General features: G+C 41.3%; 7 protein-coding genes across 14 annotated transcripts in view; 3 read left to right on the top strand and 4 right to left on the bottom strand.

Moving 5' to 3' along the window:
• Positions 1-2,199: 2,199 nt before the first annotated feature.
• mipol1 (mirror-image polydactyly 1) lies at positions 2,200-57,762 on the bottom strand. 3 transcript variants are annotated; one of them, XM_044142732.1, is made up of 14 exons: positions 57,413-57,762; positions 49,053-49,144; positions 38,024-38,099; positions 37,167-37,207; positions 36,766-37,054; positions 32,339-32,444; positions 32,011-32,116; positions 30,996-31,122; positions 25,348-25,381; positions 25,084-25,254; positions 16,566-16,616; positions 9,666-9,760; positions 5,273-5,464; positions 2,200-2,747 (listed from the first exon to the last, which is right to left on the bottom strand). In XM_044142732.1, the coding sequence occupies exons 2-14, from the start codon at positions 49,060-49,062 to the stop codon at positions 2,681-2,683; spliced, it is 1,365 nt and encodes a 454-aa protein (XP_043998667.1). In that variant the 5' UTR covers positions 49,063-49,144; positions 57,413-57,762; the 3' UTR covers positions 2,200-2,680. The 3 variants fall into 3 exon arrangements, with proteins under 3 accessions (XP_043998667.1, XP_043998668.1, XP_043998669.1); XM_044142733.1 differs by lacking the exon at positions 57,413-57,762 and adding an exon at positions 51,082-51,178; XM_044142734.1 differs by lacking the exon at positions 38,024-38,099 and having other exon boundaries at positions 57,413-57,754.
• A 2,533-nt stretch (positions 57,763-60,295) lies between these two features.
• On the bottom strand, positions 60,296-75,262 carry traf3 (TNF receptor-associated factor 3). Its single transcript, XM_044142735.1, has 14 exons — positions 74,955-75,262; positions 68,817-68,976; positions 68,556-68,721; positions 67,544-67,595; positions 67,336-67,440; positions 67,080-67,244; positions 65,789-65,869; positions 64,791-64,865; positions 64,574-64,666; positions 64,348-64,488; positions 63,063-63,237; positions 62,629-62,972; positions 61,458-61,649; positions 60,296-61,359 (listed from the first exon to the last, which is right to left on the bottom strand). The coding sequence occupies exons 2-14, from the start codon at positions 68,962-68,964 to the stop codon at positions 61,324-61,326; spliced, it is 1,773 nt and encodes a 590-aa protein (XP_043998670.1). The 5' UTR covers positions 68,965-68,976; positions 74,955-75,262; the 3' UTR covers positions 60,296-61,323.
• Positions 75,263-77,474: 2,212 nt separating this feature from the next.
• rcor1 (REST corepressor 1) lies at positions 77,475-90,366 on the bottom strand. The gene is made up of 13 exons (XM_044142743.1): positions 89,768-90,366; positions 89,623-89,682; positions 86,722-86,802; positions 86,562-86,614; positions 84,100-84,261; positions 81,358-81,476; positions 81,196-81,271; positions 81,064-81,114; positions 79,703-79,849; positions 79,549-79,626; positions 79,385-79,442; positions 79,058-79,308; positions 77,475-78,148 (listed from the first exon to the last, which is right to left on the bottom strand). The coding sequence occupies exons 1-13, from the start codon at positions 89,955-89,957 to the stop codon at positions 78,119-78,121; spliced, it is 1,356 nt and encodes a 451-aa protein (XP_043998678.1). The 5' UTR covers positions 89,958-90,366; the 3' UTR covers positions 77,475-78,118.
• Positions 90,367-94,684: 4,318 nt separating this feature from the next.
• Positions 94,685-97,521, top strand: ankrd9 (ankyrin repeat domain 9). Its single transcript, XM_044142744.1, has one exon. It carries the CDS (start codon positions 96,280-96,282, stop codon positions 97,294-97,296), a length of 1,017 nt encoding a protein of 338 aa, XP_043998679.1. The 5' UTR covers positions 94,685-96,279; the 3' UTR covers positions 97,297-97,521.
• Positions 97,522-99,725: 2,204 nt separating this feature from the next.
• tecpr2 (tectonin beta-propeller repeat containing 2) lies at positions 99,726-126,285 on the bottom strand. Of its 5 annotated transcripts, none has more exons than XM_044142740.1 (27): positions 126,163-126,285; positions 121,541-121,668; positions 120,699-120,839; positions 119,401-119,529; positions 119,189-119,320; positions 118,958-119,115; positions 116,801-116,954; positions 116,384-116,536; positions 115,058-115,190; positions 114,739-114,968; positions 113,792-114,008; positions 112,496-112,748; positions 112,238-112,421; positions 111,232-111,462; positions 110,993-111,060; positions 110,805-110,920; positions 110,535-110,708; positions 108,702-108,882; positions 107,836-107,977; positions 107,519-107,744; positions 107,361-107,450; positions 107,180-107,277; positions 106,054-106,189; positions 103,035-103,183; positions 102,334-102,475; positions 102,053-102,202; positions 99,726-101,194 (listed from the first exon to the last, which is right to left on the bottom strand). In XM_044142740.1, the coding sequence occupies exons 2-27, from the start codon at positions 121,619-121,621 to the stop codon at positions 101,043-101,045; spliced, it is 4,020 nt and encodes a 1,339-aa protein (XP_043998675.1). In that variant the 5' UTR covers positions 121,622-121,668; positions 126,163-126,285; the 3' UTR covers positions 99,726-101,042. The 5 variants fall into 5 exon arrangements, with proteins under 5 accessions (XP_043998675.1, XP_043998671.1, XP_043998672.1 ...); XM_044142736.1 differs by having other exon boundaries at positions 114,739-114,971; XM_044142737.1 differs by lacking the exon at positions 126,163-126,285 and adding an exon at positions 124,454-124,587 and having other exon boundaries at positions 114,739-114,971.
• A 142-nt stretch (positions 126,286-126,427) lies between these two features.
• On the top strand, positions 126,428-138,330 carry znf839 (zinc finger protein 839). Its single transcript, XM_044142742.1, has 10 exons — positions 126,428-127,154; positions 129,234-130,361; positions 131,451-131,603; positions 132,812-132,925; positions 133,031-133,123; positions 133,725-133,871; positions 133,972-134,076; positions 134,247-134,334; positions 135,379-135,505; positions 136,460-138,330. Exons 1-10 carry the CDS (start codon positions 126,444-126,446, stop codon positions 137,289-137,291), a joined length of 3,498 nt encoding a protein of 1,165 aa, XP_043998677.1. The 5' UTR covers positions 126,428-126,443; the 3' UTR covers positions 137,292-138,330.
• A 2,592-nt stretch (positions 138,331-140,922) lies between these two features.
• LOC122846066 (protein IWS1 homolog) overlaps positions 140,923-143,625 on the top strand; it is a 5,680-nt gene continuing 2,977 nt past the window's right edge. For both annotated transcript variants that reach the window (XM_044142745.1, XM_044142746.1), the window contains exon 1: positions 140,923-141,154. In XM_044142745.1, the coding sequence (XP_043998680.1) occupies positions 141,109-141,154 (46 nt within the window). In that variant the 5' untranslated portion in view covers positions 140,923-141,108. The remainder of the gene's footprint in view (positions 141,155-143,625) is intronic.

The raw sequence follows: 143,625 nt of genomic DNA on the forward strand, positions 1-143,625 counted from the left end.
GCCCAAAGTGAGTCACAGCATCAGCTGGACTGGAGAAGAGAGACTGTTGGGCAAGCGTTCTGATTCTCAGCCCAACGCTGTTAGAACGGATCTAAATGGCTTAATGGAGGAGCATTGTGATGAAGGGCTGGTGTTTGAGAGAGCAGGAGATTCTTAAAGAGACAGAGGCCTAATTTCAAGGTGTTAATTCTTTTAAGTCACGTGTGATGCATGCAACATGTTTTATACCAACTGAAGGTTACGTAACTCCTTGATTGTGATGTAAAATGTCACCATGTGCCTGGAAAACACAATATGTCCCTTTAAATTAGTCGACACCAATGCGATTGAATAAAAACTAAGTATTTGTTTTTTAATCATTTGCAAGGTCTCAGTCATTCAGTTACTTTGAAAGTCATTTAACTATTTCATGCTGCAGTGCATCATGTTCCTTCATTATGTCATTAAATTTTGTATTTTTATCATTAACAGCCATAATTACACTCTTGTTGGTGATGTTGGAGTTTATTGTGACTTCATGCTGTCGTCTCTTCCACCATCAACACTGCTGGGACTGGAGACGCTGTTCAGACTTGAACTCTCTAGTTTCCCTCCGACCTCTGACCTCTGAGGTAACGTCTCCTGCTTGTCCTCACTGGAAGTGTTGCAGAGTTCAGGTAAAAGAAACCTGCAACATCTGTCGATACTCTGGACCCGGCTTCTTTACGTTCACTTCACATGAACAGAAATAAACTCCATTTATCGGCGCAGCATGTCTGCCTGGAGAGCAGCTGATGGAGATGGAGACGCTGGAGATCTGTTCTCATGCTCTTTGTTTTGACATGAGCGCCATCTGAATGTTATTGCAGTTAACACACACCACAAAGATCAATGTCTTACGCGCGCTCACACACACATACACGCATACACACACACACACACACACACTCCCAGGTGGCATCAGAAGTTGGAGCTCCAACAAACTGAGTCTTTCTTGAGAACAAGCAGATTAACGGCCGCAGGATTAAGAGCAGGACACCCAAGTCGACAACAAGTGGTCTGCTATTGCCATGGTAACCAGCCCGTAGCTGGAGGCAACCCGCCCCCCCTTTTTATGAGCCACACATCACAACTGATGAAAATCCCGTCTCCCTGATATCTTCATTAAAGGAGTTCCTCAGCTGAAGCCAACTTTATCTCCTCGGTTTTCATTTCTAACTTGTGTTGCCAACCTGGAAGAGTTCTGATCTTTATTAAACTCTTCATTCTCCTCCATCATCTGCAGTTTACAGCGCTTCAATAATGCAACTGATGAAACAACCATTGACTGTGAGGATGTTTTAAAGGTCATCTGTGGTATTGATAAAATGATCACAAAATGCAACCAAATGCACTAAATTGACTTAAAAAGTTCAATAGAACTTAGATTAGATTTCAGTATTTCTGGTTCATATTAAATATCTATTGATAATACAAAGACTTTGACTATATTCTCGTTTCCGATGACAAATTTTTTTTTTCAGCAGCGTTGATGTTGCTGCATTATTTAATTTATACTTTTCGCTTTCTTCAAAACCTACTGAGAAACAAACATTGTGCCCTCGTTACCAGAACACTGAACATTATCACTGATGTTAGTGACTATAAAAAGTATTCATTCCCTTGGATGAGTCACATTTTCTAAATTGCTTTTACAATTTAATCATGATCGCAAAATGTATCTTTTTGTTGACAAAAGAATAAGGACAAAAAAAGTGTTTTCTGCAAAAATAATTACAAATAAAAAATCTGAAACACAGAATAGGAGATTGCATTAGTGGATCGGTCTCACTCTGGCTGCACATTTGGCTTAAAAATGTTCAAATGCGTCTCCTTTTTCTGAAACTCCGCCTTCAGGAAGTTGTCACAACATGGTTCCTCTATTGTTCCTTTAACAATGTTTTTCCCAACGTTGCTCTGAGAAGTAGTTTCTATTAGGAGTTCTGCAGTTCCACCAGGTGTTTGCTAATTGCTGCTGGCTAGTCTGAAGGAGCTGAGTGGGGTTGCTGCTGTGGGGCTGAGGAGGAGCTGTGTCCTGGAAGGCGGAGCTTGGTCCAACCAGGAGTTTCGCACAGCTGAAAGGTTGCTATGGAGAATAAAGGATTTCTCAAGCATGCATGAAATAATCAAAGCTAAACTCCAGGTATGTTTTTGATGAGAGAATAACATCATAATATGATATTAAAGCTCAAAACAAGTTGATTTTACTTTAATTTTTCACTCTTTACAGAATCAACAAACAGCTGAAATGTGTGTTCACACAACCCGTGTGTACAAGTTTCACATTTACACTTATTTATAGAAATAAATGAATACTTTTTTTCGTATATTACAATTTATTTAGAGTCACCCGAACAGCCTGGCAGTAAGAAAGCTCACATCTCTGAGTATTAAACAAGTTCTGATGACATAATCACATTTATTTCATTTTCTGCCTCCAGTAAAGGAGAGAAAAACACACAGGATAAAAAGTAAAGGTGCTCAGTTTTCCAGCTGAGAACACTCTCACATGCAAAACAAGTGAAGAAAACAAAGACGAACATAATTTCTTCTGCTGCTTCCACGTGTGACCAAGTTTTAATCACAAAAAGTAGAAAAGCTTCAACAGTACAAAAAAAGCAAACAAACCACCAATTTGGTCACATAAAAAGGATCTGATGAATCAGACGACAGCACGCAGACTTCCTGCTCCAACTTTCTTCCTCAACACTTCCACCAAACGCTCCAACCTGAAGAGGAGGAAGAGGAGGAAGAGGAGGGTTACAGAGGGACGATGAACCCTGCAGGCCTGAGTGAGAGTGGACAGGAGAACGTCTCAGCTGGTTAATGCAGTGCTGCAGCAAAGCATGCGCCGCCGACGGCAAAGTCCACTTTACAACCGTCAATGAGAATATTAACTGCAGAGAGATGTTGATGTGACTGCGTGTGTGTGTGTGTGTGTGTGTGTGTGTGTGAGAGAGAGAGAGAGAGAGAGAGAGAGGTTTGGATGACCTTCTAACAATCAGCGAGGCTCTCTCCCTTTCCTATTCAAATTAAAGTCCCCATTTGTAATAAGCAGCAGATTTGACTCAGTCCTTCCCATCAGAGAGCAAACATTCCTCTTCACAGCCCAGAAACTTGGAAGGCACCCCCCCACCCCCCCCTACTACTCCGCTCCCCCCGCTGGCAGCCAAATTACTGCAGAAAGCCCCAGGTTTGAGTCTAGGAGGACAGCGTGGGACGCAGACGGAGGACTTAAGCTGTTTTCATCACCGATCTCATCCCTTCATCTTCAGGTTGATGAGCTGAGAAGCAGCAGGAGGAAAAGAAAAAGAAGAAGAAGAAGAAGAAGAAGAAGAAGAAGAAGAAGAAGTCGTCACGTTCAACCAGAGCCTTTTCCCTTTTCCTGAATCCAAACCTGTAAGGCTTAGTTCTCTCCTGATCATCTCGTGCTGTAGACTGCTGGTCATGATCAGGAGCGTTTACATGTTTACGTTCTGTGAGGTCATTATTGTCTGTGGTGCACCAGGCACCCAGAAATCGCCCTGAGTTTCCTGATTGACCATCAGCCGATAATTACACATGAAGCCGATCAGCAACTGTCCTTCATCACTCTGCCATGGCAGACCTGCCCACCGGGTCAATGTCTGCATGTTTGGAGTTAACAATATTCACTCCACTGTTACCAACTCAGCAGCTTTCTTTTTAGTATTAGTATTGATTTTTTTTTTTTTTAAAGATCAGTGATAAACCAGAACGGTGCAATCGGTGCATCCCCATTACTGTCGACTGATGGGTGAACATCCCCCTGTGAGTCCTGGATCAGGCAGCAGAAGTTCGGTCCATTAACAGCTGCTGGTGGAAACACTCAGCTGGACTTTGGGTCACATGCGGGTCAGACGGTGAAGAACATTTACAGATTTAATCAAGAAAAAAAGAATCATATTCCAACCTTCTTCCCATCTGTCTCTACAAAGACAAGCATCCCCAAAGCATGATGCTGCCACCGCCATGTCTCGGAGGGTGTGGTGTATTCAGGGTGATTTTATTCAACACATATTCGATTCATGCTGGAGGCAAATCAAATGTTGCTGTAACTCCTGTCATGCTGTGGGCCAGAGGGAGATCCAGAGGTTTGGCAGACTGCTGGTTGTCCTGACATGCTAACAACTTCGTTTCCAGGCAACAGTTTCCCACGATAAAAATGTTCTGGATGACAACATCAGCATTGGCAGCACTGCTGATCCAAATCATTTGCTTTTGCTGCAAACGGTCTGATGCTGTTTGTTCTCCAACATACGTGTGGAACCAGCTCCACTGGAAGACGAGGCCCAGCAGTGGAGCGGGTTCTGGTTCCGATGGAGGTCTGCTCCAGTTAAAGGACAGCTTTCGCTTTTCACTGTTGGTACATGCAGCATGTATGACGGATCACTTTATGTCACTGACTCCACGCAATCTGTTGAGTTTTCTTAGAAAACTTTATAGACAGTTTGAATAATAATCTGAACTTGACTGCATTGTCTGATAAATAAAACCGATTTAGAATTTTGTACTTGACGTGGAATGTGTCTGCATGACCGGATGGAACCGGGTCGTCTGTAAAAGGACCGTTAGACGATGTGTGTTATGAATAATTCTAATTAATTTCAGCTGAATTTATTCATATTTTTGTTGTCTCGAGGCAAAAAACATTTCAAGTCAGTCAGACATATCAACTGATGTGTGGTTTGCACTGCCCTGTTTGCAGTTTGATAACAGCATAACTGCACTGTGACCAAACAATGCAGAAAGCTCAATTAGTTATTCAAGGCCGTTTAAAACGTTTCCAAGGGAACCAGCAGATTGCATTGAGTCGTCGTTTCACAGCTTTCACTGCTCCTGGCAGACGACTGCTTTGGTTGGTTTTGCAGCAATCCTTCATACTGAGCATGCATGCGGCGACAGTGGAGAGAAAAACTCCTACAGAACCAGAACCTGGCTCAGTACCAGCAGCCACCTGCCACTAATGAGAAGACAGAGCAGGATGGAGATGATGATCGAAATTTTTAGATTGTAGATTGAAAAAACAAAACAAAACTGAATTGAGTTATAGAAATATGAACCAGCTGACATCAGCCGGAATGTTAACCAAATAAACAGAAGGCTGTCATTTAATGAGATGCACTCCTGAAACTAAAGAGTCCATTTCTGGAGCTGCAGAGAAACTATTAAAACTACAGAACAGGTGAAAACAGAGCAGACGTGGTCAGAGCGGTCAGGCGGTGAACAGACTGACCTGCAAACTCTCTCACTGGCTTCCTGCTCAGCCTCCTGGCTGCGCTGGAGCTCAGCCGCAGTGTCCTCCTTCTCCCTGGACAGCCGCTGAAGCTGCGCCACCAGAGACTGGACCTGGGAGGACAAGTCCTTCTGGTCTGCAGAAGACTCAGCAGGAAGTGACGTCTGGGATGGAGTGGCGTGGTCCTGAGAGCTGACAGAGGAGGAGGAGGAATCGGGTCACGGTTGGTTAGAATGATGATTCTCTCATTAAATCTTCAACAACAGGCTGAATTTACTGTCTGCTCGAGTCAAAGTCCCGCTAAAATGATTCCAGGGTTTTGCTGTTCATCGACTTTTAATGCAATGTTTTCACATGTCTTGAACTGATCCACGTTGTTTTCCTCTGATTTTATATGACAGACCAAAACAAAGTGTGGCAGAGCTGCCAAGTGGACAGAAAATAAAACTTTGCATTTAACAATTGTACAGAATCATTTCTGGAAATTGTGGCATGCAAAAAAAAAAACCACACACCTTAATACACACTGTACAGTTCAACAACTGAATCTAACTTTGTCAGATTTACATTCAGTCCAGCTCTACACACCGAACGGTGAATTGAACAAGTTGGAGAAATAAATTGTTTTAAAGCAGAGTTTTTATTTTCTTCATCTAGACTGAAAGCGAAAACAAAATGTCTTCCTGCTCCGCCTGCTTTCTGCAGCCTCTTCAGGTGTCTCTGCAGGCGTTCAGCATCAATCCTAGTAATTTATGGAGGCTCACATTTTCATCAGCATAGATGGACTCACTCCTCATCTTTATTCTGCTTCACTTTGCCGCAGCTGCTTTGCTCAGAACTGGACTCGGACCCCTCCAGGAAATCCTCCAACTGATCTTAAAGCCCAAAACACACCTCTCTGTGGTTCAAATCTGCCTCACAACGTCTTATCTAATTACTGTTTGTTTGTCGTCCTCATTGCCGGCTGTTTACTCCTGTTATTATTCTACAGGTTATCCAGATTCCTCCAGTCACCAGTCGACTGGCTGCATTTGGACCGAGATGAATCAAAACCACAACTTTTGTGCTTCTTATCATTCCTCTATCCAAAGCTTCTCTTTCTGACACTTTGACTGGTTATTATTTACAGAGCTGAGAAAAACCATCTGCCTCCGTACAGATTTCCTCTGGTTTTGCTTTAAAGGGTCAGTATTGTTTTCCAAGGCACCATCATGGCACATGATCAAGTAACTGTGTTACTTTCACTTGTTATAAAAGGCTTTATATATATGATATGACTTAAAAGAAATCAAATTTGACTTCATAATCAAACGCCTTGTCACTGGGCCTTTAAAAAGTCCTGTGCCTTCAGGGACTCACCACAACATGGCTCCTCCATTAACCCTTTAACAACATTTTTACCAGCGTTGCCCTGAGAAGCAGCTCCTGTAATGAAGTCAACAGGTGTTTGCTAATTGCTGCTGGCTAGTCTGAAGGAGCTGAGTGGGGGAGTGACGGAGGAGGGATGCTTGAAACTGCAGAGGAGGAGCTGCATCTCAAAGGCAGGGCTAGGTCCACCCAGGCATTTTGCACAATTGAATGGTTGCCATGGAGATCAAAGTATTTCTCAAACATACTTGGAAGAATGAAGGCAACACTACAGCTATATTTTTGATGAGGGAATAACATTGTAAAGCTCAAAAAGGTCAATTTTTACACGACACTGCCCCTTTAACTCATTGTAATATCGGACAACCTGAGTGAATGCTACATGATTTCAAATGATGGTTTCATTTATTAAATTAAATGAAGTTATTCAGAGCAGCAGCATTTCTGTAAAAAGTGAATTTCCTCCAAAACCTGAGGACTGGTTGTTCCACAAGGCAAGCAGTGTTTTCCATCACTGTGCAGGGATTTCATTTAACAGTTAATTCAGCCACACTGAAGGAGTTTTCAGCATATCTGGCTTGTTCACAGTCACAAAAGAAAATCTCAATTGGATTTAAGTCTGAACTTTGAATAGGTCACTCCGAAATCAGGTTTTGTTCAGCTATTCAGAAATGGCTCTGCTGGAGCGTGTTGGACAACTGTCCTGGTGCAGAGTTGACCTTAAGTTCAAGGTCAATCTCCTTTAGGATTTTCTGCTACAGAGCAGAATTCATGCTTCCAGTAAATCATTATGCTACCAACATCGTGTCTGAGGATCATCAAGAATCCTCAGGATTCACTCTTACCAGTGAATCCTGAACTCTGACCTGAACCGAGGAAAGTGAAGCTGTAGATATCGTTCTGGGTCATTCTGTGACCTCCTGGATGAATTGTTGAGTTCTTGGCGTCATTCAGGCAGACTGCCGACTCCTGGGAATGTTCTCCATTGTTCCATAGTCTCTCCATTTGTTCTCGCTGCAGTTCTCTGATTTTGTAACTCTCCTCTCCAGACCAATGGATGGGAATGAGTTGGATTCTTGTGTGGTTTATGACTGATGTGTTGTTTTAGCCTTCCTCATGTTGTCAGACAGGTTGTGTTTAGGGAACGTTTTGACTCTGTGGGTCTGGTAATAATCAGTCCTGGGTGTGGCTCATAAAACTAAACCAAAACAAAGTCAATCAGTTATTTTATGATTTATCAGGATGAGTTGTTTCCCATAGATCCAGCTTGGTTTCAGTAGCTTTTATCAAAATGACCCAAAATGGCTTTTTACTCATTTTCCTCTATTTTTGATGTTAAAATGTGTTTAACACCACACCACCCGACTTCCTTCTAATGAAATAAGAGTTACCTCTCATTCTTTACAAAAAGGAGCTTTAGAGAACAGACAGAACTAACTGAACACACACTGAAACTGTGTGTTTGTTGCTGTCAGACAGGTTTCTGTTTGAACATGAACACACTCCCTGACTCCAAATCAAACTCAAGTCTTGCTCCTGAATCCTGATAAAATGTCTTCAAGCACAGTAGCTGAAGGTCATTAATGTGGACTGGAGAGGTAAACAGCAGGTGGAGCTAATTCTCCACTTGGTATTGTTATTATCAGTGATTTCCTAAAGTTTGCAAATCCTCTGGACATCATTTTGGGTCAAAAATAAAAACATGTTCTCTTTTTTAAGCTGTTAAAACACTTGAAACGTCTCTTGATGGGTAACTTGGTTGCAGAGTTGATAAATAGTTCAAGTTTTTTAGTATATCGATTAAATGTTCTGATTAACAGCAAGAAGAAAACCACTAAAACCTATTTTGGTTAAATCAGTTTATTTAAAGGGGCAGTATGATGTATTTCCCAGGCACATAGTGCCATTTTATAGTACAACCAATTAACAATGTGACCTTCAATTGTTATAAAAATGTTGTTTATGTAAAACATGACATAAAAGAAATTTTACTTTGTAACTCAACACAAATTGGGCCTCTGTCCCTTTAAAATCTCCTGCTCTTTCTGAAACTCTGCCTTCCATTGAACAAAAATCTAAAACAGAATGTATAACATAAGAACTGCAGTTATTTAAAACAAAAGGCCAACGATTATTCCTATAGTAGATATCAAGTGCTAACGATATCCAGCCAAATCCCAGCAACCTGAACATGATGATTCCCAGCAAAATCTGTCTTTTCTACGTGGCAACCTGACTGTGGAGAATTGGATGTTTCTGAAATTCTGCTGTTAATAGAATAACACAAGTACAACATATTGATATCAGCAGGCTAATCAGTCAAGCTATCTGCTCAGGCAGAGCCTGCTGTCAGCTGCTTAACATACAAGCTATTTGAGAAAACCATGGTCAGAAAATTTAGATTTAAGGTGTGTGCAAGGAATGTGAAACACATTTAAACTGGGTCGGACCGGAACAAGATTCGAATTTCTTCTACACTGGCGACTCTTTAAATGTTACATGAAATCACATTGCCAACAGAAATGTGATTCTGATAGCAACACAAAGAAAAAACCTGAAATCAGGAAAGAGTCTTTGCACAGCAGGGAACTTTTGCCATTATTAAAGCTGCAGTATGCAACTTTTACAAACATTTTTCTTTTACATATTTGTCAGAACTGTCACTGTGTCGTGACAGAATAACATGAGAGATGCTCTGAAACTAAAGTCAAGCTCTTCTGTTTTCTTTTAAACATGGTGTAAAATAATCATTAACTGATGAACTGATTAGAAAAATCAGCCAAAACAGCCACTAGCTGTCCTGTCTGCTCTGATTTGTCCAGGGAAGAACGTTTCAGACATCGGCTGCTTTATAGAATCTGAAACCTGTCAAAGATAAAAATAAAGGAAAGGATGTACTTTCTGAAAAAACAAAAAACAACAAAAAAAGCAGTTTCTAGTTTTGCCAGATGGTCTTTGAGGCTCACAACAACGTCCCAGACAGCAACAGCAACAGCAACAATTGTGCTTGTTGCTTGTCACTAACCTGTGATCGGCTTGTAATGCCTGAATCTGAGCCTGCAGCCTCCGTTTGTCGTCCAGAGCTGCGTCTCTCTCCTTCTGCAGCCTCAGCAGCTCCTCCTGCCCAGATGAAACACATGGCAGTCAAACATAACAGTCCTCAGCACATTTAAAGTGACAACGCTTTAATTAAATGACGGCTTTTCTGCTCGGCCACTCATATTCTGAGTGAATAACAGAAAAATGCGTGTGCGGGTCTACAGGTGTAGAACAACACTCCACAGAGTGTGTGGGGTGTGTTTGTGCTTTAAATGTGCGTTCCCACCGAGCAGCAAGGAGATCAAGTTCTGGATAACTACAGAACTGACTGTTTAAATAAAGGCTTCATTAACTAGTTAACTGACTAATTCATTAACATAAATGTCAACACACCTGATCATGAGGATTGCATTTACATCAGCTCCTGATCCCACAACATGACTGCAGCCTCCTGCACCACATCTGCTGGTGCATTTAAAGACACAGCGGGGAGTAGGATTGTAGAGGTTTGTGAACCGAGGAGTGGGTTTGGATTTACTGAAGTCTGATAGAAAGTACTGAGCAGCAGCTGGAAACAGATTCAGAATGATGTGGTTTATTTATGGGACTGCAGCTGACCTTTATTGACCTACATTAACATCGAATGATGAAAAGTTTCAGTGAATGAAGCCCCTGGTGAGATCAGTCCGACCGTCACCTGAATGCTCTGGTACCGAGTTAAAAGAGAAAACTTTTGAATTTGAGGGAAATGACCAAAAAAAAAAAATAAATAAGAAAATTCAAAAAATGTTTTCACCAGGTTTTCTGGCAGTGAACAAATAGAAATAATTTTGGTAATTCTAACTGACATACAACAAGAAATGTTTGGCTTGATTTAACTTCACACAGTACGGAAAAAAATGAGTTTGTTTTTTATTTAGTATATGTAAATATCTGGTTTCAGCTGTAAATCACTGGTTTCCTGATATGTCAGGTTTTTACTAAACTGGGTTCACATTTTCTGTCACTTCTCTCATGGATTTAAGTTCTTCTAATGAAATGTTGTGAGTGAGTGGAGTCTGTTGCTTCTCTCCACCTGGTCACTTTCATTTCCCTTGTTTACAAGAACGACAGCCGGTGCCTTGGAATATCATGGGCTGGAAATGATCAGATGCCTCCTAAGATAATGTTCCTTTAAAAGTAAAGTTTGCATAAACAGAAGTCTGTTAACCAGCTAATATCAGGACAGACTGATGTCAGACTGTAGATGGCAACGAGAAGCATCTCAATGAATTTTCTATACATGCTTCCAGTGATAAATTCATAAAGATTAAAGATCATATCATAAAGATTGTCAACATTTCATATCAGTGTTGTGTGGCGCCGACCCACCGTCCAGGATGACGACATACAACACTTCCTCTGCACTTCCTGGTTTGGGCTCAGCCTGGGCATTGGTCCAACCACTCCGTTTTATTTCTTACGCTGGTTTGCAGTTGTTAAGTTTAACTTTGTGCATGTTATTTTATTGAGGAAGGTGCTGAGTCAGTTGGTTTCTCTCCAGATGCGTATTAGCAGACTGGAGGCGGGTGGTGCTCAGGGATGAGGACGAAGTCCAGGCAGGAAAAGATAATGCTACAAATAAAGCTTTTTCGGAATACCGCCCCTTTAATAAGCCACGTCTCGCCACGTTATCTGGCTTTAAATACTCAACTACGGCAAACTTCCCAACTTTAAGAAAACATGAGCACAAATAATAGAGAAAGCGAAACATCACCAAATTCCAACAGGTCTCCCACACCTGCTGCACCCTCACTCCACTCATCAACTCTGCTGAGGGTGTCAAACCCGTCAGCTGACTCTTCCAGGACACAGAGTCCCACTGTATGTTTGGTAAAAGTGAGTCGAGGCCGACTCCAGCTGGGATTACAGGCCCGACCCTGACCTCCCGCTCGTCCTCCCGCTCTATTCTAATTAAAGCCTCCGAGGTCTGAGAGTTTAAAGTGAGACATCAAAAGAGGAACCAAACCCAGAGAGTCAATATGTGTCTTTTCCAGCCGGGCCGGAGGAGACGCTTCAAAAGGGCTGCCCGCCTTATTAATCAGAATCATTTCCAAATGAGGTGATCAGTAAGCAGGAGCGACACAGAGCTGACCTTTAACATGAGGAGTTAAGGTCAACGAAAGAAAGGATGAGTGGTGGGAGGAGGTAATAAAACTACTGTGCTGGGACCTTTGACATGATGAGGACAGATTAGAGAGGCAGGGGGAGGAGAATAAAATGACAGGTTCTTTATTGGCCATGTGAGAGGGAGAGGAAGAGGATGGGAGGTGAAGTTGGAGCTGATGGAGCCGGAGGGGTGAGGAGGAAGGAAGGACAGAACGAGGGAACGTTGTTTGACCTTTAACAAAAAGAGTTGAGGTGAACAGGAGAGGACGTAAAGGAGAGGAAAGAGCTCATTCAGGCAGTGGAAATGAGGGGAGAATGAGCTTAATATCATAAGCCTTTTTTACACATGAAAACCACATAATCAGCTGCAGACTTTCTGCTCAGAGTTAGACAGAGTGGGAGCCAGGACCAGAGAGGTGCAGCCGTCACAGAGACACACGGAGGCTAACCTGCAGCTTCTGATGAACAGCAGAACGACAAAACTGCAGCGAAACGCAGACACAGCCCTGTCAGCTGTTGGGTTTCTGGGAGCCTCAGGGACCCACTTCAGGTCACCTCTGGTTGTCGTTGTTAGGGTAGACCACCAGCGCTGCGGTCTGTCCCAAACCACAACCCTGATGCCGTCACACAAAAACATAAAACACGTCCATGTACTGCCTGCATAACACCGAGGTGATACAGTTAAATATCAGTGTACTCACTACTCGATAGCTGCCATTGACCTTAAAGTTGCTCAAATTGGAGCTACAAAAATACATTTGCTTGTGTTTTTGAAAAACAAAAACAAAAAAAACAAACAAACGTTTTACGCTAAAAAGTCTTGGCACCAGGATGAGGTGGGATTTTTGGCTGGATTGAAATTAATGTATCTCACAAAACTGCAATGGAAACGTTTTTCTTTTCTTTTTTTTGGCATCATACCAGTCACATGATCAACAACTTGATAGCAACAACTGGCAGAACAAAATAAGGCAGGAAGTGGTAGGAGGATGATGGATGAACAGACAAACTGCTGCTGAACTTCAGCTTTTTACCAGTTTAAAGGAACATAAACTGGTTTTTATTCTATATCAGAGACTTGGTTCACCACTGCAATATACTGGAGGGATGAACATTAAAACAGTGATTAGTAACATACTTTAAATATTGGAATATGCATAAAAGTGTGAAGTAAAGCCAAAACCTTTGGGGGAATATCATCTTCAGTTCATATTGTCCTGCAGTTCCTCATATGAATCTTTTTTGCAGCATAACAGTTTTTCACATGTTATGCTGCATATTTAAGACTCATGCATGGAGAAGGTCTTTAACCTATTTGTATTAAAATAGTGGAAAAATATGGTTCTTTGTTCTGAGAGCTTTCTAAGCGATGAGGTTGTTACCAAACTGACTGGGTGGAATTTTGTATCACTTTGAAAACTCAGCGGTTTTGCATGTAGAAGGAAGAAACCTCATTTCATCAAACTCTGGTTCACTTTATGAGCTTCTCTTTTTAATTCTGAATCCACTTTTCTTTTTTTCCTGCAGGTTAAACCTTTTCGAGGATTTTTAATCAAGTTAAAGATATTTTTTCTTAGACAGGTCATGTGCTGAAATGACCTTTCACAGCTTAATTACATTTTTTTAACAATCTGACTGGTTGATTAATTTGCTTCATTAGTGTTTAACATTTGGCCAAAATGAGAAGCTTAAAACAAACGCTGAGTAACATTTTCACTTGCAGCTCCATGTTTGAATTGAACACTAAAGGGATTTATTTACAGACTCAGCCAAACTTGGAGTCCATTTTCTGTTTACTGGTAAAGTTTAGCCATAATTTTGTTTAAAATGTCCAGATGTTTCAAAGGATACATAATGTCATGCACTCTACCAAGATCCTCATGGACCATCGAAAGAGAAACAGGCCCACAGCATCACAGGACAAGAACAGTGAATTGTGGGGTTCCTAAAGGAGCCGTTCTTATTTCACATCTGTGAACTTCCTGTAGCTCACTTTACAAAATATCGCAACATCTTCTACTGTATTTACAACTACTACTCTGTGGTAGCTTGATATCCCCGTCACCTCCTGACTCTACTGAAGTCACCAAGGATTTGTCCGTAATTTAAATTAGTGCCTGAGTCAGAGTTTCCACTAGCATGTAAGACAGAGGCTTTTGGTTTTGGAGATCAGAGATCAGAGATACTAACGACCACAGAGCATGTTTGAAACCACAGTGCTTAAAAAACACAAAAACCTACTAAATCAGCTCACCGTCTTCTTAAAACTCTATGTGAATAAAGGCTTTCCTGTCAAAACAGGCCACAGAAAAACTACTGCATGCTTTTATTTTTAGTAGATTAGATTATAGTAAGTCATATGTAGTTGTCTTTACATTTTTTTTTTTTTTTTAAATCAGGTAGGCAGGTGGCAGCTCATCCAAAACGGTGCCATCAGATTCCTGAACACCACCAGTAAATTGGATCCCATAACAACCAGTTCTCCAGTCACTGCACTGACTCTCTGTTTTCTCTCGGGCTGAAATCCAAGTATGAACCATCCACACTGCAGCAAGAGTCAAACAGCCAGTTTCAACCAATAATGAACTGATGGGCTTTAGCCTCTATTCAAAGAAACTCAGTGTTTCAGCTGTTTGTTCCAGATTTGTGGTGCATAGAAGCTGAATGCTGATTCTCCATGTTTCATTTAAAATGTAGGTTCTATTTGAGTTCAACTTAAATATTTGTGTTAATTGAAGCCCGTCTTTCCTCTCATGTCCTCAGAGTGATGATGCTCTGGACTGCCTGGTGTATGAATGCGACTGTCTAAAATAAACTCGGCTGACTATTCCTAATCGGGAGCAAGAAGTGTTCCTCAACAAATTCCTCATTAGTTTATCTCACCAGAACAGAGTTTCCGTTGAAGCCACAGTGGCATTCCGGTGACATCGACCTCCATCACGTGCTGCAACTTTTAAAGGCGTCTCTGCTCAAGTAATCCTGAATAATGGTCACAAGCTGGACTGTAACATTTCAGGTATGTGGTCCAGGTCTGATGTCGACACATATCGTTAAAAGGTCACGGTAAACTGTGCTGCATCCTTTAGTTTGATTTGAAACTTTAGGTTCAAGTCGGTTCAAAGGCCTGATTTAAAAGTTCAGCCAGGAATTGTGGTTTGTGATTTGGGCTGCAGGATTTCAGCAGCTCACTGAGTGTCTGGCGTTAATTTGATGGCAGCTGCTGATGTTTCTGTGTGAAATTAAAATGCTCTCCCAGATCTAATCCCCCCAGAGCCCAGCCTAATTAACAGGCTTGAGGAGGATACACAGAGCAGCGATACATTAATAACAAAATTTAATTTATTTCAGGGAAAAAAGAGATGCAGGCAGAGATAAAGGAGCATATTTGTTAGCATGAAAATTTCATTCTTCTCCTCTTGTATGAGATTTTTTTTGTTTTCTTTACAGTGTTTTAGTCTTGATTTAAGTGTAAGCTTTAAGCCTTAAGCACAGACAGGTGCAGGGTTTAAGCAGGAACCTATGCATGTTAGCCAGGATGAGGGAGGAAGGAGTTCTCAGCTCAGGAAACACAAAAAGTGATCGACAAACTGGAGCTGATTCAAAGTTTTCAAAGAGTGAACAGTTTCAACTGAAGGATTTTAGATACTTTTTCACTTTATCTGCATATAAAGGGAGGATTTAACCTGCTGTATATACTCATATCTCAATATAAATCTTTGTGAAAAATGTTCCTACAGAATTTCATCTAACCTCGCTGATTGGACTGTATTTGGCATGTGTGCAGAAGGTCACCAGGGGCAGAGTGTGGCTTTGAGAATTAAGAAGTAAAAACTACAATTCCTTCACTTTTTTCATAAAAAAGTTAAATCCATACTTCCTGGAGTTCACAATCCATTTTTTCATCAGTTTTTTCGTGATAAACACAGAGGTTTACTACGGACTGGGGCCAGGACTTAATGTGCTACTTAATTAACCACAAACATTTTAACTCAATAAAAATGTTAACGCCATTATTCACATTTTGACACACGAACCTGGCCAGAACTTTTGTTTTTGTGCATTTATGGTACGCCCATAAATCTGACGCATGAGCAACGTCTGGTGGACGACGGAGCCGCTACTCTTGGCCCACTGGATCAACTTTCACTTCAACAAACGATCTGATGGGACCCTGGAAAAAGACTAATGTTGTGTTTAAGTTGTGCTAAAAGGAGTTAGCCTTTCAGTGGAGCTAATCAAGCCTAAACTAGCATCTCGATGCTAAACATGTAGCAGCAACACATGCTAAACATGTGTAGATGCTAATGTTCATATTTCTGAAGAAGCTCCATGAATGATCAGGAGTTCCTGAAACCCTGAAAAACTGAACGACTAGAATAACACTTTGCACCAATCTGATGGTTGAAGGACCTAAATAACCAATCTCTGTTGCGCAAATGTCTATTTATAAACTATCATTTAGCAGCAAAAGGGGGTTTAAATTTAAAATATTGCTTATTTTGTCAACATATAGTTTATCTAAACAAAATAATGTGTTTGATTTCATTAATTAACTCAATTTAAAACATTTTATCGAGTCTCACCAGAAATATGGACATATTTCCACAGTGATGTTGGAGCAAATGTATGAATGGATGGAAGAATACAAGAATGGATTCATGGATGGATGGATGGATAATAATAATAATGGATGAATGAACACAGATGAACAGTGAAGTCATCATCTGTAGTCGTTTACCTGACTGAATGACTTGTCCCTCTGAAGCAGGTCTTCCTTCAGCCATTTACACTGCAGACACACAGAAGGAGGAGTCAGCGCTTCATTAGCTATTAACTCATGTCATTGGAATAGTAATGGAAGCCAGAAGAAGGGATGCATGAGTATGAAAATCTGGGACAATATTAATAACCAATATCAATAGTGATGTTTGGGCCGACCGATTGATCGATCGTTTTTTTCCTATAACAAGCGACATGGAAATAAACATCTGTTATTCATATCGGCCCAGTTTTACTCATCCATCCATCCATCCATCTTCTTCCGCTTATCCGGGGTCGGGTCGCGGGGGTAGCAGCTTCAGAAGGGAGGCCCAGACTTCCCTCTCCCCAGCCACTTCCACCAGCTCCTCCGGAGGAATCCCAAGGCGTTCCCAGGCCAGCCGAGAGACATAGTGCCTCCAGCGTGTCCTGGGTCTTCCCCGGGGCCTCCTCCCGGTGGGACGTGCCCAGAACACCTCACCAGGGAGGCGTCCAGGAGGCATCCTGACCAGATGCCCGAGCCACCTCAACTGGCCCCTCTCGACGTGAAGGAGCAGCGGCTCTACTCTGAGTCCTTCCCGGATGACTGAGCTTCTCCCCCTGTCTCTAAGGGAGAGCCCAGCCACCCTGCGGAGAAAACCCATTTCGGCCGCTTGTATCCGCGATCTCGTTCTTTCGGTCATGACCCAAAGCTCATGACCATAGATGAGGTGGCTCAGCTCTCTCTTCAGCACGACTGAGCCAGTTTTACTCGTCGAATCAATACTAAAAGGTTAAAACTGAACAAAAATCGACCATGAAAATGCTCACTTTACACATTAAGAGGGGAAACAATGGAAATAGGTCATCATTGGTTCTTTGTTCTTAAAACTTTATTATTTCCAAGTGATAAGGTGATTTCCACATGTACTGGGCGGAGACTGTAGATAAAAGCTTCCTGCACTACGACATGTAGATGGAATAAACCTCTTCCTTTCAGCCAAATCATGTTTGCCTTATATTTATTTCACTGGTTTGACTTGAGTTTTTCCCACAACTTGTAGTTTCTTGAGGAGCTTTCAAAGTTTTTGATAGTTTCTATTACTACTTCACTAACCAGATTTATAAAGCCAGCTAAGTTTACAACTCCAAACATTTCTTATAGAAAATCAATCATACACAAACTTTTTATTATTGAAAAAAACTGTTTGATTCTGATTAATAAAGCGGGCAAAACTGTAATCTCGAAGGAAAATTAATATATTCTTCAAAGGAGTCATTATAGAGAGAGATATCTGTGGACACGATGGCTCTGCTGTAGCTGCATTTCCTTTCCCGCCCACTTCAGGTTCAGCAGGAGATCTTGCTGTGTTCTCCCCTGAGAATCTTTTTTAACTAGTTTCCTTTTGAGGCCAAGATCAGAATGGTTTGAAACTTTTCTCTGTGGTCGAGATATAAAATTTTGATTATAGAAACAAAGTGCTTTCAGGAGGTAAGAAAGGCAGGAGCACCGTTTCCCAGTCCTACTCCCTGCTTCAGTTGGGAAATTCAGGTGCAACAGTATCAAGATATGTAGGATTCCACAAAAGATCCAAACATTTTAAAAGTATAAAAACCCCCGTCATTTTAACAATAATAATTTCACAGCACAAAATAAAGTCAAATAATTGTGAAGAGCCCTTTTGATAACTGTCCGTGTTGGTGTGGCACAGGGAGGTTTGTGACAGTATGAGAGCGCTGACTGAGCTGCAGGTCGCTGTGTGAAGAGACGTATGGTGTATCAGAACTGCAATGGTCTGTGCACAGAATGTTTTGACATGCCTAAAAACTCAGAAGCAGCTTGGCCTACTTGGAGATAAAAAAGTGCATGCAAATGTATCTGATACATATATAGGCAGATACAGCCACAAACCAGCACAGACAAGCACTGAAGAAGCCTGGCAGTTGCCTTATGCAATTCTGCTTGATTCTCATCTCCTTCGATGCTCCGTCTGGGAGTTCTCCTTTTGACATCGATTTCTTCTATAGAATTTCAACCGGGCCAATCAGTAATCAGAAGAATAAGCTGGGAACGATGTTGATTTTCTGCGCTGTTTTAGATTTGTAGTTTTTGCATTGGCAGAGGAGGAAGTGAAACAAACAGTTCAGTTTGTGTTGGCCACACTTCTAAATACTGAGCAATGAAGCCAGACAAGACGAATGTAGAAGACATTTTACTGCTGGCAAATATGACATTCGGCTCGGCAATTCTGTCTTCATGGTGGGGGTGGTTGTTTGCAGTGCAGGGAATTTCAGTAAGCTTCATAGCATAACTGGAACTTTACATACACCATGACCAAACGTTAGTGATTGGGTAAAATCAGATCCAATCATTTAAAACGTCTACAGAGGCCACACCTCCAGCAAGTAATCATTTCTGAACAGCTGAGGGTTCAGACCCTCTGTCAAAACCACAACTTTGAACAAGGGTTGGTTTTTACCAGGGAAGTCCTGAGCAGGCTTACACTGGTGATGGTAAAGTTTGGTGGATGACTTGGTGTCAATAAAATGTCCTAATAATGATAGAAATATGTGTGTGTGTGTGTGTGTGTGTGTGTGTGTGTGTGTGTGTGTGTGTGTGTGTATGTGTACATGTGGGGTCAGGTCTGCTGAGCAATTTTGGAAAAAAAATAAAATAATTATTGTGTGAATAATTAGACCACTGTTGACAAAAGTTACCAGAATCAAACTTGGATTGCTAAATTGTTGGACTTCTGTTTCACATTCCACCAACTAAGGGATCACCATCATGTCATATCGACACTGAGCCCAAGATTTCCCAGCATGCATCAGTATGACATTAGTGTTTCTGGTGTAAAAAAAAAATAAAAAAGAGGCTATTAGACTTAGGTAAATCCACTGTCACTTCTCTCATTTAGAGACAAAAAGGAAAAGTTTTTCAGCTTAGAGTGTGACATTAGAAGAGATTCATTATTAATCGGGGTGAACAAGAACAGCCCTGGGTTCCTTCTAAGTATCGCAGACAGGTTGACAAAGAGCCGCAGCTCAGCCTTCATCGGGGTGTTCTTAATCATCTTCAGAGTTATTGAAGTTATGCAAGCTATTGAAGTTTTAAAAAAGTAATTTATGGATTTATTCTCTTTTGCTGCATTTCGGCTAATAAAAGTTAATTAAAAACTGGAATAAAGTGCTCCAGTGTCTCATGCGCCTGTCAACAAGCAACTCCAGCTGTTTCTGCCCTTTGGGTCACTCAGGGTAGTTGCGTGGGCATCAAACCGGCAGGCTTCTTTTTGTGGATCTTGACAGGGAGTGAGGTGGTCAGCAGCTCCAGGTGAGGTTTGATGAGTTCTGATAACCTGTAATTACCTGATATCAATTCAATAAGGAGCAGGAAGCTCCAGCTGGCGTGCGGGTTGGAGTGCTCAGGAAGAACCCTCCCCCTCTTTCTAATACTTCCCAGAACCCCCAGCTGCTGAGGGAGATAATCCCTGAGAGATGAAAGGAGGGAATGAGGAATCGGCGAGCAACAAGGGGTGGAGAGGGATGGGGAGGGGTGGGATCCTCCAACGTGGAGTGCTCTTTCTTCTTCTTCTCTGAGGATTATGGCAGCATTTGAAACATATTTCACTGCGGCGCAGCCCTGGAATGAAGGCGGGATTAAGGTGTTACCATTGAGGGGTGGTGTTAACGTAATAGGGATAGTTGTTAAAAGACGGTGAAGCAGTGTTATTGGCGGGGGTCACTGGTAGTGATGGAAGTTGATACACTGAGGTACAGCTTGAAGGAGGCAGGCATCAGAAAGAGGTTAAAATGTAAGGCTACAGGTGCTGATGAGGGACAAGTCAAAGGTTTTACAGTCTGTCTAACACAACCATACTGCTTCAGCTAGAAGACTACCATCCTTTATTTGCAAATGAAGTATTTCCACATAAAGGTGCTACAAGGTGTAGGATCTGGTACGGATACTACATGTCAATGCGCCACACATTCTCATATTACTATATCTAAAACTGACAGAACACCAGCAGGTAAGGCGGATGAAACATCTTGCCCAAGGATGCAATGAATTAGGAATTGAGCCCTCCAACCCACCGATTGGAGGGCAAACTCCTACCGCCGTCATCACCACCGTCACCACAAGGGGTAATGCCTCCTTGGAAAAACATAACAATAGGATGATGAGATGTGATGGGTGGGTCAGCTGCTGTATCAGTGTGGTGGTTGGCCAGCAGTAAACTGGAATAAACGACTCAGCCAGTAGGAGTGTTGTGAGAGTGACGGGTTCTGACAAAAATGACTGTGGCCGTTCCATCAGACCAATTAGGGAAGAGATTGAAGCCAGTGGCCTTCAGCATTCACTGCAGCGCATTAAACAAGACAAAGCAGAGTAAGTAAGTTGTATGAGTGTTACTTCTGAGTGGAATAGGAAGTCTACATCCCCCTCCATCTTGTCAATCTTGCTTATCTGACCAGTGATGTTCCTCATTGCTTTCTAGTGTTTGCTGCAAATTACTCTCCACCATTCTTTTACAGCATCGCCGGCTTCAGTCTCTTCTTTAGGTCATGTTAGACACACCTCAACTTCTCCTGGTCCCCCTCCTTAAATGCCTGCTTTTTCAGATTGAGGAGCTCCTTGAGGGTGATGCAGGTCTTATCATTTGGAAAGCAGCATGCAGTCCTAGTTTGTATCACAACATCCCTGCAAAAGTGGTGTATATTGTAATGATGTCCACCCTCCTCTCAATGTCATCATCCGTGTTGTTCTCCAGTGGGTCCAGTAAGTCACTAAAATTAAAACAGTCTTGGAAAGACCCTCTCTGTTATCCATTTTCTGAAGGAACAGGTTGCTGAACAACCTGGTTGTTTAATCCTCTGGGGTTTTATGTGGGTTAGAAGAAAACCAGACCATGATCTGGTCTGCCAAGGGAAGGTGTGGTAAAGCAAAGGACATACAAGTGTCCTTGGCATTTGAACAAAACAGAACCAATGTCCTGTTTTTCTAACCAGGTCGTTCCACATATTAAACCATCCCGAATGAGGCTTATTAAAGTCAATGACAAATGTGTTCGAATACTGGATTGGAAATCTTGCGACAGTCTCATGAATGACTTCACAGGCCAATGAAGACGATGCACAACAACTCTGGCAAATAGTACAATCTGAGACCACCTACTAAAAGACAAAAAAAAAAAAAAATCAGCATTTGCTGCAACATCTCCATGATGAGACCATCTATGGTTCATAAGTAAAGTCTCTCACCTTTGTGTTTTCTACTCGTCGTTGTATACCTATCAGCTCATACAGTACAGAAGCTGGGTTCATTAACACAGGAGTCAGGCAGGCTGTCATTCCAGCAGAGACTACACACCTTGTATAGTCATTGGTTCTTTATCAGTGCTCTACTTGTTAAATGGTGAGTTTACGGACTGGTTTGTACCAGTTTCTACATGGTGTACATGCCTTGCGTCAACCCAAGGTTTCCCGGCAGATCATTGCACAATTACGTCACACCATCTCAGCCTGTTTGCCTTTTTCTCAAGCTCCATCCTGGTGCCAGGTAAGCAATTCCCTTCAGCAGCATCTTCTTCTGTAGAGCCATGGTCCTTCTGAAGCTCACATGCCCAGCAAACACACCTGGTTCCATAAATTGGAATGCACTGTGTATTTTAATGGACCATGAACATTAGAGGAGTTGGGTGAATATAAAACATACACACCAATTATTTTCTATGAAACAACCTTCACCGGGAGCAGTTTCTGAATTGCAGGTGATGATCCTTTCCATTAAAAAAAAACCTTGTAAAAGGGTTAATAGAGGAGTGATGATGTGATGACTTCCTCAAGGTTGAGTTTCAGAAAGAGCAGTAGCTTCTTAAAGAGACAGAGACCCAATTTTAAGGTGTAAAATTAGGAAGTGAAGTTTCCTTTAAGTCATATTTGATATCTGCAGCATTTTTATAACAACTGATGGTAACAAAGTTTCTTGATTATGTTATAAAATGCCACTATGTGTTTGGAAAATACACAATACTGCCTCTTTAAGACTTCAGACCAAGAGTTCAAGTCAAAACTCACATCATTAGGGCAAAAGTCTAAATTAAGTTTGAGGTCTTTTATGTTTGGCAATATAAATCAACCACTGATACTGTTACTGTTCATCATGTCACTAAAAGGTGATGTGATGAACAGAAAACCATTAATGACTTCAACTGTAGTCAGAACGCTATGCCTGAGTGGTAAAGGTCATGAATGTTAAAGGGTCATTATTCATTTCAGACATATCTGAACTCCACTGATGTGTAGCTACAGGTACGGTGGTGCTCCTCTATGGAAAGGAGTTTCAGCTTTTATGTTTTCCAGGAAGAACTTTCTCATTTCTCTTTTCGGTCCCTCCCATTCTCTTTTGAAGCCAGTTGCTTTGGTTACCACCGCTGTTTGGCGATGCTGGAGCAGTTTAGGTAACCATGGTTACCGCACTCTGTCAGTCACAGCAAGGAAACAGATGAAGGCTCCTGATCTGATTCTTTTTTTTTTTCATCTGGAAAAATATCAGAGGCGGGGCTTCTGAGCCCACCACCTGCCGCAGAGCATGCTGGGAGCACAACCAATCTCCACGTTCAACTGGCCAACTCTATTTCGCTCATATCCCACCAACAGCCAGACTCATCTCTTTTCATTTCTACTGATTTCAACCCCACCCCCACAGAGAGCAGTATATAAATTGTGGGTAATAAATCCAACACTCTGCAGGTTTTGGTAATAAACTCTGTGAATTGAACTTTGATCATAATCAGCCTCCAGAGGAGAGATAGGGATTTAGCGGGGAGAAAATGTGGATTTTCTACTTTAAAGTAAGAATGAAAATTGTAGCTAGAAACTTAGAAATAAATAAGAAACCACATACAAGAAACTGTGGGACATATCTCTGCTGGCAAATAAAGGATCGATAACAAAGTTTAGCGTTTAGATTGACTATTAGATCAATTTTTAAGCAATCGACTTTTAAAGCAATCAGGAGATATTATTTCTTATAATCCATTAATGCATGAGTGTGTGTACAAATAGCAACCTTATTAAATATTTTGTGCTTTATTAATAGATGTTCACATATCAAAGTATAACCTTTGGAAAAATAAGTGACATAATTGCTGGTAAAAATGGTTTTGATTGTGAGACGCAGGAGGATCCCATTATGACACTCTACTCCCTGACTAGCCAATGGTAAAGGTCTAATGCTAAAGGTCACAGAGCGATGGAGGCACAGATTATGAGGAGAGAGAAGATCAGAATAGATAGTTCTCCACGACGTCGCGCCTCCTACATCTGGACGTTCTGTCGCTGATGGAAGAAGCTTTCTATTTCGTTCTGTTTGAGAGAACTGTGCTACAAACTCACAGGACAGTTTTACTCTCCTCACTTTATTAGCGGTAAGGACATTTTCAAAAGTTTCTAAAAATAACCAAGATTTGACGTCAATGGTGTATTAAACAGACTGCCGTGAAAAAAAAATTACTTTGTAGGAAAACCTGTAGTTAAAAATCATTTTAAGTTAGAGTTCCACAAATTAAAAATGGGCAAATAAAGAGGAGAAAAATAGCTTATTGATGTCACTCATGTGACTAATGTGTTGAAGCAGAGACACATGGAGGACAATGGGGCCAGTAGATCAACCTGCTGCAACAACAAATTCTTACTAAAAATATTTATGGATGTGAATAACCTCCAGGTCTTTGCTTTGTTAACTGAACCCTGTTAGCCTCTCTGGAACCTGCTTTTTTTGCCGTGACTTTATGTGAGCTCTTCTCTGCACTCCAAAGGTCAGGCTACTGTTTCAGTCTGGACAAATGTGTTTGAGGGCTCCCTCAAAATTTTAAGCCAAAAAAAAAAAATCTGTTCCGTCATTATCTTGCTGTGAAAACATGGACTGAATAAGATGTGATAGAGGATTAAACCCTCTTTATTGAGCTTTATATTTTTTATTAGCTTAATTAAAACTTTACAAGGTGGAAATTGATCATTTTAGTAAAGATTGTTGAATATTTGGTAACACTTTATTTGACGGGTTGTGAATAAGACTGTCATAACACCATCATAAACATGACATAACAACTGTCATGAACATGAGTAAGTCTTCATCAATATTTATGACTATTGTCATAAAGTGTCCTTCTGTAAATCATGACACTTTTAATACAAAGTTGAAATTATTCAAAATGTCTTTGTTATGACAAACTGACATTAACTAAGAAATCATGATCTGACATAAAGTTGCTAGAAAAGTATTACTGATTCAACTTTAAAAATTATGTAGCTTTATGTTATTAAAATCAAAGTTTAAACATCCTAGCTACCCATCCTGGGTATCTAAGATGTTTTCTTTCATCGGGTTGTGAACCACCAGAACTATTTTTACTGCAAAGGCAGTTCGAAGGTTTGACAAAATTCAGCTGGAAATTTGTCAGGATGAGAAAAAAAAAAAAAATCAAACTGATGTTTGATCTGCTTATGTGTAAACTCACCTTGTCTACAGATTTGTCTCTCTCCTCCATCACGGCCTTCATCTCCTGAGCAGTGATGTCACTCTTTCGCTGCTGTGCTAGCCGTACGCGCTGAACTAGAGCTGAGCCGAACTGCCTCACTTCCTGAACCGAGTCGGCTTTGCAGACATGCTGAAGGAGATCTTTGATGTCCTGAGTATCAGAAACAATCAGATTGGACTTGGTCTGGTCATCAGTTCCAGCATAAGCCAAAAATTGGCTTGCAAATGTGCTGAGTCAGCTCACCATGTCAACGTCCTGCAGTGTGATATCATCCGACCTGACAACAGAAGAGCAGATTATCTGTTTGTGGAGCCTCTAAAGCTGGCCTGTCGCCATCGACCATGTCTAAAACATTTGTGTAAAATAGTTTTTTCTTAAGCAAAGACTTCTAAGGTGCAAAAAGCATGAGACTTCTATTCATTTTTTTTCAATTCAGTTTGTTTATATGATGCCATTTCACAACAAATGTAATCTGTTGTAATGTACAGAATGTAATGTAAACAGAACAAGGCACTTTGCAAAAAAAATATTTCAGTTCAATCACACATTCATTCAAACTGACGCTATCAAGCAGCAGATTAGCCTCAGTTGATCATTTAAGGGAGTTTAAAATCTAAGGAAGCTCAGCAGAGCATCGAGTCACCCGCAGAATTCACTCCTTCTGGATGAACGAGTAGCGACTTAAAACAAACGTTTGTTTTGTGTTGCTTACTTAACAGCAATCCCTCATAACGAACCGGCAGGTAGCAACGGTAAAGAGGAAAAACTACCCTGTAAATGGAAATTTTATTTTACGGGCACATAGTGGCATTTTATATTATAATCAGTTACCTTCAGTTGTAATAAAAATGTTATATATATATATATCAAATAAGACTTTATAACTTAATGCCTTAAAGCTGGCCCTCTGTCTCTTTAAGAAGCTCCTGCTCTTTCTGAAACTCCGCCTTCAGGAAGTCGTCACAACACGGCTCCTCTATTAACCCTTAACAACGTTTGCACTGAGAGGTAGCTTCTAATGAGCTCAGCAGAAGTTGCATTTCCAGCAGGTGTTCCCTACTTGCAGCTGCCTAGTCTGAAGGAACTGACTGTGTGGTAGTCATGGGGAAGACTGCTCACCGTGTTGGAAACTCAGAGACATGAAGAAGATGCCGTTGAAGCGTGTCAGAGAGTTACTATCCAGTGAAACTAATCCTGTGCCACTCAGCGAGGCAACATAAAAAGTCAGAATGAATTCTGCAAAGAGCTTCAGTACTGGAGACTTCCGTCCTGTGCTCTGATGAAACTAAAACTGAAGTGCCTGGCCATAATGAACCTTATGACATTTAGAGGGAAAAGAGGGAGGTTGTGAAGTATGGAGGTGGCAGCATCATGCTGTGGAGCTTCTTTGCTGCCGAACAGACCTTCAGCAGCCAGAGCTAACATTGGGGGTTGGGAGGCTTGGGAGAGAAGCAAACTTGTTTGTTGGAATGGCCTAGTCAAACTCCAGAAATAAATCCACTTGTAAACAACAAAACATGACATTTTAACTGAGTTGAGATTTCAGCAAAAAAGAAAGTTTTGCATTAAAGTATTAGGATGAGTAACCCTTTCACTCAGCCGTTAGCTATTAACCACTATTTTAAATACCTCAAAAATCCATAAAAATTAGTGGCAGGAACGTAACAAGATGTGGAAATGCTGAAGACAAATGAATACTTTTAGAAGTCGCCGTCACCCTGGTGTTTGACTTGTCTATATATTTAACTTACAGAACACGTTTGCTCTTCCTGTTACTCTGCATGTACCATCCTCCAGTGTTTGCTCTTCAGACTATTCAGCTTATTTCAAAAGTTCCAGCCAAAGCAATGCAAGCCATGCTAATATGTATATTGTGAATGACAAATAAAAGGTGCAACTTGGTGCCCTGTAGTCAATTACTGAGGTCCTACAAAGGTTCCTGGTCTCTGTGTTCCTACCAGTGACCACGGCGACCGCCTGTTAGATTACCTGAGCGCCATGCAGCAGCTGTGCAATAATTTTGTCCTGTGATCCCTAAAGTCCGTGTTAAAATCTGTCATTTTGAATTCATTTTGAAGCAGCGGAGGCTTCCCTGGAACGGACCGCTCTCTGCTGTTCTCGGATTCTTCCTCCTCCTGACAGGAGTCTTGACGGAGGATGTGCAGCTAGTAGTAACTACCTGATCTTCTGTCTCTCCTCCTGGGAAGTTCTTTTCATTTAGTCTGCTGCTGTTTTGCTGTAATAAACTGTAATAAGGTGGTCGAGGCGGCTCCGCTCTGCAGGGAACAGCAGATAATGAAAGACCGGCCAACTCCAATAAAGCTCCACTAACACCCTGCTTACAGCCCCCCATCCAGCCTGGCTCAGCCCGGCTCGGCTTGGCTCGCTCGCTCGGCCGCCTTCATTACCACTCCCACACACCTTCACTCAGGCACGCCGCGAGCAGCCATTAGTGGGAGCAGATCCAAGAGAGAATACCATCAGTCTGCATTTGTTCTTTTGACAAAGTTTTACAAGTTGTCTCCTTCGTAGAGACAGAATCTAATGCGATGTGGCTGCTATTCTTGGAAATCCTTCATTTCTTCTGAAGGAGTTTGCTCTTTCCAGGAATCCGAAAGAAGTTCTTGTTCTTCTTGAAGGGTAACCCCATGTTGCTACTCTGTAAGTCCATATGGGGGCGCTTTATTTGACAGGACTTTGTTTTTACTGAGAGTGATTTTTGTCCGATCCATTCTCTGGTCTAAGAACATTTTTTGTATTTTTAACCTTTATTTTACCTGGATAAAAAAAAACAACAATCGAGATTAAAAACCTCTTTTTCAAGGCATGAATTGCAACATGAAAATGATTTGAAGCATAGAGGTTTCAAGGCTGTCAGAGTGTGAACAAACCTGCAGCAGAATGTTAAACATGTATGCAAACAAATGCAGAGCCTCTGGTTAAAGTGACGTTTTGAATGATGTGTGGGGTGAAAACCCAACACTGCACATTCCTATGGACTCACTTTCCCCACAGTAACATGTGATGGTGGCAGCATCATGCTGTGGAGATGGAATACTGTAACACAGAGGTTTAGATGAAAGAATATCCACATCTTAAAATGGCTTAATAAAATAACCATGTTAAAAAAACATTTCAGTCACTTGCTGATTAAAGCTGATGGACATACCTTCATGAGATTTAAATCTATAACGTTTGTCAGTCCATCTTAGATCGGGCATAAAAATTACAAACTAACCTGGGCCCATAGACATTGTGTCAAAGCCCGATCCGATCCGACCCGACCTGACTGACTAACAGAAAGCCCAAACCCAAAGTAACTATCAGTTTAAAGTATTTCCAGATCTCTGACTACTCTGCTGGCTTAGTAGTGAAACAATGTGTCACTCACACTTTATACACGTGAAAATGTGTCTAACAAAAGTTTTGTTGTTTTTAGCTTTTGTGTAACATATTCCAGCTCCATGTTGTCGCTTGTTGTAACCACAGTGTGAGTCAAGTGCAAATCTTCTAGGACGTGTGACAGATAGAAGTGGATCAAGCTGTGTGCATCAGCTGTGCAGACAGTTGGGCTTCTTGCAGTCTGATTTCTTTCTTCCCTCACCAGGGTGCATCTGCCTCGTTCTTCAACCAGCCTAGCAGAGGACATGTCATCCCTCTGATCGTTGAGCTCCACTGGCTACCATTACCTGCTGGTCTTGGTCAGAAGGGTGGATGGTATGACAGCCTCCCCAGGTCTCATGTCATTTCATTACCAGTCGTTGCCCACGTGCAATTCAAGTCTACTTCAATGGCCTTGCAAAGATGTTGTGACTCTGCTCTGTCACTCCGGTATTCAAGGGGTTGGCAGCTTGCAGTGCCAACATCACACTCATCATGAGCCACTGGATCTGGGGCGTCTCTGGTTAATGGGGGGTACGGTGGGAACAGAGGTAGGAGTTCTTCCTGTGATTCCATGTGGTCTACCTCTTCTAGGCTGAGCTCTTGTCTTTCCCAACTTGTCAGTGAACAAAACAACTAGGCAGACGCTCAATAGTGTGATGGTCTATAAACATCTCTGGTTGTCTGAGCTTTTTGGTCCACAAGAATCCTAAAATAATTACAGCGGCTGAGAGACTGTCCAGAAAACTGTCAGCCAGGAACTTCAGGGGAAAAAGAAACAGCCTCGCTTTATTCACACAGACATGAAACACACATTCACTGAGGTCACCTCCTCAATCAGCAAAACACACATGCTAATGCCCACACACTAACACACAACAACATGAAGCGGCACACTGCAACACACTCACTGAGGTATTCAAGGCTTCCTCCTGCCACTGGAAAACACACACGCACACCAACAAAAACTGACACACACTCTGAGTCCTGACAGATGGAACATGCTCCTCCATATTCTGTCCTCATAAAAACGGACTGTGGCCTCCAATATCAATTACCCTCTCACTCTGGGGGTGTGAGGGTGGGTGTGTTTGAGGCAAAGGAAGAAGAACTAGGAAGAGGGGGTTTAATTCTAATTAGATTTTCTGGTCTATTTGGCTGCTGCTTGAAGAAGACAAGAGCTCATTTCACAGCCCTCAAACCAGAGTGAGGAGGTGCATAATGAAGGGGGGAGGAAGAGGAGAGCGGTGGCAGCTTCCTCTTCCTCCCCCTTCTTTAGCGTCTCCTTCTTCAGCAGACGCTAAACATGTTTCCCATGTAAATAAATGAAAACGGCAGATCTTCCTCAGAGAAACTGCTGGTCTACAGACGGGTCACTGGAACAACATCAAACAAACATGGAGGTCTTACTGAAAATGAACAGAGTGATGAACTAGGAGCTAAGCTCTCCTCAGAATGACTCACTCTTACTTTACAGTGTCAATTTGTCAAAGCCGCTTCATTTGGTTCATCAGTTCTGCAACCCAAACAGAAGACTACCAACCATCAAGTCAGTAGAGGGATTATTTTTGAGTACGCAACCTGATTGCAGAAAGCTGTCGCCGGCTGCCATGGTTACCCATCATTGTCTTACCCTTTTAACACTAGCTAGCATGTTGCCAACATACTACAACTGTTTATCACAGCCTGATAAATTAAGTTATGCAACCAAACTGACAGTGAATGAGAGGCGTCTCAATGACCCAAATGCATTACATGAAGCTGAGAGGATAAATGGCGAGAAAAAAGTGTCACGAACTTCAGCGGGCGGCGGACATTACTCACTAGGAATATTAAAGAAAGTTTGTTCACGGTAAGATCAGCTCTCTTTCTGTCCCTCTAAAAATACCACAAACATATCCATGGTGAGGAAGGACCCAAGTGTAAAACCTCAACAGGGGTTTTCTAAAACTGTACGTTTATGAAAGGATGTTAAATGATCCTTTCATTTACTTTGGTCACAATTAGCATTCATTTAAACTGCAGGGAATTTCATGATGTTCTAGTTCATATTTTACCATCTGTTTCTATTATGTTTTCATGTTTATGCTTTGTTGTTTCCTTTTTGTCTCTCCTTAAAGCGCTTTGTGTCTGAATGGTGCAATAGAATTAAACACACATGATAAAAAGTACTTTTTCCAATTAAACCAAGTAGACAGGTAAGCCCAGAATTATTCATACCACAGGTAGATTTAGACTTTAATCAATCTTAACAAGATCACCATGGTCTAAATATGATATTGATGTGTGCTAAAATGATGCTTTAGTGTGTCTTAATATTTCAGCAAATAAACCACTTCTACTGTTGACCTACATTTATGTAAAAGAACAACACAAATATTATTTACACATATTGCACATTGGCAGTCTGTGGGAAAATATAGAACATTCATTGTGACTTCATGACCATTTGCATGAAAAAATACTGAGTATTATAGTTATCAGTATTTCATGAACTGTTGGAATCATACCCAGCAGCCTCCTGCAGCCGGCGGGCGCGGAGTAAAGCTTCATCTCTCTCCTCATTGGCCAGCAGCAGTCGTGACATCAGAGCCTGGTCTCGGTCCTTTTGAGCCGCCAACATCTCTTCCAGCACCTCTGAAAAAATAATGAAACAGGGCAGACAAGAACCAGTCAGAAACCCCAGTTTTAGCAAAATCAAAGCTGCAAAATATTTCCTTTCACAATCATTTTACTGAAAACGTAAAAATCCGAAGAGACGAAGAGATCAGTTTGGGTGAATTGTGTAGAAACTAAAGGAACTGGGTATTCCTCAAGGTGACTGGCCAATCAGTGCAGATATGCTTATTGCTACATGGTGTGTGTGTGTGTGTGTGTGTCAGCAGTAATAACGCAGAAATGACCACAGCTCATCTGAGACTGAGAGCCAGGAGACTCTGCTGGTTATTGAAGGGTTCTGTGTGGGCTTCTACCAGGACCCGTCTCAGACTGCAGCTCTTGTTTCAGAAAACAAATCTAACTGAATATAATTTTTAGATCTTCTAATTTCAGTCAGGCTCCCTCCCTTCAGCTCGGGGGAGCCAGTGTTCTGCCTGTGTAAGATTTTACACACCACAGGTGAAATGGACGTTCAGCAGAGCTTGAAAAGACGATCCGTAGACAAAGCAACCATCTGAATCGATGACACAAGGAAAAGTTACAGGACTTGACTTTTGTTGTGTTTATCAGTCAGGGCTCTTCAGTATTGTTAACGTCAGAGATATGGAGTAGTGAAGTGGTTCTCTCTATTGGGCTCTACTGGGGCTGCCAAAGTAGGAAAAAAACTGAAACTACTACTATAACTAATAAAAGCTAAGCTAAAACTAAACAATATTTAACTAATAAAAACTAGCAAAAACACAAAAAACTCATTTAAACTAGCTGAATTAGACAAAAAGTCAAAACAAAATGAACATAAATCATAATGAAAAACCCAGGACTATTCTGACCCAGGTGTGTAAACCGAGCTGACCACCCCCTCCTTACCCATGGGTCTCTCCCAGAGTCGGGCCTCTTGCTGCTGCTCCTTCAGCTCTTCGTCCACCTCTCTCTGCAGCAGCTCCTTCTCCTTCTGAACCATCTGCACTTGAAGCTGATAAGCAGTTTCTGAGTTAGAGCGCTTCCGAGAAATTCACTCCGGCTATCAGGTTAGCAGCCAATCGAGGCCTAAAGTCAGTTCAGTTACAATCTTCCCCACAAGCTCTAACCTTTGACCTGGGGATAAAAGGGGACGATAGACGTGTCCCATCTAACGGCAGCTGATGGACACAGTCTGCAGGAGAACGGCTAGAATGAAAGCGGGGCGTCTTCTGACCTTGTTGTTGAGTTCCCTCATGGCGTCCAGCTCCTTCAGTAAGAACGAGATGTTTCGTGTTGGACCCACCGTCTGACGTGGGCTGGAGGCAGAGATCTGAGGAGAGCTGGACAAAACCAAACGGCTCATTTAACCATCAGCGTCTCAGAAGGATCCATAAGGGAACAGCGTCTTAATTATTGAGAAGCAGCGTAAATATCAACAGTGACTTCCTTTCAGTAGAAATTATATGTGTGGAGTCAAATGTTTATACAGTCAAATTCAATAAATTAGATTGTTATTGAAAAGTTCATTTATTTATGCAACATCATTCACTTAGTGAAAGATATTTTATAGTGTATATAATATCTTTCCTATGAACATATACGGTACATATTTTTAAAAACTATATACAAATTTTTTTTTATTTAAATAAGATTAAAAATTTCTTTCTCAAAGAAATCTCGGCCAAGTGGCAGCAACAAACGCAACGCAAAAGGTTACAGAAAGTATTTTCAAGACTTTGGAAATTGATGCAAAGTCCTGATGAAATTTAAAAAAACAAACGTGGAAGAACAAATTCAACAGAAGGCATAGAAATAAAGCAATAAAAAAAAACACACACATAAAAATACAAGCTGAATAACTCAGGACAGATCAACAGATGACCAAATATTTACATGATCTCATCCGAGGTATGCATGCTCCAGGAGCAGACTTGAGCAAAAACAGTAAAAAGAAAAATCCCCATGGCGTGTGTTGGTAACTTTTTTTTCTTTTTTTCTCAGAATTAAATGACTGGTGGTTTCTGGATGTTTCCATCTGAACAGACAAAGCTGGAGTTTCTACAGTAGCAGGCAGCGAGGCGACTCCTGGTCAGTTTAGCTGTGTTTGGTCAGGTCTCCTGAGGCGTCACCTCAGTGTGTTTCATTAGTTTCCTCCTGTGTGTTGTTAGGTGTTTTAAAGTGAGGTTGCGCCCTCACATTATCAGATCTGAAGCACAGAAGTGCAGGCAGCAGATTTAATAAGCTCCGACTGATGTTCGCCTGTAATTCTCCCTTATTACCTTAAAGGTCAGATTGCTTCTTAGTGTAATAAAGCAGGTAAATAAGGCACTGAAATATGAGTGACACTGTATTTTGTAATTGACTGTTTCTGACTTTATTATATCAGCTCATTCTAATCAACTGCTCCCCCTCCTGCTGCAGCTGCTTTACTAGCTTCCTATTTCTATACGGCCCTCAAGCACTTCAGCTAATCAAATCAAAGGCTAAATTTATCAGCTAGCACTTCATACAGCGCAGCACCTCCAACTGCTCCACACGCTTATTTGAAAAAGAATCGAAAGTAGAGACGCATTAACATGAATCACCGTATCTACAAAAAAAAAAAAGATGAGGTTTCAATGAAAAGCAATAAACTTTTTAATAAATCTTTTTGTGGCACAGCTCGGCAGACACAAAATTAATCCTTAAAAATAAGTACACATATTATAGGATTTCCAATATTACTATTATTTAACTAACGTAGCTCAGGTAGATAATATCGATGATCTCTGTTATTTATTGTAAAAGCTGGAAGGTCAGCCAGACCTCCTCTAAGCTTCACTACTAACATGTGGGATGATGCACTTGGAATATAAGTAAGAACTGGTGTTGCATGACAACTGCCCAGTCTGACCTAACAATAATCCCATATTGTTGATAGTGTTGTTCTGCACTATGACTCAATCAGGTCCTGGACGAGGCGTAAAGCTTTCCTTTTTGACAAGGCCTACACTGGCTTAGGTTACTCTGAGCCATCTCTGTTATGCTGCTACATCCTCAGGCTACTGGAGGAAAAACTGATCACTTTTTCTCAATTTCTTCTCCTGTTACTCTAACATGATTTTTTGTTTTGTTTTTTACTGCAATTTCAAATGTTAATTTTATTTTTTCTCAGATTTTTTTCCCCTTCCATCTCCATAGAAGCTACATCTGGTCTGGTGTTCTGTTTGGCTGTGAGTCCATCCTGGAGGAGGCCATCGCCTGACATAATGCTGCCATCACCTAATTACTCTCTCTACCGCCAGCAAAAAGCTTTTTACCAACAAAGAAGGTGAGTAAAAAGTATTTTTGTGTCTCTGCTCTGTCTTCTCAAACCTCCAGTTGGTTGTGGTAGATGGCTGCTTGTACTGACCCAGGTTCTGGTTCTGCTGGAGGTTCCTTCCTGTTAAACAGGAGTTTTTCATCACCACTGTCACCACATGCATCCTCTGTAGGAGGGACTGCTGTAAAGTCAATGACAATGCGAGCAGATATCTGCTGTCGCTATGCGCTCGCCCAGGAGTGAGTGCTGCGATGCAATCTGCTGGCTTTCCTCAGAAACTTCTTAAACTAATTTGAATAATGAACTCAGCTTAATGTACTGTTTGGTGACTGTGGTCAACTGGAATGCAGGTATTATTGAATTAAAATTTTGATAAAGTGTCTCAAGAAATCATTTGTTGTGAATTAATGCTATATATTTAAATTAGCTGAACCCTAGTTGAAAGGTTGCAGATCCACAGCTCTGGAAACAATTAAGAGACCACTACAAAGTGATCAGTTTCTCTGATTTTACTTTTTACAGGTACATGTCTGAGCAAAATGAACATTGTTCTTTTATTTTATTCCATAATATTCTTTTATTCTAACTACTGACAACATGTCTCCAAAATTCCAAGCAAAAATGTAGTAGCTTTTATTTGTAGAAAAGGAGAAGAGGTCAAAATAGCAAAAACGATGCAGTGCTCAAATAACGCAAAGTAAACAAGTTCATATTCATTTAGAAACAACAACACTGATGTTTTAACTCAGGAGGAGATCAGAAATCAATATTTGGTGGAATAACCAGGAAGTGGGCTCTTCATTTTTTCCAGAGTCGCAAATCTGCAGTAAAAGAATAACCTATTTCTGCCATTTCATTTTATTTTTGTAAGTTTTTTTATTTTTTTTATTTACATAAATACTTTAACTACATTTCCAACAAGTTTTTTCTGGCTACACTAAGACTGAAAGTCATTAATAATAAAGCTACAGTGCTGTAAAACCGTTTTTATCCCTGTACAGATTTCTTTTTTTGATGAAGGGATCAACATTCTTCACTTGATACAATCTTGTCACTTATTTAACTTGATGTGTAAAACTTCCACCGACATCTAAACTCAACAGGCACAATTTATTTTCCACAAATATTTCATTTGTTAATTTCTCTGTGATGAGTGATGAATCTGAGATGAATGGAATATCACAGCCACCGAAAAGTGATTCATATAGGAATAAAATTGAAAAAAAACAAAACAAATGGTCTTTGACAAAAGGCAGTCTATGAACTACATATATAGCACAGACACTTTGAATTGATCATTTTCTAGCATGAAGAAATCTTTTATAAGCTTTCATCTACAGCAAATTACCCCTCTCTCTTAACAGAACAAATGGTGTGCAGACATTAAAGCGTCTACTTTGCAGAGTCCAGTTCATCTTTGTCTAAAGATTGAACACAAATTGTCCGGCCGAACCACTAATTACTTGAGGAGTTCCTCAAGAGTTTGTTTTAGGCCCTGTCCAGTTCTCGCTGTACATTTTGCTTTTAAATCCTCAATAACCACAAGATTTATTTTCATTCTTATGTAAGTGATATATTAGCGTAGCCACAGTTGGAAAAGGTGCTTTTTGCAGCTCAAAGATCTTGTAATCTCAAAATGCAACATTTCTCCTCAAGAGAAGTTTGTCTTGCAAAACACTACCTAGCTGCCTTTTGTCATGTCACTTTGTCTGGTTAAACATGTAAGCTGTTATTAATAGCCCCGGATATGAAGGCATGCACTTTAAACCGTGTGTATCGATGTCTGACTCTTGATTTTCCTGGATTAGTTTTTATTGGTTGACAGAGTCGACTAATCCCAGCTGCTCATCAGGACGCCTGGCAATATATAAGCAAAGCAGAAGATGGAGCACAAACAATGTAAAAAGAGGCTGACTTTTGTAAAGCTGTTTGTTCAGCAGCATTTCATGCTAATGGCAGAAAAAACAAATGTTGATAGAGTGGTAGAAAATACACAAATAAAATGTTAGTGGAGTGATTTGGCCTTGGTACCGCCTTCATATCCACAAAGTGCTAAAGGGCTAGTTCACCAAATAGAATCACTTATTAAGTGCCTTTCTAATTTAAAATATAAATATTATAATGCTACATAATAATAGAAAATACTTACGCTGATCAGTCCTGATCTGGATAATTCTACAATCAACAGAGATTTATGGTGGCCCAGAAGGGTCAACAAAATGCAAACAACAAAAACCAAAATGGAAGTTATGATACATTTTCTAGCTTTTGTTTTAGCATAACCTTCACTCCAATACCAAAAAGTGATGATAGTGCAGTAGTACTACAGCACTACTAATAGACACTAACTAGCCTCTCACCTGTTTCCAGGAGGCTCCAGGTTTCTCTCCAGGACTGGACTCTTTGGACCTCTTAATGCTGCTTCTTCATCTAAACAGTTCTCTGAGCTCTCTGCCCAAGGAAAAGGATCAGCGCTCTGCAGGATGTCCGCCTCCATCTCCCCTCTGCCTCCTGGTAAACTTGAAGACAGTGCAGCTGAGGAGCTCCTGATGGACGGAGGCGACACAGGAGAGGCAGTCCTCCAGGCTGGGGACCGGTCAGGGCCAGGAGAGCAGCAGCAGACTGGTAACTCTGGAAGGAAGGAAGGGGCTGAAAGGCAGACACAAGAACAAGTCAGTAAAACTGGGGGAAAAAAAGAAAAAAAACACTTCAGAGGTAATTCTCTAAGTTGGCAGGAAAGAAGGCGGGCAGGCAGACTTACCCTGAGGTGAGCTGCGGTCCAGGCTCAGGATGCTTCCTGATCTGTAAACCATGGAGAACAGGGAGTCATGATTCTTAAACACCTACAGATGCAGCATGACTTCTCAGTGAGGAAACGCATCAGATGTTTACTGTCAACCGAGACCAAAAATCAATTAGACTAGAATTCTTATAGTCTTCAGTAAGTCAGAGATTTATCTGCAAAAATCTTGCAGCACCTACAGCGGAGCCCAAAGGTTCTGAGACTGACAGAAATCTGCTGTCCATAAACTTTACTGCTTCAGTTCTTATCCTGGCAGTTTATACAGAATAAATCTGACATGGAATCAGATCAGAATATTTGCTTAGACACACAATAAACATCAATGAATGTGTACCTCCAAGGAGATAAGCGTGATCTAGTCATGTTCCGTTTACCTTTACAATATGATGTTGACAGTGAAGCTACCAGAGATTATTCAGATATGGGGATCTTTCAATACTTTGCCTGGAAGAACTGCCGTAAATAAAGAGCTGGCTTAAAATTCTCCAGCTTCGACATTTGACCCCCAAAATCCAGGATGAGGAAAAATGTGTCCAGAGTCACTCAGAAGTGTCTCAAAGCAAAACTTTTACAGCATCAGAGAGACTTTGACCCAGAAACTGATGTCCTGTGAAGTCAAAGTCAACAGAGACATCTTCAATCCTTCAATGAAGTCGGTGACTTTCTCTGCTAAAAATCTCTGAAGTTTATTGCTAAAGTTTTATATGAACAAACCGATAAAACAACACTTAAACAGGAACGTGTGTGACGAACAAAATGTTTCATTTTTTTTAAACTTTTGGCCATGACTGCATATTGTGAGTGTGGTGCACCACCTGTTTGTGTTGCTAAGGTGATGTCTGGAAGGTAAAGGCAGACGTTGCCGCAGCTCCTCGTTTACTTTGGGATTAACTAAAAAATACAAAAATAAAATAATAAAATAAAATAAACAAGAGAAAACTCACAGGTTAAAGAAAAACTGACAAACTGCCCATGTACTAAATTAAAATATCACTTCAGATTAGATGTTATGATAAATAATTTTTTTACCTGCAGTAAAAAAAAAAAAAAAGTTTTTTAGAATATTTCTGTTTATGTATTTGAGCCATTTTTCCTGGAGGCTAAAGCTAACAGCTACACTGTGCCACGCCTCAGTACATGAACATATCAGCTCAAGAAAATGCTTTTTTACAAATTTTTCAGGTCTATGTTTTTTCATTAAAACAACAGATTTGAGGTGCATTCTGTCCTGCAGTAGAGGGTTCATATCAGGTAGCCACTGTTAGCCATCTTTATGGTAGTCAGACTGTTTTAGAGCTGCTTTTATCACTGTTGGCTGGAAAACTAACATGAAGTTAAACTAAGACAATTATCTAGGGCAGGTAATATACTGACTACTCAAAACATATAGAAAGAATTTTAAATAAATGGTCTTCTTACATCGTCTTTTCTCTTGTAAATAACATAATTTAAAGAGCATGTCTAGATGTCCTTTAGAATAACAGAGGAAATAGTTTCTGAGCTGAGAATCGTTTCTAAATTAAATGCTGGCCCTAAAAATCAGAATCGAATCGGGTCTCTAATGCCTGGTTTGGAATCGTTTTTTGATCATCTCAGAGTTAAAGTAATGACCTACAGATCCAGACGCTGTTTTTATAATCTATCCACACTTAGAACAGAGATGCTAAACTGGATCATCTGTATCAGTTGTACAGCTCAAAATAACAGAAGAACTCGTCTTTTATAGGGACTCTTTTCACACACTCAGCAGCGCGATCGACTGGAAGACTAGAAAAATAATATTTCCACTTCTCTTCTTATTCATTACATCAGTCCTGGTAACGCCATCAAAGCGTTTCTAAAGCCAGAAATTGTCAATCGGTCACAGAATTCTGATCATTTTCTCTCTAGAAACAATAATAACTGGATGGTATTAAACAGTACCGCTCGCTGATTATATTTGACTTTTCATTCTTAAATTTTCAGGTGAAAAACATGTCAGAAAATGTATGAAATTTTCAGAGTATACCTCATAAACATAGTTTGTTTTTAAAGAGGTGGGCACACCTTGAAAATATGACTGAGAACTGTTCTGTGTGAATCCCTCAGGTTTAACACAACAAACCCAAAAGCTGGGGCTCTGGCTGAGCAGCAGCCGAATTCCAGTTAAAAAGACGTCTTTTCTTCTTCACTTTGAAACTTTTCTAATTTCCTGCCATCCTCTGCCTCCCCATGCTTCTGATCTTTTTGTGGACTCAGAGCTAATTGATCGCTGCAGTTCTCCTTATTATTCATGTACAATTACAGATGTGATAATGTGCTTAAATCCTTCTAAATGACCGTTCATGCCTCGCAATCGCTTTGAAGTCTCGTCCAAGTTCAAAAAATCTGCAGAAAAAAAGGGAAAACACAAAGGCCAATCAGAGAGGCAATCTGCATAAACCAATCAGAGGAGAGGGGGGAAGACAAGGGGAGCTGTGCGTCCCCCTGCCTCCGCCCTTTATTTTTACGGAATATCAACTAAAGTCCATTAATTTTTTAAGCTGTATTTAATACATTTTGTTCTGAAAGTTTGGAGCTGTGAGTGCCGGGTGTTCCAGCTGACTGCATGAATATTAATGATGGTGTTACGATGATTAAAGAGGCTTCAAGTCAAATCCAACACAATCCGCCTGTGATCCGGCCCGCCGTCACCACACTGCCACCACGCCGCACATGAATTTAGATATGGACATTAAGCCAAGGATAGAGACGACACACACAGGATCCTCACCCCTCCCTCCACCGCCTTCACCCCCCTCCCCTGCACCACATACACGTATGCTGAAGAGAGAACATACAGTAAGTATGATTCACAACATGGATCCCGTCATGAACACCACCGCTTCAGACCCGAGGTTCGTCCTGCTATCCTGACAACCGAACAACGCAGCCAGTAGGCTTCACTTTCCATAGATAGGTTTCTGAGACCAAGCAGTTTTATATTTTCAGTTACATACAACCGTTTAAATGTTTCTCCACTGAATGCATGAGGTTCTATGAACCAATCAATCTCCTGCTGGTTTGGTAGCAGCTGCATAATTCTTGGAACTATTCAGTCATGGTTGGATTCCAGCTTCAAATATACAATCCTGATCCACATTTTAGCCCTTACACTCACTCACACTTTAAAGAGGCAGTATTATTTTCCAGGCATATAATGCCATTTTATAGCACAATGAAGTAACTATGTTACCTGGCTAGTCTGAAGGAGTGGAGGGGTCAGGGAGGGGGGGCTGCTTGGTGGAAAAACCTGGGAAACCTGAGAACTACAACTGTGAGGAGGAGTGGGTCTAGGTCCAGCCCTTTAAGTAGGTTCTACTTTGAACTTTAATATCCAAAAGAAAGAGGAATACAAGCAGCTGATCATGTGTTTTTTCTTTAGTCGCACTTATTACTGCAACGGTGTAGTCACAAGTCTGACTAAAATTAAATTAAATTAAATTAATTAGACAGTTGCAGCTGATCCAGAACGCTGCTGCTGGTGTTCTGACTGAAACCAGGAATATAGAGAACATCACCCAGTTCTAAAGTGCTTCCACTGAGAGGATAGACGTTAAAATACTGATGTTAGTTTATAAATCGCACCACAATACATTAAAGATCTGCTGTTGTTGTATCAACCTTCCAGAACCTCTCAGGTCTTCTGGTTCTGCTCTGCATCTAGAACCAGAACCAAACATGAAGAAGCAGCATTCAGCTTCTATGCACCACAAATCTATGACAAACTTCCTCAAGACAGCAAAAACGCAGAGTTCCTTTAAATCAGGGCCACCTGTTTAGAGCTGCTTTTGATTCTTAATTATTGGAACATTGATAAATATATTTATGATTTTGATGATGGTATTTGACTAAATGTAATGTTTACTGGTGTTTCCTAAGTTTTTTGCTGTATCATGTCATTTTGAGTTACTAAAATGAGCAACTCAAACAACTTGACTTGATCAATTCTTTGGTCAATAGTTGCAAACATCTGATCATCTCTGACTTTTAAGCAGTTTTCATTAATCGAGCTAATCTAGTTTTGTCTCTTGTTTCTTCTCTGATTCAAGATTTACTTTTTCATTCAGCACAACCTCAAAGATTATCATGTTGCATCAGCTCACATACAACATAGAAAGTTCACTACTGTTTAAAAAGAGAAGCCTGATAAATAAATAGAAAATAGTCAGTAAGCCAAAAGCCTCTAATGCATGTTAAAACACACACACACACACACACACACACACACACACACACCCACACACACACACACACACAAAGCTGTGTTTACATTCTGGTTCTGATCCTGCATCATGAAATGTATATGCTACCATTTCTTCCTCAGTCTCAGTCTGAGCTTTTTGCTCTTTTTACTTAAAGATGAATCTTTATGACATTATAAAAATAAGTCAGATTTGCATTAAGTGACTTTGTGGAACCTGTTTTGTTCACTTCATGTTTAAACAACTTCCGCCCCCGATAAAGATTTTTGCAGAAAATGCTGAAATCGGCAATTTATTTTTCCAATGTCAATATATATTAAAAACAATAAGACTCCACACGTGCACCATCCGCCTGTGAGTGGAAAAAGACACAGCTAAAACTGTGATGCATTTCGATAAGGTCAGAAACGAAGGAAATTCTTCAGTGAGAATGTTTGTTTGCGCTTCAGATTCAACAATGTTTCATAGAAGAAGATGGATTCTCATCCACAAATGACCTTTAATAAAAGGTTAAACAATCAAAGAATCACTTCAAATTAAACTAAATAGCTCAACCTCAACATATTGTTGCAGACTGAAATATTCAAACGTGCTGAAGTTTTTAAATTATACTATTATTATTCTTGTTATGCAACCTAAAAAAGTTTGTTTCTGACAGGAAATGAGACGTGGATCTGTCAAAAGAGCATAAAACATAAATGGGGAAACGATTTACAAAGAACTAAAATCATGGCTGTTTTTAATTGATGTTTTCTCCAATTTATCTCCTTCTAAAAAAAAAAATTATGGGTATTACAGAAATCAAAACCCTTCTTCTGATATTTTTGATGATTTATCGCTGATGATCAGATTTGCAGAATCTTCGTTCTCACAGTCTGACATCATAGCAGAACCAGCACTTCCTGTTTCAGCTCAGGGTTACCCAAAACATTTCAGAAGTCACACAGTCCCTATTGTGAAGTATGGGGGTGGCAGCATCATGGTGCAGGGGATGTTTAACTGCAAGAGAGGTTGGTGCACTCTGCAAAATAGATGGCATCATGAGGAATATTGGTGAAAATGATGTAATCATACAGACAACAGGTTCTGGTTCCTTGAATAATGAAATAAGAGAATTTGCTAAAATAAATCCCATCAACGCAAAATTAATTTGGCCAAAGGAAACATTTCCAAATCAGTTTTACACGACATGAAATGTTTGAAACAATTACTTGAATTAGATATAACTGTCAGGTTAGTAACCGTCATATAATCAGCTACCTGCTGAACAGCGTTAAAGCAGTGAAAATAATGCAATACAAGCAGAGTTCACCTAGTTCAGTTTGTTATGTTTCCTCAAACTGTTTTCACCAAAAACAGAAATGCATGCAGATGGTGGAGTTACCCTCCATCTCCTCTACGGTCTACTCTTTGTCCAGCTGCTATAGCTGTAGGTATAATTGTAGAAAATGTGGCTTCTTTGTTCTTATGACAAAGAGATTCCTTCGAACCTTCTGGTCTGAAAACACTTTTGTCGGCACCAGTCATCCTCAAGGACACAGAAGTCTGGTTCTGATGAGGCAGAGGTTCTGGTTGGATAGAAGGTTGAAGGTGTGAAGGGCAGCACTGGTTAGAATGGGTGAAGGGTCAGAGTTCAACTTTTAGTACTTCTCAATGAATTGAAGTCAATGCACTGTTCTGAAAAAGCATAGCAGAGAAAGCTTGCATGCATGCGTGTGTGTGTGTGTGTGTGTGTGTGTGTGTGTGTGTGTGTGTGTGTGTGTGTGTGTGTGTGTGTGTGTGTGTACCAGGTTCTTATGTCCTTGTGGGGATCTATTTCTGTCTACAATGTGGGGCTGTGGGGCCATTTTCTTGGTCCCCATGAAGGGAAATGCTGTTTTGGCATTAGGGATTGCGTGCATGTGTGTGTGTGCATGTAGACACGTTAGAGTTAGCGGTTAGGTTTACAGGTATGCTGTGGATTAAAGTTTTGGTTAAGATTACAAACAAACTAATGGGAAGGGTGAGGGGAGGTGTTTGGGTTAAACATCAACGCAGTTAGTAAAATAAATGGAAGCCAATGCAAAGTAATAATATGGGCAGAAATACGAACTTGTGTGTGTGGGTGTGTGTGTGTGTGTGTGTGTTTGTATTTGTAGACCACCCACTTAGCAGATTAAAGACTGTTCATACAATCGTCTCCTCTCTCTCTCCTCTTATTCACTCTTCAGTCTGCTTTGGTCAATAAATTAAAGCTCTTAAACACACTGTGCATGTGTGCGGGTTTGTGTGTGTGTGTGTGTGTGTGTGTGTGTGTGTGTGTGTGTGTGTGTGCGTGTTCACATGAGTGTTTGTGTGTGCGTTCTGGAAAAAGAGCCTTTGATAGAGTCCAGCTCAAACGTCCTACACTTTTAAAGCTGGCACCTGGTTTGTTTTGGATTATTAGACTTTATTTTTGGTGGAATGTTTCTGAACACTATAGGAGCTATTTGTCGAGCCACTCACTCTCTGGATCATACTAATACGCCTTTTTAAAAATTTTGACATTATCTTTGAGTTGAACATGTCCTTGGGATCCCAAACTCCAAAATTAGAGTTGGGAGTTTGGGACTCCCAACTCTAATTTGGATCATGAGGAATATTGATGAAAATGATGTAATCATACAGATTACATCATCTATATGATGCTGCAATCATACAGATGGTATGGGCAGATCCAGTATGGGCATTGGATCTGGTAACATTTGGTCTTCTTGGATCAACAACAAGCTGAGGCAACAGATCCATCCAATAACCAAGACTTCATTGTCCTCCATGAAGAATGTCCTATTTTGACTCACTGCACTTTGATTTTATTTGTGATTAGAGAGCTGGGCTGGTCTCTCTGGTACAGTAAAGGACCAACTCAAATCAAACTTAAAGGACAGATATTTCTTTGTTTCAATAGATAACCTTTCATCACAGCAGACAGAAGTCACAAATGGGATACCCAAGGTTCAAATGTAGGACTCCTCTTATTTAATATCTATAAGCTCCTACTATCTTAGATTATAACAGAAAATAAGATTAGTTACCATAACTACGCATATGACACACAGCTTTACATTACGAATTTACGAATCAATCCAAACTGAAATTTTCAGCTGAACAGAAACAAAAATTTTATTTTTTTTGGACCTGAAGAGGAACAATCTAGAGTCAACGGACAGCTTCAGTTATTACAGCTAGAAACTAGAGATCATGCTGAAATCGGGGTGTATTGATTGACTACATCCTTAACGTTCAGAGACACATAAAGACAGTTACACAGTCGGCCTTCTATCAACTGAAGAATATTTGTAGGATTAAAGGCAAATGTCTCAGCGTGATCTAGATAAACTCATCCATGTGTTTATCTTTAGTCACATTGATTACTGACTGCAACAGTGTTTACAGGTCTGCCTAAAAAAAAAGATAAATAATCAATCAGAATGCTGCTGCTGGCGTTCTGACTAAAACCAGGAAGACTGAGAGAATAGACTTTAAAATATTGTTAGTTTATAAATCACTGAAAGGTTTAGTACCACAATACATTAAAGATCTGCTGTTGTATCAACCTTGCAGAACTTCTCAATCTTCTGGTTCTGCTCTGTGTCCAGGACCAAATATGGAGAAGCAGCATTCAGCTTCTATGCTCCACAAATCTGGAACAAACTTTCAGAAAACTGCAAAACAGATGAAACACTGAGTACCTTTAAATCTAGACTAAAAACCCATTTGTTTAGAGTTGTCTTTGATCAAGAAGAACTAATATATATTAAAAAAAAAAAAATTCCCTTCTCACCCACCGCGGGTGGTGATTCTTCTTCCTCTTAGCTCGGGTCCTCTACCAGAGGCCTGGGAGCTTGAGGGTTCTGCGCAGTATCTTGGCTGTGCCTAGGACTGCACATTTCTGGACTGAGATGTCTGATGTTGTTCCTGGGATCTGTTGTAGCCACTGTTCCAGTTTGGGGGTGACTGCCCCGAGGGTCCCGATGACCACAGGCACCACTGTGGTCTTCACCTTCCAGGCCCTCTCCAGTTCCTCCCTTCGGCCCTGGTATTTCTCTACATTTTCATGCTCCTTTTTCCTGATGTTGCAGTCACTTGGTATTGCCACATCCACCACAACCGCTTTCCTCTGTTGTTTATCCACCACGACTATGTCTGGTTGGTTCGCCCTCACCATTTTGTCTGTCTGGATCTGGAAGTCCCACAGGATCTTAGCTCGGTCATTCTCCACTACCTTCGGGGGTGTTTCCCACTTTGATCTTGGGGGTTCCAGTCCATATTCTGCACAGATGTTTCTGTACACTATGCCTGCCACTTGGTTGTGTCGTTCCATGTATTCTTTCCCTGCCAGTATCTTGCACCCTGCTATTATGTGTTGGACTGTTATGTGTTCGACTGTATATATATATATATATATATATATATATATATATATATATATATATATATATATATATATATATATATATATATATATATATATATATATATATATTGTTCATTATGTTACATTTTCATCATGTACAGCACTATGAACTGGTTTGCTGCTAAAATCTGCTGTACAAATAAAGTTGACTTGGAATTTTGTCAACAATAAAAAAGTTATTGAACTATTGGATGTTAAAATATCAACTGTATAAAGGAAAGAAAAAAAAGAAAAGCTGAACTAGGTTCCAGAAGGACAAATTCAAAGCAGAAAGACAAAAACACAGTTCAGCTCTTTACATTTTCCTGATATCATGCAGCCCTGCTTCTGACCAGACTGGAGATAATTACCTATATAATAATTTCAGATTATCTGAGCAAATGGAAGTTGTGTTTGCAAGAGAAAAAGAACAAAAAGGTTTTTAATAAATTGATGTTAATTAAAATATAGGGAAAAGCCCGGTTGGATCAGCACACGTGTGTGCCAAACAAATAAAGCTTTGTTTTATATCTGAACATCTGCAGAATGTTTATGTGCAGAACTGAATGGGGATCTGTGGTCCGCTGTGCAGCTTTAAAACCCGACAGCACAGCAGCAGACATGTCTGCAGGATTCCCTCCGAGGAGACGGGATAGCCCAACAGCTCAGCCTTTAAGGTGCATTCAGGGACAACTTGTACACCAAACCGTCTACAAACCAAACAACTTCAAAGTGACGACAACTTTTTTTAAATTCTCAACTAGCAATGCAAACTTATTGAAAAATTCCTTGACCCAACCTTGACCCTCTTCAAGTGGTTGTGTTATTGCATAACTTACATGCAATATCTGCAGATTTTTATTAATTAACTGAAAATCTCCAGTGAGTTCTTTTTAAGCATCTTTTCAAAGCTCTAAAACATAATAAAACTGTAACTATTATTTGAAAATTTGAAAAATTATTTCTTCACAACTGAATAAAAGTTAAACATAAATTGCTTCTCTTGATTGTAGTGACATTAAAACCAAGTTACGTACTAAAGCTGGGTTCCATCTAGGTTCCGCTTATTTTCATAATTAGGCTTACGCAGATGTCCAATTTTGGTGATTTTTCTAGACAGAAACATGTTGAATATTGTTTACATAGCTGGTGCTCAAGCATCTAAAGAAAATAACATTTTAATCGAGACTAAAGCTGATGAGCTGAACCAACACATTCATTGAAAGGAGCAAACAGACAATGAACTTTTAAATCCATGTTTCAGCTTAAACCTTTATAATACATAAAGGCATTTCTGAACACCTAGAAATGCTTGTTAATTATTGTATTAATAGTTAAACTCAGAATAAGTGCTTCCATTTTTCCACAAATGTAAACGACCTTGGCTCTGCCTACTTCACTTAAACAAGGCACCATTACTCTACCAATGCTCCATCTAACCTACAGACGTCATGTTCCTGGACCGGGTTATAAAGTTGTCATTACAAATTTTATACCCATAATAACTACCTAATGCCATACAAAAATCAGCCGGGACAGAACTCATCCCACAGTTGGTTTACTCCAGCTATGACAAGTCCTGAGATGCAGTTGCAGTTCCACAGTGTTGCCAGTAGGAGCAGCAGCATTTCCAGTAGCAGGAACTCAACAGATGCTTGATAACAGAGATCATTTAGAGATACTGAGAAGCAACGGCCACAGAAACCTGAGAGAAACTTCATAAACCAATGTAAAATTTTTTTATTTTTTTTAATAGTGTGATGTGCATTTCCACTCGTCAGCCGTGAGTCAAAACGTTCGCTGCAGGTCCAGCTACCAGCTGATTAGAGCTTTTGCACATCCAGAAACTAGAATTCTGGCCCATTTTTGCTTGGAAATGTGACTTTATTTTGGCTACACTCGCCTTTCCCTCAACTTCCATAAACTCCTGTCCTCCACCAAGGATGTTTCTGCCACCACTAGGTGTCAGTGTAGGAGTGGTGTGTTCAGGGTCGCTGTGTGGGGTTAGTTTTGAGTCACACTAAAATTACCTTTCTCCATTTTAGTGTAAAATCAAAAAAACTATGAATCTGGACTTTTTTCCAGATTCCACCACCCGAGCAGTGGATCTCTACAGCTCATCCAGAGTTAGCAGAGGCAGCTCCTGTTGTTCTACATTCTAACTTTACTTTAAACTTCTCCACTTCCTCTCTGGTGTGTTGCTGGCCTGCTTGGTCTCCATGGCGCTGCTTACTGCCTGATGTTCTCCAACAAACCTCTGAGGCCAGAAACACAACAGCTTTATTTACAATGTTTACACATTAGGTGACCTCTAAAGGCTACCGATAGATTTTATAAAGTCAGTGGTGTCGAGATTTTTGTCATGTGCACCAAACCGTCAATTAATAAATATAAATTCAGATAAATTTAACATCTAAACAAACATGCAATATTTGAATGAAACAAAGTAACTGCATTATCTGGAAAAAGGATCTTGCTTTTACGCCTTATTAAAAAAAGGCTTATAGTTTCCTAGAAGTTGGGTTTTAGGGGTCAACTCTTTTCTAGTTTGGTCAGCAATAAATGCTGATGGCTCAACTGGATATGATTCCTCTTTCTTCAAATATACTTGCTATATAAAGTCACATTTAATAAAATGCTGCACCAAACTCTGCATTTTGAGTAAAAGCTGGTGAATGTTTGTGCTTCTTTTTACAATGACGTGAAAATTAAAGGAAAACTCATGGCTGATCGTTCCAAATATTTTCCTTCTGAAATAAAAAAGATTAAAAAAATAAATTCCTCAAAAACATTAAAAGGTTTCCATCGGCATCATTCGGTCGTATTTGGGATTAACAAAAACCATTGAAAGGGCCAGAAATGACCCCTAGGCCACTCTTTGAACAATTTGATTTATGGGGTTTCAGAAAAAAAGAGGCTGAATAGAATTTTTGATTATTATTATTAAATAGATTTTAAAAACCACTGTACACAAAATCATGGAACATTCCATTAAAACAGATTGCAGGTTGACAAAATGTGAAACATCAACAGTTCGGAGTGGAATTTAAAACTAAACTATTTCAAAAGAGGAAAGCCCAGTTCCAGTCACAGCAGATCACCTGCAGTGTCAGCTTTATCCCGTTTGAAGGAGCACAGCGCCCCTACATGGACAAACTACTGCATTACAGACGTGATGAGTTACAGTGAGAAAATGTGGGAATTTACCTCTGTACATGTCCACCAGCGAGTCACCGAGTTCCTTCTTGGAGGTCCATGATGGAGAACTGATGACGTTTGGATCCTCCAAACTCTTTTCTCTGAAAAACAAACAAAAAACAGAAAACACATTAGATTCACAGTCGATCACAATTCCAACACTTGCGTGTGATATAAATTTTAAAACAGAACAAAACATGTCACATGTTCATTTGTAAAAAAAACTATAGAGACATCAAACATGCCTGCAGGTAAAATAATTCAACAACTATGACTTCAGAAACGGTCCAATCAGAAGTTCAAAGCACCTGACTGCTTGATGGTCCACACCGACCTCTATCACCTCCTCCAACTACATCAAACTACTCACAATATTCTCAAGTTTGGCACACAGACTGAAAGGCAGCAAAGCAATATGAGCAAATATGGACTTCCTGTCTCCTTAAGGAACCCAGCATAGAGACTGGATCCAGTGTGGAACAAACACAGACAGGTCGTACCAGTTCACGTTCCAGTAAGACTGGTCACACTGCTGGATGAATCAGTTCACTACGCTGGTCCCCAGCTATGCCATACACGTGATCACATGACATTAGGTAACATGGACCCAGATACTTCCTGGATGTTGACTCTGTAGCTCAGTAACTTAGTATTGTGTTAGCATATGGATCTCAGTCCAGGCCAGGTTTTCAAGAACCAAACAAATATAAAACACTTCAGTCATGTGTGTAAATGGTTTGTGTGTTGCAGCAGCAAATTTGATTGCACTTTAATTTGTGCGATGACCTTGTGGATGATGTTAAAGCAGGAACTGGCTGATTATTAGTGGCAGAGCCTGCCAGGATTTGAAAAAGTCAGGTTTCAAACTTGCGTCATACCGAGACTCTGAGTTAAAGATGTTTGAGATGCTGGAGACAGAGCTGGAGCAATCACACTTTTCTACAGTCACATTAAGCAGGGCATAATGCACAATTGCTTTGTTACATATTAAAACAACCAACATGCTGAAGTTCTTGGCCATTACATCACTGATGTCTAAGCATCATCAGTGATGACTTCCTGTCATCCTTCAGTTTTCGGTCACCAGCAGTATATTATTCTGCGTTTGCTGCCAACAGATGAACCACAGAGAAAACACCAGACAGGGTTTTGTTCTTACTCCAACTGCTGCTGCAGATCACAGATCTTCTTCTTGGCTTTCTGCAAAGCAACCTGAACATCCACAGATCTGCTGCTGTAACTGCTAGACGCCATTACATGAAACAGACTTCTCCATGGCAACCACTCTCCCAACCCCCTCCCTCTCCACACACACACACACACGCACACGCACGCACACACACGCACACACACGCACACACACGCACACACACGCACACACACGCACGCACACACACGCACACACACGCACACACACACACACACACACACACAAACATCACAAAATACCACTTCCAGGTCACACAGAAGGAAGCTGGGCTGGGATTGGCTGAGAGCCCGTCCCGCTCCACTTTCAGGTTAAATATTAATGAGCTCATTGGATCAGAGCCATGTGACTCAGGTGTAGTGTTCAGACACATTTCTCATCGTTTGACAAATTGCTTAAGGTTTGCCTGGAGTTTTTTCTGCCCAAAACATGAAGACTGGTTTGAGTAAAACATGACAATGTCTTGATTTCTAAACAGCTTCTTCACGAGGCTTACTGGAAAGCTGTGGCATTCCTTCCACATCATCTTCTGATGAAGGGACTCTATTGATGTATTGGTCAACCATTTGTTGCCCAAAGAGCTCTGTACTGTGGGATCTGACACCAAGATATTAACAGCAGGTGTGAACCCTCCACAGATCAGAATTGTTTGTCTGGAACATCCCAGAGATGCTGGTTTGGATTGGGAACTGGGGAATTTGGATTTTACATCAAAGTTTCATTCCTGAAGCATTTTTAGTTTGCTGCAGACAGCATTGTCCGACTATGAGAGACGGTAGCCCTTAGGAAATACCGTTTCCATGAATGGGCACACATGGACTGTAGCAGTACCTTGGTTGTAAGAAGCATCAACATGGACAGTTGGACTCAAGGATTTCTAGCAGAACAACGTCCATTCCATCACGGCTTACGCCCTCTAGTCTTTCCCATACTGCATCCTACTGTCTTTAGTTCTGGGTAAGTGATGAACTCCCTGGAGAACACATGATTTATCAATTATCCACTTCTGATGCCCAGGTGTTGGTTGTTTCAGAGGTGGGAGTGTTCTGCATGAGCACCCTAGCTGGTCTGGCTATGTAGACCAGTGTTTTCTAAAACTTTTCAACATTTTGAACTACAGTAGATGGTCTCTAGGATCAGAATACACAGGCCAGCCTTTGCTAACTAAAACAATCTTGATGGCCGATTACCACGTTCACCTCTCTTCCTTCCTTGGACCAGTTTTGATAAATACCACCAGACTTGGAACATCCCCCTCTTTACAAGGGTTTGGTCACAATTTCACCCAAAACCCTGATTCCTTCAACAAACAATGGTCACATTCTGTCTAATATACCCATTGGTTAAAATCTCTCATCTTAGAGACAAGAATATTTCACTTGGTTAAAGATACACCGTGTCCTCATGACTGGATGTTTGTTGAATGAAATAAGACAAGAGCAACTCCACAAGAGGAAATATCTCCAAATAACAAAATTAAGCAAACACAGAAGCTGACAGACAGAAGACAACCAATTAATTATTGGGAAGTTGTTTTTATTGATAATTAAAATAGACATTAGCTCAAATAATTCAAACAGAACATTCTCATCACATGTTTTTCTTCTCAATATCTTGAAGCAGTTTGTCCAGAAGTGCAGCATCCACTCCATGTTTCATCAAATACTGACCATTCAGGTGGAACACTGGGATGTCCCACTTGTACTTGTCCCACCACTGCCTGTTTTCTGGGAGACTGATGTCCACCTGCTGCAGGATGAACTACATGAAGCACAGAGAGACGGACAGGTCGTCAACAGAAACCAAGGGTGAAAATAATTTCAGTAGAGGTAACAGATTATTACATGGCTTTTATGATGGTCAAACAAAAGAAAAGATATAACTACCGTGTGATAATGGGGATGAGATTAACTTTGAAAACCTTAAAACTTATCCACAGACCTTTGCTGTTTGATTTAAACAGTTTGGAGGTCTGCAGTCATCAACTCTGTAGAAAGTTGGTGACCTCAGCATCCTCCAACTCTGGGATTTTACATGGCTGACCACTATGTTTCCTTCCTTTGCCCGCAAGGAATCATAGTCTTAAATGGGAATAATTGCAAATTTTCTGCATTGAACTGGGATAAAATACTGCTTTAACTTCTTGCTTAAATAAAGGCAACTGTGATGTATTTACTCAAGGTTATCATACATCCCATGTATTCAATAGTACACCAATTCAATAGTAATATCTATATCGAATAAAAAAAAAAATTCTAGATGGGGTATCAGGCACAATGTGTCCAATCCATAAGGGCAGATCTATTCAAAGTCTATGCTTTATAGTCTGAACAATGTCATGCTTTATTATTTTTTACATTGAAAGAAGGAAGCAAAGAAGGTTTGTTGAAGTTTATTTTTAAATGCCTGACCAAGGTAGTCAACCTGTTGGTTTAGTGAGTTTCAGTTTCTTTATCATTTATTTTCCATTTGCTGTTCTACTCCTAACTGCACTGACTGAATCAATGAAAGTTGTTTTTACATGATTGACCAAAGCTTGTGAAGTTTTTTGCGTCTTTAATTTTGTGTAATAAAGATGATACATTGTTGGCAAATAAATTTGCAATTCAGTACATTTAAGACCTGTGTTTAAAAAAAAAGTCAATTCATCTTGGTTCTTCTCCATCAACCTGGTATCAGCTGATGCTGAACCTCATATCTCTAATTTGAGAGAAAACCAAATGTAGGTTGAGGAACATCAGAAATGAACTAGAAGTTGGTAGAAGAGTTTAATTCCCACCCTGTGTTTGAATGGCTGCAGCAGCTCTTTAGCTTCATCACACAGTGGACACGGATCCTACAGAGAGAAAAGTCAGTTTGAATTTATTCCTGTTTATAGATCGTCTATAAACACGATACATCACTACTAACAAGATGTACATATTTAACACCACTGAAGTAACAAGTAATATTAGAGATGCACCGCTCAGGGATTTTCTCAACCTCAGGTTTCCATAAAGATTGAACCAATTTTAGTTGGTCCGGTTTCTATAATTAACAACAATCTAAATATTATTTATTTTATGTAAGCAGCAGAGGTGATTGTAAAACTGGGTCTTATGTAAAACAAATACAAAATTATTTAGATTTCACATTTACACTGTCTGAGGGGGGCATTACTAACTGCAAACATCCGTCTCTGTGTCTACTCATTAAAAAAAAAGATGTAGATCCTTACCTTTGCTAAAGGATTTCCAAAAAGCTGCCAACTATGGATACCAAATCACTCCTCTAATTTGACGAAAGCGTACAAAGAGCTGTGCTGAGGTGGGAGACCCACATGTCAGATAAGAACCGACCAAAACCGCAAAAGTTTCAAAATGGCAAAGGAGCAAATTGACCAGTGTCTATTCCAGTTATTGCTCTAATGGACCTGTTCTTCCTCTGCCTTGGTTTTTAAACACCAGAGTCAAACTTTCAGCTTTCTTCCCTCAGTAACACCTTCCACATAGAAGAGTAGTGAGATCAGCTCAACCTGGTAGGTTGGTTCATGTATGTCTTTTCTGATTGGAAAAGAATAATCGGATTTTTGAGTTTCTGACCAAACTTTCACCAATCAGTTTAGTGAAAGTGGGCAAACATAAATAAATAAAAAATCTTCCAATCCCAGTCGGTAGCCAATGTCACGGTGCATCTCTAATAGAAATGTTGCTTTCTATTAAGAATGGAAAAAAAATACACTGGCTCTGTGGGGTGAACTGAGGCGTTCTGGGTTTTGTGACGGTGTTACCTTTGTGAACAGAGTGAGAGTAGGTAAAGATGTGGATGAAAACATCCTGCAGAGCTGCAGAGCAGGACGGCCACACAATGCCCTGAGCACAGACATCCTGTCTGAGGACAGAGATGTTAGAGGGGTAAATTCCAGGCAAGAGGGAATGCTCTTGAATTTTTACACACTGAACCAAGCTTCCAACGAGACCTGAATGACTGCAGAACAACACATTTGCCGAAGGTTTCTGGTGAGATTTTTGGGTCATTGTTCTGTTGGGGAACACATGGCTGCCGTGTTTCAAACGCCTCAGGATTTATTTGAGGTGAAGTGGAAAAAATGTGAAGGTAGACCCGAGTGAAGTTGACCCTCCACCTTCTTCAAATCAAACTAAATTGGTGTCAAAAATTTTTTTTCATTTGAGCCTTTATAATTCTAAAGATATTAAATGTTTTCTGAGGTCAAAGGCCAACCAGCTCTCAACATTTACAAAAATAAGATTGTATGTCAATCAAATATGATACAAAATCTTCGCTACACAAATATTTTATTATCATTATTCATATCAGTTTTGTTTGATTTTCTTCATTTGTGAGGGGAGGGCAGGTTGGTCTCTGATGATCTTTTTAATCTTAAAAACAACACAAACAAAACATTTTGCTGCACAAACGCAGCACAACTGATTGACACTGTATTGAGTTTGACTTTGTAAATGTGTGAGGAGGCTGGTTGACCTTTGATGACCTCTGGAAAACATTGATTAATATCTTTAGGATGATAGCGGCACAAACTAGTATTTGTTGAACAAATGTAGCACAAATATCTGACACCAGTTTGGTCTGATTTGAAGAAGGTGGAGGGCAGCTTCACCTGTAGCAGGATGTTTGGCATCTGGTGCAGGTTCACCATGATTCCTCTAAACATACAGCTCAGCACTGTGGGGGGCGACACTCAATCTTTCTATCATTGGGGCATTAATCTTTTTTCCAGAAGACATTTGTCTTGGCCAGAGTTCTAATCTGTCGCCTGCCTTTCAGTGAATCTACTAGGTGAAAGCCCAGTAGAGCCACTGGGCTTTCACAGTACCCAGGCAGTTCCTGAACAGCCTAACCAGTACCGTCTTATTTGAGGTGACTGGCGTCTTCTAGATCTTGGCAAAGTGGTGACACATCCTATAGTTTTGAATATCCGTCTCCCACAATCCCTCCCAGTCATATTTTTCCACATATCCAGGATCAGGTTCAGGGATAATGAGTCCAGGAGGGAAAGATAACATCCCTATCAACAACAACAACAACAACAACACTCTCCAGTTCATTCCTGAGGCCAATGCAAAGAGGCAGCAGCTCAACTCTGAGCTCTAGTGTCCTAAAGTGTCTGGCACCTCTACAGATGAAGCTCCTTTCAGGCACTAATGACCAGGATCTTGTCCACTGTAGGTGAGAGTGGGAACATAAATAGACTGCTAAATCAAAAGTTTCACTTTTTAGTCAGCCATTTCCTCATACAGACAAACCAGATCAAAACTTGGATTAATGCGGACCGAGATGGAGACCATCGGTTCATCTCCCGCTTCAATCTACAGTCACTCAAGAGCAAGAGACCAAGATACTTAAACTCCTCCACCAGAGGGAGCAGTCCACCTTTATCCAGTCAAGGACCATGGCAGCTCCAGTGTACACCGAAGGTCATGGTCTGAAGACGGCAACAGAAACACACCGTGAGCAGAAAACAGAGACGACACCCTGATGTTGTCACACCAAACACTTTCCTCTCTGCAGCTACGCCTTGAGATCCTGTCCATGAACCCCCAGGAGATGAGGGACACACACACACACACACACACACACACACACACCCGGAGGAGTCCATCACACACCGGGAGCAAGTCTGACTTCTTGTTGACAATACAGCACAACTCTTGCCTTGATTTATACAAGGAGAAGTCAGCCAAGATCTGGGCTCTGTGAGGTTAAAGAACATTCTAGAACCTTCAGTTCTACTTATTTATGAGGACTGGAGAAAAATCCAATATGAAGGATGTTATTAAGTATGATAAATGCTCTACACACACACACACAGTTTCTGGTGACACCTGTCAGATTATATTGCTGTCCCAGTATTTTTTTCCCATCTCAATCAAACAAATACACACAGTGCCAAAAAGACTTAGTCAAAGTTGCAGATGAAGTGTAACATTTTATTTATTTTTTTAAAGATTTGATGTTATATTATTTGGTTAAAGCTGCATTGACAAACAGCTCAATCCTTTACCTTTATGGACCGATATTCTAGTCGGCCATGTTTAGGAGGGCTGGCCTGATATGACTGGCATTAGCATGAAGTGTGTTGGTGATTATCAACAAAGGAGGAGATCACTCATTGATCCTCATTTACACTCCAATGGCACAGTATTCTGTCAACAGGCCGGCTCTGACACACATCCCATGATCCAACATCATTAAACTGTGAGTCAAATTCAAATCAAGAGAAAAAAAAATCATCAATTTTAACAATGTTGAATGGAACTGTGATTTCTTCAAGCCTGCTTTGTGTTGTCAGGCAGATTTCTTTATTCTACAAGTCTACAATTAGTGCCAATTATTTGCCACCAATTGCTGCAGCAATTTATCTGCCACAGCAATTAGCGTGGCAGCTAAACTATGAAGCATGTTCAAATTTGATTAGTCACATTTCATTATTGATTTTAATATTCCACACAAGATCCAGATGGTTTGGTTTTTTCCGTAATAATTACAACTTTAGATTTATTCAAGTTAGCTCTGATGCAACAGTTTAATTGCTGATATGATAAAAGTGAGAAAGGGAAAAAAAAAAAAGTTTTATTTATTTTTATTATTGCTGTCAGCATTATTTGGTTTGTATTTTTGGTTGTGTTTGGACCCAGGGAGCAGTCACCGAGATGAACGTCTGGAATTCCTTTCATTCCTTCCAACCGGCTCTGTGGTTGGAATGACTCCCTGCCCACCAGCAGCTGCGACAGACCATGAGAGTCTAAAAACTATGTTAACTGCAGACACGTTCGCAGAATTAGGCTTGTGTTAAATAATCTCGTTTTTGTGTTTTCTGCCACATATTAAAGCAGCTGACTGACCATCTTCCAGCAGGAGCCGTGTTGTAGTTTAACAGACTGAAATTCACCTGGAGGTTTGTTTCAGTCGCTGTGCCTAAAGCAACAGTTTCAGGATGGAGACAGACTGGAACAGCTGTAGCGAAATGCGACCTTCTCTGTCCAGATTACACACTGACTGCTGGGTCAGGAAAGTTACCGGAGTCAGCTGCGCCTCTTTTGGAGCCACAATGGCCGCAGGACTCCGCTCTACTCGGGTCTACAGCTCAGACAGAGGAGCCTGCCTGGTGGAACAACAACAGCTGCGACTAGAAAGCTTTTACCTGCTTAGTGAGGTCCTTCCTCTGCTCCCTGTCTGCTGCCAGCGGTGTTTGGAAACGTGATATACCAACAACCACGCACGGCCACATGGAGAAAGAAGAAGAAAAGCAAAACGAGTGTTCCACAGTGAACGACGAGCTCCCTCTGCTGGCCTTAAAAAGCACAATATGAGCGAGTAATTAACCGGTGGGTTATTTTTGATTGAAATTCTGGACTTTATTTTCTCTAGTGGAGTATTTTCAAGAAATTATTAGAGAAAATAACTTTTTTAGGGAGCAGCCAGGCGATTTGTTATATTCTATGCTTTTTTTTTGGCTCTACTGGCATTGTCGGAACGTGAAATGACAGGAATGTTGGTTATGGGAGAGGGGAAAGGTCAGTGGGCTGTGTTTCAAGTCTGTGACGGCTGCTTCAAGGACCGAGGCCTCCTACAGGGGTCACGAGCTTTGTGCCTGCGTCACCACCGCGCCCCATATTCCAGAATTTTAAGTGTAAAAAAAAATGTTTCTCATAGAAAATGTTCATCTGTGTGATGGAATTATCTCAACTTATGTTGGGTAATGAGTGACCTTACATACTAAGAAGACATGCGGGAAATGATCCAAGATTGCGAATAGAATCCAGGACAACTCCATTGATGACTATGGCCTTTGCATAATCATCCCTTTGATCTGAATTTGTTTTCCATGTGCAGCCAGGTCCTTTGTTATATTCTAAAAAGAACCTTGGAGGATATAACTAGCTGCTGTCTGTCAGGACAGATTTGTCAAGCTATCTGTCAGGACTGGAGATGGTCACCCAGGATTACCAAGATTCCCATCAGCTCTGACCATATTCTCTGTTTCTACCAGCTACTTTATCTATTGTTAACATTAACTATAATTCTGTGTTTCTTTATTTTCTAGTAAAGCACTTCTGAATTACCGCGTACGAATGATGCTACATGTATAATCTTGCTTTGCCTTACTGAGGAAAACCTTCCCCCAGCATCATGGCGTCCCCTCCGTCTTTCACCACTGGGATGGTGTTACGGTCAGGAACAGAGAAATGTGTTTTGTGTTTTACTCAAAGTGGCGAGAAAAAGACAGAAATCCTTCTGTCCAAGACATTTCATATTTCATGAGAACTCAAAGGCAGAACTCCCGGAATGTTGTCATGGATCCCTCTTACTTTAACATTTGTATATAATAGTTGTTGGACACTGAGCAAGAGAATGTTCTGCCCAGAAAATGTCTAAAGAAAAAGCTGGAACAATTCCCAAACCAGAGCCCCCTTCACTTTCCCACCACAACCAGTGTTTTGCATTTATGTTGATTCTTCTAACATCCATTCCTTCACTTTCTGCATTATTATCACTTATTACCAGTGACTCAACATTTAAACATATCCTGTGTTGTGTAGAAGACCAGAGAAATGCTGGTAAATACTTCACTTCTTACAGTAAGCAGACATTACTCTGATTTATCCCTAGATAAACTGGGTCTTTCCATTGAAACACAGTTGTGTTCAAAATAGTGAGTAGATTTTAAACCCTATTTATTCCCTTTGGGAACGCTGATCAGTTTACTCCAAATTGAAATATCAGGAAAACATTGATCAGATTAACCAAAAGGAAGGAAGGAAAAGAAAGCATTAAACTGCTCATATATTTCACAATCAAACTCAGCATTTTTCTTCGCAAACATTTTCTGCATGGATGTAAAATGTTTAAAAATATTGATTTTTGTGTGTATCACTGTTCCTGAGAAAATCATCCATGGTGCACAGAGCTGACCCACTTCTGACACCAGTCAGCAGGTATTTAGCAGATCCTCAAGGCACACTGACCTGCATGTTTCAGATCAGTGGTCTCAAACTGTCCAGTTAGAGACAGTCCTGTACACTTGAGTTAAATGGTGAAACTGCGTCTCGAGCATTTTCTACAGAGCTCTGCTAATGCAAGCTGAAGCAGAGAGACGTCTAAAAGCTGCAGGACATTGGCTTGAGGAAAACTAGGGTTTGAGACAAGTGCTTTTGCCATTTCTATGCTTCAGTACACCAGATCAAGATGATTACTGTTCATCAAACGCCTGTTAATCAGCCATCACTTGAAGTCAGGAGTGCTGAAGCAGGAAAACACCTAAAGCATGCAGGGTGGTGGTGAGCCTGGAGGATCCGGGTTGGAACTATATTCAACAGTCCCTCTGAGTTTCTTTGCTTTGCGTAAGATACAGAATATTTGATGTCACACCACAGGTTATTGTTCTCTTTAAAGGTTCAAGGATTGGGATAGTTGCTCAATAATGATGTTTTGATCCATGATTCCTGGTGTGTGATTCAGTTCTGCTATTATTTATTCTTATTACTAGAGGGAGCTACTGGAGATGTTTGTTATAGTGTATTTTACATAAACTATTATTTACTTCTATAGATATTTAATTTCCCCGATGAATGAAGTACTTTTGAATTTGAAAACATTTGAAAGACTCAAAAGTATTTGAGTCTTCAAATATTTTGACGACTCAACATAAACTTTTGTTTTCCAAAATAATTAATTTGATGATGCTGATAAGTACTTCTTCTGACACCACAAAGTGGTTTGGATCTTGTTCTAGATTTTTGGGAAGTGTGCAAATTAGAAAAAAAACAAACCTTCTTTGTTCAGCAGTAAACAGATAAAAAGTTAGCGCTGGACCTGTGCTACCAGCCACCAGGACATGCTCCATCCTCTCTCTGAGCCAGAACAAGTTAAGATGATCAGAGACTTCAATCTGTTTCACTGCGAAACAGAAAAACACCAGGGTGTTTTCAGAGGAAAGCCTGGAAGTTAACATTTTTAAAGTCCAAACTTAATCCTAACATGCATATTTAACTGAAGTTCACACATGACAAAGATTGTTCTTCTGTGTTTTTTTTTTATTATTTTATTTTTACACTTCAACAAACATTAAAACTGTGCAAATGTATGGAGACAGTTGGATGAATTTTTGCCAACACTGGAAAACTCAGGAGCCACAGAGGAGGCCCAGCTGGAAGCTCCGGCAGGGACTCAGCTCCGCCTCTGGAATTCTCTGGAATTCTCTGGGCTCCTTTGGACGGTTCTAGTTCTGGTTCAGCTCAGTGCTGATGCTGTGGACCCTTGTAGACTTTTAGAGGGAGGGGCAGTCAGCCTGGACAGTGAGCCTCTGCACTCTACAGAAATGCTTCACTGTTGAAGTTCAGTATTTTCTGCTGACAGGATGTTTTCTTCCCCTACACAAAGTTCTACAGGCTGGCTCTGGGCCGCGGCTCAAACCCAACTACCCTGTCAGTTTGATTGTATAAAAAAATACAAAAACAAAAATCCTCCAGCCAACCTGTTTCACCCGGACTCAGGGCTGCTGAGCCAGACGACATACCAGGTGTTCATGATGAAACACACCAGGCTGGCTGAAAATAGTTAGTGAAAAAAAAACTACTTAGAATATTAGGTTAAAAAAAACTAGTGCTAGTGTGACATCAGCTAGTTAGCCTGACAGAACCAGTCTGAATGAAGACCTCCTGTCACTTCACCACTCAGTTTATGGCACCGGTTCTGATCCAGTGGTGCTGGTCTGAACTGTAACTGTGGCACATTTCCCAGCATGACCCAGTAGGCAGGTGTGAAACAGGAAGTCAGGCGCAGCGCGTCGGGGGCGAGCGACACCAATGCCCTCACTGTGACGGGCACGTCGGTTCTGGGTAAGGTCACCGTGGTGACGTCGTAACAGATCAATTCACACACAACCAAGACACACACACAGCTCTGCAGTCCATAGAGCAACCAGAAGACGAAGCGCGCTCTGATTGGCTGCTTCCTGTCCGGCCTCCAGCTCCACTGATCCTTCCCATTAGTCTTGGCGGTGCAGATCTCGCACTGATGAGGTGATGTTAGAAGAAGAAGAAGCTCCTAACATCATGGGTCAGGAAGGTCGGACGTATCCACGGTGACCTGCGGATCAACGGAACCGACACAAATACGTTCAGCGGTCAGTAATCATCCGTCGCCTTGGCGAAGACGCTGCAGGTTCAACAGAAGCGACGGCCCACCTTGATGAAGATGGTGTCATCTTTGATGTAGCTGCCCGTCTCCAGGACGCTCTGAGCCACGAACAGAGGGCAGCCGGAGGCGATGTTCATCTCGGCCGTGGGGCGCCTGAAGCTGCTGCTGTGCGGGTCGGGCTTGAAGGCGTCGCCCAGGTGCTTCCTGGAAGGAGTCTGGTCCATCAGCATCAGAGTCACCTAGCACACACACACACATATACACACACACACACACATATATACACACACACACAGACTTTAAAGAGTGAGCTTACTCTGTAAACACACACATTACAGAAACCTCACTCTGACTGCCGGACATCAACAGATGGTTAGCAATCTTTGGAAAATTCCACAGCTGTAGAAAAGTGCAACTTCCTCAGCGGGGAAATATACTGAACACAAATTGTGTTTACTTTAAAAAGCTGTCATAAAAAAATAATATCTTGAGATAATATAAAACAAATTGTGTTTGTAAAAAGCTGTCATAAAAAAATAATATCTTGAGATAATATAAAACAATGTAAGGAAGTAAAAACTTGCAAGACTGGATAACGGACACAAGAAAGTAAGAAAAGAAGAGAACAAGGAGAAAAAGTAGAAATGATACAAGGAAGTAAGAAAGGACTGGCACAAAGAAACAAAGAAAAAAACAGCAAGGAGTCCAGCACAAGGAAGGATACATTTTAGATTAAGGAAAACATTTTGGGAACACAAATATCTTTCTCTTCTCATCCTGGGTGATAGTTAAATTCAGTGGTCCACAATGTGCCGGTAATGTGCTAATTTTTCATTTTGCACTTCAGCTAGCTTTGAGATAGCGTAGCGCACTTAGCTTCGCCTAAATGAATTGTTCCATATAAATTCTACAGCACTAATTTACTACGATGATGTTTTTAATTGTTACTGTAGACAAAAAAAAAATCTAGTCTACAGAGAATCACTATTGCTAGCCCTGGGAATGAAACCTTATGGAATTGTTTCAAATAAATATTCTTCAGTCACATAATTTAAACAGAATCTCCAGACCGTTTGAATCGAAAAATTGATCTCTGAATCCAAAATCACTTCTGAATCAAATCGTGACCCAGAAACAAATCAAACTGCTAGACACTGAAAGGCTTCCATCTCTAGTAGACCTGCATATTAAAAACAACATAGAGAATGCAGACAGTACCTTCTGCTTGAAGGGCCAGGGCAGCAGGGCGTCGTACTCGCCCTTCATCACCACAAAGAACAGCGACAGGTGCGTCCCCTTGCCCATGCCGTCTCCATTTAGGTAAACCCGAGCGCACATCTTGTATCCGAAATATCCGGTATAAAACGGCTGTGAGTACAGTGACAGCGTCTTTCCTGCCACGGCTTCCTGTTTCCGTCTCTTGTAGTCCCGGATTTTCCAGATTAGAGTCCCATTGTAGCTAGCCGTCTCCAGTACCTGGAACCTCAGGTCCATGTCAGCCAACCGGATTTCATGGACGCTCAGCATGTCGTCGTGCCGATTGAGCTGAGTTTCCAAGGACGCTGCAAAGAGAGAGGAAATATCTCCATCAAGTTCGGGTTACCTGGTCAAAAACCTTCAGCTAGCCTCTGAAACCCGGCGCATCGACTAACCGAAGGTGTGAGTGGATCCAGAGCCGCTCCGTCCCCCCTGCTCCAAGGTGGCCAGCCGAGTCCGAACGTTGTCCATCGTTCCTCGTAAGGTTTCCACTTCTTCTCTTAGTCGACGCAGTGAACCCAGCTCTATCTCCAACGCCATCAGCGTCTCTGAATGTGAGCTCATCATTTTCTAGGGAAGCACAGAGAGGCTCCGATGTTTCAGTTTGCAGGAAACAGAAAGCCTCAATACAATCCAACAACAAGACTCCTGGGCCGTCCCATCCCAGTGAATGCTCAGGCACGCCCAACTGTTGCATTCAGCCCAACTGGCTTGAGATTCACTGTCAGCAATATTTTATGTGATGTAATTATGTGTTTCATTGTCTGTGAAGTCTTCATGGTGACATGATCGTTGGTGATCTAAAACGTATTGGGTTATTACCCTTAGAGAAAGGGTTAGAGAAAAGTGGGATTAGGATTTCTGGGAAATGCCTCCCAAGAGCAAACCAGCTGTCAAACTGGCGAAGGATCCGGTCCACCCTCATCACCTCCTCTGAGCCTGCACTGCCTCAGCCCTGCAATAAACTCCTCCAGGATCTGCTTCCAGTTTAGAAGGCATTTTAAAATCCCACCAATGCTTCCCAGGTTCTGTTAGTTGGTTTTAAGTTGCACAGGGTGAGCTGTGCTGGAAATGTATGCAGACGTAGAAGGAAGCAACTGGGGACGCACAGATCCACTTTTTTCACTTCTGGTACCGATATCAGAGGTTTAGTATCGGATCGGTATTGGTTGATACTAAAAAACAGCTGGATTTAATTAAAATGTTTTTGTTTTTTTAATCGCAGACATTAATGTTCTGAATTACTCATTTATTTGCCAACTCTGCACCAGTACAGCAAACTGAAATGCACCAGTAGCTTCACTAGCTGGTCAAATATGGAACAGCCAATGTAACATAAATAATAAAGTAAAACAGGTTGACTGCTTTGGTCAAAATGTAGAATATAAACTGTGACAAACCATTTTTCAAATGGTTCAATTATGAATTCTAAACATAAGGTAAAAATAAATAATAAAGCATGACATCACTCAAACTACAGAGCATAGAATTAGACTGAATAGATCTACCCTTATCGATGGGGCACATTGTCATTCATACCCAATCTAGAATTTTTCTCCAGTATCAGGACCGATACAGATATTGATATGGGATCAGTACATCTCTAGTAGCTACCAAGGTTGCCTTGATGTAGTGACCCTAAGTATGCAAAAGGGTTTATGTTACCCCGTCCTCCCCTACCTGCAGGTTGGCCAGCTTCTGCTCCATCTGCCGGTTCTTTTCCCGCAGCTCTTCATTCTGGCTCTCCAGCTCCGACAGTCGGCTGTTGAGAGCGGGAAGCACCTTGCACCGCTCCATCAGCTCTTCCTTCACGTTGTCCACCTTTAACCACAAACACTCTTCAGTCAAACCTTCCTCAATCCACTCAATCTGGCCTTGATGGCCCCCGTTTAGTTGCTATGGTTACCTTGTTCTCCAACAAGCAGTTCCCTTTGACCATCATTCTTAGATGCTCGGCTACGAAGGTCGAGTCATGCTGCCTCATTTCTTGATTTAAGCCCTACGGCACAGGAAACACGACGCATGAAGCATCACAACAAGCTGATGGAAAAAAGCTCAAGTGAGAGATCAATGCTGGAGGATTAATGGTGAGAGAAGAAGAAGAGAACATGAGGAGGAGTCACCTTGAAGGTGCAGCCGTAGCGGTGGAACAGACAGCTGACCTGGGCTTTGGGACAGTCGTGCTGGTGGCTGGTCAGCTGAAACAACACAAACATTCAATGAACCAATGGATCCCTTCAAAACTAGCTGTGGTTCCAATTTTGCACAATTTGACCTTAAAATTGTGCAAAATTGGAATTACAAAAAAAATAAATAAATAAATAAATAAATAAATAAATAAATAAATAAAAAATTGGCTTAACGGACCCACAATTTCAAAAATGCAGATAAAAAGTTTTTGCGCTAATTGAGGCGGTTTTGTTCGGCTGCATTTTCACTGCTGGTGGAAAAGACAAGGATGATGACAGGAAGTAGTTGGAGGATGACAGTGTCCTGTGTTTTTAAATGATAAGTGAGGGAAGACAAAGGTCACCAGGCCAGGAATCGAACCTGCGACGGCTGCAACGAGGACTAAGGCCTCCCCATGTGGGCTGCACTGAGCCACAGCACCACATTCATGTGTGATTTTAAATGATAAAAATTCTTTTTATGCATACCACCATGTACGCAGCGTTTTGGGAAATTGTAGATTTTACAGAAGAGTTATGAATTCAACAGGTTCAAATGACACAACTTTATATGAACTGTGTGATGCTGTGAGAGCTCTGGTGGAGCCAGCTGCACCCCGTTCAAATAGAACCAAAAACAAACAGTCAGCATCCTGCTGCCACTTCCTGTTGTCATCTTTGTTATTTCTGCCAGTAGTAACATCTGTTTATCAATCGTGGCTTGTGTGATTCAAAAAAAGTGTTTCGACGGCAGTTTAGCAAAATTCATTCATTTTTTATGCAGCTGAAAAACCAAAGCAAAGACTTTATCAAAAAACAGGAGTTTTTTTCAAAGTTTGCATGTTTCCATAAAGCAAATTTGTCTTCGTAATTTCAATTTGCGCAAACTTGTGGTTGATGGAAACGCAGCCACAGTACGCTGCTGCAAGAGGGCAGCAGAGAGGCGTCAGTACCTCACTCCGGGGCAGGGAAGAGAAGGAGCAGTGGTTGGGACAGGACACAGGGAACGATGGACACACAGTCTCCTTGTGTTTCTGAAAAACAGTTTCATAAAACATTTCAATGCAGCCGGTCCTACAGAACACCAACAGCTAATAGAGCTCTATTGTTATTTACATCCTTCAAGAATGTTTACAAATAAAATCTGGAAAGTGCGGCCTGTGTTTCTAGTCAGCTCCCTTTATTTTCTGACAGCCACAAATGTGACCCACCATGACAAAAGTAGAAATAAGTCACCACAAAAATAAATAAATAAAATCTGCCAGTTTTTGAGAAAATAATGAGTTTTGTTCTTTTTCTTTTTCTTTTTTGCAACATACACAAGTTGAAGAGGTGAAGAACTCACCCTGTGCTTCAACAGCAGCTTCAGAAGATTTAAAAGAGTAAATTTGTTTTCAGAGTGATTGACGTGTTTCAGGGTGTGGAGGAAGCTCACAGCTGATTAACATGCCGGCCTTTATTGGCTGTATTCACAGGCTTTTGTTATTTGTTTCGCCCAATTAGGTGAAAGCCTGAAAGGAACACATGGCTACTAAACATCAATCACCCACGGCAGTAAAATACACTCCGGCCCGGGTCTGTGTTCAGAACCCGAAAAGCCCCTGATAGGGGCTGAACTCACAGCTAGAGCACAACTAGATCAAAGCATATTTACTGTATGTCTTAGAAATGGCCTAGTTAAAGTCTAGGAATATATACTACTAGGAATCTGCAAGACTTGAAAGTTACTGTTCACAGATCTCGTCCATCTGGGATGATTCTGCTAAAATTAATGGACAACAATTTTCATTCCTACATGGCCACATGTAGGAATGTTGACAAAAAAAAACATAAATATGTTTTGTTAAACTTCACAATTAAGCTATTAAGAAGCTGTCCAGCTTCAGTTCCTATCTATGGTCACACTACGGTGCTAAGACAAGAAAACTCTGGTTTAATAATTCATTTAACTTCCAGCAGTTTAACTAACGAAAAAGTTCTTACAGAATTTAAAACAATATGTTCAGGTTTAGAATTAGACTGACAGAATTAGATCTGCCCTTTTGGATCAGGCACATTGTCACGATACCCGGTCTACAGTCTTTTCAAACATTGGGGCCGATCCAGATATTGATATCGGATTGACTGCATCTCATGACCACTGAAGCAGAGCGGTGCTTCCTGATCTCACCTCAGAGCACATCGCCTAACGACTACTGCGTAACAACAGCCACACCTCTGACCGGTTTAAAACGCCTTGCTTACCTGTAGGTCAGTCAAAGGCATCTTGGTCATGCAAAATTCACAAGTGCTCTCTCTGTGTTTACATTTCCACGCTAGGTGCTCAGGAATCTCCTTCCTCATCATCCTCTCTTTACATTTCCCCAGCGGACAGGGGACCTCGAAGAACGGACACACATTCAGGTGGTCCTGGAGACAGAGAGGCGGGACAGGCCGTGTGTACAACACATACTGCACCATGGGTCCAACCGTAATAGACCGTAATGGACTGTGTGCTCACAGGTATCTGCTGCAGACTCATTTGCTCCTGACAGCCGTTAGCTTTACTCCGACAGAAGACCTTCAGCGCCATAATCTCTCGATGGCAACATACGTCTCTAAAGATCTGAAATCAATAAAAACAACAACAACAAAAAAGACAGGCATTAAGGAACCGACTTCTGATGTCGTGATGATATGACTCTGCTGTTACTGGCTTTTCAGCTCACCTTGTCTTTGAACAGGGGCTCCCTGTCAGCTGGACACACTGGGTTTGAATGACTGCAGGAAGGGAGAGGACAACGTTAAATCCCACTGGAACCGGCAAAGAGGCTGGACCCCCAGCTGTCTGTCTGTCTGTCTGTCTGTCTGTCTTATGAATCAGTCGAGTTTAATGTCGACTAAATGTAGGTTTGAAGGGGCAGTGGTTATGTTTTTCAGGCACATAGGGCTATTTTATAACACAATCAAGTAACTATGTTACCGTCAGATGCTGCTTACATCACATATGAGTTAAGAAATTTGACTTCAAACTTTAACGTTTGGAAATTGGGTGTCTGTCTCTTTAAAAACTCCACCTTCAGGAAGTCAACACAACATGTCTCCTCTATTAACCCTTTAACAACGTTTTTACCAGTACAGCACTGAGAAGTAGTTCCTATAATGCAGTGTTTCCCAACCCTGGTCCTCAAGGCTCACTGTCCTACATGTTTTAGAGGTTTCCCTGCTTTAATGTGCCTGATTCAACTGATTGCAGTTCAACAAACGCCTGTTAATCAGTCATCAATTGAAATCAGCTGCACTGAAGCAAGGAAATACCTAAAACATGCAGGGCAGTGAGCCTTGAGGACCAGGGTTGGGAAACACTGCTGTAATGAGCTCAGCAGATGCTCAGTCCCACCAGGTGTTTGCAAATTGCTGCTGGCTAGTCTGAAGGAGCTGAGTGGAGGAGTTGCGGGGGAGAGTTGCTCTGTGCAATGGCAACTTTGAAACCGCAGCTTTGAGGAGGAGCTTTGTCCTCGAAGGCGGAGCTAGGTCCACTCAGGCGTTTTGAACAGCTGAGCGGTTGCCATGGAGATTAAAGGATTTCTCAAATAATGTGTGACAGAATCAAAGCAACACTCCAGGTATGTTTTTGATGAGGGGATAACACAATAACAGTTAGATGAGATGAACAATTAAAGGTTCATCTCACGCAACACTGCCCCTTTAATTTTCTGAATAACATTCCGCCCTGCTCACCTGAGGATGTCATTGATGCAGCTCTGACAGAAGCGGTGTCCACACTCAGTCTGGCGGGGCTCACACAGGACCCGCCTGCACGCCTCGCAGCAGTATTTGGCCTCTGGCTTCTCAACGAACACATCTCGAAACCCTCCATGAAGAGGCTGGAACCCTGCAGGAGCACCTGAACGAACACACACACACACACACAGAGAGAGAGAGAGGAGCATTATAACCAGACCAACACCAGACCACCTCACTACAATCTGACAGACTTACTTGGTTGAGGAGCGAGATCGCATGGAGGCCAGGGATTGGTTGAGCGGTGGGAGGGTGGTGTGATTGGAAGGGGAGCAACAAGTGAAGGCGCCACCTGCTGGAGGGGTATCTGTACTTCCCTCCCATTAGCACTTCTCCCTGATGACATGACCTGAGGAGGCTTCACAGGCAAACACACCGACAGAAATACGATTAATCAGCATGCTGGACTGAGGCTCAGCAAATCGCCAAGGCAACAAGTTACATGTACTGAAAATATGTGTTTTCTATACATGTGACTGGAAACTGATCACATAGTTAATCAGTCTTTGGTGTCACTAGTTACAAATAGAAAAATTTAAAAAAATATTTTCCATGAGTTTCATGTATTAAAAAAAAGACTATGTCCACTTTATTTGCTCCTGTAGATTATCTCATAGTTATGAGATTATTTTCAACACTAAGCTGGTAGGAGGGAGTAAAGACACCACAAGGTACGAAAGGACCACAAGAAGGAAACAATGAGATCATAAGAAGAGAACAGAGAGAACAGAAGACAGGAATGAAGAGACCACAACCAGGTACAAAATGACCACATTTTGAGTATAAAAAAACACTAACAAGGAAAAGAGAGACCACAGAAAGAGTACCTGGAAACCACAAACGGGGAATGAAAAGACCACAGGACGAGTACGAAGAGACCAAAAGGAGGGAACGAGAAGGGCACAGAGACACCATGGGAAGGGAATAAAGAGGCTGCAAACAGAGCACAGACAGAATGTGATGTGGAGAAAATAGTGAAGAAACAAAGTGACCCAATTTGTGCAGAGACACCCAGACACGTTGAAGGGACTAATTACCTCCAGACTCCCACCTTCAACTAACAACCTCCTGTCTGTGTGAAGGCGGCTGAGGGAAGAAGGGCACTATGGGAAATAAACCCCATGAAGCTGCAGGCGTCGATGGGGGTTTGTTCAGGTTCTAATGTTTTGTGCCTATCAGCTCTCTGTTCACAGATATGTTCCACACCTCAAAGTGTTTTACCTTCCAAATGCTGAAGCCCCAGACAGTCCCCTGACCAAATGACTACTGGCCACGGTAATGAAGGTGCTGTCCTGGTGATGTCCACTGTCACTGCTACAGACAGTGGACATCTGCCTAAAGCCAGAACCACAACCGCTGTGACCGAGCTGTGACTCAGTCGCTCTTTCACCTGAAAAACTGGTTGAGGTTGGAGCTTTGGAGCTCCAGCTCCACCTTTAACACAATCCTCCCACAGACACTGGTGAACCAAACCCTTCAGCTTCTACCTGGAAATTTAGACTTCCTGACCCGACAGACCACGGATTGCAGAGATTAACAACTCCCCAACCTCACCCATCAACCTCATCGCTGGGTTTCCTCACTGCTTCTCTGCACTGCTGACACATGACCACTAAACCCACCATGGTGGCAGGCTGACAGTGAAGTCTGCAGATGACACAGCAGTAGCAGGGCTCATTAATGGGAGGAAGGAGTACGCAGAGAGGCAGGAAGTGGATGAAGGCTAATCAACAGCTGTGTTTTCCCAAGTAGGTTAAAAAAAAAAAAAGGTTGGGGTTGGGGTCTAACACACTGAACTCTTTCTACATGTGTTCAGCTGCAGCAGAGTGCAGCACTACAGCTGCACAGCAGCAGAGCAACAGGATGGAGGGGAAGTCGACTCAGATCAGGGGTGTCAAACTCCAGTCCTCAAGGGCCGCTGCCCTGCAACGTTTAGATGTGCCTCTGCTGCACCACCTGAATAGAATAATGAGGTCATTAAGGCTCTGGAGAACCGATCTACACAAGGAGGAGGAAATTAAGCCATTTCGTTCCAGAGTTTTGTACCTGTGGCTCATCTAAAAACTGCAGGACAGCGACTGGAGGCCTGGAGTTTGACAGCTGTGAGATCCACAAAGCTGCCAAACTTTCTTTAATGTGCTTTATATTGCAAATTTTAATTGATCGCTGAATATTTAATAATAGTTATTATTATTATTATTATCTTTATAATAGCACCTGAGACTGGTGTGAATGTGAATAGCAATACACATGGACATATGAAGGTAGAACTTTAACTAACTCTGGACCTTTATGTGTCTTTTTTTATTTTTTGAAAGATGTAATGTTGCATGATTAGACAAGTTACAATTAAAAAAAAATTTTAAAACATTTCTGGATGATAAATTGTCCCAGAAATTATTGCTATAAATGATAATATTGCTGTTTTGAGACCATTTTCAAGAAACACATTCATAATAACATAGTGATACAAGTTCATCCTCTCGAAAACTAAGAAACTTTCATTTTGTACACAACACTCCACACTGGAGGTGGAAAATATTTGAAATATGCAAAATAAACATGACAACCATAAACAATAAATAAAAAAGGAAATTAAAGTCGAACACGATGAAAACCAGAAATAAAATGGATCATGATGTTTCTGTAGACAAAAATGAACCTTCAAAAAATATTAATCATCAGAATGTTTTCCTTATTTTTATAGTCATAAATAAGACATATAGGAGGATAAAGGACAGTGGGGAAGGGTAACTCCTTTACCTATTTATTTATTTATACACGTACACAAAATGTATATGCATATTTGAATTGTGAATATGTTTGAAACATATGAAAAAGCCACACTTGAAATTATCCAGCTGGTTTTAGTTTATCATGTGATTAACTGATTAATTGCTCATTGTGACAGGGTTAATCAAGCTAGCTCCTTTGTGGTTTGTTCCCCGTTTGGGGCGTTTTGTTCTTATGGAATGAGAGATTACGGCCCCAGATCAAAACCAAAGTCACATGACCACCGTTCCTCACAGCAGACTGTGAGCAGATGGTGACAGATCACTTCAACTGTGCATGAAGAGACATGAAAGAATGTAAGGCAGACATACAGTAAGTTTAGTTGTTGTTTTTTAAATATCTGAAGTTTCAACAAAGTGCCGTTTTGGGGTTTGTTTTTTTTTTGTAAAAATCTACAAACCATCACTAACTTAATTTGTTCTTACCATAAATGTCCCAGTTCAGATACATTTTCAAGAAAAGTACAGAAAGGGTGTGTGCAAGCAAGTACCGTTGAACTCTATAAAACAGACAGACACACACACACACACACACACATATGCACGTATACAAACAGTGCACACTTCCTGTCAGGGCTGAACTGTGGGGATGTTAGGGGCTTTTCCATTGATTCCATTAGCAACACAAGCACATTCTATCTCTGTGAGCGTGACACAGTGGCAGAATGAAACTCCAACATGACCAAAGAAAAGCCTTGAATATTCCTGAGTGTTTCTGGGTGGATTTTTCACAGAGAGGGTGTGCAAGGATTGTTGCCACTAAAAAATAAAAAAATAAAAAATGTGCGTTTCATATTAAGAAATGAATTCAAGGGAACGCTGAGGACGACTCAATAAACCTGCAGAGAGAAACAGAGTTTAGTTCAATCAGACACAACATCGTGACTAAACATTCTGTTTGCAGAAAGAGAAAGTGGAACGGTTCTTCAGACGGGGTTTTCCTGAACTCAGATCAGCTGTTGCAGTCAAAAGAAAAGCATAGGTGTCTGAATTTGTTAATGAGAACATCGGCGCAGGAACCAGGCCTGATGAGGTCGTCAACACAAGCAGAACAACCAGTCGCGTAAGTCGACCAGTTTGACTCACCCGTCCTTTCAGAAGTTAGAAAGTTAGAAAGCTTAAAGGTCTGGATGCTGAGCCACACAAAGCTCCGAAACAACTCACAGCTCAGAGCAGTTATTAATGATACCTGGAGCCCAAAGATGATTTAAGCAACAAGTTTCTGGAAATACTATATCTGGTTTACTGGTTCAGATAAACATGAGCACGTTGGGGCGTTATCTACCCCCCCTCTAACTCCCCACACGGTAAGGGTAAATAACATAAAGCAGCAGCAATAGAGACAAAAGGCACAAACAGCTCAACCATAAGGAACGTGTGTTTCACATTATGCACCAATCACATTTCAAATGGCCAATACCCAGTTACGTGTTTTTCTGTCAGGTTTCCTCCCAAAATCACTTTCCTCTAACCCAAATCTGTAAAACACAAAAGAGAGAAACGTTTTCTGCAGCTTCTTCCTCAAAGGTTCTAGTGCTGACTAACAGAGAGAAGGTAATCCTCACTTATACAGCAAAGCAGGTGACATCAGCTTCGAATTTTACCAGGATTTCTCTTTTTTTGCGGTACTACTGTGATAGAGATGAAACAAGTTGTTGTTTTTTTTTAGCCAGCCATGTGGCTGTGACTGCTGCATGTTATAGCATTCATAGCACCACAAACACTACAGTAGTAGTGTTCTTGAAAAACATTCCTATTTGAATTTATCTTCCTATATCTTCTTTAGGATGTCACTTAACAACAGAAGTGTCATTTAAACCGCACACAGTGATTGTGTCTAATCATACTTTAACATTTACTGGTATTTATTGATGCTTTCGTGGAGCAAATATAGTAAAAATAACATTTCCATAATACAGTCAGTTGTTGCTTTTTTATTCACTGAAATTTATGGAGACAACTTTAAATCAAATGAGTTTAGTTTATATTTATCAAATATCATGATGAGAAAGTTTTCACGACAAATAATAAATAATTCAACAAGCGCCCACCCCTACAGCAAAGCATACGTTAAACGTTAGCACACTGCGTTTGTTACCTGAAAATGGTGTTGGGGGGAGGGGGGTGTCTTAGTTTTGATGTGCTTAAAGAATCAGATTTACAGATCTTTCAGCATATCACAGCCGAATCAAAGGAAAACTGTCCGTTCTTAGAACATTTCCAAAAATCCACCATGAGACTATGGTCACTGTTTATTATCAAAGCTGCTAAGAAAACATCCAGCATTTCGACAGTCCGTTTGATAGATCATTTATTTTCAGATGCCTGAATTTCTCCTAAAATTGAATAATTCACCATTCATCCATCTGTTGTTCACTCATTCGTCCAGTCAGGTGTTTAAACACCTGGGATAATAATAATGAGATAACATTATTCCATTTCCTGACGTTACCTGCCAATGATTGGAATCTTATCTCATAAGTCTGTATTCTGTTCCGTCCATCTAAACACTCCCAGACCTGCTTGTGTCAACAACAGAAACCTGTCCAGCAGAGCCGATCCGTTCCTCCCGACGGATTGGAGTCGTTTCTCAACCAAACCTCCTAAAACTATTTAGTTCAGAGATGCATTGGTCAGGCTTTTCCTGGCCCATAATCAATATTTGGCATTGATCTGCCGATTCCGATTCTCCATCTATGCCTTCACATAAGGAATGAAACCTTTCTGTCAAATCGCACACAAAAAAATGAAGTAAAAAAAAAAATCAGGATTTTTGTCATTTCTCAGAGAAATAGCAAGAAATCGTCCATAAATCGGTTAATCGACCGATTTTTGGACGATTAACCAATCCGTCTCTAAAAAGACACGTCCTTCGCCCGTTGAGGAGCAGCAGATCACCTCAGCCTGCTGTCATCGGCTCCCTCTGTTCTCTGAAATGAAGCTGTGGAACATCCCTGCTGTTTCTGGGAACAGTTCTGCCTTCCAGTCCGTGACTCACAGCAGGTGACATCTTCTGACATCTCATCACTACGAACAGCCGCTCAACAAGCATGCGTTCATCACCCAATAACATGACCTTACAACGCTGACATCTGACCCAGGAGTCATCCTCTTTTCATCCGAGAAGCCTCCACACACAGAGAGAGACACACAGTCCAACAGGAAGAATAAATGAAAAACGCCAGCAGGAGACGATCCTTCGCTGGGCCCTCACCGTATCGCGGTGTTTCGGACACTCATCTCTCACATTACTGATATATTTGTCAGTTAGAACCAGACAGCGGATGTAAACACACGGACTGCTAATGCTAGCGAGCGATTAGCTTCTTTAGCGTCGCCGCTGTTCTTGTTAATAAAAGGTTCATTTATCAAATCCATCAGAACAGTCTCTCTTACACACAGCCGTTCACTAGACTGATTATTACTGGTCCGCGAGCCTAAATGTCCCTCCACTCTTAGTGATGTACTGTATGTATGTGTGTGTGTGTGTGTGTGTGTGTGCGTGTGTGTGTGTGTGTGAATGCGAGTGTGTGTATGAACTCACATCAGTCTCCTCGGCAGGCTACAGCTCGGCGGATTCACTGCGGATTCAAACCGTTGCCGTTTCGCTGACGCTGCCGTGGAGCCTCCAGGCTTCAGGCGGACTCCTCATGGTCCAGTTCCGCTCGGCACGTCTCTGGGTTCGGTCTGTACTGTCAGTCCCGGAGAGAGAAGTTACTGGGTCCACCTCAGAGAGCCAGCAGGGAGGCCTGGGCTGATCACATTGGAAACCCCCTCCGCTGCTTCCGCTCAGGAAATCCCCCAGTTGCCCGACGAGGAGCATACCGTCAGGGGGCGCAGCTTTCCCGGAGGCTCCAGGGAGAGAAAGAAGAGTGTACCACAGGGGGCGCTGTTTCTCATTTTCAAAACGAAACGCTTCTTGTTGGAGACCGTGCAGCACCAGTCAATAGTCCAGTCTAAATGCCGTTTGTGTGTAAATAATGATCTATTCTAGCACATATATGTAATATATTTTAAAGGTACCTTGAAGCAATAAATTAAATAAATAAATTATGAAAACAAACATAAACAAATGTAATACTGGGGCAAATCAAATTATACCGATTTTTTAATTTATTTTTTTTTACCAGTTTTGATAGCCTTCATCTTACCTTAGATCCTATTACACTTATATTCTATTACAATAAATAAATAAAATGATGTAGTCTATTTTTTATATTATTAAATGCCAACGCAGTCTTAAACTAAACTCATAAATAACATTCTTGACTATTTTAAACTGGTTTTGCTCTTGAATTATTCCATTTTTTCAACCCTGTTCAAAACTCCTCCACGTTCTGCTCTGCTCATGTTTAAAAATGCTATAGTAAAATAACAGTGAGATACAAATCATTTTGTGTTCTGAATCTGTAAGGATTAGCAAAAAAAAAAAACATTTCTATTTTCTAAATACCAGAATAATGAGGGGGTTTTGTTTCTGAAAGATGAACATATTTCTTTGGTATTTAGACGTAATTGTGTTTAAAACTGAATAAGGTGAGGAAATGTTTCAGGTTTTCTTTCACAGTCTTACTTTAATAATTTGCTGGTGTCTTGGTCAATTCCTCCTGATGGAACAGGTTTGAAGGCTGACTTGTTCACACACACATTTTCAACTCTGGTCACAAATCTTCTATGAAACGGAGATCAGGACTTTATTATGGTCACTCCAGAACATTGACATTGTTGTTCTAGGTAATGGGTTAAACCAAAACAATATGATCCTGCCACACCAATATTTCTCCATTGAGATGTTCTCAGGCTTTCTCGTTTTTCTCCAAATGGTGAATATGGCCAAGCAGCTCAACCGAGGTTTCAACAGACCTCAAGGCGTATCCCTAAATTGTACTTTGTTTCAAACTGTAATTTGGTTTTTGATATTGCTTAAGGAGTAATGGCTTCTTCCTCTCTGAGTGGCCTTAGAGCTCCTGTCTGGTACATCGGAAACAGAAAGACTGAGACAAAACTGACAGATATATTTCTTTAATCCTCTCTGAAGAAGACACCATAGATTCAAACACAGTTACTGTGGAATTATAGAAAACAGGTGAATTACAGATAAATCCGAAATGCCAAAACATACCTAAAACTGTTCAAACAATTTTATGCAAGTGCAGAAGCGACAGCGTCATCCCGCTGAGGAAGGAGACCGGTACAGTTTCCCAGAGATGAGCAGGTTTCGGTCCAAAATGTGAGAATTGACGACGTGTATGTGCCTTTTTTATTCTGTGTATGTGAACTTCTGCTTTCAACTGTTGGTGTATTCTAGGAAATGTTTCTATATTTAGATATCAGACCTAAATTTAGAGACTTAAAAACCAAGCTTATAACAATCATCTGCCTCTGTTACAGTGGCAGGCGAGGCGAGCCGTCATTGTGGAAATTAGAGCCTTTACATCATAAACCCAGGCAATGTCATATGACTGCTGTGGGAGGTTCAGCAGACTGGGGGAGGTTTAGCTAATAAATTGTGGATTAAGTTTTATGAAGAATTTTCCAGCGAACTGCAGAGATTTATGTATTTGTGGGTTGTTATGGCAACATATCAGTCACCTCGTGGTCAGCCGAAACTCACTGATCTGGATTCTATATGAATGGAACTGGCCTGAAGACATTAAATTAAAAGAATCTGATTTACTGGATTATAATGACGGAGAAGGAGCTGAGCTGGATCGGTGCCAAATTGGATTTAGATTTAATTTTTTCCTTAATTAGTTGTAAGATGAGAATGAGCTACCATTGGTCAGAATTTGGTCCGTAGTTCAAATTCACCAGATCTGAGAGAATTAGAGAAGTAGCTGATCATTCTAAAATTAAACTTATTTTCTAAGTTTTGAAAAACTAAGATTTTATTTATCAGCATACTATGAAACTTTTTATCATTTTAATTTAAAACGCTAAAAATTTTCGACTGAACAAACGATTAATTGCACATTTCCAGTGACCTCAGTGTGACTACCAACATTTGGATTAGATACAATTAAAAAGCAGTTTAAAAAAAACAACAACACACAAAACACATAGCTGAAATCAGAAAATGTTTATTTGTGAATTTTTATGATGCAAATTCATAAAAACAAACACGAAAGAAAAAGAAATTATCACACACATTCGTTAAGAATCCTACTTTCCTGAGAATGGTGCAACAAAAATAAACTCAGTTCCTAGTCACTTGGAACAAAATATTGATAAAATGAAATAATAAAACAAAACAGTTCATGACGACATATTAAATATGTAACTATGGAAACTAAACTTTTAATCCCAAAAGGAAAAATAAACTGTGAAATAGAATTCACACAATTTTCTTAATAAACTTTGGTTTTATTGGATTTTTTTTTCCTCTAAAAAATCTTTAAAAAATGCAATAAGCTAATCAGGACATGACAAGCCCCACGCAACCCAACCTTCATCCAATTCTTCCTGCACCTCAGATCCCAAAACACAAAACATACAAACAATTCAAAATGTCATGTGACAAAAAAAAAAAAAAGTCCTCCGACTGTAATTGATGGCTGAAGTATGAATTGGTCCATAGAGGATGGGGATGACTTTGTGACAGACGCAAACAGAAGCAGAGGGCCAAAATAATAAAGAGACAACTAAAGAAAGCAATCCTCCAGGAGGCTGGGGGTCAGGTGTCAGGCTGGTTTCTCGGGAAGTTAGAGGTCACTCCGAGTCCATCGGAACAGACGAGTCCTGCAAAATAAAAGCCTCTCATCAACAACAGGCTGCCAAACAGGATCAGTCTCAGTGATGTTTAACGCCTCAAAGGGGCAGTGATATGTGTTTTACAGACAATCATGTAACTATGTTACCATCAGTTGTTACAAAAATTATATGTATATCAAGTATGACTTCTAAGAAATTTGACTTTGTAATTTAACTCCTTGCAGTTGGGTCTCTGTCTCTTTAAGAAGTTCCTGCTCTTTCTGAAACTCCGCCTTCAGGTATTCATAACAACATGGCTCCTCTACGAATCCTTTAACATTTTTCTGTTGCTTTTTGAACATAGGTAGGGCTGAAAAACTTATCACGATATAAGCGTGTCATATCAGTCCATAGATAATTTTCAATATTGATAATTACTGACTTGATTTTTGCTTTAAATATTTGAAATACTGCCAAACTGGTGGCAGTATTTCCTGTTTTAGCCAGTTTCCTCTCATTGCTTTTTGTCCTCAAGCATTTGTGAGGCACAGTGGTGAAACTTCAAACTACAGCTTGTTGCTAGGTAACTAAAGAGTGAGTGAGTCAGTTGATGTCACTCACCTTTTTTATTTAATCTCTCAATCACTGAGAGGTTAAATAACTAAAGCTTTTCCTCTGCCTACATCTCCCAGAATGCTGTGCAGCTGTATTATCTACTGATATTGATCATATGTCTATCATGATACTTATTGTTATTGATTTATTGTCCAGCCCTATTGCAAGCTTTTATTGAAAAAGTTTTTTTAGTGGTGAAACATTTTAGGGTTAAGTTGAGAATCTCATGGTGTTTTTGGGGGGCATGGCCCTCTGGCCCCTGGCCCTCTACTTGTAGAGGCCCCAGGGGCCCCAAGGAGCAGCTGGGAACATCTGGGACCTGCACCAGGTTTAAGATCTCACCTCCTTCTTCTGCTTGCCAGCAGCCTCTTCATCTTCAGCTGCGCACGCTGCCGCGTTGTCCTCCATCATTTTCTCCTCCTCTGCTTTCACGTCTCCACCCTCCATCTCATGCTCCGCCTCCCACTCCTGCAGGACCTCGTCCAGGTTAAACCTTCGCCGGTAGTTCACCAGAAAGTTCTTCACCTGCACCACGGACTTGTTGCCGATCACGTCTGAAATGGCCTGGTAATCGCGGCCGTACTTCCTGATAGCTGAACGGAGGCATTCGGGCGTTGATTAGCGTGGTTAATTAAGCGGCTGAAAGCTACCAGCTGATTGGCTGGTTACCTTGGACGGCCAGAAGCTGCTCCTCCGTGGTCCAGCGATTATTGAACTTCTGATTTGCCTGAAACAAAAGCAGCGGCTCACCAACGTATCCAGCAGCGACGCTAAGTGTTTGCTAAAGAAACAATTCAAAACTCAACCATTTGTACTACTGTTGCTATGGTTACCTCAGGTTGCCTGAACTCCTCCACTCCTGAGCTGAGTTTCTCCTTCAGAGCGCTGTTTGCCTGCTTGATGGTCTGAATCTACGGGACAGAAAAGAGACGATGCACAGAGACAAACCGAGCGAAGCCGTTTGAACAGAGCCGGAACACAGCAGACCTGTCTCTTTATGGACACCAGCTGACTGTCCAGCTGTCTGGTGAGTCCCTGAGGAGTGGAAGAGGACAGAGACACCACGTCCTGCTGGCTGAGGAACATTCCTCTGGGAGGACGTTTCTTCATCCTCTGGGACATCTTCCCTCCTGTCTGCTCACACATAGAGACGCTGTCAACATCAGACTGCAGGCAGCCGCAGCAACACACCTGAGCTAATATGCCAACAATCAGCCGACACACACTACTGAAAAGGCCATTAAAGGAGTTGGCCCCATTTTTATTAAAACTCCCCTCACAGGTGACCTGGAGTTTATGAGCAACTGAACCAGAACCCAGAATTAAAACAGCAAGTGAAAAAATAAAAAAATAAATCAGCTGGCAAACGATTTTTGAATGACTGACAGCTTTAAAAAGTCCCCAGCCGCTCATCAACGTTCTTCAGTGTGGAAGTTGTTACTGCATGATTTTTATTCACTTCAATGCCAAAACTTGGAGATAAATTCAGGAGCAGCGACACGTTGTGATGAGATGCAAAACATGCGAAATGAGAAACTTTCTGGTTAAATCAGGATGTAAAAACAAACTCCTCTGGCAGATTGTGACTTGTTCAAAAGGAATCGATGGGGTCATGATGACTCTCATTCTTTTCACCCCGTTTCTTCCAGACAACGTTAAAAATCCTAAGAGGTGTTGCTGTTTTGCTGTTATGACCTTTCTAATTTAAAAGGGAATATATTTTTAAAGTTTTAAAGGAGAAATAATTTTACTTTAAAAATTTTAAAAATCTTGTTAGAACAAGAACATTTTCATGTTGATGAATTTTGCAATGGTCATTTTGCCAAAGGAGTTAATCTGACTCCCAGCAGATACCAGGGAGCAACGAGTTCATGATTATCAGCTTTCTCTGTGATGCTAACGATACTCATAGCTAATATGATAAAGAATATAAACTGAGCTTAAAATGCCAACTCCATAAACATTTTGTCCTCACTCTGAAAAAAATACGCAGCCATAGCAACTGGTTTCTCATACACATGGTTGTGACACCACAATCACCTGAAATAAATAATTAATAAATGATCTGAGCAAGAAGACCAGAAAAAAAAGTTTCTAAAGAGAAATGAAAGAGAAATTCTCATCTGTTGTCCCTGAACAGTTCAATTCATCTAGCTAATAAAGGTTTAAACAAGGATTAAAATAACTTATCTACACACATTTAGTCAAAACATACAAAAAGATACAGTCAATACTTAGAATAAATACAAAATAAGGAAACTACAACAAAATTATTATGAAAAATATAAAAAGACAAACGAGATAAAAACAGATTTTGGGGGGCCTTCAGTGTCGTGAAGTGTTCTTACCTTTAGACCAGGCGGTGGTTTCACCTCGGGCTTCTCGGATCCAGAACTCGGCTGCAACAAGCGGAGTCAGTTAGCAACAGGTTAACCAGCAGCCGGTTAACCAGCAGTCAGTTAACACGAACTGTGTCTTACCTCCTTCTTGTCTTTATTCAGGTCCATCTCCAAGTCGCTGAAAGGATTTTCGTTTCCATTCTCCACCTCTTCATCACTGCGCAAAACAGAGCTGGTTATCACCCAGGTTCAGCGCTGCCAGAAGGCGGGGCGGCCGTGTTGCCTGTGCTGACTCCTCCTCACCTGTCGCCTTGCTCCCGCTTCTGCTTCCGGGTCTGTCGGTCCATCATGCTGGTTTTACTGCGACTTTTCTTCCAGGAGTAGTAAAAACGCACCAGACTGGCCATGGACTTATCAGGTAGCTACAAAAACACAGTCACTCGTGGATCAATGAGAGCAGTGACGTGCGGTGAGGTGCTGACTTAATCATAATCAAATATACTAATGTAGACCACTTGCGTGTTAAGGAAATTTCGCCCGTGCGAACAACTCTAGAGGGCAAAAAGACAATTCCTTTACATGTCGTCCATAGCCACGCTGCTGCGGTAGAATAATTCCGTTAACTCAGTCAAACTTGGAAATTTAGGTATTATCAATTTCCTGCTGTGCTCCACAGCAAAGGAAAAAACCGTTAAGCACAACTCAAAACCACGTCAATTGCCGTTTCTAAAAACTGGTACCTAGCTTCACTTCCCTTCATTTGCAGACCATTTCCCATACAGCTGATGTCAGATTCTTTAGAGACATCCAAAAACAGCCTCAGAAGAATCAGAATCACAGCACAAACACTTTGTCACTTTGCTTTTAAAGCAGCGTAACAACAAAAAGAGCAAAAATGTCAACTTTAGAGCGGCGGTGTCAAACCCACTTTCATTTTGGGCCACATCAAAATCATCAATGTTCTGAAAGGGCCAGTTGCTACTTGATGTATTGACAAAGCCCATTAACAAACTGTCAATATCTTAATAAATAACTTTATGTATTTAATGAGTGCTTCTTAAGAATTTTATTGCTAAAATCTTTTCACATTTTAAGCAGTATAAATCCACGACTTTGTGGTGCTATTTTAAAAATTATGTTACTTGCCACATCAATCACCGAAAACTGGACATCAAGTAAGACTGAGGCAGCAGAATTAAGTTATACTGCCACCTTCAGGTGGAGGTTAGCATCACCTAGCTCCAATGTTTTTAACCATTTTTTGCAGTCAAATTCTGCATTTTAAACTGTATTAATCTGCTCTGCTTTTCTTTTCATTGTAACTGTTCAGAACTTTGTTTGAAAACACTTCATAAAAAAGTTCTTAGTAATAGCAGCATGGAAGAGTCTTTGGATTTGTTTAGTTTTGCATAAAATCACAAAAAACTGGAGCGACTGACTGATTCGATACCGCAGGACAGAAACTGATTTGATTTGACTCATAAAATAATATTTAAACACTCGACTGGTATCTTGAAACTTCTATTTACGCGTCCCTCTGTAGTATTGAACATGAAGAGCACCGGCGGCCCGGATTGGGACCCCGGGGCCTTGAGTTTGACACGTGTGCTTTAGAGGAATAATACAAGGACTGAAGAACAATGTCTACATGTATTTGCAGCATGTAAATTTATTTCCTAAGCAGAAACCATCTTAAATGACCATTTCCAAAATAATGTTAATGTCGTTTCTTTTTGTTGATACATAATCCTTTACTCGTTCAGTTAGTTGAGAATTAAATATCCATATTTATTCCTTTTAGCCTGGGAATCCCCAGGAGAAGCTACAGGGTGTTTCTATGGAGACGGAGGCCTGTTTTTGGACATAGTTTTCCCACAAGCTCAGATTACTGGACGAAAATGAGGAACTGTTCTGTTCCACCCTTAGCAGCAACAATTACAATCTACTGCTTGTAATTACCGGCAGTGAGTGTTTAACAGCACCGTGGAGGAACTTTCTACCAACTCATATTTGCAGAATTCATGTGTTTCAGCCACACTGGAACGTCATTGAGAATGAACCGTCTGGTTTGGTTTTTCTATGTCTTTGTGGCATTAGTGGCCTTTTTTCAGCAGCAGACAGACAAGAAGAGCAGAAAGTGAAGGGAAAAACGGACCACAGACGCTCCTCCAGACCACCACTCTGCCACCACCATGTCTTACTGTTGGTTCCTTTTCTGCAATCCTCTGATTGTTTTACTCTAGATCCAAAAACATCTTGATACTCATCAAGATGTCTTCTAACAAAACTGAGACAAGCTCAGCAGTGGTTGTCTGAGTCATTTACGTCCAGTTTCTCTTTCTTAAGGTGGAACTTTGATCTTAACTGAGACAAGTGAAGCCTGCAGTTCTTTGGACTTTGTTGTGGGTCGTTTGGTGACCTCTTGGAGAGGTCACTACTGTTGGTGAATAATGATTCTCACTGTAGTTCTCTGGGGTTCCAGAACTTTAGAAATAGCTCTGTAACATTTTTTTCTCCTTTTCCAGACACACAGATCTTCATTTGTGTTTCTCTTATTTGTTCCTGAATTTTCTTGCATTGCAGTGTGAAGTCTACCTTCACTACCAGGCCGGTTCTATTTAAGTGTTTTCTTGATTGAAACAGGTGAGACAGTCATCCTGAGGTCTGGCTACAGAAACTGAATTGAACTTCCCCCCCAAAACATTGATGAATACAGTTAATGAGTATCAAAATATGGACGTTTTTAAAAATTAGAATACCTAAATTTGAAAGAGGATCAAATCTCCACAAGGGTTATGATTGACTTTTCTTTTCACATTTCCTGATCATCACTTGGTCCAGGTCATTCTCTTATTACTATGGAAACAGCAAGAGTAAACTGCTATTTACTTGCTACTTAAGGGTTTATCTGAGGTTCCATTTATCTATGAACAAGGCAATTCCTTTGTTAAAAAGACATACAAATTAAATCCTAACAAATAGAAAGAGGGTTACATTATACTTATGTCTAATAATGAATCAAATAGAAAGATGTTGTTCTAGTACCATCTGCTGGATGCGGTGAAAGCTCTTCCCATGGAAGCTGAAGGCCTGCTCGAACAAGACCTTGTCCTCCACCGTCCACTCATCAGGAAACGGAGTGAAGTTGGGCAGGTCGGCCAGAGACTTTTCGATGTTGTGCTTGTGCCAGAAGAGCATCCCCAGAGCCTGGAGCGGGTCGAGGGGAGAGGAGGCCGGGTCAGGCGCAACAAAACACGTCTTACATATTTCAGTCTAAAGTATTTAGATAAAGTATGAAATGATTTTGTAAGAGGTTTTGGTCATTTCAATGCCTGTGTTATTTTGTACCTTCATATCTGACTTATGGAATCCAGCCTAGCCCTGTCACAACAACAGATTTTGACATTATTCCGATAAATGGCAATATTGTTGTTTTGAGACCCTTGTCAAGTAATAGAACAAGAACACATTCTCAAAGATCAATAAACTTTAGTTTCTATTAAACATCTGAACCTGGAACTGGACAACATTTTAAATATCCCCCCCAAAAATAAATAAAACAACAAATAAAATGAATCCTGAAGTCTCTGTCCTTCAAACAAACAGCTGGCTGGGACCAGTGACCCAGACTGAAGGCTTTTGTTATCCCGTTTTTGGCAGAAAGAGAGAGGGGAAAAAAAGAAGACAACAACAAGTAAACAAATAAATCATGCAAATGGAAATGATTGAGATTGTTTGAATTTATTATGCGATTAAATGATTTATTGCTTGTTACCATGCAGCCCTCTCCTCCCAAGACATATTTTTCCACCCTGCCTCAGTTTCTACCCAACCAGAGGGACATTTTGTACCAACTCAACCTGCCGTACTGAAATTGGTCAGTCTGTACCCACAAGGGGGACATGTTGTACCAACCCCGATTCAGTTTGTACCAGCCAGGGAAACATTTCACACCCAACAGTTCAATGTCACTTCTATCCTGAACAAAAATATAAACGGCCCATGTCAAATATTGTTGCCATGTGGAGTTAACAACTGCAAATGAGCATTTTATTGTACAAAAGTAATATTTCTCTTGATTTGTGAAGAATTTTTGATCCAACTTGCTGTCAGTGAGGAATACTCAGTGAGTTGTGTTTTTATTCAGTGCAGGGGTGGGACATGTCCAGGGTGTGATCAGACAAAATGAGCAACAGCTGGACAATCCTTGGACTGGGGACAATAACAGGCCACCCCAAAATGTCAAATTTTGTCACAGGTTATAGTGCCTCAGATGTTGCAAGATTTGCGGGAGCGTGCCATTGGCATGTTGGAAGTAGGGATGTCCACCAGAGCAGTAGCTGCACGGCTCAATGTCCATTATCGAACCATGGGCCATTTAAGAGTTTGTTTCCAACAGACTGACACTGTTGGAAACAAACTGTAACCGTCTGAGGTGTTATGGACAGTCTGAGAAGTTCGCTACTCGTAAACATATGAGAAGCCAACTTCAGTCAAAATAAAATACCTCAACCTGACCCCTATTATGTTCAAAGGACTGTTGGTCCACTACAAATGGCCATACCACAATGTTATCAATGCTGATATGAAGATCAGTAATTACTGAGTTTCTCTATATATTGAGTAACCAAAATGTTCATAAATCTCCTATATTTGACATGGGGAGTTTATATTGTTGTTCAGTGTATATCCTACTGTAAGAAAATTAGGTAATATGACTCTAATAAATAATAATTACCAGATTGTGGTCATTTATCGTGATCGAATTGTTGGAGTGTAATCTGGGGTCATAATCCATCAAACAGAACCTATATTTATGGAAATAATAATCAGCTAAGTTAATTTCCCCTGAGATTTAATGATTTTATAACAATTTATCTCCATAATTCATGAAAAACATTAAACTAAAATGAAAAATATAAGTATGTAAAAAGGGAACATTAGGGAACAAAATGGCCAAGTGGTGAATTAACCAGGTGGTCCAATTAAAAGTGCATGTTGACATATGATTCTAAACAAAGTCAATAAAAAAAGACTTCTGAGGCATATTTAGATTATTGCATGTTGAACAGTTGTTTTGGTCTGTGAGGTGAAAGGTCACCCAAAGAATGCCTGTCGGTAACCAACAGAACAGAATGAAAATCATCATTAATGTGTCAGACTAACTAAAGCCAAGTTTACAAGGAAACTACAGATGAACTCAAGAATCAGTGGTGGGTAGAATCAGTACATTTTTAACTTGATCAGCCCTGGGAGGTGACAGAGCAGTGAATGCACCATACCCAACTTCTACCAAACTGGTGAAAACCTTCAGCCAATGGGAATCCACTGAAAGACACTGAACAGTCTATGAGACTTTTCAAAAAGACCATTGTTGAATGGTCTCTCTATAACGGTCCACTCGGAGAAAATGAAGAAATTCCCACCATCTGTTTCGGAGCAACATTTAATAACAATCCTCTAGAACTCCTCCTGGTCGGACCAAGAAAACTGTAATAAACATTCACCTGTTCCATGTTGTAGCCGTGTTTCTCTTTGGCGATGGCAATGTACTCGTCCACTGCAACACAACACAACGTTAGTCTAGACAGCATGACGCTGAAGCCCCTGGTGAGGCGATTAAATGTGCTGAGCTGACGCGATAAGAAGCCATTGTCCGTCTCTTACTCTGAGTCTGGTTCAGGCAGCTGCTGGGGATCCAAACCAGCATCCCCAGGTTGTCTCTGAGGTGAGCTGCTTTGGCGACATCTGGGAACAGAGATACAGGACTGTAGAGAAACCATTTATATATATATATAGGCATTTATTGTATCCATAACAACCAAGATCTCCTCTGTGGATGATTAAGAGCAAGTGAAATAGGACCGTTCCTGTAATAACCGTTGAAAGAATGTGTTTGTAATTTATAAACTCATTTGTGAGCCTCAGAATTGGCTTGTGCAGCCTCAATTCAGAAATGGCACAAATCAGGCCCACTGCCACAACCGCTTGATGTATCTGCACACTTTTTTTCATGGGCTCAGTATCGGAGATCTCCCTGTAAATGAAAGAGCTCTTTATGGAGGCAAGACTCCGACTATTATCTGTGCTTATGTACCAAACAGAACACTTCCTGGTCTCCCCGGATGGTATTCTGGACCTCAATGCCCATGTGGGCGATGATGAATCCTAGTGGGATGAAACTTGGAAGAAAAGCCTCTCAGATTCTAATCAGAAGTTTTTGTTACTGTTGAAAGTTTGGTAGTGAGCTTGATTCGGTGGTGGAGGCAGCTGCCAGACAAATCTGGGGAACCCAAACAAGGTGAAGGTGGACTGGTAGGGTCTGGTGCCGGAATGTGTTTGTGAGATCTTGTCACTCTTCCAGGAGAACTCCTCTCATGTCCCACATGGGGATGTAGAGATTTCATCCAAAAGGGCCATGTTGGCTGTGACAGGCTCCTGCTGAAAACCTTGAGGAGTGTACCAAACAATCAAAGTAGTGCATTTCCTCATCGAGAGAGCGCATTGCTCTGATTGCGGGCATTTCCATTTATCCGTGACTCAGCATGGATGGAGGTAAAACACGCCTGGTCCACCCATCTGTTGCCTGAAAAAGATGCTCACTCTCTACATCTAGTGTTGAAAATCTGACCATTACAAGAGTTCCCCCACCTGACAAATATGCCCACTAAACACAGAGACAGTACAGCTGGGTGGAGGGGGAATGTTCTAGCGTTCTCCGTGCTGTTATGTTGTAATTGCTTAATATGACAAGCAATTACAGGGTTTCTGACAGGACCGTGTCGCCACAGCCTTCCAGGAGCTGTTCCTGGTGAGTGGCAACAAGAGCGTTCCTTTGGTGACAGCAGCAGTGACTGAAACCTAGGAGAGGAAGGAGGCCTTTGGGGCTTCGATGTTCTTGGACACTCCAAGACAGCAGACAGCTACCAGACGGTCAGAACATCTACAGCTGTTCTGATTGCACAAACAAAAAACTCAGGAATAGAAGTCAGTCAGAGAAGTTATGGAGAAGGATTTTTGGTTGGCCTCGTGGAAGATGTAGAAACGTTCTTGACGACACTGCAAGGACAACCATCCCTGGTTCAAATCGATATGTAGTAGAGTTTAGATTAGACTTGTAAAAATCCAGCCTGACCCGGTCTGAGCCGATACCAAGCTAATTACCTCTAATTATAGGCCTGAGCCTGACATAAACCTGACATATTATTTTAATTCTGATTGCAGATTAAACCCTCTACTCCTTTACTTAAGCTAATAAGTAGATTAACACAACTTTATATTCCTTATTTCATTCTTGTTTGGCTTTCTCTGTGCTGCATGTATTGAAGGTTTATTAAACACGCCACAGAAGCCCGAACTGAAGTGAACTGAATGGTTGGACGTTGGAAGCAGCAGATTGAGGATCTTCTCATTCCGTCACCGATATCTCCGTGATGGGAGCAGAGTTTAGGAACTCAGGAGACCAACTGAATTCCCTCTAGGTGTTCAAGACCAGGAGTCTGTAGCTGCTGTGGGTGAAGCGCCTCTTCAATGTAGCAGGGAGAGCTGGGACTGGGTTTGACCTCGTCCAGTCTGTGCCTCAAGCAAAGGAGTTCAAGTATCTTGTTGCCAAGCGACAGTGGGGTTGACTGAGAAATGGATGGAGGAATTGGAACTTCATCTTGTTTTTATGTTACCTACATTTATACAGGTTTTCTCATTGAGATCCAAGATCTCATTTACCAGAGAGACCTGTTTTGATTAAACAAAACAAAAAATAAATAAATGAAAAACGCAGCAATTAACAAATTTGACTTAGTTAAATAGGTTAAATAGATAGTTTCAGATCCTGCTGTTGGGTGTTCCACTTTGATGGAGTTTGGTAAGGAAATGTTTTTTCCCCAAGTTCTGATCTGATCTTGCGCATTACATGTGCAAATGTAAGAATAGCCACAGTACTAATTATTACAAAAAAGGTGCATTCTGTATGATAACAGCTATAAAAGGTCACAAGAGAGTTTGTTCAGAAACAACAAAAAGTATCTTAAGTTTTAAACACTGAAACGTGTTAATGTGATTCTATCAATAGATAGAACCACATTCTATCAATAGAAGGCTTCTACTAATAGCCTTCTATCAGTAGGCATAGAACGTATGAGATTCTAAGCAATACATACTCAATAGTGCAGTTAATTAAGGGAATATATTTGCTAGTTTAATAACATTTTTTATCGTTTATGCATTCTTTTTTTATGTTATTACATGTATACTACACAAACACTTAACCACAGATATCATAAACTAGATGTTAGCTAAGCTGCGGTAAGCAACAATAGCTCTGGAAAGTTCCCAAATCAAATTCTGTGTAGGGCCTCACACAGCCGTGGACCGCCCCTGGAAGTCTGTTCTCCGTCTTCCAACACATTTACAATCATTTTGAACAGCTGCAGACAGAGACGACTTGTTCGGAACCAGAGCACCTTCATCTGGAACCAGTATGACAGGAATAGAGGATGCAGTTTCGCTCACCGATTGTTCGAGGCTACCACGCCGCCTCTGGTCTATTATAAGCTACGTTCTAATTCTTACCGGGGTCAAAGTCCGGAACCACGGCCTGGTACTGCGGTCCGACGCGCATCCCTCCTCCACCTGAGCGCACAAACACACATCAGAACTTAGGCAGCTGGAAGGAGAAGCCGAACATAGTAGTTGTAATGTGACCGTGGCTACCCACCATGGTCCTCGTCGCTGCTGGAGCCTGAACTTCCTTCTTCCCAGCAGCTGATGGTGCTGGTCTCATTACCGGACAAGTTCTTCCTGCCGTTGTTCGCCGCTCCTCCGGGGTAGCCGCTGCCGCTGCTGGCCGGGGCTCGGCCCCTCTTCTTCACCGGAGCCTCCGAGTTCCTCTCCAGCATCGTCGGCATCAGGAGGACTGAGCCGGTTCAGGCTAGCACTTAGCCTGTTAGCTTTCCTGCCTGAACCAAAGCAGCCTAGTGGGCTGTCTGAAAGTCGGAGGAGTCCTAAAAGTTCGGGGACCGATAACCGAGACCACGAACGATCACATACAAGCAGGCGGACAGGCGGAGAGCGGGCCAGATACCAGCAGCAACAACTACCGAGAGCCAGGTCCAGAAAGTGATCCAGGAGAGCGGAGCATGTGAGGCTGATCGATCTGAGAGGAGAATCTGAGTGGGATCTCTGCTGCCATCACAGGTCGTCCTCAACAGTGCTTCTACAGAGCCTGCAGCTCTCACACACTACATCACTTTGTTCAGAAAAGAATCAAAATACACATATTAATACAGTTCCAAGCAACAAAAAAATAAATAAAAATAAAACAACATTCAATCAGAGGAGCTGATAGGCCATGAGATTATTCGGGGTTTAACTTGGAAATGTTTGAGTTTTAATGAAATACTTAAAAAATTAAATTATATCACTATTATGTTATTCAAGCAGTTTGGGGTCTGAGTTTTAGAACCTAAATTACAACAAATTCAGACGCATTTTCATTTTATTTCGACTTTGTTTTTTATTTCAAATTCAAAAGCACTTTGTTAATCCCAAAGGGAAATTAAATGTTGCAACTCTTATTAATTCAAAGACGCCAAAGAGTCATTGTAGAGTCATTGTAGATGGTCATGGCCGTTGGCAGGAGAGATCACCTGTAGAGGTCTGTCTAACACCGGGTTGAAGAAGCCTCTGACTGAAGATGCTCAGGGGTTTTTTCCTCATTTTTTTGATTTTTCTGTCAAATCCTTCTTTGCACCATCGTCTCCTTAGGCTCCACAGATAACTGAACCACTCTTCATAGAGGTTCCTGCAATATCACGTCAGACAAATATGATTTAGTAAATATGAAATAGTAAACTCATCGCTCTCATCAGGCGTTTTCCCCCAGGCTTTGAAAACGGCAGTAATCCAACCACTGATAAAAAAGAACAATCTAGACAAATCACTACTGCAGAATTACAGGCCGATCTCCAACCTCCCATTCATCAGCAAAGTTATTGAAAAAGTTGTGTGTAAACAGTTAAATAGCTTCCTAACGATAACCAACCGCTTTGACTCCTTCCAATCTGGTTTCCGGTCTCACCACAGCACAGAAACTGCCCTCGTAAAAGTGTTCAATGACATCCATATAAATACGGACTGTGGGAGAACCACAGTGCTGGTTCTGTTGGACCTCAGTGCAGCTTTTGACACTGTTGACCATGACATATTACTGAATCGACTGGAGAGTTGGGTCGGACTCTCCGGTCCAGTGCTTAACTGGTTTGAATCGTACATAAAGAACAGGGATTTCTTTGTTTCAATTGGAAACTTCTCATCAAAGAGGTCAAAGGTCACATGTGGGGTACCCCAAGGTTCAATCCTAGGACCCCTCTTATTCAATATCTATATGCTCCCACTAGCTCAGGTTATAACAGGAAATAATATTAGCTACCATAACTATGCAGATGACACACAGCTCTACATTACGATGTCACCAGGAGACTCAGAACCCATCCAATCACTGAACAGATGCTTAGAACAGATAAATGTGTGGATGTGCCAAAACATCCTCCAGCTGAACAAAAACAAAACTGAAGTTATTATTTTTGGACCTAAAGAGGAACGATCTAGAGTCAGTGCACAGCTTCAGTTATTACAACTAAAAACCAGTGATCAGGCCCGAAACCTGGGAGTAGTGATGGACTCTGACCTGAACCTTCAGAGTCACGTAAAGACAGTTACAAAGTCGGCCTTCTATCACCTGAAGAACATTTCCAGGATTAAAGGACTAATGTCTCAGCCAGATCTAGAGAAATTCATCCATGCGTTTATCTTCAGCCACATTGATTATTGGCGTCTTCACAGGTCTGTCCAACAAATCAATCAAACAGCTGCAGCTGATCTAGAATGCTGCTAGACCTCTCAGTTCTTCTGGTTCTGGTTCTGCTCTGCATCCCCAGAACCAGAACCAAACGAGGAGAAGCGGCATTTAGCATCTATGCACCAAAAATCTGGAACAAACTTCCAGAAAACTGTAAAACAGCTGAAACACTGACTTCCTTTAAATCTCAACTAAAAACCCACTTGTTTAGAGTTGTATTCGAAACGTAATCAATTGCAAATTTATTGATGTTGTGTTTTTATTGTTGATTCTATGTTGCATTGTATTTTGTGTTTGATTTGATGTAAAGCACTTTGAAATGCCTTGCTGCTGAAATGTGCTATACAAATAAAGTTTGATTGATTGATTGATTTAGGTCCAGACTTTGACTAGACCGGGCTGCACAGTGGTGCAATTGGTAGAGCTGCTGCCTTGCAGCAAGAAGGTCCTGGGTTCAATTCCCGGCCCGGGGTCTTTCTACATGGAGTTTGCATGTTCTCCCTGTGCATGGTGGGTTCTCTCTGGGTTCTCCGGCTTCCTCCCACAGTCCAAAAACATGACTGTCAGGTTAATTGGTTTCTCTAAATTCTCCCTAGGTGTGAGTGTGTGTGTGAATGGTTGTGTGTCCTGTCTGTCTCTGTGTTGCCCTGCGACAGACTGGCGACCTGTCCAGGGTGAACCCCACCTCTCGCTCGGAACATAGTTGGAGATAAACTCCAGCAACCCTCTTGACCCCATTAGGGACAAGGGTATATAGAAAATGGATGGATGGATGGACTTTGACTAGACCACTTCAAAAACTTCATTTGGTTTTTCTCTTTCTTTCTTTGTCCTGCTAAAGTTTGGAGAGGTTTGGCCCGTTAAACAGCTGTCTAATTTGTTAATAAACTATGAGTTACCATTGTTTTTGAAAGGTTTAGTTAAGTTTATCAGTCAGAGGTTTGACATGTAGAGCATAAAGTAGAGCATCAACTTCTGCCAAAAGTGATTTTTTTATTTTTATTTTTTGGACAAAATCGCCTTTGGCCAATATTTTTAGGAAGGTGACATACAAAGACATGTGATTGTTTTATTCCGTTAACATCTGTTTCTGTTATGCGATCCTTTTATGAACAATCAGTTCTGCAAAGAGGACAGGCAGTTCCCTCTCTCCAGGACTTGTACGGGTCTGGGTTCAGGAAAGGAGCAGCTAGCAAAGTCTGCAGACCACACACATCCTGGACACAAACGGTGTGGACTTTTACCTCCAGGTCGTCTCTGCAGTACAGAAAGCAGCTGCTAAAGAGACAGCTTGTTCCCCCAGGCTGACGCTGAACACAGGGAACAACAGAAACATAGAGCTCTGTCACAACCTGCCTTCCTTTTCTCTTTCTTAATAGAAAAGAAAAGAACAATTAGCTGCAAATACATGTACATTTTTGTTCTATCATCCTCATCTTCTTTCTGCTATAGTTGAACATATTTACACTGTGTGTCTGCATGCGGTGATCACTCGGAACCACAGCCTGCTCCTTGTTTGTGCTCACAGTCTTGGCCAGTAAATGTTTGGGACTTTCTGTCTTTCCTTTGATGTCCACTAAATCATTTTTGTTTTGTGTTGCCTTATCTTAGAATTATGAATTGCTTCATTTCTGCCTGTCATGCATTCCTTTTTAGCTGAGCCTCATGTCCTCGCGACCCTGGGCCCCCGGGTTCCGGCCCTCTCCTTTGGCGCTGAACTCAGGTGTTGGTTAATGCGTTTCTCTGGGAAACGGGACGCTCTGTGATCTGCTCCCTCTGATCGCTGGGCCGTGCAGACAGATAACTGAACTGTCATGTGAACACGTATTAATCCAGACTGTGGTTTTATGCTGGTCAGAGAAGAACAAATGCAAAACACCTGGACAGATCAAACCAAACACTGCAGAGGGTTTTTCCTTTTCTGATATTCTCTGTTAGAGAGGGAAACGCTGTGGTTATTTTCCTGAAGAACCAAACAAGCCACACTGTAGCTACAGCTGCACATTGTAACGTTGCCACGGTGAAATAGGTTCACACTCATGGAAAACCTTTTCATCTTCAAAGTTGTCGTTATAGTTGTTGTTAATATGTCAATAAATATATTGACTGTAGGAGTGATGGAGGTAAAATGTGTTCCTGCAGCATTTGTTCTATATCATTTACTTCCTTGTTTGTGGGCAATCTTGAATATGAATTTAAAAAAACGCTGACTTTGGTTATATTATTGAAAAACAATACATCCTGACGTGTTGCTTTTTAGAAATCCATCCTTCGTTATGAGTGTGACTAATAAATGGATGTAAACAGACAGTAAACGCATGACTGAAGAAACAAACTGCTGCATTTAGCAGGCATTAGGAATGTGCTCAACTTCAGAAATAGTCAATCTTTTTATATAATCAAATATAAAAAGTTTGAGGAAAAAAACAGCTGCATATGTTCAGCTGTAAGGACGTTTTGCAGCAGCAGAAAGTGGCAGAACTTTGAGGAAAGAGATGAATTTAGTACAATCTGCAATAGATAAAAAAGAAACTGTGGGGAAAGTGAAGCGCTGTGAAAACTTTTCATCAAATCAGACTGTGTTGTATCAATTAGTTTAGGACTGGATATGAAATTGTACTTGAATGAATTGTACCTGAAGTGTCACAGTAATGAGTCTTTTTATTAAACTCTATGTAAATGAACTGAACAGCAAAATTAGATTTGCGTTTTGTTAGAAATCATTCCTACTGGCCTGAATTATAGATTAATATCTTCGCTTTATTGCATGTTTACTGTTTCTAGAGGTTCTCCAGTTCTTATTTTCATACTCTGATGAAAACCCAGTTCTGCTTTAGAGAAAAACAAACAGACTATTGATCCAGGACTGAACATGCCGTGGTACATTCAATTCGAAGACTGATGTATTTGGTTTTTTATGTCGCAGATATTATTGCTTCAGTTTTATTTCATCTTTTTTTTCAGCTGTTTGTGTGGCATCCATTAATAAACAAGTCATAACTTTAAAATTCAGCTGTCTCCAGGCGGGTCAGAGGTCGGTGCAGGAGGAAGACAACGCTGCCATCCACCTGGAGGCTGGAAGGAGAACTGCAGCGGATCCCTCAAGTTGAGGATCGGCCTCTCCAGGTCTCCATCAGATGTGATGTCATGGCGACCAGCCTGCAGCCGTCAGGTCCTCTGGATGTTTGATCTTTGGTACCAGTACCAAACAGGAGGTCTTCCATCGTTGTGGTACCTTGCCCCTCATCAGGCTCAGGTTGAACCTCTGAAGCCTGGAGCTGACGCCGTCCGTCTGGACCTGCACCGACTCACACCTCAGTCTGTCGCTGCCCCTTCCTCACCTGAAGAGTTGAAAGGGACAAGATGGAGGTGGAGGAGCTGACGGAGTCCTCTGTAGTGAAGGGGGTGGATGATGGCTGAGAACTGAAAGGTGTGACGTTTAGAGAAGAAAAATTGTTAAAGTTGATGTGACTAACAACAGGGAGCCAGGGGTCAGGGGCCAAGGCCCTGGGGGTCAAACCTGTTGAAGAACTGGTTCAGGTCATATGACCCCCAACCAATAGGTCTCCTATAGCCTGGGAATTTGGTTTCCTCACAGCAACTTGACCTTTATGCTTAAAGTTCTTGATGATCATGAATATTTGATTTCACATTTTACCGGAACCAAATAACTAAACGTTGCGTCTCTCGTATAACACATGTATACATTTAAGGTATAAAATCTAACAAACTTTCTATTTCAAAATGTCCAGAAGGTTTTTGTAGCTTTAAACATTTTGTGGAATCAGGTGTTCAAATGTAAAACGCTGCTGAGCCCAGATCTGGACTCAGACAGAATTCAATAAATACTTTATTGATCCCAAAGGAAATGATTGATTCATTGATTCAAAATCCTTCAAAGAGTTATTACAAATGGACAATCATCTGTGAGTGCAATAACAACGGAGGCCGTTAGGTTAACCAGGAGATTTGTGTCAGCCTCAGAGCTCCGTCCTTCACATCTGATTGTGAACCATCAGCCAAGTGTTATATAATAGTGAGGTTTGCTCAATGTGGAAGGACTGCTGCACCCAACAAGGTCACTGATCCCAGATAAGTTCACACACACACACACACACACACACACACACACACACGCACACACACGCACACCAACACACTGACAGGATCACATATTAACAATCCAAATCATTTCTTGTCAATAAAAACATTAGTACACGTGTTTACATCCTGTGACTGAGCCGCCGTCCTCATTAGAACCTGCAGTAGTTAGAAGTCCACTATGTTCTCTATGCGAGACATTTGATCCCCCCTCATCCTCCTCCTCCCCTGTCGTGTCCCAGACTGTACTACAAACATGCAGTGCGCACATGGAGCTGCATGAAGGCGGAGCTCTGCATAGTTTCCAGGCTATAAAAGTGCGCGGGAATGAGCGAGAAGTTTGGACTCTAGAAACACACCGGCTGTTCCTCCGGTCTTCTCAGGGAGACGCGACCTGTTTTCTTCCGCCGGAAGCAGACTCTGCTGCTCCGCTGCTGTGCGCGGTGATGCCGTGGCTGCGGTCCTCTTCCTCCCCCTCCTCCTCCGAGCAGTGCCTCTCCTGCTCGCCGTGTCAGCGGGAGTGTGAGCGGACGGCGTTCTCCTTCTACTGCGCGGTGCGGGAGCAGCTCCCGGTCTGGCTGCTGGAGGAGATGCGCAGCATGGAGGTGTTCTGCTGGGACAACGGAAGCCCGAGAGCCTTCCTGCCGTCTGAAGCCCTGCTGTACGCTATAGTGCACGACCACCAGGACTATGCGCGCTACCTGCTCAACAGGTACTCGGTGGGCGCGCTCCGAGCCCCGGCCTGCAGCTTCTGCTGCTGCCCCGGCAGCGGCGCGCCGCACCTGAGCGTGGCGGTGCGCTATAACCGCGAGGCCGTCCTCGGAATGGTGATGGAGGCGCTGAAGGACTGCGGCGGCCCGGCCAAGCGCAGGGAGTACCTGGACGGCCGCGGCGGCTGCCTTCACGCCGCGGACGCGGGGAAGACCGCGGTGCAGCTGGCGGTGGAGCTGTCGCATCCCGAGTGCCTGCTGCAGCTGCTGGTCCACGGCGCTCGGCCCGACGGCCTCGAGGTGGCGCTGCAGAGGTTGGTGTCGTGCGTGGTTCCGGAGCGGCAGCAGGCGCAGCGGTGCCTCGACTTCCTGCTGCTGTTTCTGGCCAAGCCACCGCTGCTGCCGTGCCTGCGGGAAGAGCCGCAGCGCTGGCAGGGGCTGCTGGGGAACAGGGTGTTCAGCTGGCTCTGCGGCCTGGCCCCCTCCCCCCTGCTGCTGCAGGCGCTCCGGTGTCTGGCCCAGTCCGGATCAGACCGCATCACGTCGCTGCCGGACTTCCTGCAGCCGCACAGCTGACAGTGACGACATCTGTTGTGGAAGACAACCCCGAAGGACTGCTGCGACTGGACAGTTTAAATATACTGTAAATAACATGTAAATATTCCCTAAATAGACATATTATAGTGAAAAAAATTGGGCTTGTGGAATCTATGCTGGATTAATGGATCATAAGCTTTATTTATGTGCTGGTTTAGTTGTAATCTGGCAGTTGAATGGTGCTGAATAAATGCCTGAATTTTTTTTTCTTGTCAAAGTTTCTGGGTTGAGCATGGAGTCAAATGATGGCAGCACTGCAAGAAATGTTTGCTGAAAAACAAACATTTTGATCTTTTGGATAAATGACATGACCCAAAAGAAAGTTCTAGTCTAAGCATTCAGTTCCTCCCCTTCATTGTGATTCTTTTAAATAAACCTACAGAAGTCACCTAATAGTAAACGGAGTCCAGCTGTAAGGTAACCACTATGTGAGGCATTGGGGGAGGGGCAATGCGATGGAGGAAAAATTATTTCTAGATGGCCTTTTCTATATTTGACAATAGTTTGTGTATATGTGTGTGTAAATAATACCAATAACAGGAGTCCTAAATAATACCTACTGTCACTTCTCCAAATATCAGTGGAGTGTCAAGAAGAAAATGAATATGCCTTCATAAATGCAAAAGAAGTCATCTTTAAAGTCCTGAAAACCTACAGAAAGTGAAAAGTTCTACACCACAGGTGTCAAACTCCAGTCCTCCAGTCGCTGCCCTGCAGTTTTTAGATGAACCACAGGTACAAAACACCGGAATGAAACGGCTTCGTTACCTCCTCCTTGTGTAGATCAGTTCTCCAGAGCCTTGATGACCTCATTATTCTACTCAGGTGGTGCAGCAGAGGTAAATGTTGCAGGATACCCCTGTTCTACACTGAAAAAACACGTTGGTTTTTTTCTTCTTTTTGGTCTAGTTTGTAGAGGAATTATCTGAGTATACTTGAAACGAGACAAAAGTAACAAAAATGTACTAGTTCCACAGGCAGATTGTTTTATCACATAAGCAAAAATAAATCAGTGAAACGACTTTTTTCTATTACTATTAAATAAGTCTTTACTTAAAACAAGTGCTGGTATCTTGCTGAAAAGTTACTTCTCAGTTAATTTTGCCTTATTTCAAGTGAGATTTGCACTAGAAACTAGACTAGAAACAGTACATGGTAAGATTCATTGTTTTCGCAGCGTGGGAGTATTGGATTATTTCTCATTAACATTTCCCAAAAGTTGGGTTTTTGTTTGCTTTGTTGGAAAACGCCAGCGTTTTGTGTCGTCAAGTTTTAGGCAGGACGTTACAGAATAGAGTGAATAAACGGGAACCGTCCAGGTTCTGACAGAACCGCTCGGTTTGAAGTGTGGAGTCTCGTTTTAGCTCAGACATGCTCCACAAAGCAATCTCACACAGACAAACATGCTGTGTCCGTTCCTTCAGACACAAACTGTCCGTGTAATATCCTTGGAAACAACATTAAGGAGGAAGCAGCTGATTGGCAGTGAAAGCCAGAGCTGTGCTCTAAACCGTCTGGCCAATGGAAATGTCCAATAAATTTGTTTACAGCCGATTGATTCAGTCTTACTATAAAGAACGGGCAGTAACCATCCTCAGCCAATCATTCTTAGGTTTATAGTCATCAAGGCCTGCTGTAAGGTGTTCACATCAACAGGGATCAATATAATAGAACCAACTAAAAAATAGTAATGAAGCCTTTAAACACAACAGCTCAGCCAGATGCAGTTACTCCTAACATCTTGCAGGTCGGACCCACTGAAGGCAGCCCGGTGTTAGCCGTCCCTGCAAGACAATACTGAGCACCAACCGTCTGGGACAAATGTGATGAGAATGGATGGGGTTCAAAAGGAAATGAGATAAGAGTAGAGGAGAGACAGAAGCCTAGAAAGAACACCAGTCAACACTGTTGAAGTCTGGAAAGAGAGAGAAAAAAACTGGAAATTCACCTGGCAGAGGGTGTATGATGTTGAAATGCCTGAAACACCCACTGAGTCCAGGAACATCACAGCTGATGTGTCCAGGTGCGTCAGTGGAAGTATTCGCCCAAGGTTAGCGTTGACACCCTCTTTTCCAAGTTGCATATTATTGTTTACAATTTTGGAAAATGTGGCGGAGGGAAAAGTGGAAAAGATTAAATGTTTTGCCTGCCTGTGTAATAAAACATCTTTTACAGAGTGATTGACTAGCTCACCTGACAATCACAGTTTGTCAATGAAAGCCTCAACACTGTGGGATCTTCCAGAGCAACAACACAGGACAGAAATTGACTTTCTAGTTGCCGAGCTACTCAGGAGAGCTTTGTGTCTGTTTGTGCAGAGAACATCTCTCAACATATTGCACGTTTCAGTGAAAAAAAAAACGACTGAAAAACCATAATTAACCATATGCAAGGGAGTGTAATACAGATTAAAGTGAGCAGAACTTTATTCCTTTCTATTTAAACCCAGAGCAGACTGATCAGTGAAACAGGGATAATCAGGGAACATGGGGTTTTTACCAGGGATCATACAAGTTTTCATTGACAGTCAACAAACCTTTGCTTCAACAATTCCTCTAGCTCAGATTCTTTGGGTCCCAAATCTTCAGCTATCAACAAAACTGATTGCAGCTACTGGGATAAAACCGTCCACAGGACAGCAGTGACAGTGAATCCACTTTATGCTTGAATATTTTTGCTCTTCTCAGCGTTACCAGGTCATTCATTCTCATTTATTATTTAGTGTGAAAGCACAAAGTAAACGTTTTGAAGTAGTAAGGGCTGTGCGGTTGGTTAGAGCAGTTAGAGAATTAAACTCAGAGAAGAAGAAGAAGAAGAAGAAAAAAAACTTCTGGGATATACTGATGTGCTCCCTTAAAATTCCACCAATGCATAAAGATAACAGATAAAAAGAAATATTAAAAAATATTCACAAAATAAAATGAACTAATTCACAGCAGAAAAGTGGTGACAGGGAATCAGAAAGAGTGAGCAGGGGACAAACTGAAAGACATTTTACTCAAATGTTCCTTAAATGTCCTGGGATGGTCCTGAATTACAGAGGAAACCCCGTCAGCGTCTGGAGGGTCTGGATTCCAGTTCTGAACTCAAACAGTCTCAGTCTGTTAAGCTGACAGGAAGTCCTCAACCCGCTCAGTAGTGTTGCAACATATGAAGACCGACAGCCCTAAAGGTAAAAGTCTGTGACCGACAGGCTGGACGCCCAAATCCTCACAAACAGAAAGGCAACTCAGAACTTTGTTTTGATTTATGGGAAGCCATCAGACGAGGAGCACGGCATATTCTGTGTTACAAAAAGAAAGAAAACTTTTCCTTCTGTCAAGTGAATGGCAGCACCATGTGAGAGCGTCCAGCCAAGGAGAGGAGAGAAACAGTTTCAAATGGACTGAGCCAAACTTATCTGTCCAACATCTCCTTTTAGTCTAAAACACTTACTTAAGATGAATTGTGAAGCTAATTTCAAACCAGCTTGAAGTGCTGAACTGGTCTGGAATAAATATTAGCAGAGTTAAATAAGGTTAAAGTGCTTCCTGTTACAAAAATAAGATAAATTCCCTTCATTTCATTTCACACCTGGTCTTCCCAGAGTGACCTGTGCAGCAGATGCTGCAGGATGTGATGTCATCGGCCTGCTCAGATTTGGTCCACCTGTGAAGAGCAAAGTCGGTGACATCACAACGTTCTTCCAAGCCAGTCCGGATCCAGATGACCGGCGGCAGAGACGGTCAGATCAGCTCCCACTCATCCTCAACATCCTCTCCTCCCGGCATGGCGCCTGCAGGCGGGGGGGCGCTGGGCATGTGTGGGAGGAGCTTGGTCAGCCGTCGGCACAGTCCTCCAATGGGAGTCACCGCCCACAGCTCTTCCTCTGGAGTCACTGAGCAAAGAGGAGACATTGGCTGCTTCAGCGCTTGATTTTCTTTATCATCCAGCGAGAATCAATGTCGGCTTCTGATCAAAGATCGGCTGTTTTACGACGCGCATTCCAACCCGACCAGTTTAAAACACGCCACATCACTTGTGCAGCTAATCTTTCATAATCAGCGTCTATCTTTTTTTCTTGGATTGTGCAACACTTTGTTCATCGAATCTGTGCTTGTTGCTTGTAATCCAAGCTTTTCCAACACCTTACCAGAGATGAACCTTTAAACCTGCTTTAGCACCTCTAAAAAATAGAAGGGCTATCACTACAATTCTTTGACACAACCTAGTCTCAAATCAAATATATATTTATATAGTCTTACCTTATAACATATAACCTGTCTGAATAATAACAGGTAAAATAAGCCTGTATTAGACGGGTGTTCCTGTGTTTGGTGTCATTTCGACCTGTCCACTTTGATTGTTTAAAAGCGACTTAGCGGTGTGTTCCTGTTTCAGAAAACCAAAGTTTATAAGAGATTGGAGCTTTAGAAAATGTCACTTTTACACTACAAAATAAGACAGAAAGTGAACTTAGAGCTCTTAGCAAAACGTGAACAGCAGTGTCTTTATTTGCTGAAGTTAAAAGTTTCCCATTGTCTGTTTTTGTATCATTGGTTTTTAAAGACTGCAGCTCTAGTTGATAATTATCAGATTAAACACACAATTAATTTTTTCTTTTGTCTGGGCTAATGGTTAGGCCACTCAAAGGAATGGGAGTGAAGACGATGTCCTATTGTAGGCCAAGATGAAAACCTACCAAAGGGAGTCATGTTGAGGTAGATTCAGCTGAAACTGGTGTGAACCGTCTTACCAGTAAACCAGTTAGTGTTTCCAGGAATCTTCTTCCAGTAATCTCCAGCAGGGTTCCGATCAGAAATGCCATAACGCCGAGCCAGTTCTCCATTTACACACCGAACCCAAACAGTCTGACAGCTGACAACCATCTGACTGACAGCCAGCCCTGCACACACACACGCACACACGCACACACACACGCACACACACACACACACACACACACACCGTAAACCAGTGGAACACACAGAAAGGACAGGTAACGTACATCGACCAAGCAGTCAGAGAAAGAAGTACCTGGTACCAGTTCCCAGTCTGTCCCAACAGGCATCTCATCACTTAGTCCAGTTCTGACAAACACACTTCCCCTGTTGTCCAGAGCCCAGAGGAGACGATCGTTAGGACTCGTCTGGATGCTGACCAGCTGGATTCCTATTGGCTGTAAAGATGTGGCAGGTCATAGTTGCATCATGGATGCATGGAGTCTGTAGAATGACTCCATGGAGCTGCGTTTCCATTTACCATAAAATTGCCCAAACTGAAGTTAAGAAAAATAAAATTGTGTAATGGAAACAGAGCAGTTAAAAAAAAAAATCAATAAAAAAAATTCAGGTTTTGTGCTGGGATGAGATGGATTTGCAGCCTTTTCTAAATACATGTAGTTCACAAAACTACAATGGAAACACTTTTGTTGCATCACACGAGTCACATGACGAACATTTGGATGTTACTACTGGTGAAAACCACAAAGAACAAGACAGGAAGTGGTAGGAGGATGATGGTTTGTTTTTGAAGGCGGGGCTTGTTGCTCTGATGCCTGAATAAGACGAGGATGTCTCCTCTGATTGGCTAAAAGATAACGAGCTCTGACTTATGAATGTATCTCATGTAACTGTGGCTGCCATGATTTTAATGACTTATTGTGTGAATAAGCTTATTCACGCATGATTTTAATTTAGTTTCCTATTTAAATAGAAACACCATATTGAAGCCGTTACCTGTGAAGGAGGTTCGATGTAGATCCAAGCCGGCATCATCATGCTCGCGTTCAAAGGCTGAGTTCCAACTCTGAAGTAGACGAGTCCTCGACTGTCCACTGACCAAACATTCTGGCTGCCACAGCTCACGCTGACCAGACGAACACTTCCTGAAGGAAAACAGGGAACACCTCGTTATGGAGCCTGCAGTAGGACTTTCAGACAGATGCATGCAAAACTTAAAGCTGCTGTAGATGACTTTTATGTTTTAAAAAAAAGTTGTTGTTTTTTTTTTTTTTTACTCATTTGGTAAAACTGTCACCATGTTGTGACAGTATCACATGAAACAAAAGAGCTGTGAAAAAAATTAAGGCAATTAAGCAACTTTGTGTTGCTTTAAATCAGAAGATCCCATGAAGACGTATTTTGGTTTGTGGTTGTAATGTGGGACAACTGGGTTGGAATCTTGATCTGGAGTCCTTCTGCATGGAGCATGACTGTTAACTGGTCTCTCCCAATTGTCCTTTGGTATGTGTGTGTGTGTGTGCGTGTGTGTGTTTGCCCTGCGATGGATTGGTGACCTGTCCAGGGAGTGCCCTGCCTCTCACCCAATGGCTGCTGGAGAAAGGCTCCAGCCCCCCAGCAAACTATAAGGATAGGTGGAATAGATAACAGGTGAATGATTGTAATGTGGCCAATTATATAACATACTTTATTAATTGAAAATAACCATATTTTAAAGAAAACCTAACAATCATCTTTATTGTATTTATTTACAGTGTTTAAGCATGATTGATAGATATATATATTACTGCCTGCAGCTCTGTGCAGCTCAGGGTCAACAAACAGCCTGTGGCTCAGGTGACAGAGTGGCTGTTGAGTAATCTGAACATTAGAAGTTGGTCAGCAGGTCTTTCGTGAGCTAAAGTGTCATTGGGCAACTTGCTGTATCTGCTGCCAGAAGTGAACGACAGCCTAAAAGTGCTACGTGTGTGGAAAACAGCATGCAGTGTATAAATATGATGAAACTGTAATCATAAGACGTAGATCCTGGGTGTCCAGTTCAAGTCCTCCAGGCAGGGCCAATGTCCTGCCAGTTTTAGACGTGTCTCTGCTCACTCAGATGGTCCAACAACCTGCTCAGCATGTCAAAGTTCTTCAGACGTTCGGCTAATGAACCATCATTCTGAACCAGAAGGGAAAAAAAAGCAGACTATGGTGTTCTCAGACATGATAGTCCAGTCGACTCAATTGGGGACCAAAATGGCAACATTTCTTACATTTTCAGCTGCTGTAGTTCTCTTTCACATTCCACTGCGTCAAACTAACCAAAACCTTTCAAAAATCTGTTCACCTCCTTGCCTGTGGGGGCGCTGTACCAAACTTTTGAATGCAACTTTCTTCTTCATGAAATGAAAACAAAAATGGAGTAGAGTAAATTTTAGCGGTTGGAGGATTTCTCTTTTGTCTTTGGAAGAAGACCACAAGCCATTTCTCCTGCTAGCCTCAAAAACTAGTGCATTTGTTTTGGTTGTATTTACCCAGAATGCCCTGTGCATTAGTCTGCTTCCTGCTTTTTGGGGCAGTCGCTCGTCCGCGCGGTTTGTAGACAGATCAGAGTTTGTTGTTTGGTCGAACTACAAACCTCGGTTTTGGTTCGACTGACGTAAAGTTTGGTTCAATTTGAATGCATATGAGAATACCGAGCGGACCACAGACCGCTCCGGAAGAACAATATAGTGCAGGTCATTCTGGGTAAATATAACCAAAACGAACGTACTAGTCTAGTGATAGCAGGAGAAATGGGTTGTGGTCTTTTACCAAAGACCAAAAAGAAACCCCACAACCTATAAAATCTGATATCACTCCATTTTTATTCACATTTTGTGAAGAATGAAGTGATTTTCTGTGATTTCTGTGTCGTTTCTGTCAGTGGTTCTTGGTGTAGCGCCCCCACAGGCGAGGAGGTGAACAGACTCTTCAAATGTTTTGGTTAATTTGACACTGGGGAGAGTGAAAGAAAACCAAAGCAGCTGAAAATGTAACAAATGTTGCAATTTTGGTCACAAATGGAACCGATTCTAGCAGACTGTCAGATTTGTGTCTCAGGCTGGGTGTCCACAACATATAGCAGATGAAAACAGGTCAGGAAATCATGTGATCTTTGATAACGAGAAGAGCAGAGGCACTATAAACAGATCTGACCTTTCCGCCATTTTACAATATCTCTATCACACACACACACACACACACACACATTCCTACTGAGCTCTGACACAAACCTGTTCCCAAACCTCAGACTGTCAATGTGACAAACACACACAGCTGATTCTGGAAGTTCCAGCTTCAACGTGTTTCTGCACCGTCTGAAACAATGCATGATGTGATCGGTGGTGCAGCGGCTGTCTCCCAAGTCATTGCCTGATCCGGGATTTATTTTCGTTATCCGACATGTGCCAAAGACATTGAGCCTCAAATTACACCAAACATCCTCCGCACAGCGTGGTTGTGGAAAATAAAACACGGCGCATAAAGACAGAGTGCACAGTGTCATCTATCCCGGGTTTAGGTGAGCGGTGGGAACATTCTGAAGAACAGTGAGAAGTGTTTGTCTGAATTGGCTAAAATGTTAGGCAGAACGGAAGCTATGATCCAGATTTGTTGTTTCATGTCCCAGTTTGTGTGATCCAAGAACTGATGTGGAGTGGAAGATTAAAGCTGGTCCTCAGCTGCTATGCCTCTGAGCCACCAGGAGGGGGCAGTCACACAGCTGGGACCACAGGAAGTGCAGGTCTCCATTGAAGTCATTGACACTGCTGTGTCTTGCAAAATCTTCAGATTTTTCACATTTTCTTTCATTACAACATTATATTTTATTAGGATTTCATATGATAGTCCAACACAAAACACTGCATCATTGTGTAAGAGGGGGAACTTAAAAATGGTTTTGATCAGGTTATAATCTGACCTAGAAATGAATAAACCAAACAAGAGCAGCTCAGCATAAGATTTTAAAAAACAGAGTTTCTATGGAACGCACCAAGCTGGCTGAGGTCCAGGAGGGTCCAGTGCAAACCGATGGGACAAGAAGGAGACAGGGTTCGAATGCTCACTTGGCCATGAATGTCCAAACCCCACAAAGCGTCACGACAGGCGGATAAGTGGGTCAGCTCCACCTGAGCTCACAGAGGAGAGAAAAAACAGACGCAACACAAGACCATTTGAAAAAGGGTAACTTCAACTTTTTGAGACATGTCTACTTTAAGAAGTTTGTCATTTTTAAAGGACCACTGTTTTATTTATTTAGTTTTTTTAAGTTTTAAGATATCATACCATCACCTTCCTAAAATAATGGTAAGCCATTTTTTTGCCAAAAGTGATTCCTGTACCTAAATCATCTTTTGGCAAGAACAAGGCGGGAAGTTGTTTTTTTTTGGCTAAAAATACTTTTAATATCAAACAAAAATCTTGCAAAAAAAAAAGAGTCAATATCTTATATTTTATGGGATGGTGAGATTAGTAAAAAAAAAATTGTGCAACCAATACATATAGTTATAGGAAGCAGATTGTAAAGTAACACAAATATTAGCAGTGATGATTTATTGCACGTCATGAGAAAAAAAGTGTGGGTTCATCTTTCAATGTTATATTTTCACCACATTTGTTGAAAAAAAAACCAAAATAGGTAGATAAATAGGATATAATTTGAATAAATTAAAATGTCTGACATATTCATACACTAATGAAGATCACAGTTCCAAAACAAAAACTTCATCTTCCTAAAGTTGATGTCATTATTTTGACAAAAAAAATGACTTCGGCCATTATTTTAGGAAGATGACAATATTTAGTTACCAATAAAATAATAGAAAATAAAATGTGTTGCTGTTGAAGTCGCTGTAGAGAGACTCCAACATAAAATATAAGTGACACTTTCAGTACTTCATTCTGTTGTGGAAATTTAAAACAATTATTCCATGGAAGTGTTTCAAACCTGCTAAAATCTATATTCAGAAACATCAGTTTGTTCTTTATGAGTTGTAGAGAGGGCATTGAGAGCCATTTTGAAAGGTCCGGAGCAGCAGGTCGAGGACCCCTGGAGGCGCCCATCCAAAGTGCCTGGAAAACGGCAGATTTAGACGTAGAGGCCAGTTGGGCGGTTTTACCTCTGGTGGGAGCTGGACGGAGGAAGGACGAAGCTCTCCATCCCGGTCCCAGACACAGAACAGATCCTTCCTGCTCTGGGCCAACCACAGGAAGGTTCCTATACACAGTCAACACAGACAGCTGACATCTGCACAGCAGAGTGCTGGAGGTCCGGATGTGTGCTCCGTCCAAACGGCTTACCTTCTTTATGAGGCACAGATGAAGAAGTGATGAAGGTCCACCTGGTGGCCGTCACAGTTCCTCTTGGGACCACGTTCTGCCAAAATGTTCCTGAAAGAACCCAAATGGAAGTGATAAGAAGGAGCAAACTGAAAGCTGCTGAGCAGAACCTCACTGACCCACGAGGTTTCCACGCGCCAGGTGCAGCTGGTTCCGTCCTGACGCCACCCACACTCCAGTGGCGTTAGCGCTGACCAGGCTGGGCTGGCACTGGGAGTACTGCGACAGGAAGGCCACCACCCGCTCCACTGGACCCCTGGTTACTGTGGCAACGCTCTGCGTAGCTTGCAGCAGGGTCTGGAAAAAACTGCCTTGATCGAAGACCACATAGTCTGAAATGCTGATCTGGGGGAGAAGAGAAGCAGAGTGGTGAAAGAGCAGAACCCAGAACCCAACAGAAGCCAAACTAGATCCGCCCCCCTCTAACCATGAGTACCTGCCACCAGTGGTCATCGTCGCCCTGGGGTCTGGACGGGCAGACGCCGGTTCGGAACCAGAGGCTGCCGCTGGCATCAAGCGCCCAGGCGGTTCCGCCTCCTCCTAGAGCTATGCAGATGAGCTCCAGGCCCTGAGCCTCACTGCAGCAGAAACAGACAAATAACAACTAATCACATGTTCACTTTTACTTGTGTGTCTAGTTGCTTGGTTACTGGGCAAAAAAAATCCCAAAAAAGAAACATGTAGTTGATCTACATGCATATCCTCAGCCTGCAGCACAGTCAGCTCCGACTGGCCAGGGTTTCCAAACCGCAGCAAACAAAGAGTCAAACTTAATACATCCCTATTTAAAATCATTTGTACTAATAATAACTAAATGGCAACCCTGGTTTTTGCTTACTGATGCACTTTATATCAGAATTACTACCTGGAGGCGGACCAGGTTGGTCATGTGATCTTTCTTTAAGTCATGTGACAGTGATCGTGATGCAGTGAAGGTTTCGGGGAGTTTAACTGCAGCAGAGAAGCAGTGCAGGCGGCGTAGTCACTTTTTCACTGAGTTAAAGGGCCGATTTTATGTGTTTTCCAGATACTGATAGTAAAATTAAACTTTTCTTCCCAATTTAATGCCTTAAAATTGGGTCTCTGCCTCTTTAAAAACTGCTCTTTTTGAAGCTTTGCCTTCAGGAAGTCATCACAACATGGCCCCTCTATTAACCTTTAGCAACATTTTTACCAGCAGTGCACTGAGAAGTAGCTCCTAAAGTGATGTGCAGTTCTACCAGGTGTTTGCTACCAGGTCATTTGGGACTTGACCTAAATACAACGCGCTGAGCTGCTGTACTGTTAGAGGAGGCTCGGTACCTGACGGTGTCGTACTTCCAGCCGTCTCCCTCGCTGCAGTAGCTGCTCAGTCCTTCTCTGTAGAACAAAGCCTTGTGTTCACTCAAAGCCCAGACCACGCCCCCTCTCACACACACCTGGCTGAACACACAGGGAGACTCCACCTTGACCGAGCGGGCGCAGGGACGCTCCACGCTCAGACCTGAAACACACACAGCCTTAAATGTAGCAGCAGTAACCCATAGCAACGCTCCACCTGTGAGACCAGCTCTGCCTTCTTTCTGTCCAGAATCAAAGTCAGCAGTCGCCGCAGACGTTTCTGTCCACGCGTTAAAGTTTGGAAACGAAACATGTGAAGATTGTGTGGAAAGTATTTTTTAAAGATTAAACACGTCTCATAAACATAATTTGGTCACACGCCAGAGGAAATGGTCCTGATCAAATGTAGAAGCAGGGACTTGATGGATAACTGAACCTTAAACATGACTCAGCATAAATGAGGACTTTTTCTGACTGCCTCTAGAATCCACTTTAAATCCAAAACAAAAAATTCCAATTATGATAAATAATCACATTGCTGATATAACTTTAGTCATTTCGTTTCAGTCTCACAGTTTGTTTTTTGGAAAAATCTCCATGAATAAAAAAATCCCTTAAACATAACTAACAAAACCTGAAGTCTGGTTTTGTAACCATTTGTCCTTCAAGTTACCGGTACTTTTATTCACCAGTTCAAACCCAAAGCAACCTTTTTTTTTTTTTAGGTAAACCAAAAGTATTTTAAAAATGTCATTCAAATAAATAAGCTAATAATATATGAGCTAAAAACAAGAGCAATTTTCATAAGAAGGATTTTCTCTTTGTCTTAAACGCATTTGAATCAAAGATAGATTCAGATTCTGTTGGGTTGTTCCACATCAACAGACTAAGAAAATTATTTTTTCCCCAACTTCAGACTGTATTAATGGATCACAGAAGGAGAGCAGGTCCTGCTGCGGCCAGCTGTAACAAGACTGGCACAAACTTACAAACTTCCATGTGAGACAAAGCGTCACAGAGTAGCACAAGATGAGAGAAAACACAAACCGGACACAGTTTTCAGAATGTTTGTGGAGAAAAAACAATCTAGTTTGAAAAATAAAAAGACAGCTCTGTCAATTTACATGGAGCATAATTCTGCAAGGCCTGTCACAAATTCTAAGGCTGATTTAGGTCTGGACTTTGACTGGGCCATTCAAAGTCCACTCACTTAAAGCTCTGATTTTACATTCAAGGTGGTTTTCCTGCTGGAAGGAGAACTTCCACCCTGGTTTCTGTTCAACCTTCCAGTGAGACACCATCACACATAATGAACCAGAAAAAAAAAACATTTTCTTATCCCTTACAGAGCAGAGTAAATCCATGTAAAGTGCAATTAAGAGCAAAATTATTTACACCCCTGGCAGATTTAGATTGAAAATAATTTTATTTTTACCAACATGTTGTTACCCACAACAAACATGTTACCAATTTCACAAGAGTTCTGATATGAATCTGTGGATTGAGCTAAAGAAAAGGCTGATGGTGAGGGGGCCTCCCCACCTCAAAGACCAGGAGCTCATCACCAAAATAAAAACTGAAACATGAAAAAGATTTTTACTCACTGACTATTCAGAAGAGAATAAATAATTTTTAATATGACATTTTAAAAAAAATTAAATATAAATAAAATCATATTATTTTCATATAATTCCTGCAGAAACAAACTTCTTAGTTGGAAAAAAAAGAAGAAGCTAAACATGGTAACCTGAAGGTACGATTTGCATATTAGTGACAGTTTGTAAGCTTGACTAAATGCGACAGAGGAGAAGTCACCTGTTTGCAGGTAGAGGTCTCCGTTGGTCCTGATGATCCAAGCAGAGTCGTCACTCAGCGCCACGAAGGCCGCTTGCTCTGCAGCTTTATACCAGTGACGTTTCCCTTTAACCGACACTTTGGCACAAGCGAACGCCGTCATGGTTTTCTGCTCCACCTTCCACAGCAGGTTGCCTGAGGGGTTAACAGCGGTTAGCATCTGGATAACACAACACACCCATTTATGAATGACTCTCTGGGATGAGTCACGATGCTGATCCGTCAGCCCACCTGAAGGGGACAGCGCCACCTGGTGGACGTTGTCTTCGAAGCGCTGCCATCCGAGTCCAGTTTCAGGAAGCGTGCTGCAGAACAGCCCTCCTTTGAAATCCAAACACCACACGTGCCTGGAAGCGCAGGTTGTCCGTGAGCCACGTGAGCGCCAGCAGCAGGTCAGCAGGGAGGCTGACCGGACTCACCTGTCAGTCACCTGCAGGCTCAGGATCCCACATCCTGGTCCAGAGTAGCCCATCCAGCTTTCTGCCAACTGCAAAGCAGAAACATATATATCTATATATATGTTGAATTACATTTATTGACTTGCGGTGGGTACAGTCAGCACCATCTGATATTACAATCTGATCACTTCTTTGATCACTTAAGTGTGACAAAAAAAACTGCTAAATCACTAAAGGAGTGAATACTTTTCATTTCTCACCATGTAAGGCCTGTTCTTGTCCTGCTCTGCGTCTCTCTCTGCTGTCCTCTCCGTCTCTGCAGACGGAGCGCTGTGGTCGTTTCCTCCTCCTCCAGCAGCAGCAGCAGGAGCAGAGTGGCAGTAGATGTCTCCCTCCTCATCACTGGACATGCTGGGCTTCCTGTCCTGACTGCTCTCCTCACTGGGAAACAGCTGGTCTGCCAGCTGAGGAGAGAGGAGTGGATGGTCCTCCTGTTCACACAGAGAAAGAACCGTCTGAACAACCTGCATGCTGCTCATTAACAAGCGATTTATTGTCGCAATAAGCAAGAAATCAGTTATTCGCGTGATAAATTAATACGAGCTCAATCATTTCTATTTGCCTGATTTATTGTTTTTCTCTTTTCTTTCTTTCTACCAAAATCTAGATGATAAAAGTCTTCAGTCTGGTGCTTTGGTCTCAACTGACTATTTCTTGAAGGACAACTTCCTTTATAGAGACTTTATAATTCATTTTATTTGTTGTTTTCTTTCTTTACTTTGCATATTTAAAATATCTTCCAGTCCCAGTGTTAAATGTTCATTAGAGTTTAAGGTTTATTGCTCTTTGAGGATGTGTTCTTGCAATTATTATGTCAGTCTCATTAAATTACTTGAAAATGGTCAAAAACAAAATGGCCTCAAAACAACAACATTATCGTTTATCGCAATAACTTCTGGGACAATTTATCGTCCAGAAAATTGTGTGATGGTGACAGGTCTAGTTACCAATAGCACATGACCAACTGTCTCCTTCTGCTAAAACACAAACAACAACAGCATGTAAATAAACGTTGGTTGTTATTAGCATCCCAGTTTTACTTACTGGATTGATGCCGATATGTCAAAAAAGGACTAACATTGGCCAACACGATACATTCTGATATATCGTTCAATAGTACTTAACATGTGTAAGTAAACGTGAGCGCTCGGATGATATGATATTTACATAACTGGTAGAAATGTTAAACAAACAGTGAAAACCTACCGTCTCATCTCTGGATGCTGGCTCCGGCCCTCCATCATCCTCAGCCTTCATGTAAGAGAAGGTGGATTCCAGCAGCTGGTCAACATCTGGGGTGGGAGGGATACCGTCTGCCTCGGAACCGTCGTTCTGAGCCTTTTCTGGGTTCAGTCCCGGCAGGAGCAGCGACCCTGCGCTGGGAACGGAACTGAAAAGAAGAACAAGACTGTCGGATCAGCAGTAATGGGATCTACTGAAGGCTGCCAATCACCAGATACAAACCCAGACTGGTTGAGGGAAGACTCCACTTCCTCCCCGACTTCCAAAGCGTTATCAGAACCTGTGTGTTGTGTCCCCTGGTCTTGGTTCTGCTGTAGAGTGTCATGCCTCTCAGCATCAAGACCAAGGAGGAAGGCGTGGTCACTGGACGGGGTTCCACTTTCTCCGTCACTACAGTTTCCGTCCTGGATAAACACTGAATCTGAGCAGCTGCTCTCTACAAGACGGTTTCCAGAGCAACGGTCTAAGGAAAGGTCTAAAGACAGATGGAGACAGATCACAATGAGTCATACCTATTTGTTGGCACATACTTTTAGCTCACTCAATTAAACAAGCAATAACATGGCAAGCTTGAACATTAGTGAGAATGGTAATCTGCAGAAGAAAAGCAGGAAGAGCAGAGAACTGTGGTAGGAACCTGCTGTAGGTGACGACATCTTGGGGTTTTTGGAGACTTCTGTTAGCATTATGCTGCCTGCTTTCAGGATAAACTTGCTTGAAAACAGCATGTTTTAAATACAATTAGCATGCTATGTCTAAGTAGCATGCTAAACGTTAGTATAGTTTTTTTCAAAATAGAATGCTGACATGCTAAATAAAATGTTAGCATTTTATTTAGCAGGGCCAACATTCTATGCTAAATAGAATGTTAGCACGCCAGTCAGCATGTTAAAGCTATATAGCATTAACATGTTAAACATCATGCTACAGCTATTATTAATGTAATATCACTAATATTAAGTGATAGAAAACCTGCAGTATGTAGAATTTACAAGAATATGTTTTTCCATATTTGTTCAACGTGTCAACATGCTATTACAGTGTAATATGAGACAGATAATCTGTGAAAACATCAATCTGCTCCACCTCCTCCCTGAGCTGCTAACATTCACAACAGGATCTGCTATCCGGAAGGAGCTGCAGCATAGCAGAGAGCAATGGAGGGAGGGGCAAGCAGCGCCACAGAGACTGTGAGTGACAGCTCTAAGGCCCTCCTCCTGACTCTGATTGGTTGTTTCTAGTTAGCGCTGGGAGAAGCTCAACTTTTTTTTTTACATATTATCTGATTCATACTATACTGCCAGGACACAGTGACAGTTTTAACAAATATCTTACAAAATACTTTTATAAAAGTTACATACTCGAGTCACAACTTTAATGCATCTGAATCACTTACATTTCTCAGTAATGTTAAACTTGCTTGTTAATATCCAAATATGGAAAAACACAGGCCGTCTACACTGCAGCTAACCATCCCTGACCATGGGGCAGCGTTGACATCTGACCTAATTCACTTACCTTGATGTCTTTTCTTCTTCTTCTTCACTCTGATGGGTTTCACCACCAGCTCCTGCTGCATCCTCTCCTGGTCAATAGGGGCACTGTAGCGCCTGGAGCTCAGTTCAAGCGGAGTGCTGACTGGAGTGGCTGAGCTCAGGCTGTCCCACATGGTGACAGAGCTGCTGCGGAAGCGAGAGCTGCTGAACAAAGTGGACGGCTGGCTGGACTCCATCACCTGAGCAGACAGACATAATGGTTCGCATAAACAAAAACTACATTCTCGTGCCTACTACCTATATTTTATTGGGATTTTATGTGACACATAAACACACGGAAGGGGGGGGGACAACAAACAGGGAAATTTCTGAAGAGCAGTTTGGAGGTGGGGGGCAAAGTTACAATGAAATGTAACGTAAGATATGTTTTAAAAAGTTTTTAATGTGTTCAACCTGCAAGACCAAAAATGACTAGTAAGTGGCAATGCACATCAGACATGATGTTACATAACACAATGTACAACATGATCATACCGTCTCTTTCACTAAACAAACGGTTGAGACCCACAGAAGTCAAACTAAGATTCAAATGTTGTTTAGATATGAGTTTGGTTCAGTGTCACTGATCTTCACAAAAATAAACAAAAACAAGTTTTAATGAGTAACTCCACTTGATAAGATTCCTCATAAGAACTGATTTATTGAAGTGACTCTTTATTATTTAATTATTACTTGCTAAGTTGGTTTATTTTTAAACGTTTTTGGTTTTTCAATGTTCTGGATGGTTGAGAGCCAATAAGTAGGTAGAAATAATGAATATCTGGGTAGTATAATTGCTTAAACTTAACGTTCAAAGCACCAGGGTTTTTATGGAAAAATATTCAGATTTTTTGTGGTTTTAAAGGCTCTATGTTGAAGATGGTAAGATATAAAGGTTCTGTTTTCCTATCTGCTCTATGATAACGTTACCTTTAGTGGGCTGTCCTGCTCCACCGCCTCTTCAACTTCTTCCACTCCTTCCTCTTCCTCCTCTTCATCTGGTCCTTCTTCAGAGAGCCTCTCGCTCCCCCCTGCCTCCTCTTTGCCCCCATCTTCTGTGATGATGGCCATTGTTCTGATTGGCTGGACTATTTCCACTGACCCGATTGGTTGGAGAATCGTGGGTGTGGTCAGCGGTGAAGGCAGGTGACCTGACAGCACTGCTAATAAAGGGAAACAGAGAACTTGTAGCTGTGGGTTTGGGCTGCCAGCGGTAGAGGTTATCTGTGGCAGAGTTAGCAGAGCTCACAGTTCGAGGAGATTCCCTCTGGATTGCTGGACAGGCGGATAATCTCTCTGTCTCCTTTCAGCACGAAGATTTCACTCTCACAAGATGACACAGACACAATGTCTCCGCTGCTTTCCAGACAACCGATTATAACCTTGAAGCACCAAACAAAAGCACAGCTTGTGTTTAAATACGGCGTTTTCCGTTGCAAAGGTGAACTGTCTCTTCGCTTCTCTAAGATACAATAATAGTTACAGTAAAATACTTGACATACAGCTTTATGTATCTGTGTCATCACATGGTCCTATTCAGTTACAGTCACTGTGGGAGTTTGTCCATAACATAAATGAGGCGATAGGCCAGAATCTTCTCCAGCTCATCCTGACTGATACGTTGACATCAAGAACCACATGAGGTCTTTTTCTATCTGAGCCTACTGGCTGTCAGAACGACAGGATTCCTGTCAAAGGAAGAAACAGAAAAACTGGAGCATGCTTCCATCCTGAGGACGTTAGCATGTTGCATTGTGTCTTTGGGGAGTTTGTAGAAATATATAAAGAAGTTAACAGTTGCTCATCAAGAATACATTTTCCTGATTTTTGACCAATAACAAAAAATGAAAAATAACCGAAAAAATGTCAACCTGACATGATAATGAGATGGGAATTCTGGGAGGAAGCCATAGGTTTGTAGCTCACATTTTAGACCAGCAACTCAAATGTCACACTGGGGTAAGGAGTTGATGCCTTCAGGCTCCAAAACTGCAAATAGAGTCTAAATGCAGCATTAATTCCAGACAATCTATCTGGAGGTTTGTTTACAGTATGAAGCTAAAACATCACCTTGGTAACTAGAACAGAAAGCTTTTGGACAGTCAATTATATCGAGCTACTTTCTTCTCTGGAGTATTTCCAACCCTTCATTGATCCATCTTCAACTTTTCCACTGTCAGCAACTGTTCACAGTTGTAACACTTCTTCTTCTGCTCGTCTATGTTTCTGTTAGTGGTGTCCTGATGCTGGCTTTGGGCCGATATGAGCGTCAAGTTTACGCCCAATTTTACAAGTAGCATCAAGAACTCATCTGATTTCTTGCTTATTGCGACAGCAACTCGATACTCTGAACAGATACCACTGTTGTATTTGATTGGCTTATACAGTCCAGAGACTGTAAACTGATAAACGATCTAGAATGTTTGTCAATATTGAGACCGATACAGATGTTATGTATCGGTTCATCTCTACTATCTACTGGGTTCTGATGAAGTCGTCGTACTCTGAGCTCTGATCATTGGCAGAACTTGGATTACATAGAAACGAAAGAATATGCAGTAGAGGAACACATTACCTCGTTGAGACAGTCAAACACGTAGATGCTGTATTCATTCCAGCTGAGAATCCAGCCCTCTCTGAAGAAACAGCTGAGCAGGCCGAGCTGCCGGTCTGCTGGACGGTACGCTCCAACTGGACCGGGGCGTGGGAACAGCTCAAACTGAGGGATCTGGAGCAGAGCGGCGGACAGGAGAGACAGGAACAGGAATTCTGTAGACTACTTGTCACATTTACGACCACAAACCGCAGTGCAGTTCAGACTGTTTGTGACAGACCAACATAAATCGGTCACAATGATGGTTTTAGACATTTTTACAGACATATATATGTGGTGTGAATTAATATTCAGCCTCTCTGAGCCAATGCTCTGTTGAACCAACTTTCCCTCCAAATGTATCACATGTATTTGCTTAGAGGAAGGTTCTGTATGTACCTGTTTGTCAAAAAAGGACTTGAGTAGTCGAGTCTCCTCCACCTCTCCTCTAACGTTGGACCTCCACAGCCTGAGTCCGGGTCGGGCAGCGTACACCTGAAGGTCGCTCTGCTTACAAAGAGCCGGCAGAAAGCAAGCGCCAAACCTGCCGGTTCTGAGACCGCAGAGAAACACACCGTCAGCGCCGCTACCTGAACTGGTTGTTTAATGGATTATAGGTAGGGGTGCACCGATAAACTGACCAGTCAAAAAAACCCAAAAAAAACATCTCAATTTCCTTAATTTTGAGAGATCAGCAATTGGATGAAACTGATGTTATCTACCTCTGTAAGCAGCTGAAAATCTGCCAGTGTCAGTGAGACAGACTGACCGACAGACACACCTATCAGGTCGTGCGGCTAACAAAAGCCACCCCACTGTTGGAAACTTAGCAACTTGTCAGACAAAAAAAAAAAAAGAATCAGTATCAGCCAAAATTAGAATTGGCAGGCAGGGGAGCCGCTAGGAATGTTGGGTCCCATGACAAAAAAATGTAATTGGGCCCCCCTTCACAACTGCTATTACAATTTCTTGAGTCTGTCTGATCCATCACAATTTTAAAGGCCTGAAACTTCCTTGCTTTCTTTGATCCAATACCAAAGATATTGTGATACTAGCACAATATTCACTGTTAGTGAATTTCACATGCAACAGTCCACATACTACATGCAAATAGGTTGCTTCCATCCATCCATGTTCTAACACCCTTTTCCCTAATGGGGTCAGGAGGGTTGCTGGTGTTTATCTCCAGCGAACGTTTCAGGCGAGAGGTGGGTTCACCCTGGACAGGTCACCAGTCTGTCGCTGGGCAACACAGAGACATACAGGACACACAACCATTCACACACACACTCACACCTAGGGAGAATTTAGAGAGACCAATTAACCTGACAGTCATGTTTCTGGACTGTGGGAGGAAGCCGGAGAACCCAGAGAGAACCCACCATTCACAGGGAGAACATGCAAACTCCATGCAGAAAGACCCCGGGCCGGGAATCGAACCCAGGACCTTCTTACTGCAGGGTAACAGTGCTACCAACTGCCCCACTGTGCAGCCCACATAGGCTGCTTAATTTTTTTTTCTTATTAGTTTTAGCTTATTAAAATGTCTCTCCCCACCAGCAACAGTCACAGGCAGCATGCAAAATATACATGAAGCAAACCAGACCGCTCAAAAAAATGCTATCTTGTTGCATTTTGTTATATTCAAGCTGCAGAATATAACTTTATTAAAAAAATATGTTTTGTTCCACATTTGTTAAAGTTGTCCACATGTTGTGACAGCTTGCTATGAAACAGATAATCTGTGAAAGATCAATCGCCTCCACCTCCTCCCTGAGCTGCTACTGCTGTCAAAAGAAATGCAACCAAAGACAACCAATCAGAACCAGGAGGACAAAATCATTCAGTTCAAAGAGTAGAGAGACAGAAAAACTCCACATAGATTGAACACATTGCTGCTCACCTTTTTCACTGGCACAGGGAGGAGGGGTCATGCTAGTGTTGGGGCTATAGCTGCTGCTGTCTGACTCGTGTTATTATGTGCGGTAAAAGGTTAAAAGTTAAATATATGAATATGTTGTTAAATCTTTTCCTTCACTGATTAAATGCTAGTCAAATTCAGTGTTTGCCTCCAACAAGAGGCAAACTGTAGTCTGTAGCTAAGCTAAATATGCTAAATGGTTGACAATCTCACACAGTCTACTCACTTCTCTTGGAAAAAACTGGGCTAGAAATTGACACTCTTGTCTTTTTCTCTCTTTCTTTTTGAAAACCTGACTATCATTTTTCTTAGCAGCATAATAACAGCCACAGTTTTCTACTGGCTGCTGCTGAAAACCGTCACTGCCAAGCGCAACAAGCAGAGGATCAATTTCAAGGTCTTTAGTTGTGAAGTTAAATTCTTCTAAGTTATGTTTGACATGTATAGCATTTTTTTTATAACAACTGAAAATAATAGTTACTTTATTATGCTATAAAGAGGCATTATGTGGCTGAAAAATTCATAATATTATTCCTTTAAAGATCTGTAATTGGCCAGAAAACAGCAATCAGTGCACCTCTAGAGGGAGCTCTACTGTTCTCTGTTACTGTGGAGAACGAGTGAGATTTGCGTACCTCTTTCGGGGTTTGGTGCCCAGCTGCAACACTTCCTGCTTCTGCGTACAGTAAAGCACGGATCTCTGCTGCGTCGAGACCAGCAGGACCTGGTGTCTGTATTCCATCTGAACCACACCTGACGGCTCCTCTAGCAGCAGCACCGGCTTACACACCCCCTGCACACACTCGCAGTTAGACAGCGTGTCTCACTAGGAGGCGCAAACAGTCCGGCGTCACGCTGCGTCCTACCTGGTCCAGGTCCAGAGCGGAGAACACGATCCGACCTTTGTCGTCTCCGGAGAACAGCTTCATCCCGTTGGCGCTCCAGGTCAAGGAGGTGACGGAGCCTTTGTGGAGGCTGACGACATCGAAACGCCTGAGCTGCGACCAGAACAGACCAGTGAGCTGCAGTGGCATGACAACAGGCAGACCGCAGAGAGGACAGATGGGCAGCAGCCAACCTGTTTGTTGCGCCCAGGAAGTGGGGACACCAGCTGGAAGACCACAACCCGACCGGAAGCTGTTCCAGCAGCCACCAGGTCATCAAAACAGCTGAGCAGTTTCACTGCGGTGATCGCGTCACATTTTCCCTGTCGGACGCAGACACACCATGAGAACCGCAGCGCCTCGCAAGAAGACTCAGACCAGCTGACCCGTTTCAGGTTTTAACAAGTTACAACGACCGACTTCAACGGCTTTTATTTGGGATTTGATGCGATAGATCAACATAAAGAGGAGCTTACTCTTTAAGAGAGAGGAAAGCAACGCTTGGCATGAATATCCTTTTACAAATAAAAATCTGAAAAGTGTGGTGAGCCCCATTTATTCTGCTGTGCCTGAATAAAGTCTAGTATGACCATCTGCCTTCAGTAAACAGAGTCCAGCAGGCTGTGAAGTAATCTCAGTATACCTGCAGCAGCCAGGGCCGGATTTATACGGATGTGGACCCTGGGCTGGGGTCTGGGGCCACTAAGGGGAAATTATTTTATTAAGGCAAATTATAGTAAATTACTAGGTAGTTTAATTTATCCATGGTAGGTTTAATGCATCCCCAAACAACAATAACGTGTTGTTCCCTAAGAAATCAATTATAGCTTCATAACTTTCCAAAACTGCTATATTGTTTATATTCATAAAGGTCCCTAGACATTAATAAAACTTACCTAATTTGGGAAAATAAAATGTGTATAAAGAACAATGTTTACAAAACATGCATTCAAGAAAGAAAGAATAAACTGAAAAGAAAAATCTATGGGGCCCCTCAAAAATCGGGGCCCTGGGCTTTTGCATATTCATTTTTTAGAATGGCCCAGTCAAAGTCCAGAACTGAAATCTGTAGCAAGACTTCAGACATTTTTAGTGATCTTTAGCTATTTTGCAGACAGAACGGGCAAAAATATCAATCTCTAGATTTAAAAAGCAGGTAGAGAAATTCCCCAGAATATTTGAAGTTTAAAAAACCCCCAAAAAACTAAAAGTATTTTCTCCGGGGTACTAAATATGATTACATGGTGCAATTTTTTACAGTACACATTTATTTAAGAAAAAAATTTAAAACATATTTTCGAGCTATTTAAAATCCCAGTGAAATCATTTGAGGTCAGTGGTTGTAACGTTGCAAAATGTCAGCGGCTGTGAATACTCCTGCAGAGGAATGAGGGGGAGATTTGATCATCAAAGTTTCCAAATACAGTCTGTGTGACTTTTTGATGATGAATGACTGTGGACTGATGGAAGACAACATAGAGGGCGCTCTCACCTCCATGCTGTACTTGTTCATATGTGCAACACGACGGCAGTACAGGTACAGCATGCCGATGCTGCTGCCCACCGCCAGGAAGTCAGAGCTGCTGTCCAGAGCTGTCAGGTAGACCAGCACAGACCTGAAGCCCCGCTGCACCTACACACACACACACACACACATATACAGGAACATTCTTGAAAAACACACTGACTACACCCAATCAGTCACCTTTAAAACTGCTGAAACTGAATTTGTTGATTTCCAGATTAATGAGAGAGTGATGTTTTCAGGAACTTTTCAAACTTTTATCAGTTTACATACTACAGAAAAATAATTTCACCTTTGAATAAAATAATAAAATAGTACCTTTGAATTTAGACTTCAAAACTTTGCACTTCAAAAAGTATTAAAGCTGAGCACCTTCATATCATCAGAAACCTGTAAAGGTATTTTAAAGCGGATGCTGTCTGAAACCTGCTAAAAATCGTATTTTATCCTTTTCTCTGGTCTCTGTAATTTTTTTAATGTTTCATGTTGTTAATGTTTGCTGTTTAGTGTAAAGTGTGCCTCTTGATCTTCCTATGTGTTCTTCTCTCCCTCGCAGGTTGTTATTGGAAATAAAAAAAAATTATTTTCCAACTCACCTGGTGAAATAAAAGTTAAATGTTTTTTTTTTTTTTTAAATCAATCAAATTTGGGAAAGTCCAGACTATAAAGTATTTTGGAATTTGAATTTAAACTTGACTTGAGTTGTGAATAAATTTTAAGGCATCGTGTAAAATGGTAGAGGAATGGATCAGACGTTCAGCCGTCATACTGATGCCCCGCTTTAGCATCTGTGAGCTTTGGGTCAGTACCTTGGCAGGGATAGCATTCAGCAGGTAGTACAGCGGACAGAACTCCCTCAGGATGGAAGCTGAAGCTGGCTGCGTTGTCATGGTTCTCCCTGGGGATGACTCAGCAGATCCTGGTAATCATTTCAGACCTAATCACAAACGTGAGGGTTATTGGTGCTGTCAGTCAGTACACAGTTCTTACACATCAAAACGTAAAGTCTACTTAAGAAGTTTTCTTAAGCAGACTTCAGAAGGAGCAGAGAGGCTCTGAGCAACATGAGACCAAGTTAGCAGTTGAGATGTTACAAAGTGTGAAATAAAAACCAATAACCAAATTCTGACATGTCTCAATCATCCAGGAAGTCCTCATAGTGTTTCACAGATGGATTCAAGTCATTTTCTCTTAAAGGGGCAGTATTATGTAAAATTACCTGTGTTCAGCTTTACGTCATGTTATACATTATTCCCTCATAAAAAGCAAACCTGGAGTGTCGCCTTGAATCTTTTAAGCATGTTTGAGAAATCCTCAAGTCTTATATGGCAGCCATTCAGCTGTGCAAAATGGGTGTTGTTAAAGGGTTAGAGGAGGAATCATGTTGTGATGACTTTCTTAAAGAGACAGACGCCCATTTTCAAGGAGTTAAATTACAAAGTCAAATTTCTTTTAAGTTAAGTTTAATATATATTTCTTTAACTGAGGGTAACATTATTATTTGATTGTATTATAATATGGTACAATATGCCTGGAAAACACATAATACTGCCCCTTTAAGAAAACTCTACAACACAATGCCGCATAATCACAAAATAAAATAAAAAAACCTGACGTGTAAATCACAGCCTTTATTTAACAATTGATCCACCTTTGGCAGCAATTACAGCCTCAAGTCTTGTTGAATGCGATGCCCGGCCATCTTTGGGCAGTTTCATGCAGGCTTCTCTGTAGAATCTGTCAGCTCTCTCAGTTTGGGAAACGTTGGTTGCCAGCCGCCTCCTGATCTCTCCAGAGATGTTGGGTATCTGCCTGGATCACTCCAGGACAGCCACCGGGTGTCCTGAAGGTGTCTTTCACAGCGACACTGAGGCAGCTCAGATCTGTTTGTTGGGCGTGTTCTTAATGATCCACTAAATTATTTTACTCCTTGATTCAAATTTTAAGGTAAGATCTGAAGGCCCTGGAATTAACCAATGAAACTAAAACGGTATTTTGAGGTTCTGTATGCACCAACCCTCTGTGTCCTTCAGGGGTTTTGCCACAGGAAGTGTGGCTGGTCCAGTACTTAATGTGTTTGTCTGCATCATCTCTCTCCACGCCTCTTAACTCCCAGCACACCAAGGCAGATCCAGCTCTCCTCGAGGTTTCTGTCCATTAAAGGCAGCCATCGCTCTCTATTACCCTCTCTTCATCTCCACTACCTCATGCCTACTGCATCCAGCTCATTGCGTCAATTTTTGTTGATGTATCAAATCTCTTTTATCGCTACTAAATACTCACTTTAAGGGGGTAAATATCTATGCACACATTTTACATTTCATATTTGTATTTAATTATTATTTTTTTTTTTATTTAGAAATCGATTTTTTCTTTTAGATAAAAGGGTTGAGGGGTTGTTTGTTTGCCAAAAAATCTAAATCACGATTAATTTGTAAAAGCGATAAAAAGGGTAAAACATCTATAAGGGGGTGAATACATTTTATTTACTTACATTGTATCCATAATGTTAAAGAATTGCGCAAAAATAAAATTGGAACCATATTATCGTGTCATGATTTTGACTCCTCTGACAAATCGAAACTTTTTGAATATGTATAAATGTACTGGTCAACGTCATGTCAGAACATGAAATCTTTTACGGTCCAGAAAAAAACCTAAAGATTCTACAGTACTAAAAAAAGTAAAAAAAATAAAATAAATAAATAAATAAATAATAATAAATAAATAAATAAATAAATAAATAAATAAATAAATAAATAAATAAATAAATAAATAAATAAATAAATAAATAAATAAGGGAATCGGATTTAAAGGGCAACTGTTTTCCCGAAGTCTGTTTTGGAAGACAGTTCATTTCATATGAATGGACTGTGGAAATTCATGTGAAATTAGGATCTCTGTTCTCAGCACTAGATTTCATTACTGTAATGGTTCGTATCTTGGAGTTGAAATTTCCAGATTCGTGTATGAAAAAAATCAACGAGAAGAATCGCTGAATTTACAGTTGCTTGGAAAGCAACAAAAAATTCCAACATGGCTGCCGCGTTAAAGGTAGCCATAACAGCAATAAGAATATTTGCACTCTGGTAGTTTGTGTTTTTAAATCTCATTAAATCAGCCTCGGTTGGCTGAAATGGTATGAGCCCAGGAATAAAGAGCTTTCAGCTTGTTGTGATGACTAAATCCCAAAACTTTCCAGACTTTCATCTGAACCAAAGGCATCCGGTCTCAAGGTATACCGAGACCCGAGTTCCGTTTTCCGAGGTAAACGGAATGCAGCATAACACAGGGGGCGTTAACGACCAGCCTGATGAAAATAAAACCCAGAAATGTGCATGCTTAATCAAATATGAACAATCACTCCGGCACATCCCGAACCAAACAATCCCATTTGCTGTGAGAAAATAGCACGTCAGTGTGCTGTACATTAGACGTATTGCAGACCAGATATTCAAGTGTTTACATGTGTGATGGGGTGAACTGTGGAACTGTCCTTGCGGCGCCCTGGCAGGGTAACATGAGCTCTAAGCGCTGTAGGACAATATGACTACTCACAATGAATACAAAAAGAAAGTGACGCATTAACAAATATAAAAAATACTAAACATGGTGCTGTTCATAAAGCTGCTAACGACAGCTAGCTAGCATCATCTGAAGCAGCAACTCCAGTAAACAGAGCAGAATAATGACAGTAGGAGGAGAAAGAGCATGATACCTACTGGGACCTCAGCCTGGCGAAGGATGGACCCAGATGTTGATCCTTGTAATCCTGCTTCGACTTTATTTCAAAGTGCGGACAGGTGCCATCGCCCAGCATTTACAGGAGCTATCTGAACGAGACCGTCAAACTACGCCTCCTACAGGCTACACGCGAAAACATCCGCTTCTCCGCTCTGTTTAATTTTTGCAGATTCCATCTTTCAAATTGTCAAACAGCTTATCTAAGAAACGGGTCTGGTCTTTCTTGTGTATTTTTATTTATTTATTGCTATTTTTTCTATCATTGTCATAGAATTTAGAAAAAGAATGACGTCGTTCGGAATGGCTAATCGGAAAACCAGGAAACTGGTATTCATCCTTCCATTTAAACTCTTAACCCACAGTTCCAGTGAACACTGAACCTGTCTATCGCTCCTCACTACTGTCTCCTGCTCCAACCTCTCAAACATCTGTCATATTTATCTACATTCTACCTTCTTCATTCTTCAATTACTACTAAAAAAATTAAGAACAGAATGAATAGATAAATAAATATAAAAACTTTCTTGTGAAAGTTATTGATACTGTTTTAATCTTAATTCGACTTAGTAACTTTTTTCTCTATGTTACCTAAGTAATAAGTAAAAAAATAAAAACTTCTGTTCCAAATGATCAGATTTAGGGTCATTTCCTGAAATACAAGTCATGTGAAAATAGTGTAGAAGTGGAGAAAATTCAAAACAACAGCCACCACATCTGTCCATCCAAAAAAATGTTCACCGTGAAAGCAGACTGCAAGATGCAAGTAGAAGTCTTCAAAAACCCCAAAATGTCACCATGAATCATACAGCAGACAATTATGGCCACTAATACTTCAATCAGAAAGAGACTGCGCAAGTTTAACTTCCACTGGAGGCGTTCAAGGAGGAAACCGAGACCGTTCGTGTTCTCTTAGTGGAACATGAAGGTCAGATCTGGCAGAGAGAACTCAGACAAAGACCCCAGATTTCTGGAACAATGCTATTTTAGACATCTAAAACAGAATTATTTGGACACCAGAACAGAGGACACACATTGAATAAACCAATTACAGGTTCCCATGAAACAAAAACACCAAACATCAACTGTGAAGCATAGAGGTGGAAGTGTCATGGTTTGGTTACTGCAGTCACACGTGGTTAGCTCACCACCAGAGAAGCAACCATGTTAGAGGGAAGTTAAGGAAAATATGAGACCATCTATACGACTGGGCCCTGCAAAATAATACTGGAAATAATTTGAATGGAAAAACTCTTGCATGTTTTTAATCAGATTTAGAACAAATGGAATAAATGGGCAGCCACCACCAGATTAAGATTTTCTTCTTCTCACTGTTAGATTAATGTGGTTTTGTTTCTGCATCATTTAATTATTCTTATTTTAATATTTAGAAAGTGGAAAGATAATTTATATTTACTTATTTTCAAGTGTAAAAATCTCAGAGTTCTGTCAGGCTCAGACACTTCAGGAGCAATATCTGAATTTCAACTTGCCAATAAGGATTTTTTGTCCTGATTTCTGTAATAATAATAATAATAATAATAATAATAATAATAATAATAATAATAATAATAATAATAGTTGTGGTTATTACTATTTTTATTTTAATAATAGTCACAATCACAATTATATGATTCATATCATTATAGCATGAATAATTTTTTTTTTTCATGCCATAATTAAGACAAACCTTGTGAATCCGGTCCGTTGGTAGTAGTTCCGTTCCGGGTTATATGCGCTGCCCTGCCGCGGAGGGTTAAGCTAGGCTAGTTCAAAACTCCTCCCGCTAATACTTGCCTTCCAGCGATTTTACCGATGCCCTAAATGTCGCCATTCATTCCCGCGGAGAGTTTTATTTACCAGCGCACGCTGGTTTTATAAATAACTTTTTATTTAGTGATATCATCTGGAGATACGGTAAACTGCATCAAGGCCCCCTAGTCAAAGCTAACTGTTAACCCCAAAGCTAAAATGGCGGACAACGAGGGTGACAGCGGAGCTATTGGAACAATAACAGTGGCGGAGCCGCCGGGGACACAGTCTGAGCCCGCCGTTCAGCCAGACCCGCAGCCCGTGGAGCCTTTATCAGTCCAGCCTGCCGTCCAGATCTTACAGCCCGAAGAGAAAGGAACGACGTTCCTCGTCGCCCAGTGCGATCAGCCTGCAGAGAGCGCAGAGCCCGGGTCCTGTGCGGATGGCAGTCAGCCCCCGAGTGGAGTAGAAACCTGCCAGGTGGAGCAGCGCATGGTGGTGGGCGCAGAGTTTACCGACCTGGCCAACACCACCATCATCTACGTGCAGCCGGACGGCAGCCTGGTGGAGGGCTCCGGGCTGACGGTGGAGGAGCAGCAAGCGGTGCTGCAGCAGCTCACCAAGCAGCAGATCGTGCAGGTCTCCGACTCCGAGGCCGTCCAGCTGCTCCAGCACAGCCAGTTGGTCAAACCGGCCCCGGTCCAGAAGACGGCTCTGGATCCGAGTCAGCTGCAGCAGGTCATTAATCAGGTCACCAAGTCCCAGAACCAGGTCCAGGTGTCTCAGGAGAATCTGCAGCATGTGAAGGGTCAGCAGAAGCAGCTCCAGCTTTCCCCACAGAACCTAAAGATCAGCCCTCAGAATAATGCTTCCACCCAGCTGAAAAGTGTGGCTCAACAGGTCGCTTTGCAGTCCAACACTTTAATCCAGGTGAGTTAGATATGAAGGATTCATTCATCTAGGTTAAGATTCTGCAGCCTACAACCCGACCAGTAATCTGAACCAGGAATCACATAGAAGTCAGTAGAGATGCACTGATCTGGATTTCATGGCTGGTGCCGATTTCCATTCAGTCTAAGTTTATTCTGATTTTATACAATGTAGATTTTTTTTTTACAAAGACAATGACAGAAAAGAAAAAATATATACTTCAGGTTGTTTGATAGAGGAAATAGTTTCTATCAACACAATAGAGGTATCACAAGATTATCCCAGGTTATGCATCAAAGTGTTTTTTTTTCTTTTTAATTAAACTCAAAAAGTGCATCATGAATGCTTTTAGTCGGTACACATCGGCCTTGTTCTACCAAATCACTTTCATTGTTTTCCACTGGAAATATTTTACTTCTCATCTGAAACCAAAGAAAAATGCAAATGAAATAGATTGTAGTTTTCTTATTTTACTAAAAACGGAAAGCATACAGTGTGTCTTTAAGAGAAACGGGCATTTTTTCAAACTGATTTCTCCTTTCTTTTTCTTTTTTTTCGTTATTTTTAAGGAATATAAACGATAAAAGATAAAGAAATGCTGCAGATTGTTTTGGTTTCAAAGCTGATCAACCAAAGACAACAACAGAATTGGAGAATCTTTCCCCCATTTTTTGTTCCTACCTCATGATGAGTTTTTCGTTTTGATCACGTCGCTCGATTCTGATATCTCGAAATATGAGTTTGAAATATTTCAAAAGTAATTTTGAAATCCTGTAAGTTTTGCAGCGTTTTCTATTGTCGGTAGTTGTGAAGCTTTCTGGTCCTGAACGCTGGATTGTTTAAGCTGACAGTTCATTTGTCTTCTTTTCTCTTCACCTTTCTGTCAGCGAGGGTTGCCTGAGCAACAGCAGTAAAGCTATTAAGAAACTACAATGAAGTTTTTTCTGTGCAGAAAGAGCAACTCTTCCATCCAATGTTGCTGTTTGTCTGTTTACTGAGTTGGTCATTTATTGCAACATTCACTAATATCATCGAATGTTTTTCTACACAACAGAGACTGAAGTGGAACCCAAAAGCAAAGTACAGAACATACAGGATGTAGAAACCAAACGACTGGATGCAACGACAACAAACATTCCATAAATCTACTGTATGATAAATATCTGTAATAGAAATGATCGCTCTACGCCATAGATATGCACTGATCTTGTGGGTCGATTCTTGTTCCTGATTTTGATGACAAAATACTTTTTAGTGTTTTCAAACTAAAAAAAAAATAAATAAAAAATTAAATGTGTCATTAATAACATGTTTGCACTAATGTGAATTTCGGAAGACACATCTGTCTCCGTCTGTCTCTGCAGATGAACATAAACTGTAACATTCTCCACAGAGGTGTGTGCATCAAAAGCAACTACAACTCGTCTCCGTTTGTCCTTTGCAGGCGATATCGTAGCCCGCTAACGCAAAATTTAGATGAGCACCGTTGTCCAAAATATAACATTTTTACCGAACAGCTTCAGTCCCACTGAAACAAAACAGATTTTTTTCTTAAAAATGTTGACATTTTCTTTTAAATTCTCACGTTTCTCCAAAATTAGATTTTTTTAAAAATTCAATTTTTTTACTTACATTTTCTTGCCCAATTTGTGCTCAAAAGTTGTTTTTTAAATAGAATTTTGACATTAATGTCAGTATTATTTTTTTCTCAAATTTCTGACTTTTTTTTTTTCTTGCCTTCAGAAAGTTCAGAGATTAAATCATTTTTTTGCAGTGATCCTAATCCTCACATTTTTGAGAACAAGATCAATTGAAAATGTATCAGTTTAACTCTCTGACCATTTTGATCTTTTGCTATACATTAACTTTTTATTTTTCAGTGGCCATAAGCCTCTTCCATAATGATGTTATATTTTGGGATTTGATGACTGTCCACACTGTGAGTAAGTGACTAAAGGACACCTGCTGCAGTTGTTCAGTTGGGTTTTTGTCCTCACTCCTCTGCCCCATTATCTGGAGAGTTTTTCAATTTCTGAAATAAGATCTGAATTAGCAACTGGATTTTTTTTCTCTTTCCAGGCAGAACCAACGAGAATCCAGATCCAAGCTCCTTCCAAACAGGACCTGAACTCTTGTGTGAGTCTGCAGCAGAAGACTGTGGCTATCAGCCACCCGCAGGTGAAGCTGTCTGCCAGCGCCGGCCTGGGCAACGCGCAGATCATCCACCTGCAGCCTGTGGTGGGTCAGCAGGGTCAGCAGATCCTGCTGCAGCAGAACCCAGGAGAACCCCAGATCCAGTTGGTGCTGCAGAACGCCACTCCTGTGGTGGGCTCTCTGCTCCCCTTGGTCCACAAGGTGACTGGTCCGGCAACCATAACAACTGCCTCCTCCAGTCTGGGACAGAAAGCTGCCCTGCCTGCCATCAGAGTGGCAGCTGCCAGCCCGGTTAAAGACCAGCCCCCTCCCAGCAGCAAGCCCCCTGCTGTTCCCGTCACTAAAACCATCAGCATTCCTCTGATTAAGACGCAGCACAACGGGACGGAACCGACCGCCACCGCCGCCGCTGCTGGGAAAGTCCCAGTTAAAGCGACACCGGTCATCCCTATGGCTCCACGGCAACCATCCACCCTTGCCGTCGCCTCCAGGCTTCCCACGGCAACCTCACCCTCTGTCGCCAAGGAAAGAGACAGAGAAAAAGAGGAGAAGAAGAAAGCCAAGAAAAGAGAGAGGAAAGCCCTGAAGGTCCAAACCCGATCGGGTCGGGTGTCTAGGCCACCCAAGTACAAAGCTAAAGACTACAAGTTCATCAAGACGGAGGACCTGGCGGAGAGCCACCAGTCCGACTCGGACGACTACTCTGACATGAGCGTGGAGGAGGAGGAGAACGCCAAGCGGGACGGGCCGGGCTCCAGCAGCCCCTCGTCTCTCAGCTACAGCCTCAAGTCGCGCTGCCACCGCTGCCAGACCTGCGACAAGGCCTACATCGGCCCCGGTGGCCTGAACCGGCACTACAAGCTGAACCCCACCCACGGAGAGCCCGACCTCACCGGGGTCACAGCCAGCAGCGCACCAGAACCCGGCCAGAGCAGAGCAGAGCAGAAGGTAGAGGAGGCTGTCACTGAGGAGGAGGAGGAGGAAGAGGAAGAAGAGGAAGAAAAGCAAGAGGAGGAAGAGGAGGAGAAACCTGCTGCCATGACAACAAACAGTGTGAGACACCGTTTTACCTGTCAGAGCTGAACCGATCTACATGATCTCAGGTCTGAGTTTAGGTTTTGACTTCAGACCGCTCAGTGAATAATTGGAGGGGTTGAAACGATTAATCAAAATACCAATGATTAATCAATTGTAGAAATAATCATCACCTAATTTAGTGATCGATTAATCATTACCTGGAGTATACAGACTCAACAAAGGCCATTTACTGCAGTAGCAACACAGTTAAAAAAGCTAAGCCAAAAATACAGAAAATATAAACATTTTTCCTTTAAGATAAAAAAAAAAATTCTGTCAGTAAATCTGTTCTAAATTATTAATACAAAAAATAATCAACAGATTATGTATACATTTTACATTTAAGATAAAAAAATAAAAAATAACTTTGATAAAAATGTCCTATTAAGCATCTTTTGCTCTCCAGCTGTTCATTATTTAATCCAAACAATAATCACCCATCAGCTCTGCTCTGGATTCATGTGGCGTCCAGCAGAAAAAGCTGAGCTCTTCCCATGTTGATTTTAGAAGTAATTTTTTTACTAGCAGACACATCTGTTGCTAATCTAATAAAGTATCTAGGGGTGCACCGATTTATCAGTGCTGATTTTCTTAATTTTGGGAGATCGTTGATCAGCCGATTTTTAAATGTTAAGCTGATCTTATCTACCTCAGTAAAGGTCTAAATATCAGCCGCTGTCCTCTGCTCTCCCATGAGAAAGACCCACCAGGTCATGTCTTCACCTTTACAGTTAACAGTAGTCACCCCCTGTAGCCAACTCAGCGACTTTCTTGCTATATTGAGCAACATAAAAAATTTGGCATCATCCAAAATTGGAATCGGCAGGTCAGGATTTTAAAAGATCGGGAATCGACCAGAAACCCTACCTTATTGTATTTTAGGCAATTAAATGTTAATTTGTTTTTCATAAATTTAAAATAGGAATTGGATTATTTATTTCTTTAGACATTTGAATGTGTTTATAATATCGCATAAAATAAGCTTAAGTAGTTAAATGAAGAATCTACAGAATGTATCAGTTTTGCTGTGCTCTGCCTCTAAAGCCTCACGCTGCTTGTCTCCAGGGAGACAACGGCCTGGCAGCTGAAGGACTCACCGGCCTCCATTACCGGGGCCCGGGTCGCCCCAGAGGGCGAGGGAGAGGAAGAGGGCGAGGGAGGGGCAGAGGAAGAGGAAGAGGCAGGGGGCGAGGTCGATCTCTTGGACCTCCTCCTAAGGTCAGTTTGCTTTAAGCCAAGGTTCATTCCACCTCAGAGTTTTCTCTTTATGCTGTATATTTGAAATGTCATCCAGTTCCAGTATTAAATGTTAATTATAATTTGCAGGTTATTGATCTTTCAGAATGTTTAATCACATTATTAAGCCATGACTTGAAAATGATCTTAAAATAACATTAGCGTTTATTGTAATAACTTCTGGGAGACTTTATGGTTCAGTAAAATGTGTTATTGTGACATGACTAGTCAGGAAAGCACTCAACATCAACATGAATGTGTTTGGCTTTTGATTAGTTTATCAGTCTCTTTGTTTTTTCCAGGGTGGAATTAAGACACTAAAGTACCTTCAATGAATTAGCAAAAAAATAGAAACTAGGTACATAGGTTTGAATTTATTGTGAATATTTGTTTATTGCACGTCCAGGCTCAAATACATGCATCCAGCTGCACTAATATTTGCTTCACTGGCTTTGCAGCCTTCAGCAGGTTGCTGGCACCATTCTGCCTGGACGTTTGGTTCCTATTGTTTTAAAAACTGCTGGAGTTTATTTCAGTTAGTTGGTCTCCAGGCATAGACTCTGCTTAAAGGAATCTTCCATAAATTTTGAACAGGACTAATGTCCATGCAGCTGATGTTTGGGTCGGAAGCTGACCCAAACATCAGCTTCTGTTCCATAAACATCTCTGTTATAAACTAAGGAGACACCGATTCACGTTTTTTAAAATCTCAGATACCGATACCGATATCTGAGGTTTAGTATCTTCCCGATACGATCCAATACAGAACAACAGCTAAATTCACTTAGAAAGCTTATTTTCTAAACACAGACATAAATGTACTGAACTACAAATTAATTTGATAACTCTGCACCACAACAGCTCACTGAAATACACCAATAGCTTCACAAGCTTGGTCAAACATGAACACAACTTTTATTTGTGCTGTTAGGAGTAGAACAGTTAAAATAAATAATGAAACTGAAATTGACTAAAACAACAGGTTGACTATTTTGGTCAAACGTGTTAAAAAAAAAGAAAAAAAGTAGCTGTTACACACCTTTCAAACGGTTCAGAAAGAGCAATTAGGAACCTAAACCCCATCTAGAATGTTTTCCAATATCGGCACCGATACAGATATTGACATCAGATCGGTGCATCTTCTTAGAACCTGGTAGCTCTTCGTTAACCTGATTGGTTGATTCTCTCAGGTGAGCATTGGTCTCGTGGGCAGACCTGGTCGTCGCGGGCGACCCCCAAAGCTCGGGGTCATTCCGGTAACGGCGCGGCAGCAGGCAGAGAGGAGACAGCAGCGGCTGCAGGAGGTCAGAGGACGGAGCGCTGCTCCATTCCAGGACGGGACTGACCTGTCCCCCACAAGTACCTGCTGTGTAACTCGTGTTTCTGTGACCGCTCTGTGTTGCTTCCAGCTGGTGGAGCAGTGTGAAGATGAAGAACTGATGGATGCTGTTCTTCCTCGTTTGACCAAAATGTTAAGTCTGTGGGAGCTGCTGCTGGCAAAGGTGAAAAAACCCCACATGTGCTCACATTTCTATTAGAAATAATGGCCTGTTTGTTTTTGTTTGTGTGTTGTTAGTATTAGTTTTAACCCATCACCATGCTGACTGCTGCTAAGTGGTCAATTTGACTGTGTCTATTTTTATGTCTATTTTAGTATTTAATTAACTTTTTATCAAGGACTGAGTGCAATATAAGTAATTATTTATAGTCTTTATTTTAAATATTGAGACACTGATTTTGTCTGGAAAACTGCACCCAAAGTTCATTGTAAAATTGATCACTGATGCAATTCTGACGTATCATTAAGTCGCTCATACATTATAGTTAGATAAAGGGACAAACAAAAACCTTTTCATTTGAAAAGGAACATTCATTTAATGAGAAGAAAACCAAACTCAGAAGGAGCTGCTGGGGATATGGAAGGACTACAATACATTTCCTACATATTTCTGTTATCTCACAAACCAAGCTAGGATCACTGCTCCACTTTGTGACTTGTGGTTGACTGCATTAATATTTGAAGACAGTAGAAGGTAGGCAGGCCAGGTCACCTCTAAGGTTCTTTAAAAATGATTTCTAACGTTCGCCCTCCGTCTCTTTCAGCTGGACTCCAAGGGGTCGGCGTGTAGCTGCTTCCCAGACATTTACCACGAGTTTGAATCTCTGCATGCCCAAGTCAGGCAGACTGCACAGGACTACATCGTAAGTCCTCAGGCTGGAGCCATGCCTGTGGAGGTCAGGAACATTGAGGTGAGACCATATGTTGCCTCTCTATGCACCTGAAGACTGGAACCGTTGAGTAGCAGGTGATGCGACAGGTTCTCTGTCCCGTCCTGGACTCCTGTTTCAGGTGGCCAGGTCTCTAGGGATCCTGGACGAGGTGAACAAGATGAAGGTGCTTCCTGGAGCGTCGCCTGTCTCTAGTGGGAACAATAAGAACGTCCGGTACATGGGGGTAAGCAAGCAGCCAGAAAGGATCTGTGTAAAACTGTGTGTGTGAAAATAAAGGTCAAACTGGTGTTAACAATGAGAAAAGTTCTGCTTTAAAATAATACAGCTTACTCTGCTCCCTGTAAGGAAAATAACAGTCGTTTCAGTTTAAATTAATCAATTTTTCTTTTTCAGAACTCCAAGATGTTGCCACCATCTAAAAGATTTAAGATGGAAAACAGCATTGCAGATCACCAGAACGGTACTGAAGCACCAAAAACAGGTAGTTGTATAAACAGCTTGAATTAGTCATTTATACTGTTGCTGAGAATATTGTAACAAGTATGTCAGGGTTTCCCTGAGAAAACTCTCCAAGCCCAGTAGCAAGGGTGATAGGACAGCCCACCATGTTGTTTAGTAAAAATTTTTAAAAGTTGATAGGAAATTTGAAAATGTCACTTGGTAATTATGTGTTAATGAAGGATATTATTAACAATAACTGAAAGCAAACTGTAAAGTCTTAAAAAAAAATACAATTAAAATTTTTTTCACTTCATTTGTTCCATCCTAATTAAAGTGTCCAAAAATTTTTTTTAGTCCTTTATCTGTGACTTTTCAAATTATTTGCTAAAGTTGTTAGCTTGCGTACCGGTAGAGACAGGAAGTGGTTACGGAGGTTTGGTGTATAAAAAAAATACACCTGACCTCAGTCTCTCTGTGTTCACATTCTGACCATACTGTGACCATACCATTATCATACTGTGACCATACCATTATCATACTGTGACCATACCATTATCATACTGTGTGGCCATTGTGCTTCCAACCATTTCACCAAAGAGAATCTTTAAGCTATTTTTGCTCTCTCTGTTAATGATGTATAAAAAAATCTAGAATAAATGAACAATGTTTAGCCTGGTGGGGTGCAAGTAAAACCTGGAGCCCCACCAGGCTTATGATGCACTGAGGGAAACCCTGAATAGCATATTAGGGTTGAATATTAGTGGGAGTACAGAGTGCACAACTTTACCATGTGTGACCATTTGTTGACAGTGTTTTTATGCTGAGTTTTTTATTTTTTATTATTTAGAACTAGCATGATGTTAGCATGTTTCCTTCCCTGTTTTGATACAACTTGTTGATACCTCAGCTTTTACGAATCCTATAAAAAGTTCCTCAGCAGCGTTTCAGCTGCTCTCTCCCACAGGAAGTGCTGTATCTGGATTTGATTAACTCCCATAAGAATACTTCAGCATTTAAGTATTGTAGGTGTTTGGGTCAGTATGTGAGGTCATGTGACTGTCATGTCTGTCACTTTGTTTCCCAGCTGCTGCTCCAGTGGCCTCGGCAACCCAGGCAGCTTCTCTTGTCAAGTCGTGCTCCGTGTCTGTGTCTCCCCTGGAGATTTCAGGTGGAGCCAAAGTGCTGAGTGCCTCTGCTGAACCTACCTCCAGGTGAGCTGGATGTGTGGGCTGTTCAGACCGCATTCATAACATCAACGCTTAACCTTCTGATGCGTGACTGACAGACTATACCGTCTTCCGTGACTGGGTCTTTTTTTGACCCGGGTTACAATCAAAAATAGTTTTTATGCTATTTTTGTCATTTTGATTCAAAATAATGTTATGTATGATACTTTCTACTGTGTTTTATTTCACACAAGCATTATTTCATGTTTGAAATATTTTCATTTATCACTTTTAAAAATGTTTTTAGAACAATTTGTTGAACATTTGTGACAATTTGTAAAACATTTTTAAAACAAAATGACAGCAACATCAATTTTACAACAGCAATAATGTAATGTCAATAATGGACAATGTTAACATTCATTGTGTGTGTGTGTGTGTGTGTGTGTGTGTGGGCATGGGGAGGGGTTGCGAAAGAGCACGTTTCTTGAAACTAGCTAGCTAATCAAGCTAGCTAATATTACTATTTGTATTCTATTATGCTATGTGTATCAAGCATGTGAGTGTATGTTTGTGTGTGCATTTATTTATCCATCCATCCATCCATCCATCTTCTTCCGCTTATTTGGGGTCGGGTCGTGGGGGTAGCAGCCTAAATAAGGAGGTAGAAAAAGAGAAAAGAGACAAATGAGAATTAATGAAAAGGGAGATCATTGAGCTAATGCGAATCAATGAATCGTATCATGTGATTCAAGGATTCACTGATTATTGTAACAGGCCTACATGTAACACTGATTCTCAGCTCCAGAACAGAGATGAGTCCCTTACTGTGTCACAGAGAGCAGCGTAGTCTGATGGTTGTGCTTTTATATGTTTCTTAGCTATAAAATAAACCTAGTTGCCATGATAGCGCAGCAGAGTAATAACATTTGTTGGTGTTTGTCAGCTGATCCTGATTTCTGGTGCTGATGGTCTGAATGTGTTTGTCGTGACCTGCAGCTCCTCCACCATCGCCTCTCCTGACCCAACTCCCAGCCTGGCTGCACCTCCTGCTGGCCCCACGCAGGAGCAGAAGGAGGGGCCACCGGACCAGAACCAGGACGTACACATCGCTGATGCCAAGGTCCAGGACGCAAACATGGCTGACTCTGTGGTCCAGGACGCAAACATGGCTGACGCCACGGTCCAGGATGTAAACATGGCTGACGCCGCGGTCCAGGAAGTACACATGGCTGACGCCGCGGTCCAGGAAGTAAACATGGCTGACGCCGCGGTCCAGGAAGTAAACATGGCTGACGCCACGGTCCAGGAAGTAAACATGGCTGATGCCGCGGTCCAGGAAGTAAACGGGGCCGAAGCCGCGGTCCAGGAAGTAAACATGGCTGACGCCGCGGTCCAGGAAGTAAACGGGGCCGAAGCCGCGGTCCAGGAAGTAAACGGGGCCGATGCCACAGTCCAAATGACCCAACCAGACTCTGCTCTCAGTTCTAGTGCCACCAGCACCACAGACAGAAAGAGGGCGGAGCCTAGCACCAACCCTGGCCCCGCCCCCAGCCCTGCCCAGCTGCCGGCCTCTGCTCAGCCCCAGCCCTGTGACTCCTCCTCCCAGCCCAAAGAGCTACAGGCGGGCCAGGAGATCTACATTCAGACGGAGGGGCTGACGGTGCAGCTGGCCGAGCCGGGGTCGGACGGGATCGTTATCGTCAACGGACCGGACGGAACCACCATGCACATCCAGACCCCAGAGGGAGTTCCCCTGGAGGCGGTGCAGGCCCTGCTGGGCATCGAGGCTTCAGACGGGGACAGACCGGCCCAACAGACCCAGGACTGAGCAGAACCTCCTCAGAACAGACTGTCAGGGAGTGATGGACAGCTGGAAACTGCAGTGCCTCCCTACAAACCCAGCTGATAGGAGCCGACCGGCGCTTCTCTATGAATGTCACAGTTTCAGAACAACACAGGGGGACGACAGTGCAAACCCCCAACTCCTGTAGGAAAATGTCAAGGTCTTCATCTCGCTGTGTTCAAAGAGCCAAGGTGAAGCTGCTGATCTTTAGGTCATATATAAATATGCATATACATATATAAATATATATATAGATGTATATCTATATAGATGGGTATCTATCTATCTATATATATATATATATGATGTCAGCACATTTTATTTCTTCTACTCTTCTGTTGTTGGTCTTCAGTGCAGCTATTGCACACCTCCACTTTATGTTCAGAAAACATGAAAAAGGTTCGTTTGCTTGGTTTTGTCCTCTGACTCTGTTGCTCGCTGTCTGCAGTTGGGATTGTGTTGCTTTTATTTTTCTGGTTCTGAAATAAATTATTTTTCAGGTAAAAAAAAAAAAAAAACTGCATAAAAGTGAACGGGCCAGATTTTTACAGACTTCACCGGCCACAATATACCTCCACAGGTTCAGTTTATACACTAAGAGGATTACGCTCTAAACTAGTAAACTTAATATGTGCAGAAAGACATCGGAGTTTCTGAGAATCCAATTTTCCCACAAAACCAGGAACTGTTTGGTTTTCTTCTCATCCATATGTGGCTTCTTTTTTTTGTTTGTTTTTTCTTTTTCTTTTTTTTACTTCATAACAAATCTATCTCAAGTGTTTGTCAGAACGTCTGATGTTTGTTTCGGAATGTACCGTTAAATCTTAAATTATTCACACCCCCGGCAGATTTAGATTTAAAACTGCTCTCCCTCAACAAAGACGTTTGTTTCAGGGAAGGAGACGCGGCAGCTCTGAAACCAGGACAGAGCAAAGGGAAAGAGGGGGGCATTTATTTTGAGATGTTGGAAACAAAACTGAATTGTTTTTATTCACCTATTAAAATGTCATGTTAAAATCGAAAACTCTTTTTAGTTCTGTTATTTTGATGGATTATCCTTGAGACTCTCAGTCTGTCTGAAAACGTTGACGTTCAGCAGAAACATTTTGATCAAATTAAAAACTTCCTTTAAATCCGGGGGGATGAATAATTGTGGCCTTAGCTGTACATATTCTTTTGTAAATAGCAGCAGTTGTAACACAAAGTTGTTGGGAGTCGGATTAAAGTGTTGCACTAAAAGTCACCATGGCAACCCCCCACTCAGAAGATGTACGTTGAACAATCAGCAGCTTTTCCTCCCTGTTGTTTACATGAACTCTGAGAAAACTGAAAAAGTCGGCCCAGGAGAAGACTGCAAAAACACAAAGCAAATATAAGAAAGTTTGGTTGTTTTTGTTTTTTTTTTTGGTCTAGTTTCTAGTGCAAACATTTTAGTAGAGCTGAAATAAGACTTGGTTCACTGAAACGTAACTTCTCAGATGGATATAAGAGCTTGTTCTAATTTTTTAATATTGATCAAAGAAAGTCCTAGTTCTTATGACTCTTCATTTCACTTATGAAAAGATATTTTTCAGATGTTAAAGGTGAAACAATCTGCTGGTGGAACTATCGCATTTTAAAAATCAGTATTGAGAAAATAGTAACCTAAAGCAACACCTATATCTTGTTGAAAAGTTAGTAAGTCAGTCTTATTTCAAGTGTACTAAGATATTTGCCCTAAAAACTCGACCAAAAATACTTGGCAACACTTTGTGTTTTTGCAGTGAAAGGAGGGGAAAAGGTGGGAGGGACACTTGTCATCCCAAGTAAGGAAATTTGTGTTTGGTCAACTATTTCATTGTATCAGTGGTTATTGGCAATAAATCTTATTCCCTTGAAAGCCTGTTTATTTCCTCTTCAACATCCCCACACTGGGAAGGGAAATGCATTAATGGGCTCCACCCTAAAAAAAAAACTGCGGAAGATTCTCTCTGCCAGGGCCAAACGCCTCCCTCTGCCCCACACCATCACACTGCCTCCACCAAAACCTGTTACAACTTCAGTAACGCATACACCACAACCTCCACCATCAGCCCACAAATGTGTTTTCCAGACGGATGTGGGGAGGTTTGAGCAGAATTAAACTCGCATTTAGTGGTGTGCGATTTTGTGCTGAGAAAATTTGTTACAAGGAGAAAAACGAAATCGACTGAAATCCAATTTTTCTTGCTTGTTCTTTTGCCAACTTGAGTAAACGGCGTCTTTCTAACAGGACCGGCCTGAAAGTGTCGGTGCTGATTTGTTGTTGACTCCCTGGTTTATGTGCAGATCTACACTGCAAAAATTTAGAGCAAATAGCTTAGAATATCTGAAATAAGACAAAACTAACTTATAATAACTTTTCAGCAAGCTATAGAAGCTTGTTTTAAGTGAATAATTCCTTAATACATTTAAAATTTTTTGAAGTGCTTGTTCCATTGGCAGATTATTTCACTTATAATAAGACATTTCTCCCATGTTATAAGAGAAATGATCTGCCGATGAAACTACAACTTTTTCCATTAACATTAAGGAATTATTGGCTTAAAACAAGCTTCCATATAATGATAAAAAAATTATTTTTAACTTAGTTTTGTCTTATTTCAGTTGAACTAAGATATTTGCACTAGAAACTAGAAAACAAATACTTGGTATGATGGAATGTTTTTGCAGTGTAAAGTGTCCAGATCAGTAATCTCCTGGGATTATTTCACTATTAAAGATCTGCTTCTTTGATACGTGTTTAACCCTGCTGTGACCACATCAGCTGGTTTTTAAAGACATTTGAATATTTGTACGGTTCTTTCCTCTCAATGTTTGCATATTTGGACTTCATTTATAAACTAGAAGATGATTTGTTGAATGTCTATATGTAGATAAAGACAATGAACAAAGTTTAAGAGTTGCACTATTTTATTACTTCTTTTTTTTTTTATAAAGCATCATCCAACATGTCTTAGGAAGTAAAGTGAGCTGCAGGGGGGATCAGTGCAGGGACGGGCATTTGGATGTTTGAGCAGCAGCAAGTATTCAGTACATGTTACCTTCTTACAATAAAACAATGTGTCAAACCTCCCTTCAGTTTGGTGATTCAGTTGAAAGATAGGATCTGCTTTAAATGTCAGCTGACTTCATTCAGATGTTTTTCATCTCTCCTCTATAAGGAAAGGAAGGTGAGGGTTTTCCAAGAATAGCAAATTTTTCTCTTATTCCCACATTCACAAAATAAATAAAATGATATAATCATTCTCTGATACGTACAAAAGTTGTTGCTTGTCTATGTGGCAATGTTTCTGTGGCACCAAAGAACGGAAGCTACACTTATAACACCTTACAACGAGTTATATCAAGATAACATTTCAACATTAATATTAAAATACTAACATTTGTTATATTTTTATATATTAATATATTTTGGCCTTGAAAGACTGATTTGTAACCGAACTATGTACTACAACACAAGCTGCCCTGCATGAATCTTTTACTATTTAGCTGGTGCAATTTGTAATTTGTGTCGTCCAATTTCTCTCGCGCACTAGCGCGTGCGTTTGTCATTGAGCCTTCGTCAATGAAAGTCATGGAAACGACGTTAGCGTCGGCAACCCTATAAATGACGCCGACCTCCTGAATTCTTTCCCTTTGCTACGGGACTTTGGAAGGAGACGGCTGAAAGAGCATAACGCCTCGGACGGTTTGAACCTGTGAAGAAGTCAACTTTGCAAAACTTGGTCAAGAAGCACTTGGTGTATTACGCACTTGCTGAAGAAGCCGAAAACCCACGAAAATGGATCCTGGCCAGAAGAAGGACCAGCAGGGTGGTCAGCTGGAAGGTCAATATCATTCTTCTACTATTTTTAATAAACAAAAACAAGTTATTACTAAAATAATAATGAATTGTTTAGTTTATTTTGTGTTTGTGTGCGTTTTTAAAAAAAGAAATACTGCCTGCTGTACAAAAAAAGACAAGCAGCATTCTTGCTAGCATAAATCTTTCTCTACTATTTTTAATAAACAAAAACAAGTTATTACTAAAATAATAATGAATTGTTTAGTTTATTTTGTGTTTGTGTGCGTTTTTAAAAAAAGAAATACTGCCTGCTGTACAAAAAAAGACAAGCAGCATTCTTGCTAGCATAAATCTTTCAAAACCAATAAGTTTTTTTCTTTACTGAATTTCCAGGAAATGTCAGGAATGTTGAACTGGGGTGTAGTGATTTAAGAAATATATGTATTTTAGATAATTATAGTCAAATTAGTTGAATTAATGTTAAATTCTTGAAAAATTTGCTTCTTCGTGACCGTTACTTTTTGAAAAAATACTCTGATAAACACTCAGTTTCCATGGATACAATAAATAAAATGTTATTCTAAAAAAACATTTAACAACATGTATTTTCCCCTTTGATAGCTTGTAATTTAATTGTTTAGTTTTGTTATTTTTTAAAGAATGGAACACGTAGACCTGTTTTTGTTTTGTTTTGTTTTTTTAGCATATGCTAAAATCTGCAAATTGATTGAAACAAAGGTGCTGTATGTACTGAGAGTATCAGGTTTAATGACTTTGCGTCCAATGCTTTATTAACGCTAGTGCCTGAGATTAACTGTTAACGCTGAGTTGAAAAGAAAGAAGAAAAAATGGTTAAATTTCTATCCAGTTGTTGGAAAATTAGCTTGTTTTTTTGACCGATATTCTTTTGAAAAATGCCGTGATACATGATACGGTATCCATGGATACGCTGAATGAAATGCATTAAATATTTAATTTAGAACTTAAGCTTTAAGAAAGCATTTTTAAAAATGTATTTTTTCTATAACAATCTATGATTTGATTGTTTAGTTTTATTATTTTTTCAAGATAGGGGCATGTTGATCTGTGGGTTTTTTTTTATTAGCATAGCCAGGAATGCTAACATGGGTGAATTGATTTGAAAAAGTTCAAACGGTGCTATTTGATCTAAGAGTATCAGGTTTGATGACTTTGTAGTCCAGTGCTTCGAAATTTTCTTGACTTCTTTGAAATATATAACTTTAATGGCTCTTTTTTGCATTTGTGGGATGAAACTAATTTGTGAGTTAATATAAATGGTTTTGTGACTTATGTGTTAGCTTATTGAAATATGTGGATAGATGTCTGGGATGTTAGCACTAGTGTTTGAGAAAAATTGTTATGCTGGTTTGAAAAGAAACCAACAACAAATCAAAACGGGAAAACTAGCTTGTTCTTGACCGTTATTTTCTTTTAAATGCCCTGACAAAACATATTTGGTTTCCATAGCAACGACATCTGACTTGTAGAGGTTTATTAGGACACTCAAAGAGGCTTTCCATAAAATCAGTAATTTCCATTGATGCACATGTTCACACACTGATGATGATAAGCTAATGGATTGTAGCCACAGCTGTTATATCAAGCCATTGGCCCTTCTGACCAACACCAGCAGGAAAGTGGGAGAAGAGTTTTGACCAGGACACAACGACAGAGGCTGGTCATTGCAGGGCAAACTCCTACCACTGTCACCTCAGTAATAACCTTTACACGTGTGTGTCTGTGTTGTAGTGATCAATAATCAAAGCTGATTTTCAAATACAAAATAATGATTTCTTTGTGAAAATTAGCTTTTATGACTTTGGTGTTTAATTCTTGGCAAGCTGGATGGTTCTTTGTCCATTTTTTTTGAAAAATGCCTAAACATATTTAGTTTCCATGGATACATTGGGGAAATTATATAAAATGAATTCAATAAAAAGTTAAGAAAGACAAAAACTTAGGAAGGTATAATTTGCATTTTTGGGATGTAACATATTTGTGAGTTAATTGAATTTGTATTGTGATTTATATGCTAGTTATTTGAAATTTTGGAAAATGTCAATAATGCTGACTGTATTTGTTTTGTTTTGAAAGAAGTTTTGGAACCAGCTTTTTGAAAATGTGGTATATTTAGTCTCCATGGATACATTGATTAAATGACAACACACAACTTATTCTTAGAAAAAATCTTTAAAGAACAATCAATGTGTGCCTGTTGATGTAACAAAGTAACTAAATTATTTATTGTAATTACTCAAGACCAGAAAACAGTGTTTTGTTCCATTGTATCATTTTCAGAAGTCAGTTGAATGTTATCAGTGAATGTTAAAATTCATTAGAAAAACAATGATCTCGGTTTCAGGGAGTTCGGTTGTGATTCATTTGTTAGTTCAAATATTGGTGGGATTGTGGGGGTTTAACACTTATGTGGTTTAAAAAGTTATTTCTGGTTTTAGAAGATCTGTTTTGTTTTGTTCAGATCTTTGGAATAAG

The sequence above is a fragment of the Gambusia affinis genome, linkage group LG16 (assembly GCF_019740435.1).
Source record: "Gambusia affinis linkage group LG16, SWU_Gaff_1.0, whole genome shotgun sequence".
In the NCBI taxonomy this organism is placed as follows: domain Eukaryota; kingdom Metazoa; phylum Chordata; class Actinopteri; order Cyprinodontiformes; family Poeciliidae; genus Gambusia; species Gambusia affinis.

Excerpts from the sequence above, each read along its gene's own strand:
- tecpr2 (XM_044142736.1), bottom strand. The coding sequence starts at position 121,621 with ATGACAACGCAGCCAGCTTCAGCTTCCATCCTGAGGGAGTTCTGTCCG. Across the intron at positions 119,321-119,400 it reads TTCCTGGGCGCAACAAACAG|CTCAGGCGTTTCGATGTCGT; the intron begins GTTGGCTGCTGC and ends TTCTGGTCGCAG. Across the intron at positions 114,009-114,738 it reads AGCAGGACAGCCCACTAAAG|GTGATGGAGTCCAGCCAGCC; the intron begins GTAACGTTATCA and ends CTGTCTGCTCAG.
- traf3 (XM_044142735.1), bottom strand. The coding sequence starts at position 68,964 with ATGTCATCAGGGAGAAGTGCTAATGGGAGGGAAGTACAGATACCCCTC. Across the intron at positions 67,441-67,543 it reads AGCCCCTGTTCAAAGACAAG|ATCTTTAGAGACGTATGTTG; the intron begins GTGAGCTGAAAA and ends TATTGATTTCAG. Across the intron at positions 67,245-67,335 it reads TGAGTCTGCAGCAGATACCT|GACCACCTGAATGTGTGTCC; the intron begins GTGAGCACACAG and ends CTCTGTCTCCAG.
- ankrd9 (XM_044142744.1), top strand. The coding sequence starts at position 96,280 with ATGGAGCTGCATGAAGGCGGAGCTCTGCATAGTTTCCAGGCTATAAAA.
- mipol1 (XM_044142732.1), bottom strand. Across the intron at positions 32,117-32,338 it reads TGAGGGAACTCAACAACAAG|CTTCAAGTGCAGATGGTTCA; the intron begins GTCAGAAGACGC and ends ACTGCTTATCAG. Across the intron at positions 31,123-32,010 it reads ACTCTGGGAGAGACCCATGG|AGGTGCTGGAAGAGATGTTG; the intron begins GTAAGGAGGGGG and ends TTATTTTTTCAG.
- rcor1 (XM_044142743.1), bottom strand. The coding sequence starts at position 89,957 with ATGCCGACGATGCTGGAGAGGAACTCGGAGGCTCCGGTGAAGAAGAGG. Across the intron at positions 86,803-89,622 it reads GGTTCCGGACTTTGACCCCG|ATGTCGCCAAAGCAGCTCAC; the intron begins GTAAGAATTAGA and ends CTCTGTTCCCAG. Across the intron at positions 79,627-79,702 it reads TGGTGTCCATAAAGAGACAG|ATTCAGACCATCAAGCAGGC; the intron begins GTCTGCTGTGTT and ends TCTGTCCCGTAG.
- znf839 (XM_044142742.1), top strand. The coding sequence starts at position 126,444 with ATGGCGGACAACGAGGGTGACAGCGGAGCTATTGGAACAATAACAGTG. Across the intron at positions 127,155-129,233 it reads AGTCCAACACTTTAATCCAG|GCAGAACCAACGAGAATCCA; the intron begins GTGAGTTAGATA and ends TTCTCTTTCCAG. Across the intron at positions 133,124-133,724 it reads GGGAGCTGCTGCTGGCAAAG|CTGGACTCCAAGGGGTCGGC; the intron begins GTGAAAAAACCC and ends CGTCTCTTTCAG.